At 42.9% G+C, this 144,179-nt stretch overlaps 1 protein-coding gene, 1 long non-coding RNA gene and 1 pseudogene across 5 annotated transcripts; all 3 read right to left on the bottom strand.

Annotated features, from left to right (window-relative positions):
- Positions 1–31,038: 31,038 nt before the first annotated feature.
- Positions 31,039–34,149, bottom strand: LOC133628393 (uncharacterized). Its single transcript, XR_009820683.1, has 2 exons — positions 33,856–34,149; positions 31,039–32,162 (listed from the first exon to the last, which is right to left on the bottom strand). It is a non-coding gene; the product is annotated as an uncharacterized LOC133628393 (long non-coding RNA).
- A 24,650-nt stretch (positions 34,150–58,799) lies between these two features.
- Positions 58,800–117,364, bottom strand: LOC133628556 (splicing regulatory glutamine/lysine-rich protein 1-like). Of its 4 annotated transcripts, none has more exons than XM_062016905.1 (12): positions 117,188–117,364; positions 110,669–110,802; positions 104,576–104,682; positions 100,975–101,139; positions 98,445–98,623; positions 97,709–97,839; positions 96,131–96,245; positions 85,322–85,441; positions 72,304–72,756; positions 65,409–65,492; positions 64,497–64,632; positions 58,800–60,516 (listed from the first exon to the last, which is right to left on the bottom strand). In XM_062016905.1, the coding sequence occupies exons 1-12, from the start codon at positions 117,346–117,348 to the stop codon at positions 60,364–60,366; spliced, it is 1,938 nt and encodes a 645-aa protein (XP_061872889.1). In that variant the 5' UTR covers positions 117,349–117,364; the 3' UTR covers positions 58,800–60,363. The 4 variants fall into 4 exon arrangements, with proteins under 4 accessions (XP_061872889.1, XP_061872891.1, XP_061872893.1 ...); XM_062016906.1 differs by lacking the exon at positions 58,800–60,516 and adding an exon at positions 60,532–64,367; XM_062016907.1 differs by lacking the exon at positions 110,669–110,802 and having other exon boundaries at positions 117,188–117,253.
- A 20,910-nt stretch (positions 117,365–138,274) lies between these two features.
- Positions 138,275–143,870, bottom strand: LOC133628625 (erbin-like; annotated as a pseudogene).
- Positions 143,871–144,179: the final 309 nt, after the last annotated feature.

Consider the following 144,179-nt stretch of genomic DNA (forward strand, 5'->3'; position numbering starts at 1 on the left):
CACCACCCAAAGCAAATCATGTGCAACCTTGTCTCAGTTTTGCTACCTGTAAAACAGGGAGAATAACTGACTGCCTTCTAATACTTTTATATCTGTGGGGGAGAACAATGGTATAAATACAAGCAAGGAAAATATTTTTCTCTTCACAACTGCTTTTGTCACAGTTCTTAAACATTCAAAAAGTTTACTATCTGTGAAAATGAGATCTGCCCTTAGATTCATGTTTCTGGGCTGTGCAGAGCAAAAATTAACACTAATCCTATTGTCTTCTGAGAAAAACCGTTTCCCCTGGAAAATATACCATTTCTTTGCAGAAGGCTAAGTTCACTTGTGGAGACAATGGACAAAAATGACTTTGCTGTTGTGCTAAAGTGAATTTAAAATTTCAAACTATTTCCTTTTAGAGTTGGTATCTATTATTCATCTGAGTGCAGCATTTCTGAAATTCAGGGAGCACCTGTCTTTGACTCCAGAAATAATAAAGGAGAGGAGGAATAAAAATAGTGTTTTGTACAATATATGAAGCAATGGCTCTTTCAGATACTTCAGTAGACTTCTGCAGCCTTTCATGTTACCTCTGGCTGCACTTGTTTAGCTGCAACCTCTGCCTCTTCATCTTGTCTGACTATTCTTCTCTTTGAAAGGATTTTTTTTTTCCCCTGTATGAACTGAGCAGAATCCACTTCAAGGGCTTATTGATCATGATGGAGTTTACTTGCTTTGGAACAAGCCTTTGATAAGGCATGCTCAGAAGGTGCTTCCTACAGTTCATGGTCTATAGATCATGACTTTCTTTAATCTGTTTCCTTTGTAAAGTTGCCGTGGCCAGATTTTTCAGAGTCTCAGATTGCTCCTACATCTCGAGTGAAGTGTGAGGATGCAGTGAACCTCAACTTCTCTCAAAGGTGACTGGTGAGTGAGGCTTGTTTTAAAAGGAGTTGAACCAAGTTCCCCAAGAAGTGAGATTTGGAAATTATGCAGAAATGCCTCTTAGTATTGTGCCTGTCCTAAGCTCAAATCAGTTTAAGCATTTTTTTTCCTGCTAAAGAACATGGAAAGACAAGTTTCTTTTCATCTCTTGCCTCTTGTTGATTTTTTGAGATATTTCTTTGACTTCACAATTAAGAGAAACCTGTTTAATTTATTGAGGATCTAAAGAAATGCAACATGCAGTGACAAATTCCAACCTTAGAGTCGTGTAATTTCTTGTTAGAAGTAAAACAGATTTCACAGTAAATATTCAGAGGCTGATACATCCCAATCTAAGCTTGAGAGCTGCAGTTGGTAACCATGCCCTGGCTGGGCTGTGGTGCATGCCAGCAGCAGACAGGGCTGAACACAATGGAGTGGTCTCGATGCTGTGAGGATGGAGGTGACCTTCTTGCTGCAACCTGGCTTGGAAGCCGCCAGCAAGGCTGTGTGGAGTTGACTGCAGGACTCATGGTTTTTAGAGATCCCTGCCACTGTCCAGGAGTGTGTGGGGACAGGGCAAGGTTAGGGAAGAGGGTCCTTGACCATAGGAATACATTGTTGCCTTTTGAGTGGCTCCTTTTTAGGCTCCCTGCCATTCATAGGATTTGAAAGCTGCAAGACAATTTCACAGTATAGAGCTGGAAATGGATGAGCAGTGCAGGATGAGAGTTCTGTGGTTGATTAGCTTACAATGAGAACACATTTTATATGTACAATGTTTTTTTTACTGAACTTCTAAAAGAATGTATAATTAAAGAACATATATGTATGATAAAGATAGTTAAACAAGAAATAATAATAGTATTTATATGGCATTTTAGTTCTAGTACTGTTAAGCAACTTAGGAAGTGTGCTAAGCTGTGTCTTTTTTACAATACAATAAACAGTTACTTGGGATACTTACTTACAGTTACTTACTAAGCACCATTTTTGTCACTCAAATACTTGAAATCCTATCGTATAGTAGTGAAGCATAGATAACTCTGTGGGTATACTGGCTGACCTTGACAATTCCAGCAGTTCAATGTCCTACTTAAGTTCTTTGGCAGTAACAATGTTTGGGTCTCAGAGGTACAAATTCTTTGGTTGTGATTTACAGTGACAACTCACTTGTGATGAGTCTAGAAGGCATCGGTAAATATATATTGTTATGTTGTACTGCTGCTATCTTACCTGACATGCAGTATGCCTGAATGACACATGCTGGATGGAAAAATCTGATGCTGTAAGAGATGAATTCACCCCTTTCTTGCGGTGGCTCACATCTTGCTAATGAAATATAATATTCAGTGTTTTTCTCATCACTAATCTACAACTATTCTATCACTTTACATTTTGAAGACTAATAACTTTTAAAAATTGTCTTTAACTATTTCTCCTGTATAAATATTTGAGGCTTTGCTGTTTACTTTTCCCCTAATACTGAGGCTGTTCAATGTGTTATAAACATTATTCTCATAGTAAATCCAAAACACAACACTATACCAGCTACTAGGAAGAAAATTAGCTCTGTCCCAGCTGAAACCAGGACAATAAATCATGGAAGATTTAATTAATGAAAAATGCAGCTATTGTCAGCAGTTCATATAGAAAGGCAACTGTTTGAATTTGGAAGTAAGAGATCAAGTGTAATCCTACAATTAAATATTTCTTCAAGCAGGCAAACTAATGTGGGGATGAGTGGCTGTTTCACTGATAATTGATTCTTAAGTTTTACAAATATGTAAAGTATCAAGTAAGAATGGATTTAGTGTGGTAGGTATTCAGCTAGATGTAAATCTCCTTGATGTCTGTGCAATGCTCATATCAGAGAAGGAAGTAACTCTGCAAAGCTCAGTGACATCTAGAACTGTCCTTAAAGCCCCAATCAGGAGGGTTGGGGCATCCCAACAGGACAAGAGGTAATGGGATGAAGCTGGAACACAAAAAGTTCCATTTAAACATAAGAAAAAACTATTTTACTGTGAGGGTGAGGGAGCAGTGGAACAGGCTGTTCAGGGAGGTTGTGGGGTCTCCTTCCTTGGAGGTCTTCAAGACCCACCTGGACACATTCCTATGTGACCTGATCTAGGTGGACCTGCTTCTGCAGGGGAGTTGGACTAGATGATCTTTAGAGGTCCCTTCCAACCCCTACCATTCTATGATTCTATGATTCTATGAGTGGCATATATACAGTCCATGTTGGTCTGTGATGACGTGACTGTAATTCTGGACATCATTTGGCCAGAGCAGTAAATCACCTGTTCAGCACACACCAATGAGCTATGTGCACTACATTCCTTTGCCTTCCTTCATGCAGTATTTGCTGGCACAATCTGCCAGCCCCAGTTCTGTGCTCCTCTAAAATGTGCCTCTTTTTGAGCCCTGAGCCTTGACTCACTGCTGTGGGAAGGCATTGGACATGGGAGGAGTCTCAGGGAAAAATATTTTTAAAAATAATCACTGCTTCAGAGCAGGCAGTGATGCGGTGAGTGCTCAGCTCTACCAGTAGTCTGCTCTCCCCTACCCATGCCCACTGCTGTGGAGGTGATTATGTTGGAGTTCACAGGTGCTCATCTGCAATACCTCCCATGTGGGGGACTGTGCTCAGGGCAGGGAGTTTGGCTTTTAACTCCATGAAGCATCCCAGTCCTTACATCATGGGAGTATCCTCTTACATTTTTTTTTTCAGTGTCTTTCAAAATCAGCAGTCCAGATGCAGAGCCAGGAAGCAAGGCCAGGTTGCTGTCTGGTAGCATGCCCATCTGCCTTGATGGATGGGGTCAACTCCAGCCCAGTCAGCTTCTGCTGGCCCACCTAGTACTGCATCTCTCAGTTTTCTGCTCAAATCACATATACCAACAGAAATTTGTCTCTGTGTCTTCTCCCAGTGGTAGCAAGGGGCTGAGGGTGGTCCCCTTGCACCTCCAGTGCCCCAGGCAAGTGGCTACCCTTGGCTAGGAGAACCAGTATTTTCAAATATCTAGATGTTTTTCTCCCAGTATGGGCTCCCTTTCATTGACACGAGGGTGCTATGGCCTTGAAAAAAACATTTATTTTTAAATGCATTTAAACAAACTGTCCCTGCAAAATTCTCCATGACTGGCTAATGCTTGACTGCCTGACAACAAATACGGTGGGATAAAAACTGTATTGAGGGACTTCTTCCTTTACACCCTTAAAGATCTTATCCCTTTGACAAATGAGCTCCTTGCAGCAGATAGTAGAGAAAATAACTGTGATACAGTGTGGGGAAGGATGGAGTGAATAGTCAGAGATGGAAACATGGATCTTGGAGAAGAATACATGTGCAGTATTGAAATGGAGATCAGATTGTTTATTGAAAAGAGCTACATAAATCCAGCATGATTATAGAGAAACAGATACTCAGGATGCCATTACTGAGTATGGACATGGATCCCGGGGTATAATGTTAGGCCCGTTGGGGCAAGGCAGCCTGAGCTCTAGTTATATGAATTTAATGCACAATCAAGACCAGAGTCAGAGTCGTGGTTAAAGTAGTTGCTGTCACGTAGACAGCAGGCCGCTTTCTGTTCCCTCAAGGTCGGACTGTTTTCGGCTAAAGGTGGTAAACAACTCTGGGGGAAAACAAGATGGGAAAGTGTGAGGGAGCTTGCTTATCGCAGAAACCGCAAGTAGGATGAACATGAAAATGTAATCTATTAGCTGCTGTTGCTGAGCTAGCTTTGAAGCTGCTGTGTATATAAGTTAGAGCCTGCTTTCAATAAAGAAGAAGATTTCTGCTATCACTCACATTGAGTAGGACTGATTTCTTCCCACCCAGCTGAGAATTGGACCCTGGGTTGATTGCTGCATGAAGTAGGCTTAGAGCTGGTTTTTCAGACTTCGAGCCTGGTTTCAGGCTTCAAGCCTGGTTTTCAGACTTCGAGTCTGGTTTATTTTTCAGGCTTCGAGCCTGGTTTTCAGACTTCGAGTCTGGTTTATTTTTCAGGCTTCGAGCCTGATTTCAGGCTTCGAGCCTGGTTCGCAGACTTCGAGTCTGGTTTTTAGGCCAAGAGCCGAAAACTTCGCGGCAATTACTCCACACCTGCCTGGGAGTACACGATAGCTGGAGTATCAGTGTTGCTGGGAGCCCTCCAGGACCCCAGGGCTGATGCATAGACAGACTGCAAAGTGTCTTCACTCTCTTCTGTCATTGATCATGCTTTGCCCCAGCTGAAGATCAAATGCCCTGAACCACTGCATATTGCTACCTTCACGCTGACAGCTTTATCCTTGTGGCTTATAGTAGCTAACACTGCACATATCTACTAAATTGATGCCAAGTTGAATTCAGTGGGCTGCCTCAGCTTTTGCAGGAGTGTAGGTATGTTGGTAGTTCTGATTAGGAAGTGATGGGAGAGTTAGTCCATCATGTCTAAGCAATGAGTGGGCTATTTGAGAATTGTCATGGTTTAGGCCCATCCAAGGTAAAAAGACCACAATTAGACTCAAGTACCACAGACTTAAGAATTCCCAAAGGCCAGGGAGGGCTTAATTGATGCTTAAACAGACCAGGCTACTCAGCTTGGGGAAGAAAACAGAAAATAATTTAATCCATCATCAGCTAAAACATAACCATAAAACCCCAAAACATAACAAACAGAAAACAACACAGAGTAGTACAGTGATGAAGAGCACAACCAGCCCTTTAAGACCACCTTCTCCCCATCCCTCCCCTCTTCCCAGGCTCAGAGCCCTGATCCCAGTGTCAATCTCCTCCCCCCATGAATGGCTCAGGGGGATAGGGAATGGGGATTTCAGTCAGTCTTTTTCCAATGGCTCCTGCTTTTGTGTCTCCTCAGGGCAGGTGGGTTTCTCGCTGGTCCTCCCTGCTCCATTGCGGGGTACCTCACACACCCAGCAGCCCTGTATGGGCCACTCTGACGTGTTCATCCCAAAGGCTGCAGCTCCTTTCCACCTCTTGTGTGGGTCTGCTCTGCAGTCTGTAGGCTCTCCAGCCTATGCCATGGCCACCTCCTCACAGTCTCTTGCCCATTCGGGCGCACTCACCTGGAGCTGCTGATGGCTCCCAGTCCTGTCATTGCCCTCCGTAGATTGCAGGGGCACAGCCTGAATTCTTGCCACAGGTTGCAGAGAGGTCTCTGATCCGGCGCTCCTCCTACCTTCCTTCCTCCTTCTTTGACTGTGGGGTCCACATGATCACCTACATCTTGTACCACTCCTACACCTCCTACCAAGCACTTCAAATTTCCATCCTTAAATAGTGATCGCAGATGTGCCAGATTGGCCCATGTGGACTTGCGATGGCGACTATTGTACCTTTTCCTTCTTTCTTTCACTCTTTTCCTTCCTTCTCCCCTTTCTCTTTACCTTGTTGATTGTTGTGGGTAAAATAGTTTAGCACTTTATTTTAAGACTCTGAGTCTTAATTCCGTTCCCGAGAATATACGAAATCTGATCACGATAACCTCTTTGATTGCACATCACTCAGAGGTTAAGTCCAGCTGCCCCTAGAAACCCAGAATTGTCTGAGGTCAGATGGAAAGCAAGGAGGTTTACTTCTGCCAAATTAAACCCAACAGGGGATCGTGACAGTAGGAAATCAAGAAAGGGAGCCAGGGGATCTGCATGATTAAATAAGGAACTGTTGGGCAAATTCAAGTGGAAGAGTTGAGTCTACAGATCATGCAAAGAAGGAATGGCCACTTGGGATGAATATAAGACTTTTCAGAGGATGTAGGGAGGCAACTATGAAAGCTAAAGCCTAATTGGAGTTGTGCCTTGCAAGGGAGGTCAAGGACAACAAGAAGGGCTTCTTCAAATACATTGCAGATAAAACTAATGCTAGAGGCAATGTAGGCCCACTGTTGAATGAGGCGGATGCCCTGGTGACAGAAGATATGGAGAAGGCAGAGTTACTGAATGCCTTCTTTGCCTCTGTCTATACAGCTGGAGACTGTCCTCAGGAGCCCCAGACTCCAGAGGAAGTTAGGTTAAAGAAGGAGTTTTGTTTGGTTGATGAGGACTGGGTTAAGGATCAGTTGAGCAATCTGGATGTGCATAAATCCATGGGACCTGATGGGATGCATCCGCAGGTGCTGAGGGAGCTGTCAGAAGTCATTGCTAGACCACTCTCCATCATCTTCAATAAGTCGTGGAGAACAGGAGAGATGCCTGAGGACTGGAGGAAAGGAAATGTCACTCCAGTCTTCAAAAAGGGCAAGAAGGATGACCTGAGTAACTACAGACCGGTCAGCCTCACCTCCATCCCTGGAAAGGTGATGGAACAACTTATCCTGGATGCTGTCTCCAGGCATTTAAAAGACAAGAGGGTCATCAGGAGCACTTAACGTGGTTTTACCAAAGGGAAGTCATGTTTGATCAACCTGAGAGCCTTTTATTAAGATGTAACCAGGTGGATAGATGGTGGTAGTTCAGTGGATGTGATTTATCTCTATTTCAGTAAAGCATTTGACACCATCTCCCACAGCATCCTGGCAGCAAAACTGAGAAAGTGTGGGCTGGATGATCAGGTAGTGAGATGAATTGTGAACTGGTTGAAGGGAAGAAGGCAGAGAGTTGTGATCAATGGGGCAGGGTCTAGTTGGAGGCCTGTATGTAGTGGAGTCCCTCAGGGTTCAGTGCTGGGACCGGTACTGCTCAATATATTCATTAATGACCTTGATGAGGGAACAGAGGGCACGGTCAGCAAATTTGCTGACAATACTAAACTGGGAGGAGTGTCTGACACACCAGAAGGCTGTGCTGCCATCCAACAAGATCTGGACAGGAAGGAGGGTTGGATGGGGAGAAATCTAATGAAGTTCAACAAGGGCAGGCGTAGAGTCTTGCATCTTGGAAAGAATAACCCCATGTACCAGTACAGGTTGGGGAATGAACTCTTAGAGAGTAGTATAGGGGAAAGGGACCTGGGGGTCCTAGTGGACAGCAGGATGACCATGACCCAGCAATGAGCCCTCGTGGCTAAGGCCAATGACATCCTGGGGTATATTAGAAGGGATGTGGGCAGTAGGTCAAGAGAGGTTCTCCTCCCTCTACTCTGTCCTCGTGAGACCGCATCTGGAATATTGTGTCTCATTCTGGGCCCCTTAGTTCAAGGATAGGGAGCTGCTGGAAAGAGTTCAGTGCAGGGCCACCAAGATGATTAAGAGAGTGAAGCATCTCCCTTATGATAAAAGGCTGAGGGAGCTGGGGCTCTTTAGCTTGGAGAAGAGGAGACTGAGGGGTGACCTCATTAATGTTTACAAATATGTAAAGGATGAGTGTCAGGAGGATGGAGCCAGGCTGTCCAATGATAGGACAAGGGGCAATGGGTACACACTAGAACATAAGAGGTTCCAAAGAAACACAAGGAAAAATTTCTTCACTGTGAGGGTGACAGAGCACTGGAACAGGCTGTCCAGGTGAGTTCTGGAAGTTCCTTCTCTGGAGACATTCAAAACCCACCTGGACATATTCCTGTGTGACCTACTCTAGGAGGTCCTCCTCTGGCAGGGGGACTACACTAGTTGATCTTTCGAGGTCCCTTCCAACCCTTAAGATTCTGTGATTTTGTGATATTCATTACATTTCTTAGAAAAGGTTGGGTTGTGCTAATTATTTCTAAGAACTCATTATCATTATTTCTGGCCATTGTGCTGTCTCAGTCCGCCCAAGTTATGCCTCCATCATGCCTCCTTCAGTGGTCTTTGGTGGTCGTTCAGGATGAAGATTTAAATCTTCCTCACAGTGCACTTTTCACCTTTGAGCTTTTAGCGCTAGTCCAAACTGTAGAACAAGATCAAGCTAGTCTTTCTTCAGGCTTGAGTGGTTTCAGTTTTCTTGTCCCATTGTGATTGGTCCAAGAGTCCAAGATCTTTTTTACAAACTTTCTAGGTAACAATAGAAGTTAGTAGTTGCCAAAACTACTCCTAAACAACTGTTTCCAAACAACCTCTAAGTGGCCTTCCCCTGAGAAGAAGCAGTGGCAAAGTCCATTCCCCATCCCGCTGCGCCACTGGGGCAAGAAGAAGGGAGAGTCCTGGGAAGATAGAGGGGTAGGGGCAGGTATTTTAAGATTCAGTTTTATTTCTCATTTTCCCTACTCTGTTTTCATTGCTCATTAATAAATCAAATCACTTCTCCCCAAGTTGATTCTGTTTTTCCTGTGACAGTAATTGCTGAGTGATCTCCCTGTCCTTATCGTGACTCATGAGCCTTTTGCTATATTTCTCTCTCCCCTGTCCAGTTTAGGAGGGGGAGTGATAGAACAACTTGGTGGGCATCTGGCATCCAACTATGGCTAAACAACCACACTCAATCTTTCCAGAGGCTCGTGGTTGATAAGGGATGTGCTATATCCACTCAATGCCGTGCTTCTTTGCCCAGGAGTTCATAAGGTTATTTCAGAAATGAGTCCCATTGTCTGCCTCAATTCTTTCTGGGGTACCATGTTGCTTTTCAAGGCTTAAGATGGTATTTTTGGGCAGTGGCATGGTTTATAGGGTATGTTTCCAGCCAACCAGTGGTTACTTCCTAGATGGTGAGTGGCAGTAATCCAATATAGTCAATTTGCCAGGCCTCGCAAATCAAAAATCCAGCCACCGGTCTCTGTTCCAGGGAGACTTTACTCATATGCTCGCTTGATTGCAGCACATTTCACCTTCATGAGTAACCTGTTTGATGGCTTCCATGATCAGATCCAACCCTCGATCATGAGCCCATCTATATGTTGCATCTCTCCCTAGATATCCTAATGTTTTGTGGCCCCATCGAGTTACTAGTAGCTCACTCTTGTGCTCCATCCAGGTCTACCCAAGCTACTTCCATTCTGTCAGCCTTGTCTACCTGTTCGTTGTTCTGATATTCTTCAGTGGCACAGCTTTTGGGCATGTGAACATCTACATGACGTACCTTCAGAATCATGTTTTCCACCTGAGCGGCAATGTCCCACAATGCAACAGCCCAGATGGGTATGTCCCTATGCTGCCAATTGCTCTTCCACTGCTGTAGCCACCTCCATAGGGCATTAGCCACCATACAGGAGTCAATGAAAATATAGAGTCCTGGTGACTTTGCTTGTTCAGCAATCTCTAGGGCAACTTGGATGGCTTTCACTTCTGCAAACTGACTTGACTCACCTTCTCCTTCATTGGAAAGGTGATGGAACAACTCATCCTCAATGTTATCACTAAACATATGAAGGAAAAGGTGGTTATCAGAGGGAGTCAACAAGGATTCACCAAGGGGAAATCCTGTCTCACCAACCTGATAGCCTTCTATGAGGGCATAACCAGTTGGCTAGATGAGGGGAGAGCAGCGGATGTCATCTACCTTGACTTCAGCAAGGCCTCTGACACTGTCTCCCATAACACCCTCATCAGAAAGCTCAAGCAGTGTGTCTTGGTTGAGTGGACAGTGAGGTGGATCAAGAGCTCGCTGAATGACAGAGCATGGTGATCAATGGCACAGAATCAAGTTGGAGGCCTGTGGCCAGTGGAGTTCCACAGGGATCAGTTCTGGGGCCAGTCTTGTTCAACATCTTCATCAACGACGTGGATGAGGGGACTGAGGGTACCCTCAGCAAGTTCGCCGATGACACCAAACTGGGAGGACTGGCTGATTCGTCAGAAGGCTGTGCTGCCATTCAGCGGGATCTCAACCTGCTTGAGAGTTGGGCAGAGAGGAACCTCATGAGGTTCAACAACGACAAGTGCAGAGTCCTGCATCTGGGAAGGAACAACTCCATGCACCAGGACAGGCTGGGGGTCGAACTGCTGGAGAGCAGCTCTGCAGAGAGAGACCTAGGAGTGCTGGTCGATAATAAACTAAACATGAGCCAGCAATGTGGCCTTGTGGCCAAGAAGGCCAATGGCATCTTGGGATGCATCAAGAAGAGTGTGGCCAGCAAGTCAAGGGAGGTTGTCTTCCCTCTCTACTCTGCCCTGGTGAGGCCTCATCTGGAGTACTGTGTCCATTTCTGGGCTCCCCATCTCAAGAGGGACAGAGTACTTCTGGAGAGAGTCCAGTGCAGGGCCACCAAGATGATCAGGGGACTGGAACATCTTTCATATGAAGAAAGGCTGCGGGAACTGGGACTGTTTAGTCTAGAAAACAGAAGACTGGAGGCGGATCTCATTAATATTTACAAATATCTAAATGGTGGATGTCAGGAGAGTGGGGCATCCCTTTTCTCTGTTGTATCTAGTGACAGGACAAGGGGTAATGGAATGAAGCTGGAACACAAAAAGTTCCATTTAAACATAAGAAAAAACTTTTACTGTGAGGGGGACAGAGCACTAGAATAAGCTGCTCAGGGGAGTTGTGGAGTTTCTTTCTTTGAAGGTCTTCCAAATCCAGCTTGATACATTCCCATGTGACTTAGTCTAGGACCTGCTAGACCTACTTCGGCAGGGAGGTTCGACTAGATGGTCTCTAAAGGTCCCTTCCAACCCCCACCATTCTATGATTCTATGACTACATATTCTAAGCAACCTTTCCCACTACTTTAAAATTAGTTTTTTGGTCTCTTCTAGCATTATTAACTACAGGTGTGGTATCAGATTGCCCATGTAAAAATTCAAAATTATAATGAATTCAAAGTTGACTTCTTTTTGGGCTTATCTTCTCTATACTTTCAGCATAAAAGGTGCCTGTAATTCATCTTCAAAGCACATAGATAAATGATTAGCTTTAACCTGAAGTTAACTGGTCTGCCAGTGACTGTGAGTTCAGCTAACTGAATAGACAGGCTTTGTGTGGTTCTACAGTTTCTTACAGGCTTACCGACTGAGCATCAAACCAATTAGACACCATATAGCTATGGTAAGTACAGCCTCCAGCCCACATGTACAAGACCTGCTGTTGTGGTTTGACCCAGCTAGCACAGCAGCACCATGGCAGTCTCTCCCATTCACCTCCACCCTCATTAGGATGGCAGAGGCCCCAGCGAAATGGGAGTAAAAAGATAAGCAAGGTTGTTGTGGATTAAGACAAGGGCAGGGAAGGCTCGCTGCCAATTATGGTTCCAGGCAAAACAGACTCCACTACTCGACTTAGAGAGGAAAGAAGGAAAATTTATTATAAAAGAAATAGAATGGAATAAAAGTAAAAACGGAGTAGGATGATGAGAAAATTACAACCAGCACTTTAAGATCTCCCTCCCCCATCCCTCCTTTCTTCCCGGGCCCAGCTCACTGCTCCTGGTATCTCTACCTCCTCCCCCCTCAAGGCTCAGGGGGGCAGGGAATGGGGGATGTGGTCAGTCTCTCATAGATGGGCTCTGCCGCTTCTCTCTTCTCAGATGAGGACGACTCCTGGCATTCTTCCCCTGCTCCAACACAGGGTCTCTCATACAGGACACAGTCCTTAGTGAATATCTCTGGTGTGGGTTCTTCGCCACGGTTGCAGTTTCTTCAGTTACAGGGTCCCTCTCTCGGGACATGGCCTCTTCTGGGCATAAGTTTAATGAGCTGCTTTGTTGTGGGTTCCTCCCCACAGTTACAGCTGTGAACATGGGGTCCCTTCCACGAACACGGCCTCCTCCAGACACAGCGATAAAGGGTCCCTCCCTTGGGACACAGCCTCCTCTGGCCATAATTTTAAAGAAGAAAATCACTGCTCCTGGCTTGGGATCTGTAGTGAAGTGATAGGGTCCCGCCCATGGGACATGGCTTCCTCTGACCATAGTCACTGTCCCTGGCTTGGGGCCTTTAATGAAGTGAATCACTGCCCCTGGTCCGGGCTCATTATCAAAATGAGTCTCTACCGCTGATGCGGGGTCTTTAAAGAAATGAAAATAAATCTCAGCTTCACCAGTTCTCTCCATAGAATGCAGGGGAATCTCTGCTCCAGCACACCTCCTTCTCTCTTTCCTCACTGACCTTGGAGTCCGCATGGTGGTTTCTCTCACTGTTCCTACTCCTTGCACCACCACCAGCAGAAGAAGAAGGGACAGAAGAAGGAAGAAACAGGAAGAAGAAACAGGCTTCTTCTTAAAAAGTGATTGTGGAGGCGTCTAATTGGCTCAGCCCCGAAGTGGGTCTGGCTCAGAGCTGGGGAGAGTTTCGAGCAACTACTTACAGGAGTCATCTTTACAGTCTCTTCCCCCTTACCAGAAAAGGCTGTCATGTCAAACCTTGACCCCTGCCAAGAAGCGAGATATATTATCTAGTGGAGAGAGCCATTCCAACAGCATCTACACAGCTCCTACTCAGTTCAGTGAATAAAGCAAGTTCACATCTTTGCTGGTTTTATCTGGGATAGTTAATTTTGTACATAGAAGCTAATATGTGGCTATGTTTTGGATTTGTACTGGAAACACAATTGAAAACACAGGGATGTTTTGGTTATTGCTGAGCAGTGCTTGCACAGAGTTGAGGCCTTCTCATATCACCTCAACAGCAAATAGGCTAGTGGTGCACAAGAAGCTGGGAGGAGATAGAGCCAGGACAGGTGACCCTGACTGAGCAAAGGGATATTTCATGTCATATGACATCATGCTCAGCAATAAAGCCAGGGGAAGAAAGGGAGTAAGTTCAGAGTGATGGTGTTTGTCTTCCCAAGTAACCATTATGCATGATGGAGCCCTGCTTTTCTGGAGATCGTTAAACACCTGCCTGCTAATGGAAAGTAGTGAGTTAATTCCTTGCTTTGCTTTGCTTGCATGAGCAGCTTTTGCTTTCCCCATTAAACTGTCTTTATCTTAACTCATCATGACAACATCTCTCAAAAAGAAAAATTTATGGGGATATACCTGCATTCATTCTACTGATATTATAAATGCACTTTGCTGTAAATACAATCACACTTTGAAACAGAACATGAACTTGGTCCAAGTCTGAGTGGGTAAAGAAAAAAAGTGGATAAAGTTATACTTTGATCCAATTCACCATGCTGTCCTATAGCTGTATCAATTCAACAGAGGTGGCACCTGGAGAAGAAGGGGAAAACAGAAGCTACGTAAACAAGCTATTACTAGGGAATATTCCTGTAAGTATTACTAGGGAATATTCCTGGAACAAGGAAATATTCCTGCTCATCACAGCTTAACAAGTTGCAGATAACGTCAGTCAGCGCTATGCACATATCTCTTTAAAAATGTCAGGGTCTGCCCAAAATATTTTTTGCATCCAGCCATATAAAGGCACAAAAAAAAGAAACATACCTAAGGCCAAATTAAAAAGTTGTCACCACAAAAGACAAGTCAGTCCTTATCTCATAAATCATGAGTTCCAGCCTTTCTAAGGAACAAAAGTTGTATATGCAAGCTTTAAAGCAGCTACTGAAGGCTGCCCAGTGTTCGGTAACAGATTATCAATTGCTTAATTTGTTGTGCTGCATTTGGAGACACAACCTTTGGCGGGAGAGATAACGGAACCCTTTGAGATCCTATCTCCACAAGAGAAAGAAGCAACACCCACAAGCAGAGGTGCAAAGGATAAAGATGAGAAATTAGAATCTGAGCCCCTGGATCATTCACACCTACCCCCTCGCACATGCACAGTGGTGCTGAGCGGCTGAAGCTTCACTTGCCTCCCACTGTTTCTCCCCCCCCGCTCCTCCTGGGGCATCTCCAGTAGAAGTCCAAGAAGGGTCTGTTTTAGAAGCATGTTTTAGGGAAGCATTAAATAATGAGGACCCTGTGGTGTTTCCGGTAATTTTAAGATCCAGCCAACAGTCACAACATGAGTCCCATTTACAACAGGTGTATTGGAGGGAATCTCTAACAGATATTAACTAGTCCCATGTCACTGGCAAGCACTTATAAAAACAGTGTTAATGCCAGCACAGTATTGCATTTGGAGGATCAAGTAAGTAGATCTTTGTACTCAGCAAGCCATGGAAAATTTGACTGATGGCACACCAATAGGTTATTGGTGGTTATAGGCTAGTATTTTATATGTATTAGCTCTCCTGAACACTGGAGCTGAAGTTACTGTATTGCATAGTGATATTGATTATAAAAAGCTCTATCACAGATATGTGGATTGGAGGGAAGTTCAACCCCGCCCTCCAAGCTGAGGTTACCTTAATAGGAAATGCTATGTCATTTACTGCTGATATTAATTGCCCCAATTAAGAGATTTGTTCTGAGTACTGACGTGTTGGCAGGAAGTATGGTTGAAACTTCAAATGGTCACTTTTTTTCAGGGCTTTGCAAGCAGCATTTGTCATCCTATTGCTAATTGTCCCGCATGGATTCCCAAAGTGGGATCTGGTTGTGCTGCTCATACCTAGAAAGGTGGCAACTGTAAATCAATATTATATTCAAGGAGCAGAGGAGGAAATCACCCAAATGATTCAGGTACCTCTAGAATCAGGAATTGTTAGGGAAACTGTTATTGCTTTTAACCCCATTTGGCCTGCCAAAAAAACACATGGAACTTGGAGAATGACTGTAGATTATAAATACTTCAATAAAGTTACCCCCCACCCCTTGCAGTTATGGTACTGGACACAGTAACTCTTAGAGAAAAAAAAAAAGTAAAAATGTACAGTTTTGGAAGGTGGTGACAGATATTGCTAATCCTGTCATTTCTATTATTGCTTCAGAAAGCCAAGACCAGTTTGCCTTTTCCTGGAAAAAAAAGCAATGTACAGTCCAGGTCTTGCCTCAGGACTACAAACACAGTCCCTCCATTTACCACCAAATGATAGTAGCTGATCATATAATCATAGAATGGTAGGGTTGGAAGGGACATTTAGAGATCATCTAGTCCAATACCCCTGCAGAAGAAGGTCAAGCTAGATCAGGTCGCATAGGAATGCATCCAGCCGGGCCTTGAAGACCTCCAAGGAAGGAGACTCCGCAACCTCCCTGGGCAGCCTGTTCCAGTGCTCCATCATACTCACAGTAAAATAGTTTTTTCTTACATTTAAAAGGAACTTTTTGTGTTCCAGCTTCATCCCATTACCCCTTGTCCTGTTGCTAGATACAGTAGAGAAAAGGGATGCCCTAACCTCCTGACACCCACCATTTAGATATTTGTAAATAATAATAAGATCCCCCTTTCAGTCTTCTGTTTTCTAGACTAAACAGCCCCAGTTCCTGCAGCCTTTCCTCATATGAAAGATGTTCCAGATCCCTGATCATCTTGGTGGCCCTGCACTAGACTCTCTCTAAAAGTACTCTGTCCCTCTTGAGCTGAGGAGCTCAGAACTGGACACAGTATTCCAGATGAGACCTTACCGCAGCAGAGTAGAGGGGGAGAAGAACCTCCCTTGACCTGCTGGCCACTCTTCTTGATGCATCTCATGATGTCATTGGTCTCCTTGGCCACGAGGGCACATTGTTGGCTCATGTTTAGATTATTATCAGTCAGGACTCCCAGATCTCTCTCTGCAGGTCAACCCTCAGCCTGTACTGCTGCATGGGATTGTTCCTTCCCAGATGCAGGACCCTGCACTTGTCCTTGTTGAACCTTATGAGTTTCCTATCTGCCCAACTCTCAAGCCAGTCGAGATTCCACTGAATGGCAGCACAGCCTTCTGGGGAATCAGCCAGTCCTCTTAGTTTGGTGTCATCAGCGAACTTGCTGAGGGTACATTCTGTCCACTCATCCAGATTATTGATGAAGATGTTGACTGGCCTCAGAACCAGTCCCTGGGGAACTCCACTGGCCACAGGCCTCCAACTCGATTCTGTGCCATTGATCACCACCCTCTGGGTTCTGTCATTCAGCCAGCTCTTGATCTACCTCACCGTCCACTCACCCGAGCCACACTGCCTGAGCTTTCTGATGAGGATGTTATGGGAGATAGTGTCAAAAGCCTTGCTGAAGTCAAGGTAGATTACATCCGCTGCTCTCCCTTCATCTAGTCAGACAGTTATGCCCTCATAGAAGGCTATGAGATTGGTCAAGGGAGATTTCCCCTTAACTCAGCCTCCACTGTAACTAACTCATCTGCCTTTTACATTGAAGGAGGTTTAGATCTTTTAACAATGTGTTTCACTGGTGTGCCAACTCCAGTAGAACAACAGACATTTAGGGCAGAACATTTGAAGGTCTTATAGACACAGGAGCAGATCTTTCTGTGAGCATACATCATTCAAGCTTGCCTGAACTGTCAGCAGACCAGGGGTATGCAGCCTGTCAATCTGGTGTATCAAAGAGGCCTGGAAGCCGATGAAATTTTGCAAACAGACATAACGCATATACCATCATTTGGTCACCTATGGTGGGTTCAAATAACAGTTCATTCATTTTCTGGGATGAACTGCAGCCTCTGGGGAAAAGGTTGTGCACATATAATGTCCCTGGTTGAGCTGTTTTGTGAACATGGCGGTACTGAAAGAAATTAAAACCAATAACAGCTCTGGCTACACAGCTCAAAACATACAACTGTTTTTACAGTAATGGGGGATTCGACATGTGTATTTCGTATAACCCCACAGGACAGGCAATAGTCGAACGTGCACATGCTCCATTGAAATCCCTGATTTTAAAACAAAGAAGGGGGAATCCTCCAGACACACCACATAATCAGCCAGCAATGGCTTTATATACTCTTAATTTTTTAAACAGAAATCATTTTGCCCTAACAGTGGCAGAACACCATTTCAGCACTACAAGGGACTTTATAGCTAAACCATGGGTTCTGTACAAGGATTCTGAGGGAGACCCAGCCTGGAAAGGGACAGTAGATCTGTTGGTGTGGGGGAAGGGTATGCTTGTGTTTTATCACCCACAGGTCCTCAGTGGATACTGGCAAGAAAAGTTAAGCCATATCATGAGTTGGAAGGATCAACTCTTCAACCCAATACCCCAGACTTCCCCACTGATGATGCAGGAATTAACAGACAGGCAACAGATTTTTAGGAACTCGGTGACTGCAGCTGTCACTTTGGGAAGTCTGAAACTACAGCAGAATGCAGAGAATATGATGGCATGGATAGGAGCAATGACAATGCCAGAAAACACCTTTTTTACCTATCTGGCCCTTATTTCAATCAACTCAGCAGTAAGTATAAATTTACTAATCTTATTTTGTCTGAAAGCAACTGATCACGTATATTGGGCATATGTCATCAACCCACCATATTTGTCCTGGTAAGTTGGTGGGATCCTGATGCACCAATAGCCAGTAAAAACACACAGTAGACTAGAGGAGCTTGTCTTCCTCCTTGGGACGCAGAGAATCAGTCATATCATTTGAATGTTACCAATATAACATTGTATGTGGAACCACACAATTTATAGCCTTCACAATGATAGTGCCATCTATTGTGAGGTCACCATCTGCACAACTCATCCTTACACTTTGTTGACTAGAACTCAGGCACAATTAAACAATAGTGTAGTGGGTCTGGGATGGTAGTGATTTTCCACAGCAGCTCTGGCAGTGCTGTGCTTACTGTTGGTATTGATAGCACATCAATGTTATGACTATTGCTCGCACAGCATCAGGGCTGTCCCTCCAGCATTCCTTTCCCCACCTTCACCAATAGCTGTGAGTGGGCACGATCTTGGGAGGGACCATGGCCAGGACAGCTGACGCAGGCTGACCAAGGAGATATTCCATACCATATGACGTCAGTTCAGTAATATAAACTGGGGGAGAGGAGCAGGAAGTGGGGGGCAGGATTCATTTTTGGCCTTCCAAAAGCAACCGTTACGCTTACCAAAGCCCTGCTTCTTGGGAGCTGGTCAGACATTGTTGCTGATGGGAAGTAGAGAGTAATATCTTTCTTTACTTTTGCTTCGCTTCTCATGCGTGTGACTTTGTTGCTTCTTTGTTAAACTGCTCTTATCTCAACCCACGAGATTCTCATGTTATTTTCTCCCCTTCCCTGGCTTGCTGAGGTGGGAAGTGATAGAGCAGTGTGGTGGGCATCTGGCATCCAGCCAGGGTCAAACTACCACAAATAGTATCGTTCATTATCAAATTACCATCACATACAGAAGTGCTAAAGCCCAAGCAACAGACCCTGAACCAAAGTTGACCTCTAGATGAACCTCCCAACCAAACATTATATAAGTAGCTAATCATTAGTGAAATATGTATGTTTACTAGCAGAAGCTGTGACTTAGACAAAATATAATTATTGACAAGGATGATGCTTCCTATTAGTGAAGAATGTAGCTAAAATGTTTATAAGAATGTATTATTTGATGTATCTGTTTCTGCATGTTCTGCTGGTGTTCAAGACTGAGAAATCAGATGTTCAGCCTTGGTCGGTAGTAGGTGAAAAACAACCAAGTAGACAAGGAAACTCCCTTAGTTCCTCCTGGGAACCTGGCCAAGCTTCAGGTGGCATCTCAATGGAGAATAAAAACAGATGTTCCGTTGGTAAAGTTATGTAAGATTATTCAACAATATGAAAAGCTGGACCTTCTAGCAGCAACTTTGGAGACCTCACCTACGTGTGGACCCACTGCATAGGACCTCTCAATTTCTGGGACAGCTTCCCCGAATCCTTGATTCAACAGAGTCTCCCCAGCGGCTGCGGATCTGGATGATGGTAAAGTATTAGGGCAATTGATTATGTATCTTAATCGCTATCACTATTCTCATGTAGTAATGATTAGGTGCATTGTTTTGCTTATGCTTTTCACTGTTTAGAAATTGTTCTAACAGAATATGTTTTGTTTATGCATTTGTCATTGCATTATGAAAGGGAACATGTGGATATATATGGGAAAGCAATACTTTAAAAGCTCAAGACGTTTGCTTAGACACTGAACAGACTGTCATTTTGAAATGTATTCTGATAATGATCCAGAGTCTGTCCCAGAGTGTGTTGAAAAAGATTGTGTATGTCTGAGAACCCTTTGTGATAATTTGTTAATAGACAACCTAAAGGCATCACTTAAAAATCACTCTAATCTATGCATTTGCAATTTTACATTTTAGGGTGTGAATTTAACTATTGTATACTGAGGGCTGTGTACCAGAATATACAGTGCAACTACGTATTTTGCAATGCCGTGTCATCAACACCTATAAGAATGAACATCATGTTGGTCAAGAAGTTCCTAGAGCACCCTGATCTACACAACATGATAGAAAGACTGAAGGAGGGAACTCATAGAGTCCTGATTACAATTCAACATTACACACAGGACATACATCATGCTGGAACGGGTGAAAAAGGATGGAGAATATCAGTGGGAGGATGTTTTGTTTGGATGGACTCCAACTGCTACTGGAATCTTTAACAGAATACTACATATTGAAATAGTGTTGTTGGTACTAAACATGTTATGCCTAGTCTTGGTAATCATCATATATCTGAAAGTGTGGTACATGATTCAAGACTTAACATGATTAACACCACTTAGACCTGTCACATTAAATATCGAGAATGATGTTTCTTAACACTCCCCCTGGTGAAAAGATACAAGCTGAAGGTCATGCTGTTTTCTACTGGTGAAGGCCGATAGAGATCAGCCTGACTTAACCATCTCCAAGGATAACTTGAGAGGATGAGAAGATTCTTGAGCTAATGGGCAGTGAAACAGACATCTGTGATAACATTGTTATGGGAAACTAGATGTTCCTGGTATGTTTACAGTGATGTAAGTTCAACAACAAGATGACTGTCAGTCAGTCACTTGATTCTATAAAAGCCCAGTCTAATTTCTGTGGGGTGAGAAGATTTCTGCATACTCTCTTTTGGAGTGTGTCTGCCCCTGGCTCGGGGTTCTTAGCAAAATGAGTCTCTGCCCCTGATTCAGGTTTTCTAGCAAAATGAGTCTCTGCTCCTGATACGGGGTCATTATTAAGATAAGTCTTTAGCAAAGTGCAAACAAATCTCAGCTTCACCATTCCTCTCCGTAGAATGCAGGGGAGTTTCTGCTCCAGCACACCTCCTTCTCTCTTTCCTCTCTGACCTTGGAGTCTGCATGGTTGTTTCTCTCACTCTTACTACTCTGTGCACCACCATCAGTCAGAAGAAGAAGAAGGGACAGAAGAAGGAAGAAACAGGAAGAAGAAGCCTCCTCTTACGGTTTCTTCTTAAAAAGTGATTGTGGAGGCGTCTAATTGGCTCAGTTCCAGAAGTGGGTCTGGCTCAGAGCTGGGGAGAATTTCGAGTAACTACTTACAGGAGCCATCTTTACAGTCCCTTCCCCCTTACCAGAAAAGGCTGTCATGTCAAACCATGACACCTCCCCAAAGAACCACCAAAGTATTCAAAGGAAGAAGAAAATTTGGCTTGTTTATTCAATGCAAAGAAAAATTTTGATGGATGGTGGACGACCTCTGAATGTCAGGTTGTCATGCCTCCCTTAATTATGACAGAAATATTACACAAAAAACATTGGGAATGTCATTGGGGTGTGGAAGTCCTTGTGAAATTCCTGAAAAGGCACATAGTATCAGTGAAAATGTTAGAAATAGCCATATCAGTTACTGCTAAGTGTAAGACATGTTTAAAGTATAATTAATTTGTGCAAAAGAAAGCTCAAATGGGCAAACTAAGAACTGGAATAGATCCTGATGATTACTGGCAAATTGATTTTACAGAATTGCTCAGATGTGGAAGTTATCAATACATTCTGGTAGGGGTTGACACCTTTACCAGGTGGCCAGAGGCCTTTCCCTGCCACACCAATCAAGCTAAAGAAACAGTTAAGTGGCTGTTACGATAAATAATTCTGAGGTTCGGAGTGCCCCTCGGAATATGATCAGATAGAGACCTGCATTTTATCACAACTTTGGTACAGAACACGAGCAAAGCCCTAGGAATAACTTGGGATTTGCATGCCTCTTAGAGGCCACATTCCAGGGGAAAAGTAGAAAGAATGAATCAAACTTTGAAATGGCAAATAAGTAAGATTTGTCAGGAAGCCAACTTGAAGTGGCCTCAGCCACTCCCACTGGCATTACTGCATGTTGGAGTACAGTCAAGAAGCGGAATGTCAATTAATCCATATGAATTAATGTATGGGAAACCATACGAATCACCAGAGCCCAATCCAAATATGCATGTAACAGGAAAACAAGATGTGTATAACTTGCTTTCTCTCAGAAAAACTTTAGTCAAACTCAGGAGCATAGTGGTGTGGAATCAACCTCTGACCTTGGAGAATCCCATGCATCATTTCTGACCTGGGGATTACGTCTATGTGAAAACATGGACAACAGAGCCCTTACCGAAAAAGTGGAAGGGATCTTATCAAGTGTTACTGACCACATTCACTGCAATCAAGATCGCTGAATCAGATGCCTGGATCCACTACACCAGAGTGAAGAAAGCACCATCCTCAAACAGGAGAGTAGTGGAAGACCCAGAAAGTTTGAAGCTGACTCTGAAACGTGATTAACTGTCTGTATTTTGTTTTTCTATTTTTTTTACAGTCTGTGACGATGGAGACATAGATGGAAGAGAGATCATCATCAGGCTTAGTGCGGGTAACTTATGATACTCAGATTCAAACCCATGATCCAAATGGTTGGTGGGTAAATGTAGATGAAACAGTAAAAGCAACATGTGGAAACCAGATTATGAGAAAACAAGACACAAATAAGAAATAGACACTGAACAAGTAGTATCTATGTCAGGCAAAACCCAAGAGGAAAATTTAATGATAAGCTTGTTCAAGGAGTTTGCAAATTTACAGAATGTATCGCAGGTCACTGCTTGTCTGCCAATACCCCGGGCAGTAAGAGAATTGATCCTCCTGGGGAATTTTTACTATGAATTTGACCAAAGCAAAAGAAAAGAATAAAAGTGTTTCCAGTGTACCCAAGCTTGTAATTGAATGGCAGGAACAAGTAGAAAACATTTGAAAGAAATGGAAATACCCAGGGAAAAGGGCAGACTGTTATAAATTACAAAATTCTATCTTGAATCATTAAGAGAAGGACTGGGAGTTATGATGCATTTTCTCTGCAGTGGTGCAACATGTGATGATAAGGATAGGGGTTATTGTTCCTATGATGAACAACAGAAAAGAAATGTAAGTAAAATGGTTCAAAATGGAAGTGCAAGGAATCTCGAAATGTAGAGAAAGAAGTACGGGATTCCATTTGGTCTATGAGTATATTCTCCCAATTTCAACATATGGCTAAAACCCCGTGGTGTTTTGCCTGGGATGCATTGGTATTTTCAATAGATCCTTTTGTGATAGATAAGGGAACATCCACAAAAGAAAAAGAGAAAATGGTTCCCTGGTGGCAATGTGAACAGATCTATAATTGCAGCATGGTGAAAAAGAAATAGAATGCATACCTCCTTTAGCAGCAGCCCTCAAATATGGATGTTTATGTAGAAGAATAAAAAGTGATCTGAACATGACAAAGCAATATGGGAAAAAGGCAGGAATAAAACTTAGCTGCCAGAGGTCTGTGATTCCAAGCCCTGGACACTTAGTCTAGGTGATGAGTGATGGCTCCTGGACAACTCATTTACCACTGGATGGAAAAGTTAAGCAAATCACACTAGGAATGCCCACATTATGTCCTATATGGAAGAAGTCTCCTTTTAAAGGAATTTTAGAAAAATTACAATTGACATGGGAAAAAAGATCAGAAATAGACAATGACACATTGGAAAATTCCAGGAGCAGGAGTAAAAATTGGCTGGGCTCTAGAGTCCCTTCTAAACCCCATAGCATCATACAGAAACAGAGAATGATTATATCAATTAACTGGACAAGTTGAATGATTGGCAAATGTTGCTCATAAAGGATTTAGAGAAATAAATATAAAAGTGCAAGCTACTTCAAAAATGGCCTTACAGAATAGAATGGCATTAGATATGCTGCTGTTAAAAGAGCATGGCATTTGTGGATTTCTAAAAGATAGACTAGATCATTGCTGCATACACATTCCTAATGTTACTGAAGATATGGAACATGATTTGGGACTATTGGGAAAAATACAAAAAGAAACACATGAAGAAGAGGAGGAGGAAGCAAACTATTGGATAGATAAAATTTTCAGTAGTTGGGGATGGAATCTGAGTTCATGGATAAAATCATTAATTGAAACATTGTTCATTTAGGTATGGGTATTTCTAATAATTGGTTTCGCTTATGCCTGTCTACAACAGCAATTAACCCACAAAACAAAAATGAAACAAATGATTATTCAAGCAGTAATGAGAGATCAGAATAAACCAACAGAGGGTCTACCATCATATGACAATTCAGCATATAGTGATGTTCCATTCTAAATAGGTGAAAGTATTGAGTAATGATTATCAATACTTTCAAAGGGGGGCAATGTTATAGAAGGTAGAAAAATTCAAGTGATTTTATCAAATAGTTGGGATTTTTTTTAGTAAAATTTATCAGTAAGTTAGCATAACTAAGCAAAACTAGGCCTCCTTGGTGAAGTCGCTCCCAAAGAAAAGAACATGCATGAGAAATCGGGCACAATCATAAAAGTGATAACGAGGGGGATTGTTTAGATCCATGCACCTGCAAGCCTTAAAACATCCAAGAACAATGTTGGAAGTGATTGATTCAGAGGAAGAAAACAATTTGTTATATTAACCACTAGACTCTTCACTGTCCTGAACCCCCGTAACATTCTGGTCCAGAGTGGCAGATAATTAGTACCATTTCTGTGTAGACAAGTTTTCTTTCCAGCAGATTTGCAACACAGTCACAAAAATCAGGCATACAAGAGATTATGTACATGAGGTGAGGTTAAGCAGCAGAGAGGTAAAACAAAGTACTTGGTTTGGGATCATAGCAAGAAATACCTTTAAGAAGTGCAAACCATACAACAACAAAAAAGCAGTCTCAGGTACAAGAGTCATTTTACTATAACATAGTGGATTGATTAAGAGTGCTGTTAGAAGGTATTACAGCAAGATTAGGAGGGGATGGAGAGGAATAATTTATGTATTGATATATCCTGATACAGATCTATCACCCTCCATAATCCATAGTCTGTCATTAGCTCTCCTAAAAGGATTAGTGTAGTTAAGGGGCTTGTCCATCACTTCCATCTGATGCTGAAGAGCCTGTTTTAGAGCAATGCTATCCAAAGGTGACATGCTAGTAAAAAAAAGATATTTTAAACCAAACAAAAAAATACCCTCCATCATACAAAAATACCCAAATACACAAACTGTCAACTCTCAGTATAAACAATGCTGTGCTTACTGTTGGTATTGATAGCACATCAATGTTATGACTACTGCTCGCACAGCATCAGGGCTGTCCCTCCAGCATTCCTTCACCCACCTTCACCAATAGCTGTGGGTGGGCACGATCTTAGGAGGGACCATGGCCAGGACAGCTGACACAGGCTGACCAAGGAGATATTCCATACCATATGACGTCAGCTCAGTAATATAAACTGGGGGAGGGGAACAGGAAGGGGGGGGGGGGGGGCAAGATTCATTTTTGGCCTTCCAAAATCAACCGTAACACGTAATGGAGCCCTGCTTCTCAGGAGGTGGTGGGACATCGCTGCTGATGGGAAGCAGAGAGTAACATCTTTATTTACTTTTCCTTCACTTCTCGCGTGCGCAGCTTTGCTGCTTCTTTATTAAACTGCTTTTATCTCAACTCACGGGACTCTCATTTTCTCCCCTCCCTGGCTTGCTGAGGAGGTGGGTGATAGAGTGGCATGGTGGGCACCTGGTATCCAGCCAGGGTCAAACCACCACACCATTACATGCGATAATTCACTTTTCTTGCTCACCCAAATTATACAGTGGCCACCAATGATTACTATATTCCACAAGTTGTCTCTGAGTGAGAGGATCTCCCCCCATCTTTCTCCAATGTTCCAATATACATCCTAGAGGAGTTTTTTTCAGAATCTCCCCTTCTACTAAGGTTTTATTACTCATTGTAAAATAATACAATACAAAAAAAAAAAAAAAAAAGACTTGACACAAAATGACAAGATGGTAGGGACTCGAATCCCAATTGCTCACCACCCATGATCGATGCCTAAACAGTGATGGGCCCATTCCTGCCAACACCCTTCAGTTTATATATCGGATATGAAACAAGGAAGGCTAAAGCCCTCTTGAAATTAAATCTTGCAAGGGAGTTAAAAGACAAGAGCTTATTCAGTATATCAGCAGCAAAAGGAAGACTAGGGAAAATGTGAGCCTGCTGCTGAACAAGGAGGTGACAGGAGATACAGAGAAGGCAGATCTACCAAATGTCTTTTTACTTCAGTCTTTACTGCTAAGGCCAGTCCTTGGGAAGTCAAGTCCCTGAGGGATAGTGAGAGAGTCTGGCCATAGTGATAAAGGGTCTCTCCTTCGGGACATGACCTCTTCCAGCCATAGTTTTAAAGAAGAAAATCACTGCCCCGGCTCAGGATCTGTAGTGAAGTGATTAGGTCCCTCCCACGGGACACGGTCTCCTCCAGCCATAGTCACTGTCCCTGGCTCAGGGCCTTTAATGAACTGAATCGCTGCTCCTGTTCTGGGATCAGCTTTAGTCTCTGTCCCTGATACGGGGTCATTATCAAAATGAGTCTCTACTGCTAATGCGGGGTCCTTAAAGAAATGCAAATAAATCTCAGCTTCACCAGTTCCCTCCGTAGAATGCAGAGGAGTCTCTGCTCCAGCACACCTCCTCCTCTCTTTCATCACTGACCTTGGAGTCCGCATGGTTGTTTCTCTCACTCTTCCTACTCCTTGCACCACCACCGGTCAGAAGAAGAAGGGGCAGAAGAAGGAAGAAACAGGAAGAAGAAGTCTCGTCTTCCGACTTCTTAAAAAGTGATCGTGGAGGCGTCTAATTGGCTCAGCCCCAGAAGTGGGTCTGGCTGAGAGCTGGGGAGAGTTTCGAGCAACTACTTACAGGAGCCATCTTTACAGCCCCTTCGCCCTTACCAGAAAAGGCTGTCATGTCAAACCAACACATGCCCCTGTATCAAACAATACATTATGACCAATCGTTTGTTTACTGCTCAGGTGTTGGAACACGATTGTTCGAGTGGGCTTTGTTTGCGAAAGTGGCATCGTAAGCTTTACTTCCGGCATACCTGTGGACCCAAAACCACCATCCTGATGCTCTCGAATACCTGGAAATGGAATGTTAGCCATAAAAGGAATTAATTATGCTATTCTAGTCCCTCCCTTTATAGCAACTGGTGGCTGCCAAACTTTAACCATAATTCCAATATTTCCCCGATAATCAGCATCGATTACACCAGGAAGCACAAAGATGCCTTGGTGAGAGGTTGAGGATCGTCCTATTAGCAAGGCACTTAGACCATGGCCCAAGGGTCCATTTGCATTAGATGGAATTATTGTAACATCTGTATTATTGATGGTTACGTCTATTGTGGTTTCCACATCCACTCCTGCACTATTTGCAGTGGCTGAGTTAAGGCAATCCAGGCAGCTGCTGATGTCGAAGGGTGTTTTTGTGTAGTTGCGCTCCCCCTCTTCACACTCGTTAATCCGTTTCCCAAAGGTGTGCCATTTTTGGCCACTCGAGAGCGGCATTCATTGGCTCTATGTCCAAATTTGCCACATCTATTGCAATTGCCGTTGAATCCTGATGTTCCAGTCGAGCTATTTTTCTGGACCACCAGCCTAAATCGACACTGTTTTTTTCAAATGTCCCATTTTTCCACAATTAAAACACTTTTGTCCCCGATCTCCTCTTCCTTGCTGTACTAAAGGTTTTAATATCACCACCATGGCTTCAGTCAGATGTGTTGCCTTCTCCTCTGATGACCCTACTCAAGAGCAAGCTTCTATCATGTCAACTAGTGTCGCAGTCCATGGGAGAGTTTGTAAAATCCTCTTATAGTTAGGGTTAGCATTAGTTACTGCCAACTGCAGTCATATTGCAGCTTTAACCTCGGCTGACATGCCCAGTACCCAATCCAATGCTGTTCTCAAGCGGTCTAAAAAGGTCATAAAATGTTCATCAGGTTTTTGCATAATGGTTATATACAAGGGAACTGGCACTCCCATGTCAGGGACGGTCTTAAACACCTGATGGACCAACATTTGTGTCTGTTGCAAAATAGTCTCATCTACTCGAGCTTGTGCTTGGGGGTCAACAAATCGTCCTTTGCCCAACGTCATGTCGACTGTGGCAAACCACCATGGATCCTCCTGCTGCAAATTCAAATTCTCTACTATTGCTTCATCCACTCTCTTTCCCCACTCAGACTCTCATAATAACACATGAGTTGGTCTCAAAAAGGTCTCTGCCAGCTTTTGACAATCAAAGGAGGTCATTAATCCACTGGTAAAAATATGATCCAATAATATCTGTACGTATGGGTTAGTCAGTCCATATTCCATTATTGCTTTTTGTCCTTCCCTGACTAATTTCCAGTCCAGAGGCATCCACTGCTGTCGTACAGGATTATTACCCACTGGTATTACTGGAAAGGCTTGTGGGATGAACTCTCCTTCTATTGCTGCATCACTTATAAAACCTCTCTATTTTTTAGCAGGATCATAGTCATCTGGCTGTGAGTGTCTCACCACAGGTGGAGCTGAAAGCTCTACCTTTGGTTTGTTGATTAATTCATTAAGCCGAGCCAACAGCTGATTAACTGTAGCTTTCGGTTCGTCTAAGTGGGCCAAAATCTGTTTTATTTCTTCCCCTTGTTTTGCTAATTCCTCCTGTAAAAACTTTCTACATTGATCTTCCCCCTCCCCAGATGTCGAGGGTGACAGCAGGAGAGGAGGATAATTGGGAGTTGGCAATCTCAGGGGCAAAGGCACGTCAGTACTTGAAGCGTTAGGCAGTGCTGTTTCATTAGTAAAGCGTACTTTCTACTCATTTCCAGGTGCTCCCTCTGACATGGCGGCGGGATGGGAGGGAGGAATGGGGTGGCGCATGCGCTCGGCTCCCGAGTCGGCAGCCCTGATACCCGCACCCACACTGTTACTGATGTTTTTGGCGGTGGTAAGGGTGGCCTGGGGAGTTCTGGGGGTAAGGGGATGGACTCACATCCATACTCTCTTCTTGAATTAGCTCCTCTACAGAGGGGTTAATTAAAGGTGGAGCTGATGGTATTACCAAGTCATTACCTCCAAAAAATCTTTTGACATCCACGGGGAACACAGACAGCGTAGCACATTCTGTGTTCATAGAGTCCACTGCATGCACAACCACAGTCTGTTCAGTTTGTAATTGCTTTAAGGTGGTTAATAACAGTTTCCACAGAGTACATAGTACAATTGCATCTTTGTGACCATCACTAATGGAGTCTCATAACGCACTCCCTAGTTTTTCCGAATTCACTATTTCAAATACGTTCTGTGGTGAGATGAAAAAGCCTCTATCCCATCCTCATCTTACAAGTCTTCACAATGTCTCTTTTTCATAACTTAACCCTCTCTGAGAGAGGATACGCTGGAGGATGTCTATCATAGTTTTCCCATCCTTCCAGTCCCAGCTGCTCACCTGCTTCTCAGGTGTCTCTGCTGCAGCAATCTGAGACCGTCCTCCGATCTCCTCACATCAGTCCAGCTGACGTGTCCCAGCTGGATCCCCCACCTTTTCAGATCAGAGCACTTCTTCCAAAGAATTCGGTCCGAAAAGTTTAGCTTATCACATTGGGGTCACCACTTGTGGGGATGGACAACGCAACCAATATGGTTGATAGGAAGCTACCTTTTGTTTGCTCTCCACTTCCTTATATATGCTATCTCCGCCCACGTGATCACGCAAGGCTCAATTGATTATCTTCTTCACATGCTGAGCACGCAGCACCTGCTCCTAATGATTGGAAGCGGATTGCCAACTTCAGCCCCTGCATCAACTTGTTCCTCCCATCTTTTACCAACTCCCTTATTATATAACACCCTGTTTATTCAACCACCACCTTTCTTCAATCTAAGGAAATATTTGGCTGGTCCAAATCATATATTTTTTCAATAAAACACGTACCCACAGAAAACACCCTGGTGAAGATTGATGCATCCACCCAGACAGAGCCAGTCAGCAAGGATGCTTTAGTCCAGATGGAGTTCAGCAGATGTTTACGATGTTTAGGGACCCATGCTGCTGAGGTAATATGTGTCATAGGTGCCCTAAAGTTCAAGAGCTACAGCATCAGGTGAAAGAGTTGCAGGAAACCATTAGTAGACTCTGTAGTATTAGAGGGGCAGAGGTGGATATCCACAGAGGTTTCCACGAACAGGTACAAGCCTCCAGCGAATCAGATGTTTCTTCCATTCACCCTCCCCTGGCCTGCCCCATCCTGTTCTGCCATCATGCCTGAGGGAGCACCTGGCAGTGAACAAAAAATACACTTTGCTAATGACATTACTGATGTACCTTTGCCGTTAAGATCGTCAATTCCTGAGTATAATCCACTTCCATCATCGTCCCTGACAACTGGGGAAGGGGAAGATCAAAATAGAAAGCTTCTTCAGGAGGAATTAATGAGATAAGGGAAGGAAATTAAACAAATGTTGGACCATTTAGATAAACTAATAGAAGAACTGAAAAAAACAGCCAAGCAACTGCTGACTCGCCTGATGAATTACTCGGATCAGAGGTTAAAGTTTCTGCTCCACAGGTGGTCAGACACCTCCAGCCGGACGACTATGATCCAGCTAAAAAATTGAGAGGTCTTATACGGGATGCGGTAATAGAAGGAGAATTCATCCCCTAAGCCTTCCCAGTGATAACAGCAGGTAATAATCGTGCACAAAAACAATGAGTGCCTCTGGAAGAGAAGACAGTCAGGGAAAGACAAAAGGCAGTAATGCAATATGGTTTAACTAACCCATATGTGCAAACATTATTACATCATATCTTCTACGGTGGATTAATGACCCCATTTGACTGTCAAAAACTGGCAGAAATCTTTCTGAAACCAACCCAAACGCTGCTACGGGAATCTGAATGAGAGAAAAGAGTGGAGGTAGTGGTAGTACAAAATCTAGACTTACAGCAGGGGTATCCACGACAGATTGTCACAGCCAACATGACGTTGGGAAAAGGACAATTTGCTGACCCCCAAGTACAGACTGGACTACATGAAGTCATTTTACAACAAACGCAAACATTGGCTCGGCAGGCATTTAATACTGTCCCTGACATGGGAGTGCCAGTTCCCCCATATATAACCATCATACAAAAGCCTGATGAACCTTTTATGATTTTCTTTGTTGCCACTACTGGCAACGTCACCAGGCCGCCCGCATGGATCACTCAGCCCACTGACCGCTGAGGGGACAAGATCACTGCATACTCAGTATGGATGATGTTTTATTCCAACTTATTGCTTGAGCCATGCACTTTTACCTGCTAACACAAGCACCTCCTTTCACTCCTCCCTGTGCCCGCCTCTTCTGTACTCTCCACCTCTCGTGTCACAGTCCGAGATCTTCCAGGCAACTACAACATCTCCCCCTCACTAAGCTCGATGACTCCAGCATCCTGTGGCACGGGCTGATACATAACATGCTAGCTGAGCCAATTGCAGGAAGATATAAACAGGTGCTGATCGTGTTACACTTCGCCGCCCAATCTCACCGTTAGACTCGTATTTCTGGTCGTATTCGTTTTGCCGGGACCCACTGCTGGATTACCTCCTTTTCTACACAAGCATACCCTCGGCCCAGGCATCTAAGCTTCCACCCTGATTCCTACTCCCCAGTGTCAATTTGCTGTAATTTGACTGCTGGTAATTTATCTACTGCTACCGGTTCTTGCTCCCTAAAGTGTACTCGCGCTGGTATGGGTCCTGACCCTCGAACAAAATGGTTAAGGATGTACAGACAGCGCATTAAAATATCGTGTTGCCTATCGCGGGGAGTTCTATGTCCCATGCTCTCCCCCTCCCTAAGACGGCTGAGTTGTACTTTAAGAGTAGCATGAGCTGACCGGTAAAATTTGCTAAGGCATTTTGGAGCTCCCACTCCATCTGAAACAGTTTTTCCATTGTGCAACTGAAATAGGCAACATAATGACAGTTGGGTCCATTCCTGACAGTTGCCATGCACACTGTCTTACCCGTCAAATCATGGCCGCGCATACTCGAGTCCAAAATGGCGTGGCCACCTTTTCATGGCTCTGATAGATCTACTGCAGTATGGTGAGATGACAACTACCATCAAGTTGCCCCAGGAAATCGTGCACTCCTTGTGGAATCAAATGGATAGTGGTGACCAATGGCTGACCTGGTTGCCAGGTCAACCAGGTCAGACAGTAATGCTTTCTGTTTGCCAGTAATGCTTTCTGGTGGTCAGACAGCATCCTTGGGGCTTGTGCTACTGGCTCGTCTCTGAGAAGTAGGTAAAATATCTGCATCTCATCCTGGGTGATTGGTACGAATGATAGCAGCCACTGTAGGGTCCCCACCAACTGTTGCACCTGTAGTAACATAGTTATCTGGTCAATTACTAACAATTTCTGCACTATCACTTGCCTTTTTGTGATAAGCGTCCCTAAATATTTTATCCCGCTACCCCACTGGGTCTTACTAGGTTCAATAATTAGTCCATGTTTAGTTAATTCCTCCACACTCAGATCTCCTGGTGGAGTTGGCGGAGCTCACCGCCGCTGGGCAAGCTCAACAAGATATCATCCATATAGTGGACTATTTTTGCTTGTAACCATTTATGACAAATGGGTTGTAGGACAGCACCGACTGCCAATTGGCACAATGTTGGTGAGTTTTTCATGCCTTGGGGTAGCACAGTCCACTGATATCTAGTTGTGGTGTCATCCAACCAGCCCTCCCCCATTAACTGTTCGATGGTTATCCCATGCAAATGATGCTGGGGATTGCCTTGCGCTTCCATACATACGGTCTGATTTATGGTGCGCCACTCTTCCTTCCACAACAAAAATAAGGGCCCCCATAGAATAGCCTTTGCTTACTGTGTGCAATCATGCGGCAACATAGGCTGCTGGAAGACGCATTCCATTAGCACCAGGGACTCTGGACTGCTAAGTCCGTGTGTCTTTATGGTCCCATGCAGCTCCTTCACAACCTTTGTTTCTAGGGGAGCCCATTCATATCTGCCCCCATCGGTCATTGAATCATAGAATGTTAGGGGTTGGAAGGGATCCCCAGAGATCACCCAGTCCACCCCCCCCCCCCCCCCCCCCCCTCATAAGCAGGTTCACCCAGACCAGGTCACACAGGAATATGCCCAGGCGGGTTCTGATGACCTCCAAGGGAGGAGGCTCCACAATCCCCCCTGGGCAGCCTGTTCCACTGCTCCGTCACCCTCACAGTAAAATAGTTTGTTTTGGGATTTTTTGGGGTTTTTTTTATTTGTTTGTTTTTTGATTGTTTTTTATTTGGTTTGGGATTTTTTTATATTTAAGTGGAACCCTCTGTGTTCCAGCTTCATCCCACCACCCCTTGTCCTGTTGCTATCTACAATAGAAAAAAGGATGACCCAACCTCCCGACATCCACCCTTTAGATATTTGTAAATGTTAATAAGATCTCCTCTCAGTCTCCTCTTCTCTAGACTAAACAGCCCCAGTTGCCGCAGCCATTCCTCGAATCTAAGAGGCAATTTTTTGCTATCAGATGCCAGTCTGTAAGCGGTTGGCTCCCTCCCCTGGCTGCATCCTTAATCAACTGCGTTTCCTGGGCTAACTGGGAAGCAGCTCTCCCGCGGGAGCTCTGCTCCGGGACCGCACCCCTCACTCTCCTCCTCGCTGTCAAGTTTATCACATTCCGCGTCCCCACATAGCGACGGACCCGTCTGCGCCCCCAAACTTTCAACTTCCACTCTCGTTTAAGCCTCCTGATCGCTACAAGCTCTCTCCTCTGTCCGCGCTTTCCGCCCCTCCCCACGGATAGTTCCCTACAGCGGCAACCAGACCTGTTTCTCCTGTGCTGCCTTAGACAGAGTCCTTTTAATCTCCCCTCACGTTTTAAGATGCTGGTCCAGCCTGCAGCATCTCCTCCTCTACCGCCGTCCAATTCTGGACAATAACTCTGTGGGTGCCTGTAACACACCCCGCCTCCGCATCCATAGGATGCAAGCGGCCGTGGGCGCGCGGTGAACCCGTTCGCCCACCTCAAGCGCTACTGCCTTGAGTACCTTAATCACTTGTTCTTGAGCTGCTTCCCAGTCGAGCCCAGCCCGCCGGGTTACCCCTGGGACGAGTTGCCGAGAATGCGGACGAGGGATGCCGAGCGGGCGGAGTCAGGCGGGAGTACGGCGCAGGATGATCAGGGGAGAGTGGGGACGCGCGACCCCGTGGGTACCGTTGGGCACGCGGGGGTAGAATAAGGAAACGCAGGAGAGAGGAATGCCGACTGCGCCGCCGGTGCCTGGGATGGCGCCGGGGCGGGCAGTGCCGGGGGGCGGGAAAAAGGAGAAATATCAGCTGCGCCACGAGCCACCAAAGATGGCGCCTGAAGGAAATGGGGGCGGGAGAAAGGAGGTGTATCAACTGCGTCACTGGCCACCAAAGATGACGCCTGGAGGAGAGGGGGACAGAATACGGGGAGGATGTCGAGATGCATTCGATAGGCGAGCGTGATAGCATGCAGCCACGAAGAGAAAAGGGGTTGGGCTATGCCGAGACGATGCAGACAGGAGGGGGCGGCGGTAGGCTGGCAGCGTTGTTAAACCGACTGCAGGAAGTAATTGCTAATACCGAGACGGTAGCCTCTTAGATTCGAGAAAAGACTGCGGCAAAGGCCCGATAGAACACCCGCTGTTGCACTTGGCTGCAGAACGTGCAGTGCACACCTGACGTGCAGTTGTCTACGGCACCAGTGGAAGGCCCCACTGTCTTTACAGATGCCTCATCAAAGACCAACACAGCGGCAGTGGTGTCACAGGGAGACAGATGGGAGCAAATCTTGCATACTGACGCCACAAAATCGGTGCAATATCTAGAGGCCAAGGCTGTCGCCCTTGCCCTGGAGGCATGGCATTCAACACCACTTAATATCGTCACCGACTCAAGAGTCATCACTGAACTAGTTTGACAATGTGCACAAGCCATTTGTGCCTCTACTGGTATAGCAGACCTCATATTGAATGCTTTACAAACTCGTGCTGCCCCCTGCTCTATTGTACACATCAACAGTCACACCAATATTCCGGGGGCTTTCACCGAAGGTAACCAAAAGGCAGATGAAGCAGCGACGCATGTATGGCCTATCTCCACCCAAGAGGATTTCCCAGCGGCCAGACAGCTACACACCTTTTTGCATTGTGGAGCACGGGCTCTACATCATCAGACCATGATCCCTCTCCAAGTGGCAAATCAGATAGTTGCTGCTTGCCCTCAATGTGCTTCGGCGCTACCATGGGAAGCCGGAGTTAACCCCCGAGGGTTGCTCCCGAATCAAATCTGGCAAACGAAGTGGAACACAATCAGCACCTGTTTATATCTTCCTGCAATTGGCTCAGCTAGTACGTGTGCTGGGCAGACACGTTATGTATCAGCCCGTGCCACAGTATGCTGGAGTCATCGAGCTTAGGGAGGGGGAGATGTTGTAGGCGCCCGGAAGATCTCGGACTGTGACGCGAGAGGTGGAGAGTACAGAAGAGGCGGGCACAGGGCGGAGTGAAAGGAGGTGCTTGTGTTAGCAGGTAAAAGCGCATGGCACAAGCAATAAGTTGGAATAAAGCATCATCCATACTGAGTATGCAGTGATCTTGTCCCCTCAGCGGTCAGTGAGCTGAGTGATCTGTGTGGGCGGCCTGGTGATGTTGCCGGTAGCGGCAACATAGTTGTTATTGTTTTTTTGCAAATTATATGGTAAAAATATCCATTCCAAAATCTTTAATGGATCTTTTGCTACTGAGTCCCATTGCATCAAAACTGCTATTACATGTTGATTTTGACTTATCACAGCAATATTAATAGACAAGTCAGGATCATATTGATGAGTGTAGTTATTGACTATTTTGTCTCCTATTTTTTCTATCACTTGTTTTTGCTCCTGGGACAATTTTCACACACTGTCAGCCTCTAACAACCCTTTTAACAAGGGCATTAATGGTGCAAGATCCTCATTTGTGATATCACATATAGTTCGTACACATTGAATATCACCTAATAGCTTTTGGATGTCTGTTAAATTAGCATTTTTTGTCATAATTGTCAGGTTCTGAGGATAAATGCACGCGCTGGTGATAATATTACCTAAATATTTCCAAGAGGCATGCATTTGTACCTTTTCTGGTGTGCTCACTAACCCAGAGATGCCCAACTGTTGCTTCACTTCTTACAGTATTTGATACTGATCCAGATATTTTCCTGCAATTAGTATATTGTCCATATAATGTTAAAATAAGACAGAAAGATGTTTTTTGCATAGTGGTGCCAGAGCCCAGGCAAGATATGCTTTACAGATAGTAGGAGAATTTTTCATTCCCTGAGGTAAGACTGTCCATTGATACCGTTTTGCCCGCTCTTGTTTATTAACAGATGGCACTGTAAAGGCAAACTTTTCACTATCATCCTCATGTGAAAAAGCAATCCTTTAGGTTGATAACTAATAGGGGCCACTCTTTCAGAATCATTGCAGGAGAGGGTAATCCTGACTGTAAAGCATCTATATCCATCATTACTGCATTAACAGCTCTTAAATTGATTTTTTAGGGATAGTGAAAATTGTTGTGTTCCAAGGGCTAGTAGACGGCTTGATATGTCCTTTTTCTAGTTGTTTGTCTACTAGTTCATGAATCTGGGTGAGCTTGTCTTTACTCAGAGGCCACTGATCAATTCATACTGGTTTATCTGTGAGCCAGGTTAACTTCAGGATTGGTCGCCCATCAATGGCTGCCACTAAAAATTTTCATTCGATAGACAGTAGTCCACTTGGCTTAAGTCATCTCTACCTAAAAGCCAGACTGAAGTGTTCATGACATAAGGTCGAATTTGCACACGTCTATTTTCTTCATCTTGTAATCCCACTAAAATTAAGTCTCTACTAATTTTTGTCATCTGTATGCCCCCTACCCCAACAACAGGGGTCTCTAAACTCTCTAAAGGCCAGCTTTTCTGGCCAACAGGATAACGACACAATGGTTATGTCAGCTCCTGTATCACACATTGTGATCAACCATTTGTTCACTGTTTGAACATTGGAATACAACTGTTTGAGTAGGTTTTGCCTGTGAGAGTGGCATTGCAAGTCTTACCTCAGGTATACCGGAGGATCCAAAACCACCATCTCAATGCTCACAAATACCTGCAAGTGGAACTTTAGCCCTGAAAGGAACTAATTGAGCTATTTTAGTTTGCTTAGCTATAAAAACTGGTGGCTGTCACACCTTCACCATAATTCCAATGTTTCCTTGAAAATCAGCATCGATAACACCAGGGAGCATGAAAATACCTTGACACTCAGACCATGACCCAGGGGTCCATTAGTGTTGGAAGGTATAACCATAACGTCTGTGTTGTTGATGGTTACATCTATTGCTGTTTCCATGTCCACTCCTGCACTTCTTGTAGTGGCTGTTGTGAGGCCATCCAGGCAGTCACTGGTGTCGAAGGGTGTTTTTGTGTCATTGCGCTCACCCTTTTTGCACTCATCAATCCTTTTCCCTTAGGCATGTTGTGCCTGGCCACTCGAGAATGGCACTCAGTGGCTCTATGTCCAAACTTGCCACAGTTAAACCATGACAACAGCACAAGGAGAGAACAGTCATAGCAAGAATAAAGGAACAGACAAAGTCAGATGTAATTGCTCACTACTCACAACCCGACACTCAGTCCTGACAAGTAAAGCCCTGCCCAGCTCCCACTATAAGTAGTGCATGATGTCAGCATGGAATAGCCTGGACGCGCCCCCTTGTGGCATCTGGTCAAAATTAACCCTATCCCAGTCAAACCCAGAAGAATTGTTTAATCCTAAACAAGACCTGAACCATACCCAGGAATATGCAGGTTCCTAGGAATAGGATCATGTTGATTTCAGCATTCCAAAGATATTCAAAATGATAGTGTAATTATTAATCGTTTCTGAGAGATGGCTCCCAAAGGTGATAGCAATGTGGAGTACAAAAAATGCGTGTGGTGGGCTGACTCTGGCTGATGCCAGAGGCCCGACAAAGCCACTCTATCACTCCGCCTTGTAAGCTAGACAGAAGAGAGAAAAATATAATGAAAGACTCGTGTCAACATAAGGACAGGGAGATCACTCAACAATTATCATCATGGGCAAAACAGACTGGACTCAGGGAAATTGATTTATTACCAATCAAAAGAGAAAGAAAAATGAGAAATAAAAATTAAATCTTAAAACATCTTTCCACCATCTCTCCCTTCTTCCTGGGTCTCTATCTCCTCCACCCCTAGTGACACAGGGGGATGGGGAATGGGAGTTATAGCCAGTTCATCACAGATTGTCTCTGATTCTCCTTCTAACTAAGAGGGAGAACTCCTCACACTCTTCCCCTGCTCCAGCATGGGTTCCCTCCCACAGGAGACAGTCCTCTATGAACTGTTCCAGTGTGGATCCTCCACAGGGTCACAAGTCCTGCCAGAAAACCTGCTGTAGCATGAGCAACTCTCACTCCTGAGGGTCACAGGTCCTGCAAGGAGCCTGCTCCAGCGCAGGCTCTGCATGTGGTCACAGCCTCCTTTGGTTCAATATACTCACTCTAGTGTAGAGTCCTTCATGGGCTGCAGGTGGATCTCTCCTCCACCATGGACCTCCACGGGCTACAGGGGAACAGCCTGCCTCATAGAATCATACAATTGTTTCGGCTAGAAAAGACCTTTAAGATCATAGAATCATAGAATGGCAGGGTTGGAAGGAACCTTTAGAGATCATCTAGTCCAAAACCCCTGTAGAAGCAGGTTCACCTAGATCAGGTCACATAGGAACATGTCCAGGCGGGTCTTGAAGACCTCCAAGGAAGGAGACTCCACAACCCCTCTGGGTATCCTGTTCCATTGCTCCGTCACCCTCACAGTGAAATAGATTTTTCTTATATTTAAGTGGAACTTTTTGTGTTCCAGCTTCATCCCATTACCCCTTGTCCTGTTGCTAGATACAATAGAAAAAAGGGATGCCCCAACCTCCTGATACCCACCATTTAGATATTTATAAATATTAATGAGATCCCCTCTCAGTCTCCTAATCTAGACTAAATAGCCCCATTTCCCGCAGTCTTTCCTCATATGAAAGATGTTCCATTCCCCTGATCATCTTGGTGGCCCTGCACTGGACTCTCTCCAGAAGTTCTCTGTCCCTATTGAGATGGGGAGCCCAGAACTGGACACAGTACTCCAGATGAGGCCTCACCAGGGCAGAGTAGAGGGGGAGAAGAACCTCCCTTGACCTGCTGGCCACACTCTTCTTGATGCATCCCAGGATACCATTGGCCGCCTTGGCCACGAGGACACATTGCTGTCTCATTTTTAGCTTATTATCAATCAGGACTCCCAGGTCTCTCTCTGCAGAGCTGCTCTCCAGCAGGTCGACCCCCAGCCTGTCCTGGTGCATGGGGTTGTTTCTTCCCAAATGCAGGACTCTGCACTTGTCCTTGTTGAACCTCGTGATTTTACTCTCTACCCAACTCTCAAGCCGGTCGAGATCCTGCTGAATGGCAGCACAGCCTTCTGGGGAATCAGCCAGTCCTCCCAGTTTGGTGTCATCGGCGAACTTGCTGAGGGTACACTCTGTCCCCTCATCCAGGTCTTTGATGAAGATGTTGAACAAGACTGGCCTCAGAACTCTGTGGAACTCCACTGGCCACAGGCCTCCAACTCGACTCTGTGCCATTGATCACCACCCTCTGGGCTCTGTCATTCAGCCAGCTCTCGATCCACCTCACTGTCCACTCATGCAAGCTACACTGCCTGAGCTTTCTGATGAGGATATTATGGGAGACAGTGTCAAAAGCCTTGCTGAAGTCAAGGTAGATGACATCCGCTGCTCTGCTCTCATCTAGCCAGCCGGTTATGCAGTCATAGAAGGCTATCAGGTTGGTGAAACAGGATTTCCCCTTGGTGAATCCTTGTTGACTCCCCCTGATAACCACCTTTTCCTTCATATGTTTAGTGATGACATTCAGGATGAGTTGTTCCATCACCTTTCCAGGGATGGAGGTGAGGCCGACTGGCCTGTAGTTTCTGGGGTCGTCCTTCCTGCCCTTTTTGAAGACTGGCGTGACATTGGCCTTTCTCCAGTCCTCAGGCACTTCGCCTGTCCTCCATGGCTGTTCAAAAATGATGGAGAGAGGCTTAGCAACATCAGCCAGCTCCCTCAGCACTCTAGGATGCATCCCATCAGGACCCATTGACTTATGAGCCTTAAGCTTGGCCAAGAAGTCTTTAATCTCTTCCTCTTCCACCCAGGGCAAGTCCTCTGTTGTCCAGGCCATCCTATTATCCTTGCTGGACTGCGCTTCCCAAAGGTCGCCCTTGGCCGTAAAGACTGAAGCAAAGAAGGCATTCAGTACTTTGGCTTTCTCTGCATCCTCAGTCACCAGGGCACCCTCTGTGTTTAGCAGTGGGCCCACATTCCCCCTCATCTTCCTTCTGCTGCTGATGTACTTGAAAAATACCTTATTACTGTCCTCAACTTCCCTGGCTAAATTTAATTCTAGAAGGGCTCTAGCCTTCCTAGTTGCACCTCTGCACGCTCTGGCCATGTTCCTATACTCTTCCCAAGAAGCCAGCCCCTGTTTCCACTTCTCAAGTGTAGCCTTTGTCCTAGCCCTATCAACCACTAGAACATTTCCCAAAGTACAACATCCACCCATCTCTTAAACATCTCCAGGGATGGTGACTCCACCACTGGCCGTTCCAATGTCTGACAACCTTTTCAGTGAAGAAATTCCTCCTAATATCCAGCCCGAACCTCTCCTGCTGCAACTTCAGGCTGTCTCCTCTTCTTCTATTGCTTGTTACTAAGGAGAACAGACCAATCACTGCCTCGCTACAACTTCCTTTCAGGTAGCTGTAGAGAGTGATAAGGTCTCCCATGAGCCTTCTTTTCTCCAGGCTAAACAGTCCCAGATCCCTTAGCCTTTCCTCATATGAAACATGCTCCAAATCCTTTACTAGCTTGGTAGCCCATCTCTGTATCCTCTCCAGTACCTCAATGTCCTTCTTATAGAGAGGGGCCCAAAACTGGACACAGTATTGGAGGTGTGGTCTCACCAAAGCCGAGTACAGGGGAATGATCACTTCCCCACTCCTACTGACAACAGTATTTCTGATACAGGCCAGGATGCCATTGGCTTTCTTGGACACCTGGGTACACTGCTGGCTCATATTCAGATGGCTGTCAATCAAAACTCCCACGTCCCTGTCTGCCTGACAGCTTTCCAGTCACTCCTCCCCAAGCCTGTAGTGCTGCTGGGGGTTATTGTGGCCGAAGTGAAGGACTCAGCACTTGGTCTTATATCATGGAATTTGCCTTGGCCTAGCCATCCAACCTATCTAGATCTCTCTGTAAAGCTTCCCTACCCTCAAGCAGATCGAAACTTCCACCCAGCTTGGTGTCATCTGCAAACTTAGTAAGGGTGCACTGTATCCCCTCATCCAAATCATTAATGAAGATATTAAACTGTGGCCCTGATACTGAGCCCTGGAGGACACCACTTGTGACCGGCCGCCAAATGGATTTAACTCCATTGACCACGATGCTTTGGACCTGACCACCTAACCAGTTTTTCACCCAGGAAAGTGTATGCCCATCCAAGCCAAGAACAGCCATTTTCCCTAAGAGAATCCTGTGGGAAACAGTGTCAAATGCCTTACTAAAGTCAAGGTAGACAACATCCACAGTCTTTCCTTCATCCAACAAGCAGGTCACCCTGTCAAAGAAGGAAATCAGGTTTGTTAAACAAGATCTGCCCTTTATAAACCCATGCTGACTGGGCGTGATCACCTGGTTGTCCTGCATGTGCTGCATAATAGAAGTTATGATGATCTGCTCCATCAGCTTCCTGGGCATTGAAGTCAAACTGACAGACCTGTAATTTCCCAGATCATCCTTCCATCCCTTCTTATATATGGAGGTTATATTGGCTGACTTCCAATCAGATGAGACCTTCCCAGTCAGCAGGACTGCTGATAAATGATGGACAGTGGCTTGGCGAGCACCCCTGCCAGTTCCCTCAGCACTCTAGGATGTACACCATCCAGCCCCAGACATTTGTGTACATCAATGTGGAGCAGCAGGTCACTAACTGTCTCCTTCTGGGGGGACATTTTTACTCCTCGCCCCTGTTTCTTGGCTTGAGGGGCTTTCTCTGGTGGAAATGCTCCTATTACTAAAGACTGAGGCAAAGAATGCATTAAGCACCTCTGCCTTTTATTACCAAATTCCTTCTGGATCTAACAGGGAATGGAGACTCTCCCTGGTCTTTATTTTATTGTTAATGTGTTTATAGAAACTTTTCTTATTACCCTTTACCTCTAAAGCCAGTTTGACTTTTAGCTGGGCTTTTGACCTTCTAATTATCTCCCTACATAACCTAACAACATAGATGGGATATTCATAGAATCATAGCATCATTCTGGTTGGAAAAGGACTTCAAGATCATCGACTCCAACCACTAACTTCACACTACCAAGCCCACCACTAAACCATGTCCCTCAGCACCTCATCTATGCATCATTTAAATAACTCCAGGAATGGAGTCTCCACCAGCTCCCTGGGCAGCCTGTGCCAGTGTCTTACAGGCCTCTCAGTGAAAAAATTTTTCCTAATCTCCAATCCTCCCCTGGAGCAACTTGAGGTCTTTTCCTCTTGTCCTATCATTCATTACTTGGGAGAAGAGACCAATCCCCACCTCACCACAGTCTCCTTTAAGGTGTTTGTAGATAGTAATCATACTGTGCTGAAGACGACAGGAGACAAGCCCACCCTGTAGTGCAACAAGTCTCAACTTTATTTGCAAAGATACAACTCTTTTATAGATACAATAATCAGGCTCATACATATTGCAAAAGCTAAGCTCATCATTGGTTCCCAGTTAGATGCAAACCTCGCCCTTGTTTCAACAAACTCCAGATACTTGTGGCTGCTTAACCCAAACTAAGCTCCTGCTTTTTCATCCTGTTATCATACAGCTCTCTTGCTCTCACGGCCTTGAGCAGGAGTCCAATAGCTTATCGCTTAGTGCTCACTACCTAACCAGCTGTATTCTATCATGTCCTCTTTTCTCTAGCCAAGTCTTTACAAAACTCCCCACATCTCCCCCGTTTTCTTTTTGGAAAATGATATTAGCCTGCCACATCCTCTCAAATGTTCTTTCTATTGTCTGTTGAATACAATTTATGAAACAGGGAAACACTAATAATATAAATAAAACAATACTCATAAAGCCAATTCCATACATTATAACAATTCGCAACCAAGGGCCTGTTCCCCATCCCTTAAGCCATTCTTCAAGTCCTAATCCCTCTTCTTGTTTCAACTGATGTAATCCCTGTTGAAGTTCTTTCAGTTTGGCATGTATCGAGGTGGAATGGTCCGACAGGTTCATACAACACATGCCTTCAAACTCTTCATATCCATGTCCGTGGGCTAATAATAAAAGTCTATGGCAGCTCTATTTTGTAACACCGCATGATTTACACTTCGAACATCAGCTGTTAACATACCAATCATTTCTGAAGTTTAATTTACCTCATCCTTAATCCAATATCCTAACTGTTTAGCCAAATTCATGGCCTTATTGGCTGCTGCTCCTGGCAAAAAGGGTGGCAACTATGACTTGCTTCAGTTCACTCCAAAATCGTGGGGGACCAATCTCAGTACAATCAAACTCACAATAACTACGTTTTTTGCGGGAGCTATTATTATGGTCAGCAAGCTGCATTAGCGTGGTTAAGTTAGGGTGGAATAAAGAGAGTTTCCCCAAATAACAGGGTCCACCCAGGGGATTTACTGGTATTCCGTTCCAGGCCCTTTCTCCACAGATTAAAAATATAACCGTGGGCAATTTCTTAGGTGATGTAATACTAGAAAAATTACAGCTGGAATACAATTACTTAAATACCGTTTCTGAATTCAAAGAAGAGTCTAAGGTGGCCCAATATTTTTGATTTCTATTAAAGTCGTGGATATCCCATGACATAAAACTTATCCATTTCCCCTAGTTCCATTAGTACCAAAGCTTGCATTGGCACTTCCAAACAGGTCTATTTCCTCAGGGGGTGAGGCTAATGTGGTATTAAGGGACTTAATTATCTCACATTGACCTTTCGTTGATGATTGTGATCATCGCTAATTGTGTTCAACCCCGTCCTATTACACAAGGTATTATTGTCTACTAGTCCACAAAGTTCCTCCAAATTCCACACGGGCAATCCTATCAAACATGTTTTAAAAGGATTAGTAACCCCTCCCAAACTAAGACAAAGAGATGATTGACCAGTTTGATTAGCAAAGGTTATCCAAATATTATCTCTAGGCTGATTAAAATGCATCAAGCTGTTAGCAATGATAGTTACACTAAAAGCTATGGTTATAACAAAACACCTCATTATTATTCATTAAAAATTACTATATTTTTGTTATATAACCTTCAGTCTTTTGATTGTTAGCCAGTCCTCCAATGACCGCAAGACGAGGGTGTATTTATTCTTCAATCTCTTCCTGTCCTTTTTCATCAGATGATTTGATCTTTGCAGCTTCAAGGACAGCTCTTTGTCCACCTGGCTGGCACCCAAATGGATCCTGTATGAGAATCAACACACAAATACCCATGTCCCCAGTATAATACTTTGGCCAGAGGCTGCTATATCCCTGTTTTAGGGTCACGATATTTAACCCATATTTCTTTCTTTCTCTCCTTTTGTGCCTTTGGATTATGATGTATTATTGCAGGTGGTAGCTTCTGTTCCCCAAACACACACAGGTGGTTCATAACAAATAAGGCCTTTAACAATTTCATATGTGGGTCTTTAACATTCCCATATTTACCAAGATATCTTTTTAGAGTCCCATTAGCTCTTTCTATTATGGCCTGTCCTGTGGGGGAATGGGGAATCCCTGCTACATGTTTAACTCCCCATTGCCTCATAAACTGTTCTATGCTTTTACTTATATAGGCTGGCCTCTTGTTTGCCTTTATTTTCTGAGGAACTCCCATTGTTGCAGAACAACTATATAAATGACGTTCCACATGTATGGCCCTCTCCCCTGTCTGTGCTGTTGCCCAAACGAATTTGCTCCATGTGTCTATGGTTACATGCACATATTTCAGTCTTCCAAACTCTGCCACGAGTAACGTCCATCTGCCAAACTTCAACCCCTTGTTTACACCATGTGCTCACACCTGCCACCACCAGCACCTCCTCTCACTCCACCCCGTGCCCACCTCTTCTGTACCTTTCACCTCTCACGTTACAACCCGAGATCTTCCGGACGCCTACCACATCTCCTGTTCCCTATGCTCGATGACTCCAGTATCCTGTGGCACGGGCTGATACATAACGTGTCTGCCCAGCACATATGCTAGTTGAGCCAATTGCAGGAAGATATGATCAGGTGCTGGTCGTGTTCCACTTCACTATTCAATCTTGCCAATAGTTGAGTGTCTCCATCTTGATCTGCATCACGGTGAGCACTCCGAGAAACACATCAATCTGCAAGAGAAACTCAGTAGACCATTATACTCATATCTTCTACACCCCATGCTCTCCCCCTCCCTAAGACTAGTGTGAGGGATACCATGGCTCAATGCATGGGGATAGCTGGTATGTCCATGACCCCTGCGGGCAGCCTATAACTCAAATTTTACTAACAAGCATCAGACCCTTACAATCAGCAGCAAAGCCAGCGTGTTTATAGTACTTCTAATTGGTCCTTTCTCTAAAAGCCAGCTGTAGTTTTCTGCGAGAAGCCTTGCAGTTTCACACGCTGCCTCAGCCTCCTCCTTGCTCCAAGTTGTTATCTCGTAGGTATTTTTGCTTCTTCGTTTCTCACAGTAGAGAGCAGCTCAAGGACAATCTGCACATTAGTTTAGCAACTCATGCCTGGTAAGCTTCTTCTCATACACTGAAAAAAAACCACAGCTGACAAAGAAAGTTATTATACTTGTGCTAAAGGTAAAATCTCTAGCAGGTCTATGTTGCAAAGTTGTATGGCTAATACTACTTACATTACTAATCAAGTCTTCTAATGTCATTGAGGTTTGGTTACTTTGTTTGCTAGGCCAGTATCCTAATTTGCATAGCTGAGTTAATAAAGCAGATACTCTTACACCTGGAGCAAATATACTAGTTGCTATTATTGTTGAGGGAGACCAAAGGTAACATAGTCATCACATTCGCCAGTAAATGCATGCACAAATTGTTTTGGACAATGATGTTTCTAAATCATTGTGTGATTAGGCATCAAGATCGTCAGTTGTCCCAAACTGCACGGTCCCCTTTGTAATCTCGAGGGTATTCCAGGCCATGCCTGGTCCCCACAGATCAGAAAAATTCCCTTTGGTAACTGTACAGGCACAAGACCTGGATCTTTTTGGTGAAGTATAATTGCACCAAGATGTTGTGTTCTTATACACGCCCAGGATGGGATCCACATTCTGTCCCAAATGTTTTGGCATTGCTGGTAAAATTAAACATAACACAAAAATCCATCTTTATAGATCCCAATAATTCTAACTCCTGTGGCTCTGTTGTTATTATTGGCAACCATGAAATGATCAAATCCCAGTTGTCAACTTTGCCATTTCCCTTAACTAAGGGATTTGTTTTTAATGCATTTGATACAGGCATTGTGCCACATCTGATGGAACTCCCACCAAACAGGTAGAAAAAGGATTATCTGGAGTGGCCATTGATAAACATATTGTAGACTGATTGATTGCTTTGGCCAATGTAAGCCACATGCTTTGCTTGGGTTGTTGAAATTGTCTAAAATCATTTACCACAATCATTTGAAGCATCAACATAAACCACCTTTTAGCTTCTCAATGCCAAAATGTTCTGTTCTTCCAAGTTCCATTCCCGACACCCAAAACGCCTTAGAAAGCCTCCACTGTAAGAAAACCAGTATTCATCATCACATCTACAGCAAAATGCATAACATCACGACCAACAGTTTCCACACTCTTTGAGGCAACGGATTGAGGATGGAAAGGATGAGCCCAGCGGTCCGCGAGGGCTGGGGCCGACGGTCTCGGCGCGGTGTGTGTGGGGGCACCGGAGACACTGACCGGGCGCGGGAAGCGGCTGCCCGGCGGCGGCTGCGGATGGAAGGGGCGGGGGGGGGTCTGGCTCACTCCGTGCCGTCCCCGGCGCCGGCGGCGCAGTCGGTATTACGCTCTCCCGTGTTTTCTTTTTCTTCCCCCGCGTGCCCGATGGTATCCAGTCTAACATGGGGTCGCGCTCCCCCACTCTCCTCTGATCATCCTGCGCTGCACCCCCACCCGACTCCGCCCACTCGGCATTCCCCTGCAAGTCGTCCCAGGGGTAACTCGGCGGGTTGGGCTCGAATGGGAAGCAGCTCTCCCGCGGGGGCTCTGCTCCGAAGACCCTTCGCCTCCCTGACTTTGCAAAAACTCTTGTGTAGAGAAGAACCTTTTTCTTTTTTCTCGGTATCATCCGCCTCAGCGCCGCTCCCGGCGCTGCTCTCAACCCCTCTCCCGGCGCTTCTCCCGGCGCTACTCTCGGTGCCTCTGCCAGTTCACTCTCTGCCCCAGGGACAGGCTCACTAAGTGGCGGGGGGAGAGGCGGGGGCTCTTTAGGCCGGCACTCTCGTTCCCCAGGAGGGGCTGATGGCTCATATGGTTCTCGTACCCCATCCGTGCCTTCAGGGTCATTTTCTACACGCGGGGGGGGGAGCACTACTTTTGAGATGGTAGGAGCCAGCGAGGTGAATTGGAACCAGTCATGCTCATAGTTTTTATTCTTACTTTGTGCTGCTGATGCGTGCTCAGCAGCCTTCTTTTCTGCCTGATGTTGCAACAACTCATTGTGCACTTTCCTCCAAAGCTTCCCTAACTTTTCAGCTATCTCATCGTCCTCCAGGGTAGCTTCCCACAGCAAATCCCCAAATTTACGCCATTCGCTCAATTCATGCACTGTATGTGGATTCTGAAACACTCCCTTAGCGTACCCATAAGCTAACAACCCTGGTAGGTCTTTTTGCAGATCTATACCCTTTATCTGCTGCTTCTGCAAGAATGCAGTAAATAAATTATATGCCGCTTGCCTTTCCATACCTATTTGTCAGTGCGCTGTTGCAGCCCTTCAAGGTCTGGCGGCACGTATCGGCCGGGCTCGTCTATACGGTCACCCAGGGCACGGCGTGTTCCCAATTTTCACGCTTATTGCCGTCCTTGCTGCATAGGACCCGAACCCCTTCGTCGCTCCGCCGTGGCGCCCAGTCGGTATATCACGTCCTTCGTGTATCGCGTCGGGGTCACCATTTGCTGAAGATGACGGGAGACAAGCCCACCCTGTAGTGCAACAAGTCTCAACTTTATTTGCAAAGATACAACTCTTTTATAGATACAATAATCAGGCTCATACATATTGCAAAAGCTAAGCTCATCATTGGTTCCCAGTTACGTGCAAACCTCGCCCTTGTTTCAACAAACTCCAGATACTTGTGGCTGCTTAACCCAAACTAAGCTCCTGCTTTTTCATCCTGTTATCATACAGCTCTCTTGCTCTCACGGCCTTGAGCAGGAGTCCAATAGCTTATCGCTTAGTGCTTACTGCCTAACCAGCTGTATTCTATCATGTCCTCTTTTCTCTAGCCAAGTCTTTACAAAACTCCCCACAATACTGAATGCCTTCTTTGCATCCAAGTCTTTACAGCCAAGGCTGGCCCTTGGGAAGCCCAGACCAGCAAGGATAGTAGGGTGGCCTGGACAACAGAGGACTTGCCCTGGGTGGAAGAGGAAGAGGTTAAAAACTTATTGGCCAAGCTTAAGGTTCATAAGTCAATGGGTCCTAATAGGATGCATCCAAGAGTGCTGAGGGAGCTGGCTGATGTGGTTGCTAAGCCTCTCTCCATCATTTTTGAACAATCACGGATGACAGGTTGGACGCCTGAGGACTGGAGGAAGGCCAATGTCATTCTGGTTTCAAAAAGGGCAGGAAGGACGACCCCGGAAACTACAGGCCGGTCAGCCTCACCTCCATCCCTGGAAAGGTGATGAAACAGCTCATCCTGAATGTAGTCACTAAACATATGAAGGAAAAGATGGTTATCAGGGGGAGTCAACAAGGATTCACCAAGGGGAAATCCTGTTTCACCAACCTGATAGCCTTCTATGACTGCATAACCGGCTGGATAGATGAGGGCAGAGCAGCGGATGTCATCTACCTCGACTTCAGCAAGGCTTTTGACACTGTCTCCCATAATATCCTCATCAGAAAGCTCAGGCAGTGTAGCTTGCATGAATGGACAGTGAGGTGGATCGAGAGCTGGCTGAATGACAGAGCCCAGAGGGTGGTGATCAATGGCACAGACTTGAGTTCGAGGCCTGTGGCCAGTGGAGTTCCACAGAGTTCTGAGGCCGGTCTTGTTCAACATCTTCATCAATGACTTGGATGAGGGTACTGAGGGTACCCTCAGCAAGTTCACTGATGCCAGTAAACTGGGAGGACTGGCTGATTCCCCAGAAGGCTGTGCTGCCATTCAGCGGGATCTCGACCGGCTTGAGAGTTGGGTAGAGAGTAACATCACGAGGTTCAACAAGGACAAGTGCAGAGTCCTGCATCTGGGAAGGAACAACTCCATGCACCAGGACAGGCTGGGGATTGACCTGTTGAAGGGCAGCTCTGCAGAGAGAGACCTGGGAGTCCTGGTTGACAATAAACTGATCAAGGGGCAGCAATGTGCCTTTGTGGCCAAGAAGGCAAATGGCATTCTGGGATACATGAAGAAGTGAAGTAATTGAAAAGTGCGGGAGCTTCTGGAATCAGAAACATATCCTCATGGAGGTAGAGTCAATGCCCAAAAACCCGTTTATTCTTAATACACACTGATATTTAAAAAATAGTACAAAATTCAGGTGATAGTAACATAATGTTAATTGGTTACATCTGCAAAGCCATATGCTACTCAGCACAAGCTAATTGGTTAATTGCTAATGCTCACGCTCTTAGTTTAAGCAATATCTCAGCACAGCTGTGGTTAAAAATATCCTGCTTGTACTTCTTCTTAGCTGCTCACTGTTTTCAGGCAACCTCTTCCTGGCATGCGCCCAAGGTCAAGCTGACCTGGCTATATGTGTGAAAGCTTGGATTGTGCAAACATGCTTCTAACAGGACTCCATATCCTTTATCAGCAAGAAACTTCTCCACAAAGAAGAGCGTAGCTAGCAGGTTGAGGGAGGTTCTGCTCCCCCTCTACTCTGCCCTGGTGAGGCCTCATCTGGTGTATTGTGTCCATTTCTGGGCTCCTCAGCTCAAGAGGGACGGAGAACTTCTGGAGAGAGTCCAGCACAGGGCCACCAAGATGATCAGGGAACTGGAACATCTTCCTTATGAGGAAAGGCTGCAGGAAATGGGGCTATTTAGTCTAGATTAGCAGACTGAGTGGGGATCTCATTAATATTTATACATTTCTAAATGGTGGGTGTCGGGAGGTTGGGGCATCCCTTTTTTCTATTGTATCTAGCAACAGGACAAGGGGTAATGGGATGAAGCTGGAACACAAAAAGTTCCATTTAAACATAAAAAAAAAATGTTTTCCTGTTACATTGACAGAGCACTGGAACAGGCTGCCCAGGAAGGTCGTGGAGTCTCCTTCCTCGGAGATCTTTAAAACCCACCTGGACAAGTTCCTGTGCGACCTGATTTAGGAGAGTTGGACTAAATGATCTCTAAAGGTCCCTTCCAACCCTTACCATTCTATGATTCTATGTCTCCCCTCAGCCCCCTCCCTTCTATAGGCTAAACAATACCAGCTCCTTCAGCCACTCCACATCAGATTTGTTCTCCAGACCCTTCACCAGCTTCATTGCCTGTCTCTGGACACTCTCCAGCACTTCAGTGTCTTTCTTGTAACGAGTGGCCCAAAACTGAACACAGTATTTGAGATGCAGCCTCACCAGTGCTGAGTACAGAGGCATAATCACTTCCCTGGTCCTCATACACCATATTTATTGCCCTTGTTCACACAAGATCAAGGATGCCTCTTAAATATTTCCCCCCACCTTCACCAGTGGTCTGGGGGTGGGTAAGATCCTGCAAGAGGACATAGTCAGGACAGCTGACTCAAACTGACCAAAGGGATATTCCATAACATATGATGTCAGCTCAGCAATAAAAATTCAGGGAAAAGAAAGGAGAGGCATTTGTGATTTACATTTGGCTTCTGGAGCAACTGCATACTGAAGTTCTGCTGTCTGGGAAGTGGCCGGACATCGCCTGCTGATGGGGAGTAGAATATAACATCTTTGTTTCCTTTTGCTTTCACACATCGGACCTTTGTTGTTGCTTTATTAAACTGCCTTTATGTTAACCCCCAAGTTGAGTTTTTTTCCATCTTATTTTCTCCCCTCCCTGTCCGGCTGAAGAGGGGAGTGATAGAGTGGCTTGGTGGGTACCTGGCATCCATCCACAACTATTTAACAGCTTCTATACACCAAGATTATTTCATTCGCGTTGTACATAAAATAAGCTATTTCCATTAAAGTTAGAGCGAAAGTTGAGTGTTGATGCATACTTCTTGAAAGCCAGAGGTGTTTCTCAAAACAGACTCAAATCTTGCTAAAAGCTAAAATGACCTTATACTTTGGGCATTGAAAAGACATAGTTATAAATCGGGTGTATTGATGAAATATTCATAGTGTTTCTGCTTTCATGTATATCCTATGAGACCAGTATTGATAATCCCTGGCATTTATTGACACTTAGTGATATTTTCTTGAGTAGGAAGAGCACATTCAGTCTTAATTTATTAAATGTTAGACATCTATATTAGAGGAATGGCTCCTCTGAACACCCTATAGCAGATTTCCTCTTTACCTTCCTTCTGATTTCTCAGTCCCATAGGAAGCTGAGGTAGCATTCAGTACTTCCCCCCTCTCTGCATCCTCTGTCACCAGGACATCCTCCTTGTTCAGCAGTGGGCTCACATGCTCTGTAATCTTCCCTTTGCTGCTGATGTATTTGATAAAGCCTTTCTTGTTTTCCTTTACTTCCCTTGCCAGGTTTAATTCCAAAAGGGCTTTAGCCTTCCTGGTTTCATCCTTATATGCTCTGACAACATTCCTATATTCTTCCAAAGCAACCTAGCCCTTTTCCCACATTCCATAGACTTCTTTCTTCTCCTTGAGTAGTTCCAGTAGCTCCTTGTTCATTCACGCAGGCTTCTTGCCTCCTTTTCCTGATTTTCTACTTGTGGGGATAGGCTGGATCGTGGGCATGGAAGAAGTGGTGCTTAAAGATTGACTAGTTATTTTGGTCCCCCTACCATCTAGAATCCTATCCCATGAGATTCCTCCAAGCAGGTCTTTGAAGAGGCCAAAGTTAGTTCGCTTCAATTCCAGTGTCGCAATCCTGACTGGTGTCCTGCATCTTGCACATAGGATCTTGAACTCCACCATCTCATGTTCATTGTAGCCAAGGTTGCCTCCAACCTTCACATCCCCAACCAGACCATATTCATTTGTTAGCACAAGATTCAGCAGCACATCTCTCCTTGTTGGCTCCTCATCCACCTGTGACAGGAAGTTGTCATCAACATTCTGTAGGAACCCCTTGGACTGTGTGTGTTCAGCTGAGTGTCTTTGCCAGCAAATATCTGAGTGGTCCATGAGGACCAGGGACTGTGATTGTGAGGTGGCTCTCAGCTGTTTTTAGAAGGCTTCATCCACTTCTTCTTCCTGATCATGTGGCCTGTAATAAACTTCCACAGTAGTATCATCCACACTACCCTGTCCCTTAATTCTTACCCATAAAGACTGTGGTGGTTTAGTCCGATGTCCACCAAGTCATAAAATCACTTCCTCTCCTAAACTGGACAGCAGAGAGAGACTAATATAACAAATGGCTTGTGAGTTGAGATAAGGACGGAGAGATCACTCGACAATTAGTATCACGGGCAAAACAGACTCAGGGAGAAAAAGGTTTGATTTATTAAAGAAACAATAAGAGCAGGGAGATGAGAAATAAAACCATCTTAAAAACATCTCCCCCTACCTCTCCTTCCCTGGACTCCCTTTCCTTCCCCCCCAGCGGCGCAGGGGATGGGGGTTGCAGTCAGTTTGTTACAGATGGACTTTGCTGCTGCTTCTTCTCAGGGAGAGGCCTCATCACACTTCCCACTGCTACACTGTGGGGTCCCTCCCACGAGAGACAGTCCCACACTAGCGTGGGTTCTTCCCATGGGCTGCAGCTCCTCACGAACTGCTCCAGCATGGGTCACCTACCAGGAGAACAGTCCTTCAGGGACAGACTGCTCCAGCCTGATCCCTCAAGGGATCACAAGTTGTGACAGCAAACCTGCTCCAGCGTGGGCACCTTCCCCACGAACTCCTAGGTCCTGCCAGGAATTTGCTCCAGGATGTACTTCTTACAGAGTCACAGGCTGCGAGTGGGTCTCTGCTTCCCGGTAGTCCTCCATGGACTGCAGGGGGACAACCTGCTTCACCATGGTCTTCACCACATATCACAGGGGAGCCTTTTCAGTGCCTAAGCATCCTCCTCTCCCTCCTTCTCTGCTGACCTTGGTGTCTGCGGAGAAGTTTTCACATTCTCCCTCCCTGTTGCTGCTGCAGTTTTGCAACTGGGCAACAACTTCTTCTCCTTCTTAAATATGTTATTCACAGAGGTGTTACCTCCATCACTAATTGGCTAGGCCTGGGTCAGGTGCAGGGTCCAGCTTAGAATTGACTGGCCCTAACCCTGTGAGCTACATGGGAAGCTTCTGGCAACTCTTTTTGTTTAAAGAAACCACCCCTGTAGCCCCCCTGCTACCAAAAAATCTGGCCCAGGCAAAACCTCTACACTCAAGTTGCCCCTCATCACCACCCAGGCAGAGCTCAATGCAACTCCACCTCATCACCTCACGTCTTTCCTAAAGAGTACATAGTCATTCACGACTGTGGTCCAGCCAAGGAAACTGTCACACCATACTTCAGTAACTGTAACATGATCATGGCTTTGCATCCACACCCACATTTCCAGCTCCTCCTGCTCATTCCCCAGGCAGAGTGCATTGGTGTAGAGGCAATGCAGGGGCTTACTCAAGCATACACATTTCCCTGGATGAGTGCAAGAGGATCCTCCTTCATTTGCACTCTCTTGGGGTTGTCACCTTTCTGCTTCTCATCTTGATGTGCAGCTGAGGAGCACTCATCATTGCTTTTCCTGCCAACTTGTTTCTCTGTTGGATGGAATGGCACATATTTTTCTATTTCACACCCCATCCCCCGAGTCCTTCAGTTGAAAGGTGTCTTGACCAAACTGGACAACCTATTCCCAAAGATTCCAGTGCTCTTCTGAGACAGATGTATTCCATCCTGTCCTATCAAATTACAGTCATCAAAGAAGGTCCTGTTGTCATAAAAACCAAAGTCTTCTTGTTAGCACTAACCTCTTAGCCAGGAGTTAACTTGTGTAATATTTCTGTTACTGACTGCCCCCTTTCCTCTGACGGGCAAGATGAAAGAAAAGATAACTTGAGCCCCACTGCCCTTCATTTGTTCTCCCAGAGTTTTATAATCCTTTTTGATTTTGGTAATGTTGTGACTCATTACATCATTCATACCCATGTGGAATAGGAGTAGGGGATAGTTGCCTGAGTCCCTGATGAGGCATGGCACTCTCTCAGCCACATCTGGGATCTTGGTTCCCAGCAGACAGCTCCTCTTGCTACTCCTTGTCCAATCGACAAATAGGTCTCTCACTTTTATCAGTGAGTCACCCACAACAAGCACCTGTCGCTTCTTTTTCAGCACCTGCTGCCTATTGCTGATGGAGCAGTTGGTGATGGATTGATCGGTGAGGTTTCCCCATCTGGACCTTGCTTATCCATGTCCTCCATTGTTAATGCTTCATATTTATTTTTGATAGGGATGCTGGAGGGAGGGTTGTGATGCAGAGCCCTGCTTTTTTTGGGTCACCAGGGTCCAAGGCGTTTCTTTTTCAGTGGTGGCTGATACATGACTGTGGAACCATCTTTCAGTCTCCATCTCTGCTTTTCTAATACTATGGAGTCTACTAATGGTTTCTTGCAGCTTTCACCTGATGCTGCAAGACTTGCAGGCACCTATCACACATACTTACCTTAGTAGTAGATATGCCTAAACACTAACTGCAGCCTGCCTGCACTAAAGCATCCTTGCTACCCAGCTCCATCTGGGTGGCTGCATCCATCTTTTCCACAGCATTCTTCTGTACCCTGGCTTTAGCTCTCATGCAAGTGCTCACCATCTTGTCCTTGTTGCTCCTCTGTTTTCCCTGTTCCAGGAAACCCTTGCTCACCTCGATTGGTCACTCAGATGCAAAAATTGAGCCTTGCTGCTGCCACATATCATACAAAACAGCCTTTACTTAATTATCTGTTCCTTAGATGAAAAGAAAAAATCCCAGATCTCCCTAAATCTAAAAACTTTTACAAAACATCCAGTTCAAACTAAGGACAACACAGATAAGCTACCATATAACAAATAGATTTGCAAAATTTCAAATTAATTTCAGGTATTGTCTTAGATATAACTGGTCTGGAGAAGACTAGCATGCAATAACAAGCATGCTTCAGACTGCAGAGTTCACCTTCTTAGCAGCAGAGTAAATTTACTCAAATTCTCAGCTCATTTCAGAATTCAAGCTGTATGTAGGTCACCACTGTTAGTCAGATAATTTAAAGCTAGTTCAGTTGTATCTATCTGAAATTGCAATTGAGGAAATTAGCAGGTGACTAACAAGTAGACAGAGCCCACGTCTCACAGATTTATCACACATTGTTTAGACATTTCTAGTTTACAACTTAAGTTCTCTTAGTTGTAACTCCGAAAACCAAGATCTGAAAAAAAAAAAATTAAATACTACTAACTCACATCTGGGTTTACCATTTACTTCAATATCTAAGTCTCAGCCACCTGGAATCCTGCTTCATCCACCAGCAGTTGTTTTCTGCTACCTTCCTCTTTTAAAATCTGAAGAAAAATCCTATCTGTTTTCCAGAAACACCATTGTGAAATAACTGTGGTCATTAATGGAGGCTTCCACATAAGTGCTTTACACGGTCTTATCAAAATGGCACCATATCATCATTTTTTTCTGAGCAATTACGAGTTACATTTTCAAATAAAAGCTGATTCGGGTGAAATTACATTTAAATTACATTTAAAACAATATAGCTATCAGGAACTACAATGCTCTCAAACCCTCCACTCACTTTCATCTCATTTATAAGGTGCAATATCAAACAACCAGACATGGCAGTGCAGCTGTCCTGGTTTCATCTGGAATAGACTTGATTTTCTTCCTAGTAGCTAGTACAGGGCTGTTTTGGTTTATGCTGAAAAGAATGTTGATAACACAGGAATTATTTGGTTATTGCTGAGCAGGACTTGCACAACATCAAGGTCTTTTCTACTTCTCACCCTGCCCTGCCAGCAAGTAGGCTGGGACTGCATAACAAGCTGGGAGGGAGCATGGCCAGGACAGCTGACCTGAACTGGCCAATGGGCTATTCTATACCATAGGACATCATGCCCAGTTAATAAACAGGGAAGTTGGCCAGGAGGGGCAGATCGCTGCTTGGACATTGGTCAGCAGGTGGCGAGCAACTGCATTGTGCATCACTGCTTTTTGGTTTTTCTTTATTTCATTTATCATAGAATCATAGAATAGTAGGGGTTGGAAGGGACCTTTAGAGATTATCTAGTCCAACCCCTCTGCAGAAGCAGGGTCACCTAGATCAGGTCGCATAGGGACATGTCCAGGTGGGTCTTGAAGACCTTCGAGGAAGGAGACTCCATAACCTCCCTTGGCAGCCTGTTCCACTGCTCCCTCATCCTCACAGTGAAATAGTTTTTTCTTATGTTTAAGTGGAACTTTTTGTGTTCCAGCTTCATCCCATTACCCCTTGTCCTGTTACTAGCTACTATAGAAAAAAGGGATGTCCCAACCTCCTGACACCCACCGTTTAGATATTTATAAATCATCCCTCAATCTCCTCTTCTCCAGACTAAACAGCCCCAGTTCCCGCAGCCTTTCTTCATATGAAAGATGTTCCAGTCCCCTGATCATCTTGGTGGCCCTGTACTGGACTCTCTCCAGCAGTTCCCTGTCCCTCTTGAGCTGAGGAGCCCAGAACTGGACACAGGACTCCAGATGAGGCCTCACCAAGGCAGAGTAGAGGGGGAAGACAACCTCCCTCAACTCGCTGAACACAATCTTCTTGATGCATCCCAGGATGCCATTGGCCTTCTTGGCCACAAGGGCACATTGCTGGCTCATATTTAGCTTATTATCAATCAGCACTCCCTGTGCTCCAGGAACCACCGGATTACCTCAATCAGTCGCACAGCCGCGAATAAACGAGCCTTGCCTCTGCTTTGTTTACCGCTGTTAAAATCACCTGTTATATTTCTTTTTGTTAGTATGATATTATTATTGTAGTTATTATTATATTTTAGTTTCATTTATATAGTAAATTGTTCTTATCTCAAGCCATGAGTTTTACTTTTTTTTTTCTCTTTCTCATCCCACTGGGGTGGTGAGGGGATGGTGAGTGGGATGAGCAAGCAGCTAGGTGGTGCCTCATTGCCAGCTGGGTTTAAACCACTACAGCAGCATGCAAACGATGAAGGTCATGAACTTCCAGTATAAGATGTACACATTTAATAGATGATGCACATGATCCTGGTAGAGCAAGCAGGAACTTCATTACTGTGCTATGCTACTGGTTTAAAAATGAGCTACCCTCTGCAGAGATAAGGCATTTTACAGTATAACAGTTCTCTAGTGGTAGCTTTTTAGGAAGAGAGGCACTATAAAATGACTAATATGAATAGATATAACTTAACTAATTCACAGATCCACACGGTATTTACAAAGCAAAACCAGAAAATAAAGCATTTGTAAGAAAATATGATTTGGGTTGGGGAGGAAATTTACGCGTTTGATGGATTTTCTTTTTAGTTTGCCTTTTTAAAAACAAAACCCAAACTTTTTGGAAGGGAACCATTAATTCATATACAATACAAAAATCCTGTGTAACCTCCTCTAGGTGATCCTGCTCTGGCAGGGGGGGTTGGACTAGATGATCTTCTGAGGTCCATTCCAACCCTTAATATTCTGTGATTCTGTGATAAGTTAGTTAGTAAGGCTGCCATCCTTTATTAATTTTCAAAGGCATGTTTCTTAGCTAACTGTACATAATCCTTTAGATATTCTGTAACTGCTATCTAATAAAGGTTTGCAATTTTAGGATTACAAAAGTCAGGAAATCAAACTAATCTCTTCTGAAATGTGATAAACTGCAAGAATTCTAATTTCTCCCAAAAGAGAGACTTAGTTTTTCAAAGGTATTAGAAATAATACATGTGTATTTTTACTTGTATCCACATATCAAATCAATGAAGCTGCCTAAATACAACCAGATCAACTAAAAGTATATAACAGCAGAAATGTTCCTCTAAAATAATTTTATTAGTGAAATGGTACCAAAGATAACAAGTATACAAAGAATCTCTTTTCTCAGTGCTACTTATATATCATAAATAAGACTGCTGCTGTTGCAAGACACAATCCTTCATAGTCTTTCTATAAGCATACCGATTTGTCATTCTTTTATAAGTTGTTTATCAGTCAACAGCATGTGGTTTAAATATCACAAAAATGACTGTCTATACTTTACATGGTAAAGTATTTTCTATAGTCTTAAATGTACACAGTGGCAAGAACATAAAATTCTATTAAAAAAATGAAGAGTGATTAAGTAACTTCACAATCAATTTGTGTTTCATTACCTTAGGAATTGGACAAATTTTTCATTCTGGCTAATATACTCTGTTTTTTTAGTTAGAATTAACTATGCAAAGGAAAAGAAAAACAAACTGAAAGCAAATAGCTTATATGCTATTAAAGTTTTTTTTTTTAACTGAAATAACTCTTCCCATAACGTAAGGAAAGTAAGTAATTTAATTTAATTGTATCAATTTGTATTAAAAACAATCTACTTCATTTTAGGTATAAATTTTAAAGGTATGACTCTTAAGGAATCTCACAATGATGAAACTGATTAGTTCAGAGAGCCTTGACAAAAAATATTTGCTTTGTCATTCTCTTCTTACATGCTTTCTCTTCAAAGAAGAATCTCTACCATATAACTACTGTGTAAATTAAAACTTTTTTTCCCAAAATTATTTATGCCATCAGCTTTGCATACAATTCCTTTTATATCACCCAACAGGTATCAGATAATGATGGAGAAGTAAATTAAGGCCATTCAAATATAGATTAAATGTCTAAAGAACTGTCTTTGATGCAGGTGATCAGAAAATACTTTGTATTCAGCTACTACTTTTGTACAATGGTGGTCCCCAAAATGCATCTTTGCTTTCACCTATAAATCTGTTCTAAAAATAAAAAGTAAATGTAAAAATGAAGTTTTAGGATTTTAACAAAGTGAATCAGTTGTTCTGACAAATCACTTGAATTATTGCCTACAGTATAGGCACGCAAAATAGCAATAGAGATAATGTAAGATTTAGCTGAAAATGAGTAATAGGACATATACATTTCTAGAAAATACCACATTATTTTAAAAAGGCACTAAAGCTTCTGCTTGTGCTCCCATTTCTTTTAAACAAATAAGAAAAAAATAATTTTCATAATGGCACCTGTACTATTTGCAGCTGAATAGACACACTGCAGTATGACTCAAAACAAAGCTGTAAGATAACATACAAATGTACTCACTTCTGTAAGGACAAAAATAAACAACAAAACACCACCAAAATAACCCAATAAGCTAATTCATTGTCTATAACATGGCAATGTTCCTTTTAGGAACAGAATAGTAGCAAGTGTTGTTCAAATACTTTAAAAGAAATATAAATCTAAGGGACATTAGTAAGAAAATATCTTAAAACCCAAGAATCTCAAGAAGTGAGCAAATGAAAAATAAACTAGTCAGTGGGCATTTAATGTAACCATAAAACTGTGTTTATGTTTAAAAACCCTTTTTCTATAGTTTTCATTTACAACAAAATAAAGTGTGCAAATAAAATCTAACACACAGTACACATTGAAGTATCTGTGGATTTTTTTAAACTACAAAGTAAATCAATACAAAATTCATCAACAAGCAGTACTGTAAACAACCTTAAATGCTTATCTTCAGCTTTTTTTTTTGACAGTATAGGTTTACATCTTTCAGTTTCTACTTATTTGTAACAGCTCATTGCAAAACTTAAATCATTTTACAAATAAGTACAGCCATCATGGAAATGCATGGATTTTCAGAGATGAATAGTTCTGGTGGCATCTGCCTTTTCATGGTATAACTATAGGTCCATGCTCTCCCGCTTTACAGCAAGAAATTGACAAAGCTATCACAAGAACTGGAAGAATTACTAGTACTATTACCATGTTCAGGTAGATTGCTTTGACATTTTCTTCCTTATTCTGGGAATTCATTCATTGGATTTCATTCCTTTATTGTCAGAGGTCCATTCTTTGCTTTAAACTTCTTCCATTTTAATTGAGAGGTTTCCATCATTTGGTTGACAATTCCCATTCTGCTGTAGTTTGATTTCATCTGTCCTTTGTGTATTTCTATAGCCTATTTCCTTGTCAGTTTCTGAATTTGGATCTTCTTTAGCGTGACCTTTGTCCTACCAAAGATAAAATTATTTTACAAAAAAAAAAAAAAAAACATACTCTTAGCATTACAGGATATGACGTCCAACCAACTCTTGGTATTTTGACTGCCTCACTTTTTACATGCCTATCTTGTCTCAGCAATATTTAGAACAGTGTCACCTCCCTTTTTGCTTTTTTTTTTTAAAAAAAAGAAGAGTTTTCTTTTCAATTGGCTGAAGTCAGACACTCATAAAAACCCATCACCCAAGAAATCATTGCCATAAAGGCATCCATCTTTATCATCAATATTCAGGTAAAACAGAACAAGAAACATCAAGGGACCTATGAGAAATAGCTCCAGAAATTAAGATTTCAGCATAAATTTTAAATAAGAGAGGAGTACAATTTTTCTTTCCTATTTTTTGTCAGGTAACATAAATTTTACGACAGTTCTTGGGTAAGACAATTACTTAAGCATGTAGACAAAAACACCTAAATCAACTGCTTTATAATTGAATAATTCTGAGCACCACAAACTATTCTTTAAAGGCACAGTGCTTTTCAAACTCTAATTAAACAATTTGAAGATGTTTCTTGTCTTAATCAGAGCACTTTCTATTATGCAAGGGAAAAATTCCATATTACCCTTCCTCAAATCTTCAACTTTACTCCTGCAGAGACCATGACCAAAGCTACCAGGGAGAGATTGAACTACAGAGTGAAAGTTTATTAAAAATATTTTCAGCTTGACAGCCTGTGCTGGTTTCATCTGGGATAGTACATTTTCTTCATAGCAGCTAGTATGCGGCTATGTTTTGATTTGTGCTGAAAACAGTGTTGATAATACAAGGATGTTTTAGTTATTGATGAACAGTGCTGAGCACAGCATCAAAGCCTCTTCTGCTTCTCATATCACCCCACCAGAGAGTAGGCTGGGAGTGCACAAGTAGTTGAGAGGGGACAAAGCTGGGACAGCTGATCCCAACTGACCAAAGGGATACTCCATACCATATGATGGCACAGAATCGTTTAAGTTGATAAACACCCCTGTAGTGGTTTTGCCTGGGCCAGGTAGTGGGGGAGCTACAGGGGTAGCTTCTTTAGAGTTGCCAAAAGTTTCCCCTGTAGCTCATAGGGCTAATGCCAGTCAATTCTAAGATGGACCCACAGCTGACCAAGGCCTGGCCAATTAGTGATGGAGGTAATACCTCTGTGAATAATGTATTTGAGAAGGTGAAGAAGTTGCTGCACGGTTGCTAAACTGCAGCAGCAACAGGAAGTGAGAATGTGAGAACAACATATCTGTAGATATCAAGGTCAGTGGAGAAGGAGGGGGAGGATGTGCTCAGGCCCTGGAAGAAAGATTCCCCTGTGACCTGTGGTGATGACCATGGTGAGGCAGGCTGTCCCCCTGCAGTTCACAGAGGACCATGGGGAAGCAGAGATCCACTCGCAATCCGTAGGGGACTCCATGCTGGAGCAGGTGGATGTCTGAAGGAGGCTGTGACTCCATGGGAAACATCCTGGAGCAAGTTCCTGGCAGGATCTGGAAGCCCGTGGGGAGAGAGAAGCCCACGCCAGAGAGTAGGTTTGCTGTCGGGACTTGTGATCTTGTAAGGGACCCACACTGGAGCAGACTGTTCCTGAAGGACTGTTCTCCTGGTGGCTGACCCACGTTGGGTCAGTGTGTGGAGAGCTTCCCCCATGGGAAAGCCCCATACTGGAGCAGTTTGTGAAGAACTGTAGCACATGGGAAGGACCCACGTTGGAGAAGTTCATGAAGGACTGTCTCCAGTGGGGAGGGACTCCACACTGTAGCAGTGGGAAGTGTGATGAGGCCTCCCCCTGAGAAGAAGCAGCAACAAAGTCCATCTGTAATGACCTGACCACAACCCCCGTCCCCCATCCCCTGCACAGTTGGGGGGGGAAGGATGGAGAATCCTAGGAGAAGGAGGAGTGGAGGAAGGGAGGTGTTTTAAGATTTGGTTTTATTTCTCATCTCCCTGTTTTGTTTTGATTATTCCTTAATCAATCAAACCTTTTTCTCCCCGAGTTAAGTCTGTTTTGCCCGTGACTCTAATTGCTGAGTGATCTCCCTGTCCTTATCTCGACTTATGAACCTCTTGTTATATTTCTCTCTCCCCTGTGCAGTTGAGGAGGAGTGATATTACGACTTGGTAGGCATCTGGCACCCAGCCAGGGCTAAACCACCACAACCTTTAAGATCATCTAGTGCAGGGACCACCTCATGGGATGGGATTCATGGACTACGCATCAGACCAATATGATCAATGCAGAAGCTGTTTATTGTTCGCTTTCTACCTCTATACATATGATTGTTAGTCATGTACATGTAAATATGCAAAGCTTAATTGGCTGCTTTATCTTGTAAACACGCTGTGCATGCAGCACTTGCTTTTTAATAATTGGCTAAGCTACATTCTCTTCGTGCTGCTCTTGCTGTTTCTTCGGTATGCTCGCATCCTATTTTTGTGCCTCTGTTCTTCATCTTATCACTTCTTTCTCAGGGCTCTGTTTCCTTTCTCAAGGCTGTTTATCAGTGCACTTCAAGGGGAGAGCTGTGCTTCAAGGATAAAGCTGGCTGCAGCAAGATCCTTTCCCACAATCTAGTCCAATCGTAAACCCAGCACTGCCACATCCACCACACTAAATCATGTCCCTAAGCACCTGGCTTTGTTGAACTTGACACAATTGGCCTTAGCCCACTGATCCAGCCTGTCTAGGTCCCTCTGTAGAGCCTTCCTACCCTGAAGATCAACACTCCCACCCAACTCCAGTGTCGTCTGCAAACTTCCTGAGGGTGTCCTTGATCCTGTTATCCAGATCATTGATAAAGATATTAAATAGAAAAGGTCCCAACACAGAGCCCTGGGGAACACCACTGGTGACCAGCCACCAAAAGGATTTAAATCCATTCCCTGTCCATCCAGCCAGTTTTCCACTCAACGAAGAGTATGTCCATCATGATGGCACTTGAGCTGCTCCACTGAGGTCAGGCTGACCTGAGGTCAGAACCAAGGTCAGGCCCACTTCAGTTGGGCTATTGATTCTGCCACCTTTTTCTGGAAGAAGCCCTAATTCCTAAGTGACAATTCTCAGGAACTTCTGTGGTTTCTAACACATCAATAACCCTTGTGTCTTTGCTGATGCATGGATGTCCGTTCTCCATCACCACTGAGATGGCAGACCCAAGGATTTCACTAGAATACTATCCCTCAAATGTTGGTGTGCTGTCCCCAGGCTTATCTCTCCCTTCAAATCTAGTCATGCTCAGCATATAAAGCTGGGGGAAGAAGGAAGGGGAGGACATTTAGAGTTATGGTGTTTGTCTTCCCAAGTAACTGTTAATGTGTGATGGAGCCCTGCTTTCCTGGAGATAGATGAACACCTGCATGCTGATGGGAAGGAATGAATTAATTCCTTGTTTTGCTTTGCTTTGCTTGCATGCATGGTTTTTGCTTTACCTATTAAACTGTCTTTATCTAAACTGATGAATTTTCTCACTTTTCTGATTCCCTCTCCCATCCCATTAGGGAGGAGTGAGCGAGCAGCTGAGTGGTGCTTAGTTGCCAGCTGTGGTTAAACCACAACATAGTCAAACTAAGCCTGAACCCTGCTGCTTAGTTACATAATCTGCTTCTTGCCTGCTTGTACAGATAAGCAGACAACCAACTCCTAACATATAGCATAGAACAGAAAAGGGAGCAAAACCAAACCAAAGTGTTTCTATATCTTTTTCATCCAAGCTCCTATAGGCCCAGTAAAGTTCAAACATGCAGACTTCTCAAACTGGCCTACAAACATCAACTAGAGAGTGACTTTCATGTCTCCAAATGGCAAAATCTAAACCCAAATGGCAATGCTTTGTTAAGGAAAATAAGGGAAAAAGAAGGGTGAGGAAGAGAAAGAAAGAAAAAGAAGGAAGAGAATTTCAATAACTGTTCCACTTGCAGCACTCCACTCTGCTTCTCACTTGGTCAACACAGCTTACCTTCAAAGTAGTGGTGCTTTTGTCAGATTTCTCCTTTCCCTCTTTTTCTTTACTATTTTTTTTCTTGGAGGTTGAGTGCTCTCTTTCTCTTCTTTCATTATTTGTATCCTTTTCTCTTTTTTTTTCTTTCTTGTTTCTGTGTAAGAAAATTTTTACTCAAATAAAAATTTGATCCAACAGCAACAAATGTACTACCAGTGCATACATTGAGTTTACTATATAGCAAACTGCACAGTACAGTAACTAAGAATGTTGGTATCCTGGTTTGCTTTTCTTCAGAAAGGTTCAGTCACCTTCAAACTATTTAACTGCAAACTAAACTCTCATCGGGGGAGGTTCCAAAAAAAAACTCAACAAACAAACAAACCTCCCCCAAACAGAAACATAACAAAAACCCCTTCATAAAAACAAGGGAAGAGAGCTAAATAATGCATGTGTTCACTATACATGGTATTTGGAAAGAGAAAACCAAAGTAATCTGTATCCAGTTAAGGGCTTTTATTGATTTGAAGCAAATTTGCACCACCAAATGATTTCAAACTCTCCACTTGAAAGCATACCAAAGATCAAATCCACAAAGGTTTGGTTTTGGTTTAAATTTGAACTGAATCATACTGACCAACTGAAATTATCTGAGATGACTAGTGAAAAGGCACTAAATGAATGAAAATACTTCCCAAATTGTTTTCAATATATGTATCTGCATCTACCTTCAAGTGTATGGAAAAATAGACATTTTCCTTAGAAAAACAAATTATTGTTAAAGTGCTTCTGCATAACAAAAAAATAATAAAAAATGCAAGTTGAGTTAGCTCCTTTTATAACACCGATCTCTACACTTCAATTTAAAAAAAAGTTTTAGTTTCTTCCTTCTTTACTGTTCATTAATTTTTATGTTTACATCAAACTGACCTTGGAGAAGGAGTTTGTGAAGATTTTCTTTTTGTTGCTTTAGGAGACTTGGAGGGACTTCTACTCTTCCTTTTGTGCCTATCTCTGGAGGACCAAGAAATTCAAGATCATCAAAGAAAAATAATAGTCAGGAACTGCATAAAACCAGAAAGCTCTTAAAATGATTTGACACAACTAGGTAAATATCCCCAAATTTAACATTATATATCACCAATAATATATCAATTGTACAAAAGAAAATAAAATATTTCTAAGTTTCAGTTTGATGGGAAAGGGGAGAATGGAAGAGAGAAGTAGGAATAAAAAAGTTGTATCATTTCAGATTTTAGTTTTATGTTTATCTTCACGCACTTATACTTGATAGCAATGGAAACAAACTGAATTCACTAAACCTGTCTTAAATAAGAATTTCTTCAGTCAGGAGAAGTATCCAATTGAATAAAAAGCCACATTAAGACAAAAGGTATAACTTGAGCAATACAAACTTCAAAACTTAATATAACAAGCTTAAGATCACTGGAATTTCAGTTCAATGTGACTGAAGTTCAATTTCTGAATACATGAGCTAGCATTCCTATTGGTTTAGAAGCAAACAGTGCAAAACCAAACTCAAGCTGTTATCAAAATGAACATGTTATTATCTATTCTTTTCCTAGCAGTTCATGCTCAGCAAAACTATGTATCATAGAATCATAGAATGGTAGGGGTTGGAAGGGACCTCATCTAGTCCAACCCCCCTGCAGAAGCAGGTTCACCTAGATCAGGTCACATAGGGTATCAATCTATAATGCACTGAAGAGCTCTTACGGTTTACACAGAAGTATGGAATTTGCTGAAGTTGCTGTTATGAAGTCTGATCTCAAATAGATCAGAACATTAAATAATTAATTGCAAACATACTGAAGCACATGTTAAAATAAAGTAAAAAATGAGCAAATTGTATTGGGTGTGACTGAGATAGTATTAATTTTCCACAGCAACCCTTCTAGTGCTGTGCCTTCTGTTGGTAGCTAGAAACATGTTTGATAGCACATCAGTGTTTTGGCTACTGCTTGCACAGCATCAAGGTTGTCTCTCCAACATTTCTTCCCCCATCTTCACCAGTAGGCTGAGGGTGGACAGGATCCTGGGAGGAGACATGGCCAGGACAGCTGACTCAAACTGACCAAAGGGATATTCCATACCATATGACGTCAGCTCAGCAATATAAGCTCAAGGAGAGGAGCAGAAAGGGGGAGGCTTTTGTGATTTACATTTGCCTTCCAAAGCAACCGTTACATATACCAAAGCCCTGCTGCCCGGGAAGTGGTGAGACATTGCTGCTGAGAGGAAGTAGACAGTAACAGCTTTATTTGCTTTGCTTCTCATGTGCGTGGCTTTGCTATTTCTTTATTAAACTTTATGTACTTTACTAAACTGCTTATATCTCAACTCATGAGGCTTCCATCTTATTTTGTCCCATCCCTTGCAGAGGAGGGGGGTGATAGAGCAACTTGGTGGGCACCTGGCATCCAGCTAAGGTCAAATCACCACACAAGTAAAGCTTAATTCAGTGTAAACATAGAACCAATCTCTATCAAAGTAAGATAACTCTTTCCTGTCACCTCTTCATAGAGCAGGAAAAACAGATAGGAAGAATCAAAGAAAATCAGGGAAGTTAAAAAATAATTGACAGGGCAGTTTAAGGTACAGCACAAAAACTACACTTATGCCTACGAAATTTTGCAGTTCACATCTAATTTCTTTAATATCTAGAAAGGCCAAGAAAACAATAGTTATTAGATAAATTACAAAAGGATATATTAAGATATACCTAGTACCACTATCTGGATTCATATTCTGACAATATCATCTAGTCTGTCCTCCTGAAGCTGCACAGGACAAAAGTTCATAACTATTTTGTTTGGCAAGTTGTTAGGTTTGTTTTTATCTTCGGTAAACAAACTAAAAAGTGGCCTCAAAATCATGTAAAAAAACATGCAATTGTTGATCAGCTGTTCAGTGGTTAACATGCATCTAATTTTGAACATTCTCACATTTATCATCATCTTTTTTCAAATGAGGATATTGGAAATTAATACATTATTCTGATACCACTTCAGCCATCAAGTATTCTCTCTGGACAAAGTCCCTACTTATCTCCTTTGCTAGCCTGTAGCTGTCTCTTGGAAAAGGAGTTCAATTCTCCTCTTCTGGTCTGTGTCTTCCTTCAGCTAGGTATCAAAAATAGACATCTGATTTCTATTACTTGCATGCTGTTGGTCAATAAAGCAAGATGAGCTGCCACCTAGTTCTTAGAAGATCCTATATGTTCTATTCCACCTCCATCTCTTCTCCAAAAAGAAGACTAGAAGACTATTTGACCAATATTTTATACTCTTCAGAAAAAGGATTTGCATCCTCAAAAGTGATCCCATCTCAATGCTGCAGTGTAAGTCCAGAAATTTGAAATGCCAGGTTGTTGGATAATCTCCTGAATGCCATTTTAACTAGGCAAAGTCAATCACCAAAGTAAACAGACATCCCTAAATACAAGCTAATTGGGACTTGGTAACTGAAACTATTGACAAATATCTTTCACAATAAGAGAATTCCTGAGGTTCGAAGAGCCCTCTGGAGACCACCTAGTCCAGACCCTCACCCTCACAATACAGGATCAACTAGAGCAGGTTACTCAGAGACATGTCCAGTCAGGTTTTTAATATCTCCAAGGATGGAGACCACAATCTCTCTGGGCAACTGGTTCCAGTTTGCCCATAAAACACACATTAGAAAAAACCTTTTATTTCCCATATTTCAATATATGCCCATTGTCTCTTGCCCTGTCACTGGCCATCACCGAGAAGAGTCAGGCTCTATCTTCATGCTCTCCCACCAGGTATTCAATACCCACTGATATGATATCCCCTCAGCCTTCTCTTCTTCAGGCTAAATAATCCCAGCCCTCTCCGTCTCTCCTTTATTTAGGGATATATACAAAACCCAACATATTTCTCTCATCCTCCACCTTCAAAAAGAACATTGTCCCTGTTTAATGGCATCTGTACAAAAAATTAATTTCATATCAAAATAGGACTTTGTACTGTGAGTCCATTTGAAGAGATGCACTAAGTTTCATAGAATCATAGAATGGTAGGGGTTGGAAGCGACCTTTAGAGATCATCTAGTCCAATCCCCCTGCAGAAGCAGGTTCACCTAGATCAGGTCGCATAGGAACATGTCCAGGCGGGTCTTGAAGACCTCCAAGGAAGGAGACTCCACAATCCCTCTGGGCAGCCTGTTCCACTGATACGTCACCCTCACAGTGAAATAGTTTTTTCTTATGTTTAAGTGGAACTTTTTGTGTTCCAGCGTCATCCCATTGCCCCTTGTCCTGTTGCTAGCTACTATAGAAAAAAGGGATGTCCCAACCTCCTGACATCCACCCTTTAGATATTTATAAATGTTAATAAGATCATCCCTCAATCTCCTCTTCTCCAGACTAAACAGCCCCAGTTCCCGCAGCCTTTCTTCATATGAAAGATGTTCCAGTCCCCTGATCATCTTGGTGGCCCTGTGCTGGACTCTCTCCAGCACTTCCCTGTCCCTCTTGAGCTGAGGAGCCCAGAACTGGACACAGTACTCCAGATGAGGCCTCACCAGGGCAGAGTAGAGAGGGAGAAGAACCTCCCTTGAAGTTTCACTAGAATTCTCTGCCAAAGTACATGACATTTGAGCCTTCCATGACACCTTAAATAGCAGGATGCTTAAAGGGGAGCATAAGTGTTGCAAACTAGAGTATGATTTTTTTTTTTTTAACATCCAGCTAATTATACTTGCTATTTTACATTAGGAACTGGGCCTTCCACCAAGGCTCTTTTATATAAGCTACACATTACTGTATTGGTTTTGTGTGGCAAGGCTTCAGTAGCAGAGGAGGGGGCTATAACGAACTTCTCTAATGTGGGTTCCTCCCAGCAGCTACAGCTTCTGCTAATACAGTGTCCCTCACACGGGACATGGCCTCCTCCAGGCATTATCACTGCCCCTGATGCAGGGTCTTTTACAAAGTGCAACAAATCACCGCTTCACCACTCTTCCCCACAGGATGCAGGGGGGTCTCTGCTCCAGCACACCTCCTCCTCTCTTCCCTCACTGACCTTGGGGTCCGCATGGTTGCTTCTCTCTCTCTCCCAACTCCTTGCATCACCAACAGCCGGAAAAGAAGGAAGGATAGAACAAGAAGGAAAAGGAAGAACCCTCCTCTTCTAGCTTCTTCTTCTTTAAAACTCATCGTGGAGGTGCCTAATTGGCTCACGCCCAGAAGTGGGTCTGGCTGAGAGCTAGGGAGAGTTTTGAGCAACTTCTTACAGGAGTCATCTTTACAGTCCCTTCCTCATTACCAGAAACGGCTCCATGTTAAACCATGACAGTAACTAATCAATGAACTATGTAACAGTGACTCAAACTTTTATCAGGAAAAAGATGATGTTTCCTGTCCCTCTATCATAACTTTTGGATGGCTCCACACAGAGAAATGGCATAAGAATCATCTATTTACTGTCTTCAAGGACTATACTACACAGTAATGTGAAAGGTGAGCACCACCTGCCCGACAAGAATTTATTTTCTATCAAACATCATGCAGAGTTCCTTGTAATAGATTTTACTATATAGGGAAAATATTGGTGGGACAGCTGCCATGACTGGAGCACAGTCACAGAGGGCTATGTATTGTTTCGGAAAGACCTCACTGATATTTGCTAGCAAAGCCACACAGCCAAGCGCAAGCAGTCCAGGAGGTTCCTACACATTGTTGACGACAACTACTAGTCACAGGTGACTGAGGAACTAACAAGGAGGAGTCGTCTTCTTTGGAAAAGTATAGGATCATTGCCAGAGCATGCAGAGGTGCAACTAGGAAGGCTAGAGCCCTTCTAGAATTAAATTTAGCCAGGGAAGTTAAGGACGGGAATAAGGCACTTTTCAACTACATCAGCAGAAGAAGGAAGACAAGGGGGAATGTGGGCCCGCTACTAAACACAGAGGGTGCCCTGGTGACTGAGGATGCAGAGAAAGCCAAAGTACTGAATGCCTTCTTTGCATCCAAGTCTTTATAGTCAAGGCTGGCCCTTGGGAAGCCCAGACCAGCAAGGATAGTAGAGTGGCCTGGACAACAGAGGACTTGCCCTGGGTGGAAGAGGAAGAGGTTAAAGACTTCTTGGCCAAGCTTAAGGTTCATAGGTCAATGGGTCCTGATGGGATGCATCCTAGAGTGCTGAGGGAGCTGGCTCATGTGATTGCTAAGCCTCTCTCCATCATTTTTGAACAGCCATGGAGGACAGATGAGGTGCCTGAGGACTGGAGGAAGGCCAATGTCATTCTGGTTTCAAAAAGGGCAGGAAGGACGACCCCGGAAACTACAGGCCAGTCAGCCTCACCTCCATCCCTGGAAAGGTGATGGAACAACTCATCCTCAATGTCATCACTAAACATATGAAGGAAAAGGTGGTTATCAGGGGGAGTCAACAAGGATTCACCAAGGGGAAATCCTATTTCACCAACCTGATAGCCTTATATGAGGGCATCACCGGCTGTGGCTAGATGAGGGGAGAGCAGCGGATGTCATCTACCTTGACTTCAGAAAGGCTTTTGACACTGTGTCCCATAATATCCTCCTCAGAAAGCTCAGGCAGTGTGGCTTGCATGAGTGGACGGTGAGGTGGATCGAGAGCTGGCTGAATGACAGAGCTCAGAGGGTGGTGATCAATGGCACAGAGTCGAGTTGGAGGCCTGTGGCCAGTGGAGTTCCACAGGGATCGGTTCTGGGGCCAGTCTTGTTCAACATCTTCATAAACGACCTGGATGAGGGGACTGAGGGTACCCTCAGGAAGTTTGCCGATGACACCAAACTGGGAGGACTGGCTGATTCCCCAGAAGGCTGTGCTGCCATTCAGCAGGATCTCGACTGGCTTGAGAGTTGGGCAGAGAGGAACCTCATGAGGTTCAACAAGGACAAGTGCAGAGTCCTGCATCTGCGAAGGAACAACCTCATGCACCAGTACAGGCTGGGGGTCGAACTGCTGAAGAGCAGCTCTGCAGAGAGAGACCTGGGAGTCCTGGTTGATAAGAAACTAAATATGAGCCAACAATGTGCCCTCGTGGCCAAGAAGGCCAATGGCATCCTGGGATGCATCAAGAAGAGTGTAGCCAGCAGGTCAAGGAGGTTCTTCTACCCCTCTACTCTGCCCTGGTGAGGCCTCATCTGGAGTCCTGTGTCCAGTTCTGGGCTCCCCATCTCAAGAGGGACAGAGAATTTCTGGAGAGAGTCCAGTGCAGGGCCACCAAGATGATCAGGGGACTGGAACATCTTTAATATGAGGAAAGGCTGAGGGAAATGGGGCTGTTTAGTCTAGAAAAGTGGAGACTGATTGGGGATCTCATTAATATTTACAAATATCTAAATTGTGGGTGTCAGGAGGTTGGGACATCCCTTTTTTCTATAGTAGCTAGTAACAGGACAAGGGGTAATGGAATGAAGCTGGAGCACAAGAAGTTTCATTTAAATATAAGAAAAAACTATTTCACTGTGAGGGTGACGGGAGCAGTGGAACAGGCTGCCTAAGGAGGTTGTGGAGTCTCCTTCATTGGAGGTCTTCGAGACCCGTCTGGACATGTTCCTATACGACCTGATCTAGGTGAACTTGCTTTTGCAGGGGGTTCAACAAGATGACCTCTAAAGGTTCCTTCCAACTCTACATTCTATGATTCTATGAAAGCCACAAAACAGAAAGAATTCAAATTGAATTACTAAAAGACATGTTGATATTGATTCACAAAAGTTAGAATGCACATTTTTCATCGTGTGTCACTGTACTGACAAGTCCAAAAACACATGAAAAAATTCTAAACAAACCTGCTGGAGCTATAAGATCTTCTTGACGAGCTATAGTTTCTTGGGGGTGTTTTGGATCTCTTCTCTCTCTTCTTTTTATCATTTCTCTGTCTTTCTCGCTCCTTGTCATCCTCATCTTTTTCCTTTTCTTTGACTCTGTCCTTCTCTCCCTCCTTGTCCTTAATCTTCTCTCTGTCCATTTCCCCCTGTTTATCAACATCATCTTTTCCCTGGTTCTGCTCTAGCTTTTCCCCGTCTTTTTCCTTCTCCTTATTTTTGTCATTGTCTTTATCCCAATCCCTGCCCCTATCTTGTTCTTTGTTTCTTTCTCTCACTCTTTCATGGTTCTTCTCCTTCTCTGTTTTTCTCTCCTTATCTCGCTCTCTTTCCCTTTCTTTGTCTCGGTCTCTCTCTTTCTCCTTTTCTTTGGTCTTTCCTTTTTCCTTGACCTTTTCTTTGCCTCTTTTCTTGTCCCTGTGAAAAGTCAAACATAAACCTATTAATTAATCTTTGAACTTCCAATAAAAATGACAACTCCTTAGCATACATTAATTGTTCAAGAGAAAATATGTGTTTCTTTTGAAAAATAGTCATTATTCAAAATTTTGCTTTTCCATCCATGTTCGCAATGAGGGATAGGCTGTATAGCTAAGAAAAATTTGGAAAACAAATTGGAGAAGGGGAGGGACAATATCAAATCAAACTGTGATCTCCAAAGTGACATTATTACACTTTGAAATAATATATCTTTTCACCTCACAACTATGTTACTATACATACATAAATTTTCTACATTTTGTCGGGAGCGAGATAAACTCTACAATTTGTAAATCCATTCTTTACTAAAAGTGTATCTATATAAAAAGGACTGCAGATTAACCACCCCCATGTGAATAATGACAGATGACTGGACAAAAGTCTTTATTCTACAGTGTTCTCTCACAAAAATATCCAGGAACTGCTTGCAAGTCCAACATCAATTAATATACAGAACCAAAAAAAGGGATAAAATTTCAGCAAATTACCTCAAAATGGAAATGTAAAATCAAAACTCATCCAAAACAATTCAATCAACTGTAATGTAATTAGGAATTTGAAAATTATTGAAAAATTGATAAGATAATAAAAACAAGAGCAAGATAAGAGAACGTCAGCTACTTCTTTGGGATAGGCAGAATAATGCACATTCATAAAAATAGTGACAATGGATGTTCTAGCAGTTAAGTAAAAAATAATTTATTAGATCATAGCTTTAGCTGATAGATTATATTTTGGTAAAGGATTATTCAGAAGTCTGAGACTCTAAACCATCTTATTTTTTCTAGCAAAGAGAAGAGACGTACATGACTCCTAGATCTGCTTCTAGAACATTTGAAAATGAAAAATTGTTCAGAGAGAGAAACAGGAGAACCACATGAGTTGTTGATTGTCAGGCCTTTTCATGTCCAAGAGAACCAGACTAACAGAAGTTGCTGTGTCTATTGGTATCTATTCTAGGATTTTTAAAGATTCTCAAAGAGATTCCTTCAGACATGAAAGGCCCTATACACATATTCCACCTTTCTTCATTGGAACAAGTGTTTGGCTAATAATAAACAGTAGGCATGTTTCATTGTCTGTGACCTGAAGATTTTGGTTCCCCTCAGGTTTTGGCAAATACCTTTTTAGATGTCTCTCATAAGGAATCTAAGATCATGTGCTGGTTTTACTGAGATAGTTAATTTTCCTCATAGTAGCTCATATGGGGCTATGTTTTGGATTTGTGCTGGAAACTGTTGAAAACAGAGAGAGTCAAGGTCTTTTCTGCTCCTCATACTGTCCTGTCAGCAAGTAGGCTGTGGAGGTACAAAAACTAGGAGATGACACAGCTGGGACAACTGATCCCAACTGACCAAAGGGATATTCCATATGACATCATGCTCCAAATATAAAACTGAAAAAGAAGGAGGAAGGGAGGAGATGTTTGGAGTTATGGCATTTGTCATCCCAAATAACCGTTATGCATGATGAAGCTCTGCTTTTCTGGAGGTGGCTGAACACCTGCCTGAAGATGGGAAGCAGGGAATGAATTCCTTATTTTGCTTTGCTTATGTACATGGCTTTTAATTCACCTATTAAATTGTCTTTATTTAAACCCAGAAGTCTTCTCACTTTTATTCGTCTGATTCTCTCTCCCGTCTCATGAGGGGGCAGAGGGGAGTGAGTGAGCAACTGTGTGGCACTTAGTTGCCAGCTAGGGTTAAATCACAACAGATTGTAAAGATGAAACAAGGGGTTTCACAATAACCCAGGAAGTGCCTTCCAGTTATCATAGAGATTTCATTGGACTCTCCTCTTCCAGTCAGCAGATATCTCATGAAGCTCCAGACAACATGTCATGGTTTAAGCCCAGCTGGCAACAAAGCACCATGCAACCACTTGCTCATCCCCCACAAATGTCCCCACCTTCTGTAAGATGGCAGAGGCCCCAGCGAGATGGGAGGAAAAAAGATAACCAAGGGCCTTGTGGATCAAGACAAGGGCAGGAAGGGCTCACTGCCAATTATGGTTCCAAGCAAAGCAGACTCAATTACTCCACTTAAGGAAGAAAACACGATCAGTTTAATCTACTATCAACTAGAAACAGAGTAGACCGAAAGCAAAAAATCAAAGCAGGATGATGACAAAAAAAATACAACCAACCCTTTAAGATCTTCTTCCCCTACTCCTCCCTTCTTCCCAGGCTCAGCTACCTGCTCCCAATATATCTACCTCCTCTCCTCTCAGCAGCATGGGGGACAGGGAATGGGGGTAGTTCTCAGTCCATCACAAATAGTCTCTGCCACTTCTTTCTTCTCAGAGGAGGAGGACTCCTTGCATTCTTCTCCTGCTCCAGTGTGAGGTTCCTCCCCTGGGATACAGTCTTTAATGAACCTCTCTGGTGTGAGTTCTTCCCAAGGGCTGCAGCTCCTCACAAACTCCTCCAATGTGGGACTACTCTGTAGCCAGCAGAACTCCAGGAACATTCAGATCCAACACTGCCCTCCCACAAAGTCATGGCCTCCTCCAGGCACAATCACCACCCCTGGCTTGGGATCCTTTAAAAGCTGCTGGCAGATCTCAGCTTCACCATTCTCCATGGGTCGCAGGGGGACAACCTGCTGTCTCACCACAGGATGCAGGGGAGTCTCTTTTCTGGCACATCTCCTCCTTTTCCCTCACTGACCTTGGGGTCTGCATGGTTGCTTCTCTCTCATCCAACTCCTTCCATCACCTCCCAGAAAAGAACAACCCTCCTCTTCTAACTGCTGCTTCTTAAAAAGTGGCCACGGAGTGTTGCGCGGGAGCTTCCCAGAGTCAAAGACGTATCCTCATAGAGGTAGACTCAGTGCTAATTTATTAGTAATACACACTGATATTTATACAATAGTACAGAATTCAGGTGATAGTAACATAACATTTATTGGTTACATCTGCAAAGCAATATGCTACTCGGCACAAGCTAATTGGTTAATTACTAAATCTCACACTCTTAGTTTAAGCAAAATCTCAGTACAGCTGTGGTTAAAAATATCCTGCTTTTCCTTCTTCTCAGCTGCTCACTGTTTTCAGGCAGTCTCCTCCTGGCATGCGCCCAAGGTCAAGCTGACCTGGCTATCTGTGTGAAAGCTTGGATTGTGCAAATATGCTTCTAACAAAACTCCATATCCTGTATTAGTAAGAAACTTCTCTACAACGGAGGCACCCAATTGGCTCAGCCCCAGAGATGGGTCTGACTTAGAGCCAGACAAAGTTTTGAGCAACTTCTTACAGAAGCCACCATTACAGCCCCTTCTATTACCAGAAGCAGCTCCACACAAACCCATGACACAACAGACACAGAGTCAAAAGGATCCATCAACAAAGTCCAGCTATGTAGCCTACACCTAACTGTTCCCACTGAGGTCCACAGATCTGCAGCTCTCTTTCTCACAAAACTTCTCCCCTCAGAAAGCAGGAGACACTGGCAGAACCTAAGTATGAATCTCCCTTTAAATGAATCAGGGGAATTAGAGATGAAACAGAAAGTAACAAGGCTTCTATTCACTAAGCATTTCATAGGAACTTTTGTTTTGTGAATATTCACTATTTCATCCCTCAGAAAATCATATTATCATCCAAGGAAATAAGGAAATTATTTTGTTGGAATTCCACAGTTCAATAATTAGACAATCAGACTTAAAAATTAAAAACTAGGTAAAATATAGATGTATTAGATCCTGAAATGTAAATATGCCACACAACAGACATATGCATTTGTACCTACAGCAGTGTATGGCCAATATGAAATAACCAAAGACAAAAATAAAAGCTCATGCACAAAAACTTTATACATATTCTCAGAATCTGTACAGGGAAACCTGCATGTTTGAGTAAGCCCCTGCATTGCCTCTACACCAATGCACTGTAATGGAAGAGGTCATGTTCGTTAATCAAATCGTGAAAGAATAGTTGTGCAAGGAACCATTTAAAGTCATTGTAAAAGTCTTGTAAAACTTTAACGGGGAAATCGCGCGCCGTTGGTGGAGCAGACTCTCCCGGCCGCCCAGCGCTGTTTTGCTTATTTGCCGCTTGCTTAATAAATTTGATCCATGAGTCACTTAAATTGGCTTGTGAACTTTATCACAGCAACTTATAACAATTTGGTGCTGTGACTCGGATACAGGTAGATTTGGTATTGGATTCCCGGACTAGGGGGGCACCCCATCTGCGGATGGCCCTGATGTGGGAAATTCCCTTGCCAAACTCTGTATTCCAAATCCCTTCTAAATTTGGCAAATAAGCAAATAAACCTGCAGTACCCCATAATTTTTGTGCACGAAGATCCAAACGAAGACTCTGGATTAGGTAAGTATTTCCGTGGTTCCATTCGGTTGGGGTGGGTGTCCTAGAGTGCGAGTGACTGAGAGGTCTCAAGGAGACCAAGCGAGTGCAGACCCTCCAGTAGTGCAGTTCCCATTGCCCGCGAGGGCGTGGGTCACGACCGAGGGGAACGATTGTGAGAACGAGTCAAGGGCACTCTAGAAGATGGGACAGAGGAAGAGCAAGCCCTCTGATCCCATGGGTGGCATAAGGATAGGCTGCCAGATATTCCCCCAGAAAGTCCTCTGGGGATGATGATAAAGTTTTGGAATGATTCTCCCCGTAGAAGACAAAAGAGTAAGGAAAAGATGGTACATTACTGTATGGAAGTTTGGGGGGGAAGAGTCATTAGGAAATCCCCATATTATTTGGCCCATATTTGGGTCTTCTGAGGACTGTTTATGAGCAGACCTCAATTTGTGGGTAAATGATAAGAAGACCGTTACCCAAGAGGAAATTGAATATGCGAGTCTCTGGATACCCCAACCTTCTGATAAGGTATCCTTGTTCGCTCTTAAGGAAAAGAAAGCTAAGAGCCCACCCGAAGAGGAGATTTGGTAGAGGATCCTCTGGGTGTGTCTGAGAGATTAGATCAGTTCTTAGGGCCAAATCTCTATACCTGGGATGAACTATATTATTCACAATGGAGGAAAGGGAAATGATATGAAGAGCAGGAATGAGAATCTGGGATCAACAGCACCAGGCAGGACCAGACGCAGATGTGAAATGGCCCTTGCAAAGGCCCAATTGGAATAATCAGATGGCGGAGCACAGAGCCCATATGGCAGACCTCCAAGCCATCATTGTCCAGGGAATCAGAGTCTGTTCCCTGAGGACAGAATATTAACAAAGCATTCAATGAGAGACAGAGAGAAGACGAAACCCTGACTGATTGGCTTGAGAGATTATGTAAAAACCTCCAACTGTACTCTGGAGTAGATCCAGCAGCTCCAGTGGGACAGGCATTATTAAAGACCCAGTTTGTGGCAAAATCATGGGTAGATATCTGAAAGAAACTAGAAAAATTAGAAGATTGGCAAGAAAAAGGGCTAGAAAGGGAAACAAAAGCCTGGGAGACAGGTGCATTCATCAGGGAAAAAAAAAAAAGGAATCAAAGGACGATGGAATGTTTTTATTGTAAACAGAAGGGACACTTAAAAAGGAATTGTAGAAGGAGATTCCAGGATGAACAGATGTTTAAGGAAGAATAGAGGAGTCAGGGGCTCTATCTGCTGAGGATCGCAAGAGTAACTGAGCCCTTGATAAAACTGAAGTTAGGTCCTCAACATTAGGAAGTAGAATTTTTAGTGGACTCTGGGGCTGAGAGATCTACAATCCAGTGATTGCCCCAGGGGTGTAAGATATCTTCAGAGAAAATACAAGTAGTAGGGGCAAAAGGGGAAACATTTAAAGTATCTCTTGTGAAAAAGGTACTGATAGAATCTGAAGCACAAAAATATGCTGTAGGATCGTTTTTGTTAGTTCCAGAGGCTGATCATAATTTATTAGGGAGAGACTTCATTATAGACTTAGGAAAATCCTGGGCTGCCGGTAAGGGTAAAGCAGTACCCCTTGTCACAAGAAGGTAGACAAGGATTAAAACCAGAAATAGAAAGACTAATATCTAAGGGACTACTTGAGCCCTGTATGTCCCCTTACAATACTCCCATATTGCCAGTAAAGAAATCTGATGGGACTTAAAGATTAGTACATGACCTCCGGGAGATAAACAAGAGAACTATTACTAGGTTCCCTGTGGTAGCTAACTCGCACACCTTATTGAGTCAATTGAGTCCAGAGTACCAGTGGTATAGTGTGATAGACCTTAAGGATGCCTTTTGGGCATGTGCCCTGAAAGAGGAGTGCAGGGGTTATTCTGCTTTTGAATGTGAAGATCCTGACACACATAGAAAACAACAGTTGAGATGGACTGTATTACCACAGGGATTTACAGAGTCCCCCAATCTTTTTGGACAAGCACTAGAACAGATCTTGAGAAATTATGAGTTAGGCAAAGAAGCTATTTTAGTTCAATATGTGGATGATTTATTATTAGCAGGGAGAGATGAAGAAGCTGTTAGACAGGAAAGTATTACATTGCTTAATTTCCTGAGTTTACAAGGGTTGAAAGTGTCTAAATCTAAATTACTGTTTGCTGAAGAAAAGGTAAAATATTTGGGACACTGGTTTATAAAGGGAAGTAAGAAACTTGATCCAGATCGAGTAAATGGGATACTGTCCCTACAAGCTCCAAAGAGTAAGAGACAAGTTAGACAGCTTTTAGGTCTGTTGGGATATTGCAGACAATGGATTGAAAATTTTATTAAGAAGTTAAGATTTTTGTACCAGAAATTAACTCGAGATGGATTAGTTAAATGGACCGAAGTTTATGAAAGAGACTTTGAGAATTTAAAAGTGGATTTGATTAATGCTCCTGTGCTTAGCCTGCCTGATGTTAGAAAACCTTTTATTTGTTACCTTTGGAGGGGAGTTAAAGGTGTTTTCTCCCCATAACATTCGGGGGGGTATTACAACAAAAGGCAGAAAAATGGATAACTGATGCTAGGCTCTTAAAATATGAAGGTATATTAATCCACTCTCTGAAATTAGAAATAGAAACCACCAGTATTGGGAGCCAATACCCCATGGCATCCCCAAAGTTCCGGAAGAGTGGAGAGAATGAATGGAGAAATTAAGAAACAGCTAAGGAAATTAATGTTAGAAACAAAAAAGTCCTGGATTAAATGTTTACCCTTAGCTTTGTTACAGACACGGGGGCTTCTCCGTTTGAAATGTTGTAAAAAGGGAATGGTGGTACAGAGACCACCCTTAGATATTGCTATCCACACGGTTAATCCTGGGGACAAAGTCTTGATAAAAACCTGGAAAGAATCATCTTTAACTCCCCGATGGGAGGGTCCTTTTCTTGTCTTATTTAAGGACCAATTTCCCAGGATCAGTGGGAAGCTGCAGAGGTCCCAGGAGAACTGAAACTTAAGCTGCGTAAAAAGTGACATGTTGACTGAGGAGCAGAGTGGAGTGATTTCCTTTTTGTAAAATATTAGAGTTGAATGTTTAAATTGTGATCATCAGAAAGGTGTAAGATAATCGGTGGGGCTGTAATACCTATTTTAAAGTAACAGATTGTGGAATAGAAATACCTTAGAAGTATAAAGCAATCTGAGTCAAGTGGGGATTGTAATTTAAATTTATAAAAGGGTGCTTTATACGAAGAAGGCCCACAGAACCGAGACCTGGATGTGAAAGCCAGTGTTTCAGGCACCCCGTGGGTGCTGGAGGAAAAGACAAAAGGAAAGAGGCCTATAAGGAGACAGAGAATACCCCTGAAGATTACGACTGCTGCCGAGAAGATCATAAACCTCACTGCTCTAAGCAACAGAGTAGGTGAAGGAGGCAGAGGCGTACTGGGAGCGGGGTGTAGAGTCTCTCAAAGCCTCAAATTTGGAATCCTAAGATCCCAAGCCTACCTCTAAGAAGGGCAAAAGCGTTGCACCTAAAAGAATGTGGGGCGAAAAACTAAAAAGGAAAGTAACATTTTATTTCATAAAGGCCCCACCCATTATCTGGGGATGGTATGTTGTTATCTGGCTGATGGAGTGGTTAACTATCCTGCTGTTGGCTATGTTATAGCATGAACCCCCCATTTTATGAGGCAATCGGACTGAACCAATCAGACCTGTGAACGACTCCAAGTGGGTTTGTTCTAGAATCAGTGTAACCCCATGCCTCTTTAAAGGTATTTAATACCAGCAGTGAATATTGTATTCAAGTAACCATTGTTCCATGCATTTTATAATCACCCTGAAGAGTTTGTCTATAATCATTGGAATACCAGGGTGCTCTGGCACAAGCCGGAGCCTTTCACAGCCCTAACTATAGCTACCTTGATGGCAATTTGGGCAGCGGGAGCAGGGACCGGGATTACATCTCTAGTGCAGCAGAACCAGAAATTCCAAGCTTTCAGAAGTAGCTTTACAAAATTGCCGGGGGTTGGATCTGCTGTTTTTACAACAAGAGGGACTGTGTGCTGTTTTTATGCAGATCATACCAGTATAGTGAGAGACACGATGACAAAATTATGGGAGGGCTTGGAGAAACGAAAACAAGAAAGGGAACAGCAATAAGTTTGGTATAAGTCATGGTTCAACTATTCCCCTTGGCTCACGAGATGTTATTGTCAGCTATAGCTGGGCCCGTCATTCTACTGGTATTAGTGCTGATGACTGGGCCTTGTGTATTCAATAAGGTAATGGAGATTGTAAAAACCAGGCTAGAAGCAGCCCACTTAATGCTGGTTAGGAAGCAATACAAGCAGTTAGCCAACGGAGAGGATAAGTGAAATGGCTAAAGATGTTCTTAGGAGATTTGATGAACGAAATGAGGAAAAGAAAAGGGGGGATTGTAATGGAAGAGGTCACGTTCGTTAATCAAATCATGAAAGAATAGTTGTGCAAGGAACCGTTTAAATTCATTGTCAGTCTTGTAAAACTTTAACCATAAAGTTTCTACAATGTGCACAGGTGCAGTTAGTTGAGATGCTTATAGCAGGTACAATAGGTTGTGCATGAGCTGATAAGAGCCAAGAGAAGAGTTCATGAGCAGGCCACTAGAGGAAGACTACTGACTTCATCCCAGACACCACCCTATGACCACCAGGAGGCAGAAGAAGACCCCCTAGTAACAAGACGGGCACATGCGCAGAGTACATCAGGGAGCGATGCACCTGACCAATGAGGACTGTATAAAACGACTGTGATACGGGGGGGGGGGGGGGGGGGGGGGTGTGTTTCACGCGCCATTGGTGGAGCAGAGTCTCCCGGCCGCCCAGCGCTGTTTTGCTTATTTGCTGCTTGCTTAATAAATTTGATCTATGAGTCACTTAAATTGGCTTGTGAACTTTATCACAGCAACTTATAACATGCACGCAGCCTGGGGAATAAGCAGGAGGAACTGGAGATGTGGGTGTGGATGTGGGGCTACGACCTCATTGCGGTCACAGAGACATGGTGGGACAGCTGCCATGACTGAAGCACAATCATGGAGGGCAATGTATTTTTTAGGAAGGACAGGCTGGCAAGGCGTGGAGGTGGAGTTGCTCTCTATGTGAGAGAGCAATTAATGTGTACCAAACTGTACCTGGGTAGGGATGAGGGGCAGATTGAGTGCTTATGGGTAAAAATTAATGGGCAGGGCAAGGTAGGTGATATTGTTGTAGGAGTCTGCTACAGGCCACCTGATCAGGAGGAGGAAGTGGATGAGGCCTTCTATAAACAGCTCAGAGCTGCCTCACAGTCACATTCCCTGGTCCTCATGAGGGACTTCGACCTCCCTGATATATGCTGGGAAAGCCACACAGTCAAGCGCACACAGTCCGGGAGGTCTACAGATTGTTGACGACAACTTCCAGTCACAGGTGACTCAAGAACCATCGAGGAGAGGTGTGCTGCTGTACCTGGTACTGACAAATAAGGAGGGTCTGGTTGGGGATGTGAAGGTTAGAGGCAACCTCAGCTGCAGCGACCATGATATGGTAGAGTTCAACATCTAGAGTTCAAGTTTCAGGCGAGTCGACTTTGGCCTCTTCAAAGATCTGCTTGGACAGACTCTCATGGGATATGATTCTAGAAGGTAGAAGTGCCCAAGAGAGCTGGTCAATCTTCAATCATCACTTCCTCCAAGCCCAGGATCAGTGTGTCTCAACACGCAAGAAAAAAGTAAAAGGACGTAGGAGGCCTCCATGGATGAGCAAGGATCAGCTGGCACAACTCAGGCAGAAAGCAGCCATCTATGAGAGGTGGAAACAGGGGCTGGCTTCTTGGGAAGACAATATGAACATGGCCAGAGCGTGCAGAGGTGCAACTAGGAAGGCTAGAGCCCTTCTAGAATTAAATTTAGCCAGGGAAGTTAAGGACAGTAATAAGGCATTTTTCAAGTACATCAGCAGAAGAAGGAAGACAAGGGGGAATGTGGGCCCGCTACTAAACACAGAGGGTACCCTGGTGACTGAGGATGCAGAGAAAGCCAAAGTACTGAATGCCTTCTTTGCTTCAGTCTTTACGGCCAAGGGCGGCCCTTGGGAAGCACATTCCAGCAAGGATAATAGGATGGCGAGGACAGCAGAGGACTTGCCCTGGGTGGAAGAGGAAGAGGTTAAAGACTTCTTGGCCAAGCTTAAGGCTCATAAGTCAATGGGTCCTGATGGGATGCATCCTAGAGTGCTGAGGGAGCTGGCTCCTGTGATTGCTAAGCCTCTCTCCATCATTTTTGAACAGCCATGGAGGACAGATGAGGTGCCTGAGGACTGGAGGAAGGCCAATGTCACTCCAGTCTTCAAAGAGGACAGGAAGGACGATCCAGGAAACTACAGGCCAGTCAGCCTCACCTCCATCCCTGGAAAGGTGATGGAACAACTCATCCTCAATGTCATCACTAAACATATGAAGGAAAAGGTGGTTATCAGGGGGAGTCAACAAGGATTCACCAAGGGGAAATCCTGTTTCACCAACCTGATAGCCTTATATGAGGGCATCACCGGCTGTGGCTAGATGAGGGGAGAACAGCGGATGTCATCTACCTTGACTTCAGAAAGGCTTTTGACACTGTGTCCCATAATATCCTCCTCAGAAAGCTCAGGCAGTGTGGCTTGCATGAGTGGACGGTGAGGTGGATCGAGAGCTGGCTGAATGACAGAGCTCAGAGGGTGGTGATCAATGGCATAGAGTCGAGTTGGAGGCCTGTGGCCAGTGGAGTTCCACAGGCATCGGTTCTGGGGCCAGTCTTGTTCAACATCTTCATAAACGACCTGGATGAGGGGACTGAGGGTACCCTCAGCATGTTCGCCAATGACACCAAACTGGGAGGATTCCCCAGAAGGCTGTGCTGCCATTCAGCAGGATCTCAACCGGCTTGAGAGTTGGGCAGAGAGGAACCTCATGAGGTTCAACAAGGACAAGTGTAGAGTCCTGCATCTGGGATGGAACAACCCCATGCACCAGTACAGGCTGGGGGCTCGAACTGCTGAAGAGCAGCTCTGCAGAGAGAGACCTGGGAGTCCTGGTTGATAATAAACTAAACATGAGCCAACAATGTGCCCTCGTGGCCAAGAAGGCCAATGGCATCCTGGGATGCATCAAGAAGAGTGTAGCCAGCAGGTCAAGGAGGTTCTTCTACCCCTCTACTCTGCCCTGGTGAGGCCTCATCTGGAGTCCTGTGTCCAGTTCTGGGCTCCCCATCTCAAGAGGGACAGAGAATTTCTGGAAAGAGCCCAGTGCAGGGCCACCAAGATGATCAGGGGATTGGAACATCTTTCATACGAGGAAAGGCTGCGGGAAATGGGGTTGTTTAGTCTAGAAAAGAGGAGACTGATGGGGGATCTCATTAATATTTACAAATATCTAAATTGTGGGTGTCAGGAGGTTGGGACATCCCTTTTTTCTATTGTATCTAACAACAGGACAAGGGGTAATGGGATGAAGCTGGAACAAAAAGTTCCATTTAAATATAAGAAAATCTATTTCACTGTGAAGGTGACAGAGCACTGGAACAGGTTGCCTAGGGATGTTATGGAGTCTCCTTCGTTCGAGGTCTTCAAGACCCGTCTGGACATGTTCCTATGTGACCCGATCTAAGTGGACCTAGATGATCTCTAAAGGTTCCTTCCAATCCTACCATTCTATGAATGCAGTATCAAGTTCAGCCTGAATCCAATCTGTATCTGTTGAGAAGGTTGAATAAACATTATTCACTTTTTTGTGCATTGCACAGGCTACAGGAAACATACTTAATTCATTGGTTAAAATCTGAGAATTAAAATTTCCTATTTTCAATCATCTTGCACTTTGCTATAAATATAAACTAGATTTTGGTATCAAAGTTTAGGTACCTCAGTGTTGTGGTTTAACCCCTGTAGGCACCATATGAGTTACAATGAAGAAAATTAACTGTATCCCAGAGAAAACCAGTTCACTCAGCATATAAATTTACTTTCATTTTTTTTGTCCCACAGACAGCCTAGGAACAGGCTAAAGCATTTAGAGACTATCATTTGCCGTAACTTAAAAGGTTTATTAAGATTTTTTTTAAAATGTTGTACTGTGTGCTAAGAACAGCAGTATCATTTCTTAAGAATGGAACTCACCGAGAATGAGAGCGGCTTCTTGATTTCTGCCTTTCCCTAGATCTAGACCATTTTTTCAGTGGACTTCTGGATCTGCGTCTGTCCTTGTGTCTTGAGAGTGATCTGTTGCCAGATCTCCTTCTATATGAACATCAGAGGAAAAATAGTTTTAATACTGAAACATCATAAAATTAGGTCAACGAAGAGGAAAGAAATATTGCCTCAGTATATAAAATTATATAGTTACACCTCAGTAATATATTGTCTACCAATATTTTTGTAAATATGGATACTTTAAGCTTCAACAGGTGTACATGCTCTCCTTCAAAACAATGCACCATTTAAGTAATACTCATGTTTCATAATAACTTCCATCAATTTTCTGGAAAGTATAAATTCATATCATATTAGGATATCTGTTCTTAGTAAATCTAGTGCATAAAATCTACTATAGACAATTTCTAGCAACTTATAAAAATAATTAGTTACATTTTTCTTCTTTTCTAGGCCCAGTCAGTTATTGCAGTCTTGGTCAATGAAGAAAGATAGCTGTAACTGGCCTCTTTGTCTCCAGCATTTAGCATTTAGTCATTAACTTTTCAGTTGAATGGATACGTTAGCATGGATTTGAATAATAATTCTCATGAAAAGGAATGAGAATTTACTACACAATAAATATGGAATGCAAATAATGTGCAGATACTCCAACAGAAATACAATTAACATCTTCTGATAAACATTTGATGAAGAAAACAAGACTTTTAAAAATTACTGTACTCTTTTTTTTAAAAAATATTCCCTACACTTGGAAGAACATATTCCCTAGGAAAACAAAAATAAAAAGCCTAATTTGAACATTACATTTCAAAAGAATACATTATTGGATACTTTGTCAGAGAGGTTAAGTTACGATGAAGTGAAACTTGCCAGACACAGAAATTCATGTATATTATTCAATAAATACTGAAGAACAGGGAGATACAAAAAATACCAGCTCCACCTGTCTTCTGCAGCTCAAGAGACAGAGAGTAAGATATACCAAAAGCAGAGGAGGCAATAATTTTTTACCTGTAGCTGTGCTCCACGTATCAGTGTAGAAATACAAACTAGTTACATGGAAAATTGATTACAATTTAGTCTAAATAAGACTTTAAATAAATGTTATATCAATGAGATGAAAGTGATTTAGGGGTTTTATGAAACAGTAAAACTCAAAAGTGGTAAGGACAGTTTATTCTTAGGGATGAAGTTGCCTCAATGGATCAGACTGGTCTTTTTTCAGCATGTTCTCAAAATAGATAGTAATAGTGGTAAAAGCATTTAAAAATTAAAAAATCACTATCAACAATTGTGTCTTGGTTTGGGCTAGGATAGAGTTAACTTTGATGAGGAAGTAGGAAGGGGCACAGCATGGGCAGCTGACCCAGGCTGGCCAACAGGTATTTGATACCATACTGACATCATGCCCAGTACATATAGGCAGGGAGCTAGTCGGGGCCTCGGCTGCCAGTCGGGAGTGGTCGTGTTGGGTCCTGGGTGGTGAGCAGCTGCGGCACGCACCATTCCTTTTGTATATCCCCTCATTTACTGTTAAAACTGTTTTTATTTCCTGAACTTGTTTCTTCCTATTATTGTTCTGTTAAACTATTCTTATTTCAACCTACGCAGGTTTTTCCCCCTTTTTCTCTGGTTCCCCTCCCCACTCCGCCGGGAGGGGGAGGAGTGAGGGAGCACCCTCGTGGCTCTTTGTTCCCGGCTGGACAAAACCACAACATTATTTGGCACCCAACGTGGGGCCCACAGGGTTGAAATAAGACGCAATGGGCTGAAACAATTTTCTTGTGTACATTTCTGATATTAGTTAAAAAAAAAAAAAAGCTGCTGGTCACAATGCTGATTTATATGCTTAAATGGTGTTGGCCAATAATTTCTCATATGCACTATGTATTCTCTGTGACAGTGTTTATGGCCTTTGGAAAAGGGATGAAAGCACTCGTTCTGATATACTGGTTGTTATTGGCTTATGGTATGGTTATATCACTAGGTATGGAGCTAGGCCAATACTTGTACATGTTGGCATTTCTGCAACTTGGACATTTATTTTCAGAATGTAGTGACAGTAACCACACTCAGTTCATGGGAAAAATGGAGGGACGTAATTTTTCCATTTTTTCCATCCTCCCTTACTCATTCAAGTTAACTGCAATAGCTTTTGACAATTCAGAATGCACTTGGGATGTCCCAGCCATTGTGGTTTTATTGCTCTGTCCTCTAGGTAGGGTGTTTTTCTTGGGTAGAGTTGCAAAATTTGTTTTTCAGACTGTTATGAGGTTGGGCAGCTATGGAGGGATTGACATACAGAAGAATATGAACAGGTATTGGAAGAGTTTTTTACTTGTACAGATTAGGAATGTCACCCTAGCAACAACTGTGGCTATTCAAACCGAGGCAACTGATGCTGTTGCTGTCCTAACTCCAACAACAGACACTGATCCTGAATCAGAGGATCAACCTGTGCCAGTGTCAGTTGCTCCTGTCCAGAAAAAGAAATACATTAAAAAATCAGTTCGCCTTGTGAGGGATGAAGATGAACCAGTGTCACCATGGGAGCGGGAGGAAGAGTCAGAGCCAGAGATAATCACCCGATCCTTGTCCCTGACCAAACTGCGGGAAGTGCGAAAAGATTACAGTCGCCACCCAAGCGAGCACCTTGTTGTCTGGCTGCTCCGATGCTGGGAGAATGGGGCCCACAGCTTGGACTTGGAGGGCAGGGAAGCCAGGCAGCTGGGCTCTTTGTCCCAAGATGGCGGCATTGACAAGGCAATTGGAAGAAAGACAGAAATCCTCAGCTTCTGGAGAAGACTTTTGTCTGGTGTGAAGGAAAGATACCCCTTCAAAGAAGATATCATATGCCACCCAGGCAAGTGGACCACAATGGACAAAGGTATCCAGTACCTGAGGGAGTTAGCTGTGCGGGAAATGATTTATAATGAGCAGTTACCAACAGACCCAGATGAGGTCCAGTGCACACAATCTATATGGTGAAGATTTCTGCAAAGTGCACCATCATCTTATGTCAATTCATTGGCAGTCATCTCCTGGAAAGAAGACGAGGGGAAAACAGTGGGGGAAATGGGTGTTCAACTTCGGCAATATGAAGAAAGTCTGTCTTCCTCCCTACAGGCTGTTGTTTCAGCTGTAGATAAGATGTCAAAAGAGTTCCACCAATTCAAAGAAGATATGTCCCGCTCTCCACCTGCCTGAGTCCATACTTCAGCTATTAGTAGATGTCCCTCTGTTCAAGAGAGGGAATATAGAGGGCAGACACCACGAGGTGCTTTGTGGTCTTACCTGCGGGACCAGGGAGAGAACATGAACAAGTGGCATGGGCAACCTACTTCGACCTTAAGGGCACGGGCACGGCAGTTACGGGGAAAAACCGCTACAAGGAGCAATTTCTCTTGGAAAGATGCTGCTCCAGTTTCCAGTGAGCAACTCCCTAGACAGAATAGAAGGGTTGAGCTCTATTCTAGTCCCCTCGAGGGGACTTCTAGCTCTTTTCCACAAAAAGTATCCAATGACTGCCATGGACAGTACTAGGGGGGCCCTGCCTCCAGTCAGGTGGAGGAGAGGGACAACCGAGTTTATTGGACAGTGTGGATCCGATGGCCTGGCACATCAAACCCACAAGAGTACAAGGCTTTAGTGGATACTGGAGCACAATGCATTCTGATGCCATCAAGTTGTAAAGGGACAGAATCTGTTTATATTTCTGGAGTGACAGGGGGATCTCAACAGCTAACCTTGTTAGAAGCTGAAGTGAGTTTAACTGGGAATGAGTGGCACAAACACCCCATTGTAACAGGCCCAGAAGCCCCATGTATCCTGGACATAGACTACCTTAAGAGAGGGTATTTTAAGGACCTAAAAGGGTACCGGTGGGCCTTTGGTGTGGCTGCAGTGGAGACAGAGGAAATTGAACAACTGTCCAGCATGCCCGGCCTCTCAGAGGACCCTTCTGTTGTGGGGTTGCTGATGGTCAAAGAACAACAGGTGCCAATTGCAACCACAACACTGCACTGGCAGCAATATCGCACCAGCAGAGATTCAGTGATTCCCATTCATAAGTTGATTCGCCAACTGGAGAGCCAAGGGGCGATCAGCAAAACTCACTCACCCTTTAACAGTCCCATATGGCTAGTGCGAAAGTCTAGGAGAGTGGAGACTGACAGTAGACTATCGTGGCCTGAATGAAGTCACATCACCGCTGAGCACAGCTGTGCCGGACATGCTGGAACTCCAATATGAACTGGAGTCCAAGGCAGCCAAATGGTATGCCACCATTGATATTGTCAATGCATTCTTCTCAATTCCTTTGGCAGTAGAGTGCAGGTCCCAGTTCGCTTTCACTTGGAAAGGGGTTCAGTATACCTGGAATCGACTGCCCCAGGGGTGGAAACACAGCCCCACCATCTGCCATGGACTGATCCAGGCCACATTGGAGAAGGGCGAGGCCCGAGAACACCTGCAATACATTGATGACATTGTTGTGTGGGGCAACTCAGCAGAGGAAGTTTTTGAGAAAGGGAAGAAAATAATTCAAATTCTTCTGAAGGCTGGTTTTGCCAATAAACGAAGTAAGGTCAGAGGGCCTGAGCAGGAGATCCAGCTTTTAGGATTAAAATGGCAGGATGGATGTCGCCATATCCCAATAGATGTGATCAACAAAATTGCAGCCATGTCTCCCCCAACTAACAAAAAGGAAACACAAGCTTTCCTAGGTGTTGTGGGTTTTTGGAGAATGCACATTCCAAATTACAGTATGATTGTGCGCCCTCTCTACCACGTAACACGGAAGAAAAATGACTTTGAATGGGGTCCTGAACAGCAACAAAGTTTTGAACAAATTAATCAGGAGATTGTTCATGTGATGGCGCTTGGGCCAGTCCGGACAGGATCAGATGTCAAAAATGTGCTCTACACTGCAGCTGGGGAGAATGGCCCTACTTGGAGTCTTTGGCAGAGAGCACCTGGGGAGACTCGAGGTCGACCCCTTGGATTCTGGAGTCGGGGATACAGAGGATCCGAGGCCTGATACACTCCAACTGAGAAGGAGATACTGGCAGCATATGAAGGAGTTCAAGCTGCGTCAGAAGTGATTGGCACAGAAACACAACTTCTCCTAGCACCCCGACTGCCAGTGCTGGGCTGGATGTTCAAAGGGAGGGCCTCCTCCACACATCATGCAACTGATGCTGCATGGAGTAAGTGGATCGCACTGATCACACAACGAGCTCTCATAGGGAAGCCTAGCCGCCCTGGGATTCTGGAGGTGATGACAAACTGGCCAGAGTGTGAAGACAGTGAAATATCACCAGAAAAGGAGGCAACCCGTGCTGAAGAGGCCCCATCATATGAGGAACTTCCAGAAGATGAGAAGCGGTATGCCCTGTTCACCGATGGGTCCTGTTGTCTTGTGGGGAAGCATCGGAGGTGGAAGGCAGCTGTGTGGAGTCCCCTACGCAAAGTTTCAGAAGCTGCAGAAGGAGAGGGTGAATTGAGCCAGTTTGCAGAGGTAAAAGCCATCCAGTTGGCTTTAGATATTGCTGAACGAGAAAACTGGCTAAGGCTTTATCTCTACACTGACTCGTGAATGGCGGCAAATGCTGTGTGGGGCTGGTTACAGCAATGGAGGCAAAACAACTGGCAACGATGGGGAAAACCCATCTGGGCTGCCCCTATATGGCAAGACATCGCTGCTCAGCTGGAGAAGCTAGATGTGAAAGTGTGCCATGTAGATGGCCATATACCTAAGAACAGGGCCACAGAACAACATCTGCATAACCAGCAAGTGGACAAGGCTGCAAAGATTGGAGTAGCTCAGGTAGATTTGGACTGGCAACACAAGGGGGAGTTATTTTTAGCTCGGTGGGCCCGTGACACCTCAGGTCATCAAGGCAGATGCCACCTATAAATGGGCTCGTGATCGAGGGGTGGATTTAACCTTGGACACCATTACACAGGTTGTCCATGAGTGTGAGACGTGTGCTACAATCAAACAAGCCAAACGGTGGAAGCCCATATGGTATGGAGGACGATGGCAGAAATATAAATACGGAGAGGCCTGGCAGATTCATTACATCACACTGCCACAGACTCGCCAAGGCAAACACCATGTGCTCACAATGGTGGAGGCGACCACTGGCTGGTTGGAAACGTATCCTGTGGCTCATGCCACAGAGCACCAGAGCACCATCCCGCCCAGAGCACCATCCAGGGCCTTGAAAAGAAAATCCTCTGGCGACATGGCACTCCAGAAAGAATTGAATCAGGCAATGGGACACACTTCCAGAACAACCTTGTAGATGCCTGGGCCAAAGAGCATGGCATTGAATGGGTTTATCACATCCCCTATCATGCACCAGCCTCGGGGCGGGACATACACACACACACACACACACACAATGGACAATTGAAGACCACACTGAGAGCAATGGGGGGTGGGGCATTCAAACATTGGGATACACATTTAGAAAAGGCCACCTGGCTAGTCAACTCCAGAGGATCTGTGAACAGAGCTGGCCCTGCCCAATCGGAACTTTTACATACTGTAGAAGGGGATAAAGTCCCTGTAGTGCATGTAAAAGATCTGTTAGGGAAAGCAGTATGGGTGAGTCCTACCTTGGGTAAAGGCAAATCCATTCGTGGGATTATTTTTGCTCAGGGACCTGGGTACACTTGGTGGGTGATGCGCAAGAATGGGGAAACCCAGTGTGTACCTCAAGGAAATTTGATTCTGGGTGAGAATAGCCTGTGAATTCCATGAATCGAATTGTATTATGTTAGTTGTTAAATAACTTTGCTGTTGTATGTCACCATTACCATAGTTGATCTATGCCATATCACTGACACTACAAGTAAGAACCACCCAGATCACTGAAAGATGGACCTGGACGAGCAAGATACAGAATGGCGGAATGTGAATTGGTGCCCAGTGACGTCCTCAAGATCAGTGCCTTCAACTTACAGATAAGACACACCGAATAGACCAGCTGCAAACTCCTGATACTGCATGCAGTGACCTATCTCACACACACCCCCAATCTGCCCTGCTGCGAAAGATTTATGACAAATAAGATCTGAAGTTATGGACTAAAAGGAGTCAATGGGAATGTTAGGGGGATGGCCTATAAACTGAGGGAATTATATACTTTTTTTCAGGGAGAGGAAATGCAGTGTTTAGATGTTGTATATTGTGAAACTAGGCATGATGTAGATGGTATAGAATAAGGGGTGGAATGTCCTGGTTTGGGCTAGGATAGAGTTAACTTTGATGAGGAAATAGGAAGGGGCACAGCATGGGCAGCTGACCCAGGCTGGCCAACAGGTATTTGATACCTTACTGACATCATGTCCAGTACATATAGACAGGGAGCTAGTTGGGGGCGGGGCTGCGGGAGCGCAGCCTCGGCTGCCGGTTGGGAGCGGTCGTGTAGGGTCCCGGGTGGTGAGCAGCTGCGGCACGCACCATTCCTTTTGTATATCCCCTCATTTACTGTTAAAACTGTTTTTATTTTTCCTGAACTTGTTTTTTCCTATTGTTGTTCTATTAAACCGTTCTTATTTCAATCTACGTGGGTTTTTCCCCTTTTTCTCTGGTTCCCCTCCCCGCTCCGCTGGGAGAGGGAGGAGTGAGTGAGCACCCTCATGGCTCTTTGTTCCCAGCTGGACAAAACAACGACAAATTGTTAAAAGCACAGATTTTCTACAAGTGAAAAAAATAAGCAAATTTATAGTATAAAATCAATTTGCTTTGTGTCATGTAGTGGGTTTGTGTAGTCAGGTTTTGGTAGTGGGGGGCTACAGGGGTGGTTTCTTTAAACAAAGAGCTGCTAGAAGTTTCCCCTGTAGCTTATAGGGCTAGAGCCAGTCGGCTCTAAGATGGACCTGCTGCTGACCAAGGCCAAGCCCATTAGCATCTTTGTGACTAATGTATTGGAGAAGAGAAGAACTTGCTACGCAGATACTAAATTGCAGCAGCAGTAGAAGGGAGTGAAAATGTGACAACATCTCCTCAGACACCAAGGTCAGTGGATAAGGAGAGGGAAGAGGTGCCCAGGCACTGCAGGAGAGATTCCCCTATGAATTGTGGTGGAGACCATGATGAGGCAGGCTGTCCCCCTGCAACCCATGGGGGAGCGGAGATCCACTTGCAGCCCAGGGAGGACCCCACACTGGAGCAGATGGACACCTGAGGGAGGCTCTGACACCATGGGAAGCCCACATTGGAGCAAGTTCTTTGCAGGACCTGTGAACCTGTGGAGAGAGGAGCCTATGCTGGACCAGGTATGCTGTCAGGACTTGTGACCCTGTGAGGGAGCCACACTGGAGCAGTCTGTTCTTGAAAGACTTTTTTTCCCCATAGATAAGACCCACGTTGAGGCACTTTGTGAAGAGCTGCACTCTGCGGGTGAGACAGTTTTTGTGAAAAACTGTAGCCTGTGGGAAGGACCCATGCTGGAGAAGTTAGTGGAGAACTATCTCACATGGGAGGGACCCCACACTGTAGCAGTGGGAGGTGTGAGGAGGCCTCTCTCTGAGAGAAAACAGTGGAACTAATCGTAACTCCCATTCCTTGACCCTGCTGAGAGGGAGAAGGTAGGAATCTGGAAAGAAGGGAGGGGTAGGGGGAGGTGTTTTAAGATTAAATTTCTCATTTCCCTACTCCATTTTGATTATTTGTTCATTAATAAATCAAACCATTTCTCCACAAGTTGAGTGCATTTTGCCCATGATGGTAATTGCTGAGTGATCTCCCTGTCCTTATCACAACTTGTGAGCCTTTTCTTATATTTCTCTCTCCCCTGTCCAGTTTAGGAGGGGGAGTGATAGAATGACTTTGGTGGGCACCTGGCACCCAGCTGGGGCTAAACCACCACATGTCAGTACAAAATAGCAGACATTATTGTATGTAAAAGAACTCTAGTTGCCCTGTTAAAAGACAATGCATGAAAGAATGCAATAGTGCTGTTATTGTAATACTGACAATGTTCACCTTTTTAAAATGTAAGTTATCAAATACATTGAGTTCTTTCCTTCCTCCCTTTCTTCCCTCCCTCCCACACAGCCTATCTGTTCATGGTCTTAACAGTAAACTCATTTATCCACAAAACAGATAATTCTATCTTTTTACAATACAGAGGTCACAAAATGAAATTATACTACCTGGCACAAAATGTACCATGAAACCATGGAAAAGGTTATGCTACATAGCACAAAAAGTACCTTCTAGTGTGTTTTACCTGATAGTAATCCTGAAAACACTTATCATTTAGAGGGAAAGAATATCTGTTATGAGACAAAGTTACTAGTTGCTAATCATCTCTACAGGGATACTTGTCTCAATTCAGTAAATCTGAGATTTGGTCTCTTGTGCTTCAGTGTTTACAAGAATAATTGGAAATAAAAAAGAACACAATTTGTAAGGGGTATAGACGGTTGTGAAAGAGATTTGTTCCATACTTGGGCAGTCATAAGATAAAGACAATCAATTTCAAAGTGAAAAGAATAGCTAATTCAAAGTCAGCAAAAGCCTAAGGACAGGTGTTATTAAAATCAAGGTGGTGGAGCAGAGCAGGGTTGTCCACAATCAAATTGTGTTTTCTGGTGTGATGCTTTAGCCTTGGCTGAGTGTCAGGTGCCCACCAAGTCATTTTATCACTACCCCTCCTAAACTGGACAGGAGAGAGAGAAATATAATGAGGGGTTTGTGAGTCTAGATAAGGACAGGGAGATCACTCAGCAATTACCATCATGGGCAAAATATACTCAGTTTGGGAAGAAATGGTTTGATTTATTAATGAACAATGAAAAAGAGTAGGGAAAATGAGAAATAAAAATAAAATCTTAAAACACTTCTCCCCACCCCTCTCTTCTTCCTGGGACTCTCCTTCCTCCTGCCCAGTGGTGCAGGGGGACGGGGAATGGGAATTATGGTCAGTGTATCACAGATGGACTTTGCCGCTGATTCTTCTCAAAGGGAGGACTCCCCTTGCTTCTCAGTGCTACAGCATGGAGTCCCTCCCATGTGAGATAGTCCTCCACAAACTTCTCCAGCATGGGTCCTTCCCACGGGCTACAGTTCTTCACAGACTGCCCCAACATAGGTCATCTATGGGGAAAACAGTCCTTCAGGTACAGACTGTTGCAGGGTGGGTCCCCCACAGGATCACAAGTCCTGACAGCAAATCTGCTCTGGCTTGGGCTCCTCTCTTCACAGGTTCCCAGGTCCTGCCAGGAACCTGCTCCAGTCTGGGCTTCCCACGGAGTCACAGCCTCCTTCAGACATCCACCTGCTCCAGCATGGGGTCCTCCACAGGCTGCAAGTGGGCCTCTGCTCCACTGTGGACCTCCATGGACTGCAGGGAGACAGCTGCCTCACCATGGTCTCCACCACAATTCATAGGGGAATCTCTCTTCCAGTGCCTGGGCACCTCCCCTGCTCCTTCTCCACTGACCTTGGTGTCTGCAGAGATGTTCTCACATTCCCACTCCCTCTGTACAACAACTTCTTCCCCTTCTCAAATACATTATTCACAGAGGTGTTACCTCCATTGCTAATTGGCTCAGCCTTGGTCAAGGGCAGGGTCCAACTTAGAATTGACTGGCTCTGGCCCTATCAGCTACAGGGGAAGCTTCTAGCAGCTCTTTGTTTAAAGAAGCCACCCCTGTAGACCCCCACTACCAAAACCTGGCCACACAAAATCACCACACCACCACCCAAAAAATATCCACTATGATCTCTTAGTTCAAAATAAAGAACATACCTACCTGTGTTTTGATTGTGATCTTTTCCTTCTAGATCGGGACTTTGAGCTAGACCTGGATTCTGAGTGAGAATGGGAACGAGATCGGTCGCCTTTTCTTTCACTGCTCTTTCCAGACTCTGAGAGGAAAAAACACTTTGCAGTGTAAGCTCAGAACATTTAAAGATCCTAGTTAACAATCTGGCACAAGCAGAATGTACCACATCTATATTGCAAGAGGCCTACGCTTTATACATCTTCTGTCTTTGCAAATATCCTTCAGAAACATCCAAGAAAGTCATTGCATATACTCGTTGAGTGCAGCCATTCTACAGCAGTACACATAAACCAGATAATTATAAACAGTTAGCTCTGTTAGGAAAGGGATTTACGTTGCTGCCACAGTGCACAAGATTACAACACGTTTTCCTCCACTGTATTATTTAAAATAACAATTACTTTTTAATAACTTTAGAAAAATACAGTAAATTTAGAGGGCACAATTTTGAAAACAAGCATAAAATGTACATAATAATTAGTACCTTTTATACTTTTAGATATTCCAACCACTGTACAAATACTGAAGTTCTATTCTTCAAACACTGTTTTGGGGAAGGAAGGCATGGAGAGAAGAGGGTGGAAAGTTTGATCCAAAGGTCAGGAAGTCAACAGAAAGCTTACCAGTGACCTCAGCAGACTTTAGTCCAGACTCTAAAAGATTATTATTCTGCTGTTCAACAATGAGGAAATGCTAGAACTATTTTTCTCCCAGCCCTACAAAAATGACAGAAAATATTTCCTCCAAAAAAAATCCTCAAGTCCCTCCATCATTTATCCTATATAAGTCAATGTTTGGGTTTCTTAGTAAGAAGAATGAGAAAATTTTGCTGATGAGAAGAAAAAGGAGGATTTCAACTGCAAGTTTAATAAGTTGAAGGTTTTTTATGCTGTGGTTTTGCAATCAGTTTAAGTCAGCATAAATGAGTACCAAAATATCTCTCTAACCATTCAATCCACCAACGTCTTCCTCCTTGATCTTGCATTTCAGTGTTAACAGGGAACCAATCTGGATGAAAAAAGTCCATTACAACATCTTAAGTTTTATTCTAGATTCATTCTCTGACCCCATTTGCTATGAGGATAGTATGCATGTAGTCTCGAGCCACCATGAAAAAGACTATAGCAGTAACAAAAGTAACCTGGTGAATGAAAGCATAATATTGCTGCTTTCAGCAGCATGCTAGCTCCCTCTGATCATGAAACTATGGCATTAATGGATGCTGGAGGAGAACAAAACAAAATATAAACCAAGTAAGTACTCTGAACTTTAAAAGCATTAACATTAAGTATTTAGTATTGACTTTGTATATATGGAAACATTTAATGAGCATGTATCTGAAAATAAGATATGATGAAATAAAAAGTCAGCTTCATTCCACTGCTTTGATACATGAAGACAGTTTCTGATTATTTGCTTTTGGTTCCCCCCACACATGTTGTTCTCCTTTGAGTACCCTTAGTCTGTGTTTGAAAGTGATCTTAAAAGCATGTGCCAAGGTACACCCAGAACATGTCTGTTAGGTAACAAATATAATATACCTACCTGGCTCAATAGCAGCAGATATGAAAGACTGGGCTTCCCTTACTCTCTTCATCACTTCTTCCAGTTCCTTAGCAGCAGCCTGTGGTGTCATTTCAGGAGGCTTCACTATTGCGTTATTTGAGTGATTTATTCTAAATTAAGGAAAAAAAAACCTTTAACTCCCAAACTCTTGAAAAGGGAAGATGAAAAACCATAACACACCCCAACTTTCATGTATGACTAAAAACTTCAAAGGTCAGCAAAACTACAGACTTTTCCTAACATTCACCTGTTCTAAGCATCTGAAATGTCTGTATTTTATTGCTTTCAAATCTTACCATCTTTAAATAAATGCAGCACAATATTTCTGTGTTACGTTATTTTCTAGTAGAAGTCTAGAAACTTGTTTCTCTATTTCAGATGAAATCTCTACATTAAGGCCTATTAATTACATATACATCATATATAAAGCTTAATTAGTACTAAGGACTTTGCAGATTCTCTCACCGTTAAAGCTTTTACTAACTCAAGATTAGATGTAGAAATATTTTAATCAATGCCATCCATATTCTTCTTGGATAAAGTTATGTCCAGTCTTGAAACTGGAGTTCATAGAAGTGTTCCAGGTTACTAACAATAGGTCCTTATATTGAAAAAAATATTTATCACAGCAGTTTCCTAAACATCAGAGTCATAAATATATAAGGATAATAAGAAATCTCTCATTCAATATTCAAATGGATAATTAATTTCTTACTTCAGTGGCCTGTCTCCAAACATAACTCCATTAAAGGCAAGAGCTCGAGGTACAGAATTTTGGTCTGCAAATTCCACAAAAGCAAATCGTGTTGGTTGCGTCTCATCACCTGCCATTCGCACAAATTTGACTTCTCCAACTTGCTTAAAGAATTCAAGCAGCTGATCTGCTGTTGTAGTCTAGAAAGAGTCAAAGAGCTCAGCTCAAGTAAAATACATAATAAAAACTTATCTAACATATCAGGTAATCTAAGAGATTTTGGAAAGACATCCCACCATTATTACACAGGTGACATGAATTTGTTAATGTTACTATTTTAAGAGAGAAAGGTATTGTTTTCTTCATTAATATAAAAAATATACTACAATTTAAAATAGTGCAACCACAATCCCTGAAGTCCTATATGTAGGTTAAAAAAAGCACTTGCACAGGTTTTTGCACTTTTCAGGCAACTCAGTTGAAATAGAGGAAGAGGAATTTCCTTATATACTTATGTCCAAGCTATTGATTATGAATTTTGATCAATTAACAAAAAATCCTAACAATATTATAAGACTTCACTTTTATCTGTTTTTCTATTAGCTTCCAGATCGTTTTATTTTATTACGATCATAATACTTTTACACTCTAGTAGCTACCTTGGCAGTCAAAAAAACCCAAAATCAAATGCTTATATTGTCATCAGTCAAAAGTAATTTTTTTTTAAATAATTCAATTTGAAAAAAAAAATCTGACAGACCTGACTTTCCTGTCAGAGAAATTCAAAGGTATTTATGTCAATTTTGCAACTTCCACTACGACAAATCCTTCTTTCTTACTCTACTTAAGCAACTGCAGTGTTGTGGGGGAGAGCTACCATGATCTCATGAATTCTGAGCTAACACAATCCATTGGACACTTAATCTACATATACAATCAGAAGTATGTTTCTTGAATTCAGTTACAGTGTGATTTCTCTGGTATGTTGTCAGAATGAATTCCAGTCTGGTTTGATCTGATTGGCAAAGGAGCATTCAGAATTTGAAATATCACTATGTGATGGTTTGACATGATGGCCTTTTCTGGTAAGGGGGATGGGGCTGTAAAGATGGCTCCTGTAAGTAGTTGCTCGAAACTCTCCCCAGCTCTGAGGCAGACACACTTCTGGGACTGAGCCAATTAGACGCCTCCACGATCACTCTTTAAGAAGAAGCCGGAAGAGGAGGCTTCTTTCTCCTTCTTCCTGTTTCTTCCTTCTTCTGCCCCTCTTTCTTCTTCTGGCTGATGGTGGTGCAAGGAGTAGGAACAGTGAGAGAAACATCCATGCAGACTCCAAGGTCAGTGAGGAAAGAGGGGAGGAGGTACTGGAGCAGAGACTCCCCTGCATTCTACAGAGAGGACTGGTGAAGCTGAGATTTATTTTTATTTCTTTAAAGACCCCGCATCAGCAGTAGAGACTCATTTTGATAATGACCCCATATCAGGGGCAGAGACTCATTTTGCTAAAACTGACCCTGGACCAGGGGCAGTGATTCACTTCATTAAAGGCCCCGTGCCAGGGACAGTAACTACGGCTGGAAGAGGCCGTGTCCCCATGGAGGGATCCTGTATAACTGTGGCCAGAAGAGGCTGTGTCCTATGGAAGGGACCCAACATTCACAGAAGCTGTAACTGTGGGGAGGAACCCACGACAAAGCAGCTCATTAAACTTATGCCCAGAAGAGGCCAAGTCCCGAGGGAGGGAATCTGTATCTGCAGAAAATGCAACTGTGGCAAAGAACCCATGCCAGAGATATTCACTAAGTACTGTGTCCCGTGTAAGGGACCCTCTATCGGCAGAAGCCGCAGCTGCTGGGAACAACCCACACCAGAGATATTCACTAAGGACTGTGTCCCGGGGGAGGGACCCCGTGTCGGAGCAGGGGAAGAATGCCAGGAGTCATCCTCATCTGAGAAGAGAGAAGCGGCAGAGCCCATCTGTGAGAGACTGACCACATCCCCCATTCCCTGCCCCCCTGAGCCGCTGAGGGGGAGGAGATAGAGATATCTGGAGCAGTGAGCTGGGCCCAGGAAGAAAGGAGGGATGGGGGAGGGAGATCTTAAAATGCTGGTTGTAATTTTCTCATCATCCTACTCCCTTTTTGCTTTTATTCCATTCTGTTTCTTGTAGAATAAACTTTCCTACTTTCCTCTCTAAGTCAAGTACTGGAGACTGTTTTGCCCGGAACCATAATTGGCAGCGAGCCCTCCCTGCCCTTGTCTTAATTCACAACAATCTTGCTTATCATTTTACTCCCATTTCGCTGGGGCCTCTGTCATCCTAACAAGGGTGGAGCTGAATGGGGGCACCGAGTGAGAGACTGTCGTGGTGCTGCTGTGCTAGCTGGGCCAAACCACAACACACTAGTAACCAAAAAGAGGGGTTTTTTTGTTTTGTTTATATTCCTATTGGCATCAACTAATGAAAACTCTTAAAATGTAAGATTATAATTAATAAATTACAATTCTGCATCTTCAATTCATATTGACAATTTTTTTTAAAAAAAGCTACCTGTGAATTCAAGTTTCCAACATAGACTGTTCTTCTAATTTCATCAATTTTGGATGGGTCCACATTCCCTATAATTGGTGGCTGTGGTATTTCTCCCAGCGCTGTAACGTTAGGGTCCAGTGCTGCTGCTGGTATAGCCCCCAAAGTGCCAAGTGAAACACTGAGCTGGAAAACACAAAAAAATAATATGCTTTGCAACCAAGAACTGGTGGAAGATACTTCACTTGTTAATACTTGTCTGCCTGGTGCATTTCTGTAAAAATAAAACTACTGAATATAAGAAAGACTTTAAACTGTAAGGTCACAGCTGAGTACTATATTTGGTTTATGTGGCATGGTTTCCAAAGCAGGAGGGGGCTACAGAGGTGGCTTCTGTAAGAAGATGCCAGAAGCTGTCCCCATGTCAGACAGAGACAGTTCCAACAAGCTCCAAGACAATCCCACTGCTGGCCAAATCTGAGTCAATCAGCAATGGTGGTAGCACCTCTGGGATAAACATATTTAAGAAAGGGAAAAACTGCTGCAGTAACAGCAGCAAGAAGTTAGAAGTGAGAATACATGAAACAACTCTGCAGACACCAAAGTCAGTGAAGAAGGGGGAGGAGGTGCCCAGGCACTGGAAGAGAGATTCCCCTGAAGCCTATGGTGAAGACCATGGTGAGGCAGCTGTCCCCCTGCAGTCCATGGAGGTCCACGGTGGAGCAGAGATCCACGTGCAGCTCATGGAGGACCCCATGCCAGAGCAAGTAGATGTGCCTTGAAGGAGTGTGACTCCATGAAGAGCCCATGCTGGAGCAGGCCCCTGGCAGGACCTGTGGACCCGTGGAGAGAGGAGCCCATGCTGGAGCAGGTTTGCTTTCAGGACTTGTGACCCTGTGGGGGACCCACGCTGAAGCAGTCTGTTCCTGAATGACTCAATCCCATGGAAAGGACACATGGAAAGGATCCATTAAGTCTAAAGTTTTTCTCTCCAAACACAGTCACTTCCTAGAGAATTAGGACAATACAACTCTTGTTATTAGAATTGGGAATTGATATTCTTCTTGGAGAAAGTTATAAAAGTTATATAAGTTATAAAAGTCACTTAATAATCACTACTAAATTGGTCTGCTGAGTTCTTTGAATTTTATTTTCTCCACACAAAAAAGCAACTGCCTTTTCAGTAAATGAAGTTTCTAAAAAATGTTGGAAATTCTCAACAAGTGACCAGTATTTTTTTATGTAACAAGAGAAAACTATTCTGTCTCTACTAGAAATCATCCTTTTATTATTGAAGAAGGTTATACAACATGACTTCCTTTTTGATATTCTAAAATTCTCAGATAATTTATTAAAGGTGTATATAAAATCCAAGTGAATTTATCCAAGAAGTTCAGTTTAGAAAAAAATGTCACTAAACATCACTATTATAGATCAGTTCTGCTTAATATCATTACCTTTATCAATGATCTGGATGAGGAGGATCAAGGGCATCCCCAGGAAGTTTGCAGATGAGACCAAGTTGGGTGGGAGTGTTGGTCTGCTTCAGGGTAGAAATGCTTCACAGAGGGGTCTGGATAGTCTGGACTGATGGGACAAGGCCAATTGTACAAGGTACAAAAAGGTCTAGTGCCAGGTCCTGCACTTGGGCCACAACAACCCCATGCAATGCTACAGGCTTGGGGAAGAGCAGCTAGAAAGATGCCAGGCAGGAAAGGACCTGGAGGTGTTGATCAACAACTGCCTGAACATGAGTCAGCAGTGTGCCACCATCTTGGCTTGTATCAGAAATAGTGTAACCAGTTGGACTGGGGAAGTGATTATGCCCCTGTACATGGCACTGCTGAGGTCGCATCTCAAATACTGTGTTCAGTTTTGGGCCTCTCACTGCAAGAAAGACACTGAGGTGCTGGAGCCTGTCCAAAGAAGAACAATGAAGCTGGTGAAGGGTCTAGAGAACAAGTCTTATAAGGAGTGGCTGAGGGAACTGGGGTTGTTTAACCTGGATTAATGGAGGCTGAAGGGAGATCTTATTGTTCTCTACAACTACCTGAAAGGAGGTTGTATTGAGGTGGGTGTTGAGCTCTTTTCCCAAGTAACAAGTGACAGGACAAGAGGAAACGGCTTCATGTTGTACCAGGGGAGGCTTATATTAGATATTAGGAAAAATTTCTTTACTTCACAATGTAGTAGGCGTCCAGAAGATCTTGGGTTGTAACGCGAGAGGTGGAGGGTACAGAAGAGGTGGGCATGGGGTGGAGTGGGAGGAGGTGCTGGTGTTAGCAGATAAAGGCACATAGTGTAAACAAGGAGTTGAAATAAGGTATCATCCATGCTGAGTGTGTGGTGATCCTTGTCCCCTCAGCAGGGTGGGCTGAGAGATCCGTGCCGGAGGCCTGGTGGTGTTGCCGGTAGCGGCAACACACAATTTGCAGACCAAAGGGTTGTCAGGTATCGGAACATGCTTCCCAGGGCAGTGGTTGAGTCACCAACCCTAGAGTTATTTAACAGATGTAGATGTGGTGCTTAGGGACACATTTTAGTGGTGGGCTTGGCATTGTTAGGTTTACCGTTGGACTCAATTATCTTAAGGGTCTTTTCCAACCTAAATGATTCTATGTTTATTTATGTTTCATTAGCAGCAGTCATGAAATTTTGTTTTTTGAAATGCCTAATCTATTACTTCCCATATCAGAGGGCAGTATCTCCCATTTTAAGACAAAAAAAGCCAACATTCTTGTGAACTACAAATGATTTTCAAAGTCATGCAATGTCTCTTTTATAATGACAATTAAAAACTATAAACAGAATTAGCCTAAAGCTCTAACTGGTGAATTTGATCCCACAAGGTTTCTAATAATGGAGACAGATGAAGAATCATTTAAGGACAGATAGGTTTGGGAATCTGCAGGACACCCTTAACATGAGTCAAAAGTCCAGGATGGTACCAGTAACGACATCAATATGCACACTACTGCAATATGTTTGGAAGACTAAAGACTTTCATCTTCAAAAAACATGGGGTTAATGACATTAATCTCAATTTTTTTGAAGTAGGATTTACTATTTCCAGAATATTCCCTGAATAGAGCACATCAGCCTGTTGATGTCAAGAAAAGCTTACAGAGGCAAAAGGGAACTGAGCAGAAGCAGCAGCAGCAGCAGCTAGCTCTTATGCTTTTTGTGGTGAAAATGTTGTTAGGCTAACAGTCAAAACCTTGTCCTAGGCATATCAAGTAAAAGCATCCTAATGTAGAATTTTAATATTCCAAAGAACTATGTGAATTTATTATATTTTAACACATTTTTAGGAGGTGGATAGCATTGCCACTGAATTAAATTAATGGGTCTAAGGAAGGGACAACAATTAAAACAGGCACAACTAAAATCAGTATTTACCCAGTATTTTGCAAAACAAAAATCTGAAAGAAACACCCAGGAAAGGTAGTGCACGGACATCTTGCGATCTGCCCTAAAAAGAGGAACTACAGATAAATCTTCACTGATTTAGCATATAAGAGGACAACATCCATGGATCAGATAGTTCTTGTCCTCTGAACACAAAAATGCTACCAAGTATAGAGGAAACTCCGAAATTGAACAAGGACTGAAGTTCACTTACTGTAGTTGGTGTAGGTATAGGAAGCAACCCTGCACCAGGCATCAAGCTTGTCATAGTAGGAGCAGGTGCCAATAAAGAAAGTGCTTTGGCTTCATCTGGGATTTTACCTGAAGAAGCAAATGAAGTGTTACACAGAGTTGGAACACTACGCAAATGTTACTCTTTCTATGATTTTACAATTATCTTTGCATTTTAAAATGAAATAAGAATGAATCTACCAAATCCTTACAAAGAAACAAATATGAACTTAAATATTTCCTTTTACCCTGCCTCGACTAGGAAAAACAAAAGTGAGCAAAACTTCAAAGACTAGTAATCTCATTAATGGATTATTATTTTTGAAACTGAATAATATCTACAATTATTTGACATGTTGAGCTGTGAGTCACCTGTACTAGAAACTTAATGTTCATGAACCAAACAATATCAAGCATGGACACTTTCCCAGGGTGGTGTTTTCATGGTGATCAAAACTTGTTTTACACATGACAACCGTTCATGTTGGCTGCATCACTAATAGCACATAGAACATCAGATACAGAAAAGAAGAACATTTTTTAAACTTTAATCCCCAGAAATGGCAAATAATACAATCAATTTAAGGAAAAAAAAAAAGTATGTGCTACTTGAAATTAGCATGCTTTTCCCCCCTCTGGTGTTGCCTACTGATGTAAAAATAAATGAAAATAAAATACAAACTATTGGGACTCCCCACAAGACATAGTACAGATTAAATTGGGAGTGGAGGAGAGAAGGGCAGAAAAATTCAGATTTGCACTGTCTTACATTCTAGGTCACCTCAGTTTATCTGAAACTTTGATAAATTAGCTTTAAATTTACTGAGACTGAAGAAAATCATAACTGATCTGCTAAGTAAGCTATATTTTCCTAAAATATGTATTTCCTGTTATTTCAACCATATTCCCCATCATGCTAAAAATTTAAGTAATATTTCATCTGAACTAAATACAGGTTTCATTCAAAGTTACCTACAATTAGACTGCTAAATGAATCCTAAAAAAATCTTCAAAAAATAGTTAATTCCAAATACAATAAAATGTATGTACTAAATCTGAAATTTAAAGGGGTTTAAACCGGTACAAACATTAAACATTGAACTGAAAAACTACAGAAAGGAAATTCTAACTATACTAGGTATCTATGATCTATTCACAATTTCTGGCGTAACTATATATGCTATCCAGCTGAGCCTATTACCCCATGCATTTTATTAAAGTAAATGCTTTTATTTAAACATTGTTTTAAAAGTCAAGATATATAAAAATACAGAAAATTCAATATACATCTTGTAAATATATATCTTAAAAGATACTTAAGGCATTTAGTCCTTTTAAATAGGAACTGAGTTATGCACATAACTAAACAGACATGGAGTCAAGTTCAGAAAGGTATTTAAACACAGTTCTAAACTTTAAGTATATTGTCATCTTACTGAAATAATTGGAATTATTCATTTGCTCGAGGGCTGCTTAAGGAATCAACTTAGCACTTTCAGTTAAGTAAATTATTATAGCAGTTTAAAAAATTAATAACATACATATTTAAATTATAAAGTTAGCAGCATTATTTCTAGAATACTTTGGTCCCTCAAAAATGTAATGTTTTATTTTAAGTACAAAATCCAGTTGGTCAGTTCTATGCCACAAATAAAGATTGGCTCATTTCCTTTATTCAAGAACAAGAAAGGGTCTATCACTACAGAGAGAAGCCTGAAAATTGCCTATATTTTCAGAGATATTATCTCTCCAAAAGATTCACCTCTAGTTTTTTAAGATCAGGTAAATCTTTTTAACAACTATATAGAAAATAAACTGTTGTGGGAAAAAAACCCAAAAAACCCACAACACAAAAAACCACACATACCCCAATATATACATCCCGTGAAATATCTTACAAATTTACTTTCCTGTTCCTTAGAAAGTTTTGAAAAACAAATTAATATGTGAGGCCAAATAACTTCTGGAGTTACAGCCTTTAAGTTTTGGAGTGTTATCTCCATGAATTTATTTATAAAAGGAATATAAACTCATAGAGACACAACAAAACGTGGGTAATGACATAACAAATTAGGACACTTTATTTTAAGAATAACTGCTTTGGTTTTTAAACTCCTGGTATTTAAAAACTGAATGGAAATAAGGTAAAGATATTTATTTTCTGACAAGGGAAATAGACAAAATAAATATCTCATCTATATCACATCCTTAGAAATATTTCTTAGAAGTTTATGAGTGTTTAGTAAATTACAGATTCTATGATCATTTATTTATTTATTCTTCAGTTTGTAAAGGAAGTTAGAAGCAAATTTAGATTAGCTCTGCATTGCCTAGAGATACCTCACGCTTCTTCAGAAATATACAGTTGTCCTAAATATCAGCTATGTTTGTTACTTTTTGTATCAATGTGCTTAAGAGCCTTAATCAACCTAGTGCATACCAGAATCCATTTTGCTAAATGTTGAACAGAAATATCTGTATTAAGCAGGTACTAATCACATTATTTCTCTCTCCTTCCATGTGCTCAGAAGAAATTAATTTCCTACTCTTTGTACTAGAACTACATGGATAATCCTCCCCGACCCTAAAACTGCTTCAGCAAGAAGTATATTTCTTTTAAAAATATTCTCATCTACTTGAAACATAATTAAAGGTATTGTTATTTTCCTATTATTTTAAATCAATGGAAAATACACACTTACAAATAAAATAATTTCTCTGTGATCTAATTCACAATTCTTATTGGATTTGGTAGTAGAGATTAAAGAGATCACAACTACTGGTTATTACCTCAACTGACATAACTAAATCTAACAGAGATCACAAAGCAAAGTTCTTCCCACAGTCTGGTGCATTACCAGAGTGAAACCAATTGGTCCCAATGCAGCTGTCTGGGAAGAGCAATGCCTGAAGACTAGACACACCACCTGGTCCAGCACTTGTGTTTCAAGGCTTCCCTTTCACAACAAAGAACAACAAATATCATTTGGGGATGAGAAACTTCTCAATCACTCCAGCATAAATTGCCAGGGCACATCAGAGATTAGGAGATGAGAGGATTTTTTAAAAAAAACTTTTCTATAAATTATTACTCCTGGAGCATGTAAAAGTGCAATACACACATCCACACACGCACACAGAACTTTTCAATCTTCCCACAAATAACAGGGTTAAAAGACAATGTGTCTCACATAACACATTCTGACCAAAATCTCAGGCTGCATTTGTACTTATGAGTGATAAACATTTTTTACTAAAAATTACAAAAACAAAAGGATGAAATTTTACTGCCACTGACTTCACTGTAGCAAGGTTTCATCAGAAGCAAACAAGTATTTCATGACATTTAATATTCATGACAGTTCAATATGAGAAATAATTCTTTTGAATCCTTCATATTAGATATAAATAAAAATCATAGAATTGTAAAATGGTAGGGTTGGAAGGGACCTTTAGAGATCATCTAGTCCAACTCCCCTGCAGAAGCAGGTCAACCTAGATCAGGTTGCATAGGAACATGTCCAGGCGAGTCTTGAAGACCTCCAAGGAAGGAAACTCTACAGACCATGCAATTTGAAATTGAACTACTCTGCTGAGAAGAGGAAAAATAGCAAAGATTCCGATTTTACTTTCTAAAGTTAATTTCTCCAGAAAGTAAGTTTAAACTGTCCTCTTCCAAAATAAGCTCTTAAAGCATAACATATAAAAGAATGCATCTTAAAACTGATATATTTTTCACTATTCCGGTGACACACAATGTGATGTGTCATTTAGATGCTTAAATGTATTCTAAACCAAATTTATCCATCATTCACAACATAAAATTCAGTTAATTATATTCTAAATTCTGTGTATATCATCCACAAGCAGCTTCAGGTTAACCTCAAAATGAAACACTGTGAACCCTTTACAAAATGTAATTTTTTAGAACTGAATTACCAGTTCATAAGTACACAGGAAAGATATTTAACAGAACAAAAAAGGGGAAAAATTAATTAAAAATAGAAGAAACAAAGGAAAGAAAGAAAAATAAAATAAAAACAGAGACAGAACTTCCATCTTCAGCAGGACAGACTTCAATCTCTTTTCCCCCATGAAGTTTTTACTTAGCGGCAGGTTTAGTGGCATGGCAAACAATGCCATGTAACGAGTCTGCCTTGGCCAGTCTAACCATCTAATAATGCATAAATATGACATGGAGAAAACATACAAAATCAGATTAATAGTCAAAATCCATGTACTAGACAATGTGGATGCAAAATTTAGAATTACTGGGGTGACATCTTTGTTTATCTTTCAACCTTTGTGTTCTGAAAGTATAACATTTATAGAAAAAAATACTAATACACACAAAAGAAAGTCATATTTTGACAACTTGATTATGTTGCTTCCTTTACAAATACATTTCTGTTAAATTGTTTATCAAATGTCACAAAATTAACATTGATTTAATTGTGTAGTGTTTCCCTCCTCATACTCTCTTGATTTACCACTGTTTAAATACATTCCAAATTTCAGATTTTATTGTTTTTTAAGTTTTCAGAGTTCCACTTTACCCCTCCTCTATGTTCAGTTTGGTTACTGGCACTGTTGGCCATGGATATAATTTAACTTTCAAGTAGAATATAGCCATTGCTACTTTTAAAGTCTGTGATACAGTCTACTGACTCCGTTAATGATAATACACAGTGAATAAAAAAAATGTACTGTGGTCTCCAAAGCCATGCTTATTCCATAGAATAAATTCCTCAGTAAGTTAAAGCTATATGAATTCACATCTTCACAAATTAAAATTAAGTTGTTAGAAAGTTACACGGAAACAGCATTCTGACTTGAAAAAAAATTTGACCTCACAACCCAATCACTTCTTCACCTAATTATCCATAAATCTCTGGGGTCCAGAATGATCTGGAAAAGTTACTATTTTTATGTAATAATTCTCCTACAAATGCCTATAAGTTCGCTACAGTGTTGGAACAAGATTTCTCAGAAATTTAATTTTATTCTCCTTCCACTCATTATCTACCATCAAGAGACACGGGAAAATGTAGCTTTACCTGCCTGTTGCCATTATCACAGCAGGCAGTGATCTCATGACAAGAAAAACACCAGAAACCGTTATTCATTCATTAGGCAGCAATCTTCCCTCTGGCAGTACTGAACCAGTGTTAAATGAAGAATTTGTAGTCAATTATTTAAGTAATTGTAATTGTTCCATAATAAGGACTCTGGTCTAATACATTTTGCCTACCCAAAGCCTCTACAAAGTTTCAAGTGGATACAGCAATATCCTCTTTAATGCTGTTTATGTGGTTTAAGAACAAGTTCCAAAAATAAAACCAAAAAAGACCCCAAAACAAAGCATAAAAGCAACTAAAATCTAGGCTTCACAAAGACTTGTTAATATGCTCATATTAACAAGGCTACAAAAATAGACAGTATATTGTAGGTCATTTTAGAGTCTATGAAATTTTGGAGACTTGTCAGAGTTTGCTAGGAACATCCCAGACCATTATTACAGCAGCACTCATTGCATACCATCCAGATCATGATGTGGCAAATATGCCAAAAAATGGTATTCTGGGATCGCTGTGAACAAACTCCAAAAGTCAATGGTATTTTTTGAACCAAAATCTGACTCTTACAGTTAGAAAAGTCCTGTTAATAGGAGATATTTCTTGACTTGCTGCAGTTTATGCATCAATCATTCTAAATATTGTTGTTCATGGCAGAACAGCTACCATGTTCAAAGTGAAGTTAGCTTCACTCCACTAGCTAGAATGTTTCCAGTCCAAAGAGGCAAAAAGTCCAGATGCAAATGGGCAGATGCTCAATTCCCACAATGATTCAAATGAAGTCAATGGGGCTCTTCCTAATCCCAGCAATCTGTTTACAGTAGATCCATACTGTATTCAGATCTGGGACAGTATACTAACAATAAGAACTACCTTGTGTTCAACACATCTGTTAAAGCATGACCTCAAAACTAGTTAAAGGAACACTTGTAAATTTGGTATTCACCAAGCATTTTACTTTATTAAGACGAACATTACAGAAGAATGTCTAAAATACCAACCTTCTGCGCAGGGCACAACTATCAAAGCTCTGTCAATAAAAACTGTGTTTGTTAGATGTTGGGCCACACCAACACTCGATGCTTCATGAAACTTAATATAACATACTTTGGAAGAAAATGCAAGAGGGGCATTGCTGCAAAATAAAAAGAAAAAATATATATATTAAATAATTGTATGTATGTATTTTCAACTATTATTTTTTAATTTTTTTTTTTTTTTAAGTTTTAGACTTGCTGGAAAAGTTACACAAAAGACAAGAATATAGAAATTTACTAATTTGCCTAATTTCTATGTCACTAAAAAAAGCATAGCAGAGCCCCTCCTCCTCTTTAATGGAAACCTACAGAAGTCAAAATTCCAATTTAACAAGATTGATTTCCTTTACAAATCTTGCTAAACAATATTCACCAGTACATTCCAAATTACTATCCTAAGTAGACCATTCACTTGACACATTTGTTAAGTAAATACCTTATTGTTTATCTTTTATCCTCCAAATAATCTTTAAGATAAACAAACAATAAGCCCAGTCACTTTTTAGTGGGTACTTCAGACATTAGTCCATATTAACCAATGCTGTTTCTTAAGCCTTCACAAAAGAAGTTTTACTAATTAATATTAAGATAAAAGTAGTTCTTGAGAGTTCTTTCAAATGTTAGGTCTTAGTTCACTAATGTAACAAATGCTTTCTATCATCTGCCTTAGTTTGTCATAGTGTAATACAGCATAACGCTGGAGAAGGTAGGAGAAATTCATTATTAGGCTAGAATAAGGAAGAAAATTAAAAATATCTATGTTGGATAATTTGCTTTTCCATTAGAAAGTACATCAACAGAGACATTAGAAAGCATAATACGTAAACTTTGTAACCTTGATCAAAATCGAAGAAGTTTGCTTAAAAAAAAATGTATTCCCTAGTCAAGGTTTATACTCTTTATAGAAGCAATATATTTCTTCATATGAAGTAAGTACAGGTGAAGCCTTCAAAAACAGAATACAATAGGTTATTGCTGGAAAAACATCAATTTCCATCTGTCTTCTAGCAAAGTAGTAAATAATGGGAAATACATTGCATGAACTGTTTAATCCTGACCCTCCCTCAAATGAAACACTTGTCAACTTTCTGGCAGAACCAGAAGCAGTTCAAGTTTAGTCCAATCCATCTTGCAGTCCCTCAAATTCCAAGCAGGTACTTCAAAAAATGTTGTATGGAATTAATTAGGCTTTAGTATTTAATTACAAACTCAGAAGTTTTAGACATAGTATTTCATCATATTAATTGCATAAATGAACTAAGAACTTAGTCTGAGGCAGGTAGATTGGTACGTTTCTGGTTACCAGGTAAAATAGGTAAAATATCTAGAGAATCAGTCAACTTCAAAATAGCAATCACAACCATTTATGGTGGAAAATTCTGTGAGAACAGAGACATTGAGGAAGCAAAAATAAACAAGGAGAGGGAGAAACATAAATATGAAACTCAATCTTAAACAATCTAGAAAAACATTGCAAGATGACTACATTTCTTCTATTTGCTTTGTCTGTGGTGGACAATGTTTTCACAGTTTCAAGTTTTCATGTTAAGAAAGGAAATAAATGGATAAAATGGCTTTTGAGTCATCTGTGAGGTCTTGGTGCAGAACACTTTCCATCAGAGCTGACAAATAGCTATGACTTTCTCAGTACTCAGCAGAAATGTTTGCATACAACTTACTTAACTCTGAAGAACCAGACTGTGCTCACTGAAAAGATTATTTTTTTAATGGCCACAAGTTTTTTTCATTTTTGTTTGGGGGGTGGAAGAGGGTCTGTGTGCATGGGTTTGAGGGAGGGTGTTTTGGGGGAGTGTTACAATCCAAATGGCTAAAGCCTCCACTGAAGATTCTGTAGTCCAGACTTCTAACATATCTTGGCTTTTTCCTTTTCTGTTTTCATTGCTAACTCAAAATCACAATTCTGCTCCAGGTTCCATAAATAATCCTTATAAATTCCCCAATCTACAGAGCCAGCTATGACAAGTGTATTTTTTATACACATTCCCCTCCCCCCCCGTATTTCCTGGATTTCAATCACAAAAGCTATCTGGTAAGTATGTGACTAGACCAAGACAACAGACAGTTGCAGAATGATAAAACATAAATTCAGCTAGTCTTTTTAAGATTTCATAATCAAATACAAATTACTTAAAAGTGAATGGATAAAAATAAAACCCTACCACATCTTTTCTCACCTCCAAGTAAATTATACTTGTTTACTGATATTATTCATCAAACAAGTGCTTTCAATTTTAAGATTCAAGTTTCAGTGGAAAGCCTTCCAGAGAGCAAAACAGTATACAGTTGTACAATCGGGTCAAATTTAAAATTTTCTTGTAAGAAAAAAAGGAAATATAAACAGCCACTAGTAACAAGCATCTCTCACCCACCCAGTGAAAGATGATTCATGCAAATGGTTTTTCAATAAAAAGAAATATTGCTTTCAGTGTCAATAAAGTCTCACTGACTGGTAGTTAAAATCAAGATGATGACCATATGGAAACAACTTCAGTGCCAGTGTCTCACCGCCATCTCACTACAGGATGCAGGGAAGTCCTCTGCTCTGGCACATCTCCTTTCTTCCTTCACTGACCTTGTAGTCCACACGGTCACTTCTCTCTCATCCAACTCCTTCCACCAACTGCCAAAAAGAACAACCATCCTCCCCTTCCAGCTTCTTCTTCTTAAAAAATGATCATGGAGGAGCCCAATTGGCTCAGTCCCAGAGCTGAGGTCTGACTTAGAGCCAGGGAAAATTTCAAGCAACTTCTTAAAGAAGCCACCATTACAGCCCCTTCCCCATTACCAGAAACGGCTCCACACAAACCCATGACACTAGTAGATCCCTAACTCAATCCTCCCCAAACAAGGAGAGATCTTCCTTTCTCCAGACTTTCTCTCTATATTCCAAGGACTGAGATTCCTGAGGGACAGTCTTGGATGTAAAGTCTGAAGCAAAGCTCTGCCTTCTCTGTCACCATGGTATCCGCCTCCTTCAGCAGCAGGCTCACATTCTCCATAGTCTTCCTTTTGCTAATATATCTGAAGTAGCCTTTCTTGTTTTTCATTACATCCCTTGCCAGATTTAAATCCAAGAGGGCTTTAGCCTTCCTTGTTTCATCCCTGCATACTCTGACTGGAGTGACACTGGCCTTCCTCCAGTCCTCAGGCATCTCACCTGTGCTCCAACAAGCATTCAAACGAGCTGAGCAGCTTAGCAATCACATCAGCCAGCTCCTTCAGTACTCGTGGATGCATCTTATCAGGACCCATGGATTTGTGGGTGTACAGCTTGTCTAACAGGTCATCATCCACCAAGGGAAGGTCTTCCATTCTCTTGACTATTTCACTATCATCCAGGGACTGGGCTTCCCAAGGGCCAACCTTGGCAGTGAAGACTGAAGCAAAGAAGGCATTCAGTAGTTCCGACTTCTCTGCATCATGTGTCACACTCCTTGTTCAGCAGCGGGCTCACGTTCTCCCCAATCTTCCTTTTGCTGCTGATGTACTTGAAAAAGCCCTTCTTTACATTATTTTCTGTTTAATTCCAAAAGGGCTTTAGGCCTTGCTAGTTTCATACCTACATTCTCTGGCAACTTTTCTATACTCTTCCCAAGCAACCAGGCCTTTTTTCCATATTTCATAGACTTCCTTCTTCCATTTGAGTGTTCCAGAAGTTCCTAATTCATCCATGCACCCTTTATCTATTCAGCTTATTCCCCAAGCTGTGTATGTTGGTGTACAGGCATCATAGGGGCTTACTCGAGCGTGCAGGTTTCCATGGATGGGTGCAAGAGAATCCTCCACAGACAGTCCCTTAAACATGCTTGGCAAAGGCAATGGTATTATAAATATTACCTTTTTTTTTTTTTATACATGAGAAGAAAACATACAGAAGAAAACACAATTTCACTCTGCTCTGCAAACTCAAGCTTGACTAAGTAAAAATATTTTGTGTATATGTTGAATATTTGCAATATAGAATTAGAAAGAAAATAGGTTACAATTCTACACAATGCAACATGTAACTATTTCACCACATGTCTTAATCTGTTAAAAAAAGTAAATACTCTTAATATTACACTATATATTATTATTGAAACAAGAAACGTTGGGTTTGCTTTTTTAACTATGTGCTTCAGTACAAAGACTAGCAAATGAGGTCTCAATCTCAGTAGAAATTTTTAGTTAACTTAGGTAACACAAATCTTTTGGAATGACTGAAAGTTATGTCACCTTCTTTACCTTATTCTTCAGCATGAAATTAATTTAAAATAGCATATTAATGTTTGTCTTTCAGTAGTCAATATCCATGAGACCTGTAATTCACTAATTCAATTTATTGAGTTATGTTTTTCAGCTAGAAACCGTACTGAAAAGTGAGTTTCCCACTGTTCCATGAAGATAACAAATTCATGCACTAGAATACATCAAAAGTTTGGATTGCTTACAGAAATGTTTTTAAATCTAAGACTGGAATGACATTAATTTTTGTCTGATGTTAATTCTAATGTAAAAAGCAAACTTCCTTTTTAAATGAATTAATAGAAAGAATTCATTAAGAAAAATCTAAGCCTTAAATCATTAAATACCTAAGGAAAAAATAGGAGCAGGAAATTTTAGCAAATTTCAGACACCTATTGTAGCATCTTTTTGCTTGGGATACCTTTGCTACCCATGTACTTGTTAATGAAACATTATTGTCTGAAATTATAATAATACTATTAAAATCTATTTTCAGAGTCAATGGAAGCATGCTTTTATTGTTTCACAAGAAGGGCATTAGATTTTTTTTTCCAAGGTAATAATTTGAAAGTTAGATCAAATGTCCAGAACTATTTGTCAAGGAAATGCATATTTCTAAAATTTATGCACAAAAAATGTAAATAAAACCAAGAGTAAAATAAGTAATCACAATCTCCCATCCTATCTCTGAAAACTAAATTATTAATTTAGAAATTATGTTTACTGCATTATAACCTTGACATTTCCAAATCAAATCCTGCTATGGTACTAGATTTTAATATTTTATGTGTATATGCAGACTGGCAAAATCCAATACATAGGCACAAGCATTATTTGCATAAAAATGTCAAAAAATATCTATTTCCCTCTAAATCTGCTATATAATAGTGAAAAATATGAGCAACAGTTATAACAAAAAAAATAAATTAGGAGAAAACAATGTATTAAGTGTATTGTGGAACAAGCCAAAAGTAAAAACCTAGAAAACGGTACAAAAATCACCATAAATCTATTAAAGACTGTTTAAAAAATGATAAGGCTGTTTTATCTTTACATGAATGGATGTCTATTACATATACTTTATATATATTAAATAACATGTAATTTTTTCTAAATGGTCCTCATTCAAATCTAGACAAAGTATAATCTATAACAGATAAAAATGAAAAAATACAAACTTTTTTTGTTATTTAGTTTAAAAAAAATAAATTTTATTCCTCTGTCTTCTTTGTATTAAAATTGAAGTATGGATGTGAATGACTCCTCCTGCCCCTTTCTGCTATTTCTATTTAATTTTCATAGGGAAAAAGAAAAGAAAAATGGTTTGAAAGGGAACGTCTGTCATCCACGTCCTAATATAGCAGAAGCGTTAAGAATTTTTTTTTCCTTTTCCTCCCCTATTCTGTTGGACATCATCTGCTTGGAAGAAACACTAAGGTTTGCAAAATAACAATATTGTCTCCCATTTGAGCCGATCCCTCACATGCAGCTGATATAATGAGGACAGATAGAATTTAGAGAAATGTGTAACATCCATTACTAACTTTCATTTACTGCAAACGTCTTATCGGGGGCCTTTCTGAACACAAGGCACGTACCGTTCCTCTGGTAACATCTATGCTGGCTTCTGTTCGCGTGGCTCTTTCTCGAAGGAGAAAAGAGCCCTTTGAACAAAAAAAGTTGGTCCCGCCAGCACGGGCCTGACAAGCCAGCCGAGCGGTGGTCGGGCCTAGGACGCCCCCACCCGACCCTCCTCTACCTGGGATGAGTCCGAGCGAAGAGAAAGATGAGCCACAGAAATGAGGTTTTCAGTAAAAAGGGTAAACGAGACCTGCGCCGGGGAAGCGCTTCGAGGCAGCCTAGGAGCGCGCTTCTCGACAGGCTTTGACTCAGTGCCGCCAGCCCCCATCGGGTGATCGCGGCCCTACCCACCACCTTGAGAACACAAAACCTGCCGTGTTTCTACAGGCCACTCCAGAGATGCCGCGGCTGCTCCGCTACTCCGGTTTCAACCGCCATCTTAGGTCCGGGCGAAGCCCCTTTCCTCTAACACTCCCGCCCCATGCAAAGGGGTGAGACCACATGACAACCCCCTTCGTACGAGACTCTGGTGCCCATACTCAAAATGGCACTCAGGGCCTTCTGCTTCTTCCCTTTCCTCTATCCTCTCGACCCCTCTAGGCCTCTTCCTCATCCCAAGTCCCTATCGCTCCGGAGGCCAGCGCAGACCCTACTTACTCCGGAGGATAGAGGCGCAGCTCCTCGATATCTCCCAGGAAGCCGAAGAGAGTCCGCATCTGCTCACTGGTCACTGCCGAGGACAGGTTCGTGACCTGGATGACAGACGTGGGGCCCAAGGGGAAGCCAAGTGGCATTCCGATCCCTCCGCTGTTCATCATGGCGGAACCTGCACGACTGCTCCGTTCGCGGTGGTGCAACACAGCCTGAGAGGCGGACCTGACCACAGAGAGGAGCGCGCGGCACCTGTCAGAGTGTCCTAGCATGAGGGCACTCTAGCGGCGAACTCGACTGCTCCCTGGAGGTGTTTCTGGGCGGACAGCTGTTCTTTCTGTACTGGCTGAAGCTCATGGGGGAATGAGATGGGATTCCGAGCTCGGCTGCGAGGGCCCCCCTTTGCAAGAGAGGAGTGGAAAAAAAGCCTTTCTTCCCTCCTGTTTTCCAAGGAACCAGCCAGGCTGCCGTTACCAGGGCGGGACCATGGACAGTTTTCCCTTCACGAAAACACACTACCTGCCCCAGTTTGCTAGAGGACTGGACCACAGGTCTTGGGGGGAAGGCTGAAAAGTTTATTTTAAAACTGAATACAAAAAAAAGTTTAGGAACAACTAAACCTGACCTATTAAAGGTGAGGTTTTACGTTTAATAGGTCAGGTTTAGTTCTATTAATAGATTTGACATGAAATCCACTGAATTATCTGCTAGCAAATTTAAATATGCCCACAAGAAATGACGGAAAATAGATTTCTCATTTAAATGCCCTTTTGGTAGCCAAGTTCAATAAGAGGCAGTTTAATTACCCTTGGAAATAAACCCTTGAAAACTTATCCTAACTACATTTAAACAGGAAGAGTTGTAATAGAATAGGTTGTTAAAGAGTTTTGTTATAACCTTACTACGAATATATACCAATTAAATCAATTTTACCTGGAGTTAGAGTTCAAGTTCTCTTTAAAAGTTAAATTGACTGGAGAAAATGAGACTGAGCACTATGCATACAGTTCTAACTGCAGTCTTGTTTAGGTGGTAAAGAACTGTGTGTCTTGGCACTGAAAAACTTAAGGATTCAGACATGAATATTTAAGTTTTTAAGACTTTCCATACACCAAACCTGAACTAAGAAGGGACTGAAGGAATTTTTAAGCTATCGGGGCTGAAAAAGATTGCAAATTTGTGATACGTTCCTGAGCAAGTAGATCAGTTCTTATGGAATCTCCATAGATAAGCCTGGATAGTGCTTCCTTTATTGATACTTAATATGTTAAGGGAATTTAGGTAATTCCAAGCAATTGTCAGAGCTTTATTTTATTTTAAAATGCCTCTGCATATGTTTCAAGTAGTACTAATTTTAAAATGCTAATCAGTGCATTTGTATTCTTTTTCTAAATGGAACACAGAAATAAAAATATGAGATTTAAGATTGGGCAAAGAGGAACTTCATGAGGTTCAACAAGGACAAGTGCAGAGTCCTGCATGTGGGAAGGAACAACCCCATGCACCAATACAGGCTGGAGATTGACCTGCTGGAGAGCAGCTCTGCAGAGAGACCTGGGAGTCCTGGTTGATAATAAACTAAACATGAGCCAGCAATGTGGCCTTGTGGCCAAGAAGGCCAATAGCATCCTGGGATGCATCAAGAAGAATGTAGCCAGCAGGTCAAGGGAGGTTTTTCTACCCCTCTACTCTGCCTGTGTCCAGTTCTGGGCTCCTCAGCTCAAGAAGGACAGAGAATTTCTGGAGAACTTCTGGAGAGAGTCCAGTGCAGGGCCACCAAAATGAACAAGGGACTGGAGCATCTTCCTTATGAGGAAACACTGTGGGAACTGGGGCTGTTTAGTCTAGATAAGAGGAGACTGAGGGGGGATCTTATTAATATTTACAAATATCTAAATTATGAGTGTCAGGAGGTTGGGGCATCCCTTTTTTCTTTTGTGTCTAGCAACAGGACAAGGGGTAATGGGATGAAGCTGGAACAAAAAGTTTCATTTAAACATAAGAAAATACTATTTTACTGTGAGAGTGACGGAGCAGTGGAACAGGCTGCCCAGGTAGTTTGTGGAGTCTCCTTCCTTGGAGGTCTTCAAGACCCATCTGGACACGTTCCTGTGTGACCTGATATAGGTAGACCTGCAGGGGGATTGGACTAGATGATTTCTAAAGGTCCCTTCCAACCCCTACCATTCTATGATTCTATGAAGATCCAAGTTAAATCATCCTGATAGCTTCCTAATTAGGTTAAGTTTAGAGAAATTTAACTGTATAATTCAAGATTTTATTGTTATATATTATGCAAAATTAATCTCTGGTATGATTATTCTATTTATAGGAACATTACAGAAAGATTTAAATGTTTTGACATTTCATCTGTGTAGTGGTTTGGTCTGGCCAGGTTTTGGTAGTGGGGGGCTACAGGGGTGGTTTCTTTAAACAAAGAGCTGCTAGAAGCTTCCCCTGTAGTTGATAGTGCCAAATGCCAGTCAATTCTAAGATGGACCTGCCCCTGACCAAGGCCAAGACAATTAGCAATGGAGATAACACCTTTGTGAATAACATATTGTAGAAGGGGAAAAAGTTGCTGCATAGATACTAAATGACAGCAGCAATAGGGAGTGAAAATGTGAGAAAAACATCTCTGCAGAGGGGGAGGAGGTGCCCAGGCACTGGAAGAGAGATTTCCCCGTGAATTGTGGTGAAGAACATGGTGAGGCAGGCTGTACTCCTGCAACCCATGGAGGTCCATGGTGGAGCAGAGATCCACTCACAGCCCATGTAGGACTCCATACTGGAGCAGGCGGATGTCTGAGGGAGACTGTGACCCTGTGGGAAGCCCACCCTGGCAGGCCCCAGAAGCCTATGGGGAGAGAGGAGCCCACGCCAAAGAGTAGATTTGCTGTCAGTACTTGTGGTCCTGTGAGGGACTCTGGCTGGAGCAGTCGGTACCTGAAGGACTGTTCTCCCAGTGGATGAACCAAATTGGGGCAGTGTGTGGAGAGCAGCACCCCATGGGAAGAACCTATGCTGGAGCAGTTCATGAAGAACTATAGCCCATGGGAAGGACTCACGTTGGAGAAGTTTGTGGAGGACAATCTCCCGTGGGAGGGACCCCACACTTTAGCAGTGGGAAGTGTGAGGAGTCTTACCCCTGAGAAGAAGAATTAGCAAAATCCATCTTCAATGAACTGACCGTAAACCTCATTTTTCCCTCATTTTCATTTTATAATTTGGGGTTTTTTTCTCATTTCCCTACTCTGTTTTGATTGTTCATTAACAAATCAAACCACAATCTTCCTGTTCTTATTTTGACTCACAAGACCTTTTGTTATATTTCTCTCTTCCCCTGTTAAGTTTAGGAGGGGGAGTGATAGAATGACTTGGTGGGCACCTTGCACCCAGCCAGAACTAAACCACCACAATCTGAAGAAGGTTAACAGAGGTGTAGAAGCTATTACTGCTTTTAACTTTTGTGTCCTTTCTCCCTATATCTTTCAGTGGAGGGTACCAGAAAAAATAAACTCTAAAATTCACAAATATATATACTTTGTTCTTTCCTACTTGACCAACCTGAGAGTCTTCTATGACAGCATGACTGGTTGCCTAGATTGACTTCAGCAAGGCCCTTAACACTATCACCCATAACATCCTCATAGGAAAGCTCAGGCAGTGTGGGTTGAATGAGTGGTTGGCTGAATGACAAAGCCCAGAGGGTGATGATCAACAGCACTGATTCAAAATGGAGGCCTGTGGTCAGTGGGATTTCACAGGGATGGGTTCTGGGGCCAGTCTTATTCAACATCTTCATCAACAACCTAGATGAAGGTACAGAGCGTACCCTCAGTAAGTTCACTGATGACAAAACAGAAGCAAAACACTATTTAAATTTTATATTTGTCAGTTGCTACCTCAGGAAAAAAATAGAGACCCCTATCAGGCATTCTCAGGATTCCTGCCTTACTGTGGGAATGTCATGGTTTGACATGACAACCTTTTCTGGTAAGGGGGAAGGGGCTGTAAAGATGGCTCCTGTAAGAAGTTGCTCGAAACTCTCCCCAACTCTGAGCCAGACCCACTTCTGGGGCTGAGACAATTAGACGCCTCCACGATCACTTTTTAAGAAGAAGCCAGAAGAGGAGAGTGCTTCCTGTTTCTTCTTCATGTTTCTTCCTTCTTCTGTCCCTGCTAAAGAAGACCCTATGCCGGGGCAGTGACTATGGCCAGAGGAGGTTGTGTCCTGTGGGAGGGACCCAATATTCACAGAAGCTGTAACTGTGAGGAGGAATCCACGACAAAGCAGCTCATTAAACTTATGCCCAGAAGAGGCCATGTCCCAAGGGAGGGAATCTGTATTTGCAGAAACTGCAACCATGTTGAAGAATCCAGACCAGAGATATCCACTAAGGACTGTGTCCCGTGTGAGGGATCCTGTATCGGCAGAAGCCGTAGCTGCTGGGAAGAGCCAACACCAGATAAGTTCGGTAAGGACTGTGTCCCGTGGGAGGGACCCCATATTGGAGCAGGGGAAGAATGCAAGGAGTCGTCCTCATCTGAGAAGAGAGAAGCAGCAGAGTCCATCTGTGAGACACTGACCACATCCCCCATTCCCTACCCCCCAAGTCGTTGAGGTGGGAGGAGGTAGAGATACCAGGAGCAGTGAGCTGGGCCTGTGAAGAAAGGAGGGATGGACATGTTCCTATGCGACCTGATCTAGGTGAACCTGCTTCTGCAGGGGGGTTGGACTAGATGATCTCTAAAGGTCCCTTCCAACCCCTACCATTCTATGATTCTATGATTTCGCTGGGGCCTCTGCCATCCTAATGAGGATGGGGGTGAATGGGGGCACTGAGCGAGAGATTGTCGTGCTGCTTTTTTGCTAGCTGGGCCAAACCACAACAGGGAAAGATCAAAGCATAATGGAAAATTACACCTAAAAATCAATCCTTGATTCACAGGCGAAAGCATCAGGTTCAAAGTCTTCGTCTTTTTGCTCTACTGCTGGCAGGCCTGAGCTCTGTAATGCTGTGTCCCCACTTGTGTGCCTCTGCCCGGGTGCTGTTTTGGACAGTCCCTGGATAGTGAAGTAACAGGAATAAATTTTCTCTTGGCATTTTATCCATGATCTTGTGGTTGTTCCTGTGTCCTGCCTGTGTCGCCTCACACAGATTCAGATAAAAACAATGTAATAACTAAAATACAATAATAAGAAAAATGAGAATATTTGTAATAAAAAGGAATATCGCAAAAAGACAGAGATAATCAAAATGCAAGAAAAAAACAAGTTATGCACAATGCAATTAGATCCACTGACTGATGGCTGAGCAGCAATTTGCCCCTCCCAGACAATTCCCTCCAATTTACATACTGGGCATGATGTCCTATGGCATGGAATAGCCCTTTTGCTAGTTTTGGTCAGCTGTCCTGGCCATGCTCCATTCCAACTTCTTGTACACCCCCAACCTGCTCTCTGGCAGGGTATAGTGAGAAGCAGAAAAGGCCTTGTGTGGTGGTTTAGTCTTGGTTTGGTGCCAGGTGCCCACCAAGTCATTCTATCACTCCCCCTCCTAAACTGGACAGGGGAGAGAGAAATACAAGAGGTTCGCAAGTCAAGATAAGGACAGGGAGATAACTCAGGAATTACCATCACGGGCAAAACAGACTCAACTTGGGAAGAAACTGTTTTATTTATTAACAAACAATAAAAACAAAATAGGGAAATGAGAAATAAAAAACGAATCTTAAAAAAATCTTCCTCCATTCCTCCATTCTTCCTGGGACACTCCCTCCTCCTCCCCAGCAGTGCAGGAGGTGGACTCCTCCTCACATTGCGTGGCGTCCCTCCCATGGAAAACAGTCCTCCACGAACTTCTCTAACATAAATCCTTCCCACGGGCTACAGTTCTTCACAAACTGCTCCAACATGGGTCCTTCCCATAGGGGCAGCTCTTCACACACTGCCCCAACTTGGTTCATCCACTGGGAGAACAGTCCTTCTGCAACAGCGTGGGCCCCCCTCAGGGTCACAAGTCCTGACAGCAAACCTGCTCTCTGATGTGGGCTCCTCTCTCCACAGACTCCCAGATCCTGCCAGGAACTTGCTCCAATGCAGGCTTCACATCAGGGTCGCAGCCTCCCTCAGACATCCACCTGCTCCACCGTGGACCTCCATGGGCTGCACGGGAACAGTCTGCCTCACCATGGTCTTTAGTTCACAGGGGAATCTCTCTTCCAGTGCCTGGGCACCTCCTCCCCCTCCTTCTCCACTGACCTTGATGTCTGCAGAGATGTTATCACATTCTCACTCTCTTCTGCTGCTTCAGTTTAGCCTCTGAACAGCAACTTCTTTCCCTTTCTCCCTGGGTCAGGCAGCCCAGGAGAAGTACAAGGATGTTGTGAGAACAAAAACAAAACGGGGGAATTGTGAAGAAAAAATTGAGGGAGAATGGACATGGATCCCGGGGTATAATGTTAGGCCCGTTGGGGCAAGGCAGCCTGGGCTCTAGTTATATGGATTTGATGCACAATCAAGACCAGAGTCAGAGCCATGGTTAAAGCAGTTGCTGTCACGTAGACAGCAGGCTGCTTTCTGTTCCCTCAAGGTCGGACTGTTTTCAGCTAAAGGTGGTAAACAACTTCGGGGAAAAACAAGATGGGAAAATGTGAGGGAGCTTGCTTATCGCAGAAACCGCAAGTAGGATGAACATGAAAATGTAATCTATTAGCTGCTGTTGCTGAGCTAGCTTTGAAGCTGCTATGTATATAAGTTAGAGCCTGCTTTCAATAAGGGGAAGAAGATTTCTGCTATCACTCACACTGAGTAGGACTGATTTCTTCCCACCCAGCTGAGAATCGGACCCTGGGTTGATTGCTGCATGAAGTAGGCTTAGAGCTGGTTTCTTTAGGCTTCGAGCCTGGTTTTTTAGACTTCGAGTCTGGTTTTGTTTTTTAGGCTTTGAGCCTGGTTTTTAGACTTCGAGTCTGGTTTTGTTTTTTAGGCTTCGAGCCTGGTTTTTAGGCTTTGAGCCTGGTTTTAGGCTTCAAGCCTGGTTTTAGGCTTTGAGCCTGGTTTTTAGGCTTCGAGTCTGGTTTTAGACTTCGAGCCTGGTTTTTTTAGGCCAAGAGCTGAAAACTTCGCAGCAGGCCAAGGCTCAATTAGAACTTAAGCTGGCCACTGCTGTAAAAGACAAGAAGAAAAGTTTCTACAATTATATTAGCAACAAAAGGAGGGATAGAGGGAATCTTCACCCTTTAATGGATGAAGGGGGAAACTTAGTGAACAAGGATGAGGAAAAGGCTGAGGTGCGTAATGCCTTCTTTGTCTCAGTTTTCAATAGTAAAACCAGCTCTTCTCTGGGCACTCGTCCACCTGAGTTGGAAGACAGAGATCAGGGACAGAATGAGGCCCCCTTAGTCCAAGGGGAAATGGTGTTTTACTTGCTGCTCCACCTTGACACACACAAGTCTATGGGGCAGGATGGAATCCACCCGAAGCTGCTGAGGGAGCTGGTGCTCGCCAAGCCACTCTCCATCATCTACCAGCAGTCCTGGCTCACCAGGGAGGTCCCAGGGCCAGAAGGAGGATCCTGGGAACTACAGTCCTGTCAGTCTGACCTTAGTGCCAGGAAAGGTTATGGAACAGATTATCCTGAGTGCCATCCTGAGGCACATACAGTATAACCAAGGACTCAGGCCCAGACAACATGGCTTTATGAAGGGCAGGTCCTGTTTGACCAATCTCATCTCCTTCTATGACAAGGTGACCCGCTTAGTGGATGAGGGAAAGGTTGTGGATGTGGTCTTCCTGGACCTTTGACACAGTCTACCATAGCATCCTCCTGGATAAACTGACTGCCCATGGCTTGGATGGACCTACTCTGCAATGGGTGGAAAACTGGCTGGATGGCCAGGCCCAGAGAGTCATAGTGAATGGAGTTAAATCCAATTGGCAGCCAGTTACCATTGGTATTCTCCAGGACTCAGTGCTGGGGCCTCTTTTATTTAACATCTTTATCAATTACTTTGATGAGGGGATTGAGGGCACCCCAAGTAAATTTGCTCATGACATCAAGCTGGGCGGGTGTGTAGACCTGCTTGAGGGCAGGAAGGCTCTTCAGAGGGATCTGGACAGGCTGGATCGATGGTCTGAGGCCAATCACATGAGGTTCAATAAGGCCAAGTGCTGGGTCCTACACTTGGGCCACAATAACCCCATGCAATTACAAAGGCTTGGGACAGAGTGGCTAGAAAGCTGTCCTTCAGAAAAAGACCTAGGGGTGTTAATTGACAGCTGTCCGAACATGAGCCAGCAGTGTGCCCAGGTGGCCAAGATGCCAGTGGCATCCTGGCTTGTATTAGAAATAGTGTGACCAGCAGGATCAAGGAAGTGATTGTCCCCCTGTACTTGGCACTGGTGAGGCCGCACCTTGAATATTGTGTTCAGTTCTGGGCCCCTCACTACAAGAAGGACACTGAGGTGCTGGAGTGTGAACAGAGATAGGCAACGAAGCTGGTGAAGGGTCTAGAGAACAAGTCTTATGAGGAGTGGCTGAGGGAGTTGGGGATGTTTAGCCTAGAGAAGAGGAGGCTGAGAGGAGATATGATCACTCTCTATAACTACCCTGAAGGAGAGTTGTACCAAGGAGGGGATCGATCGCTTCTCTCCAGTAATGAATGTTAGGACATGAGGAAATAGGCTCAAGTTGCACCAAGGGAGATTTAGATTAGACATTAGGGAGAACTTTTTCACTAAGAGGGTTATTAATTATTGAAATGGGCTGCTCGGGGAGGTGGTGGAGTCCCCATCCCTGGAGATATTCAAAAGATGCATAGATGAGGAGATGAGGTGCTGAGGGATATGGTTTAGTTTAGTAATGGGCTTGGCAGTGTTAGGTTAGTGATTGGACTTGATGATCCTGTAGTTCTTTTCTAACCAAAATGATTCAGTGATTCTATGATACTGGCACTGGGTGATTCTTTGGTTCACTTGCAATCACTTGCTGCAGGGGTTGGAGTAGCTGCATTGCCTGTCGTGGGGGTTGGAGCAGTTGCAGTGCCTGTCATTCTGTTGTCAGATCCAGAGAACTCTTTACCTTGAAGGTACTGACTAGTGTTGAACAGGGCTCAGTAGTCATGGGCCAGGCCCCAGCACGTTGCAGTGATTTGCATCTCTCTGGAATTGCCAGGGTGACAGCATACTTTTTCCAAATATTGTACTAGTTTTTCTAGATTCTGCAGTTGTTCTGGGGTGGAGTTCCAAAAGATTGAAGGTGTCCTGATGTAGGTGTCTGGAAGACCTCAGGTTGTCACATGAAAGGTGGAGGGTACAGAAGAGGCGGGCGGATGGAGTGAAAGGAGGTGCTTGTGTTAGCAGATAAAAGCACATGGTGTAAACAATTAGTTGGAATAAAGCATCATCCATACTGTGTATGTAGTGATCTTGTCCCCTCAGTGGAGTTGGGCTGAGTGATCCGTGCGGGCGGCCTGGTGATGTTGCTGGTAGCGGCAACAGTGCCCACTGTCCTAGGTACTTGCCCATACTATCCCACACACCCTGCCACACTCATAATTATCCAGCCTTGGTTTCAGGCTTCGAGCCTGGTTTCAGCCTTGGAAGCTGATATCTTCCAGCATCACACATAATACTCCTGCTTGACCAGCAGTTCATTGCCCTCAAAGCTGAAGAAGACCTGGGGTACTTTCAAGCTTTGCTTGCATCTAGACAGACTGACCTGAGCCATGACAGACTCCTGGAGGAAGCAGTGAGCAATGTAAGGGGCAACTCCCAGATGTGGAGTACAGAGACACCCACAAGCCAACTTGACTTGCTGGCTAGAGAAGCTTGTTTGCCAGGGGCCCAGATCCAGGAAGTTGTGGGTTTGTCCAACCCTCTGACTATGATCCCTCGCTGTTCTTCCAGCAATACCTCCAGGGCAACCAGGAGAGGATCTAAGACCTCCCAGTCTCTGGTCAGGGGCATGGGGTCCCAGGTGCTCTTCATCTTGCTAGAAATGGGAGAGGGCATGAGGAGGAGGGAACTGATACTGAATGTTAACAATTAGTTAGCAACATTGTTTTGATTTCTTTCACCCTGGGACCATTTTTGAGGATCAATGTCTGCTTGGAGGAATGGGATCCACCTCACTTAAGCATTGGTGGGGATGTAGCAACACTTAATATTCACATAATTATCAATTATATAATCTCTATGTGTAGTGGTTTTGCCTGAGCCAGGTTTTTTGGTAGCAGGGAGGCTACAGGGGTGGCTTCTTTAAACAAAGAGCTGACAGAAGCTTCCCCTCTAGCTGATAGGGCTAATGCCAGTCAATTCTAAGATGGACCCCGCAGCTGACCAAGGCCTGGCCAGTTAGTGATTGAGGTAATGCCTCTGTGAATAACATATTTGAGAAGGAGAAGAAGGTGTTGCATAGTTGCTAAACTGCAGCAGCAACAGGATGTGAGAATGTGAAAACATCTCCACAGACACCAAGGTCAGTGGAGGAAGGGGAAGAGGGTGCTTAGGCCCTGAAAGAAAGACTCCCCTGTGATATGTGGTGAGGACCATGGTGAGGCAGGTTGTCATCCTGCAGTCCATGGAGGACCACCGGGAAGCAGAGACCCACTTGCATCCCATGGAGGACCCCACACCAGAGCGGGTGGATGCCTGAAGAAAGCTGAGACTCCGTGGGAAGCTCACCTTGGAGCAAGTTCCTGGGAGGACCTGGGAATCTATGGGGAGAGAGGAGCCCACCCCAGAGCAGGTTTGCTGTCAGGACTTGTGATCCTGTGAGGGACCTAGGCTGGAGCAGTCGATGCATGAAGGACTGTTCTCCCCATGGATGATCCACGTTGGGCCAGTGTGTGAGGAGCTGCCCCTGTGGGAGGCCCCATGCTGGAGCAGTTTGTGAGAAACTGTAGCCTATGGGAAGGACTCGTGCTCGAGAAGTTCATGAGGGACTGTCTCACATGGGAGGGACTCCACACTGTAGCAGTGGGAAGTGTGAGGCCTCCCCCTGAGAAGAAGCAGCGGTGACAAAGTCCACCTGTAATGAACTGACTGTAAACCCCATCCCCCATCCCCTGCACTGCTGGGAGGGAAGGAAGGGGAGTCCTGGGAAGATGAAGGGGTGGGGGGAGGTGTTTTAAGATTCAGTTTTATTTCTCATCTCCCTGTTCTTACTGTTCCTTTAATAAATGAAACATTTTTCTCCCCAAGTTGAGTCAGTTTTGCCTGTGACGCTAATTGCTGAGTGATCTCTCCGTCCTTATCTCAACTCACAAACCACTCGTTATATTTCTCTCTCTTTCCTGTCCAGTTTAGGAGGGGAGTGATATTATGACTTGGTGGACACTTGACTAAACCACCACACTGTGGAGGAGTGGTTAAGGGAGAATGGACATGGATCCCAGGGTATAATGTTAGGCCTGTTGGGGCAAGGCAATCTGAGTTCTAGTTATATGAATTTAATGCACAATCAAGACCCGAGTCAGAGCCATGGTTAAAGCAGTTGCTGTCACGTAGACAGCAGGCCGCTTTCTGCTCCTTCAAGGTCGGGCTGTTTTCAGCTAACGAGCTAACAGCTCAAGGTGGAAAACAACTTCGGGGGAAAAACAAGATGGGAAAATGTGAGGGAGCTTGCTTATGGCAGAAACCGCAAGTAGGATGAACATAAGAATGTAATCTATTAGCTGCTGTTGCTGAGCTAGCTTTGAAGCTGCTGTGTATATAAGTTAGAGCCTGCTCTCAATAAAGAAGAAGATTTCTGCTATCACTCACATTGAGTAGGACTGATTTCTTCCCACCCAGCTGAGAATCGGACCCTGGGTTGATCGCCGCATGAAGTAGGCTTCGAGCCTGGGTTTTTCAGGCTTTGAGCCTGGGTGTTTCAGACTTAGAGTCTGGTTTCAGACTTAGAGTCTGGTTTCAGGCTTCAAGCCTGGGTGTTTCAGGCTTTGAGCCTGGGTGTTTCAGACTTAGAGTCTGGTTTCAGGCTTTGAGCCTGGTTTTCAGGCTTTGAGCCTGGGTTTCAGGCTTCGAGCCTGGTTTCAGGCTTTGAGCCTGGGTTTCAGGCTTCGAGCCTGGGTTTTTCAGACTTAGAGTCTGGGTTGCAGACTTCGAGTCTGGTTTTTCAGGCCAAGAGCCGAAAACTTCGCGGCACCACACTATATCACAGGTGAATTATTAAGTCATCCTCGTGGGGTTAACTAAAAGGGTTTTATTGCTGATTAAAGGAAGGCCAATGGTATCCTGGGATGCATCAAGAAGAGTGTGGCCAGCAGGTTGAGGGAGGTTCTCCTCCCCCTCTACTCTGCCCTAGTGAGGCCTCATCTGGAGTCCTGCATCCTGTTTTGGGCTCCCCAGCTCAAGAGGGACAGGAAACTTCTAGAGGGAGTCTAGTGCAGGGCCGCCAAGATGATCAGGGGACTGGAGCATCTTTCTTATGAGGAAAGGCTGCGGGACCTGGGACCGTTCAACCTAGAGGAGACTGAGGGGGGATCTCATTAATACTTACAAGTATTCGAAAGGTGCATGTTAAGTAGTGTCCAGTGACAGGGCAAGGGGTAATGGACAAAAGTTGAAACACAAAAAGTTCCACTTAAACTTAAGGAAAATCTTCTTTACTATGAGGGTAATGGAGTACTGGCACAGACTGCCCAGGGAGGGTGTGGAGTCTCCTTTTCTAGAGGTTTTCAAAACCCACCTGGATGTGTTCCTGTGTGACCTGATCTAGGCAGACCTGCTTGAGCAGGGGAGTTGGACTAGATGATCTTTAGAGGTCCCTTCCAACCCCTGCCGTTCTGTCTAGTCCCAGCTCAGGCTGGTACGGTTATCTCCTGATAAAACGTGGCCTAATCTCCTTGACTCCTAAGATATGGCCTAGTACAATTCTCAAGATTTGCATAGCAAGTCTGAGTTTAGTCAGGCCTACTTGTTGGTGATGTTTGAACCAAATTGCTATTCACTCTATCAGAGTGGGTGCATTCATCACACCCTAGCCATTATTTAAAAAAATATGATAAGTCTAGAAATTTTAAATCTTTTTACTTTTGGAACATATTTCTGTACAGAAATGGTGTGTGCACCTCCTCTGTTTAACATGAAAGGCCTGGCTACTGAATGAATAACATGGATAGCTGTAGAAAGCTTAATTTCTTAAACAAAAAGATACTACAAGGACAGCAATATGTTGCAAAATGTGATATGAAATTTATTTTTATAAGTTTCCAGTGGCTTTTTTTCTTAGCTCATCATTGTAAAAGCTTCCTCTCCCTGACAACAATCATCAGTAGTTTTCTTTAGTCTTCATAATTGTAAGAAGAATCAGATGGAGTCATGCCACAGAAAATTAAATCATGTATTTTATTGCTTACTTGATGAGGATGAATAAGGTGAATTAAAAACTGTGGATTCACAAACCTAGAAGCAACTGCCTCATAGATATATAATGCTTTTATCAGCTTATTGCAGTAATACTTCTGCACATTGGAGATCATTCTGCTTAGTGAAACAGTAACATTTAACATTTCAGTTACCAGTTCAAGTACAAAATTATAAACTATTAAAGTATCTTCACTGTTTTATGGGCAAAACAGGAACTACCTAAACAACCTCTGCTGTGATATGTATCCATCGATGCTTTAGTGGAACAGCACATTAGGTTCATTCACTCTTGACAAATGTGAAGATACTCTTAAACTTTCTCTAACAGAGTGAGAATATACAAGATGTCACTTAAAATACAGTTCTGTGGAACAAGTAAAGACAAACCCAGTTTTTACAAAATCACCTCTTGTAGAATGAGAGAAGATTTTAATTTTGGATATTTACTTTGAAACCTAAGTTGTAAGGCAGAACTTGACGTTCATCTGGAATTAGGCAATCATTTGAGTAGCTCTTCATGTAACCCTTGTATATCTGTGGTAGTTTGACCCTGGCTGGATGCCAGGTGCCCACCACACCGCTCTATCCCCCACTTCCTCAGCAAGCCAGGGAAGGGGAGAAAATAAGATGGGAGTCTCGTGGGTTGAGATAAGCAGTTTAATAAAGAAACAGCAAAGCCGTGCACGCGGGAAGCAAAGCAAAAGCAGATAAAGCTGTTACTCTCTACTTCCCATCAGCAGCGATGTCCGGCCACCTCCCGAGAAGCAGGGCTTCGGTACGTGTAGTGGTTGCTTTTGGAAGGCCAGAAATGAATCTCGCCTCCCCTTCCTGCTCCTCTCCCCCAGTTTATATTACTGAGCTGACATCATATGGTATGGAATATCTCCTTGGTCAGCCTGGGTCAACTGTTCTGGCCGTGGTCCCTCCCAAGATTGTGCTCACCCACAGCTATTGGTGAAGGTGGGGGAAGGAATGCTGGAGGGACAGCCCTGATGCTGTGCGAGCAGTAGTCATAATATTGATATCAACAGTAAGCACAGCACTGCAAGAGCTGCTGTGGAAAATCACTACCATCCCAGACCCACTACAATATCTCATTAGAGCACTCCCAAGATGTTCTTAATTTTAACCCCGCTCCTTGACTTAACTGCCCCTCTCTGCTATTGAAACTTCTTAATTTGCATCAGACTACTCATCTCTTCTGGAGAGTAGCCACTGCTGCCCTAGCTGATTTCATTTTAAGATTGGGTTATTCACAAAGGTATTTATTCTGAATAATCTGGTCTTGCAATAAAATCAGCTACAGCAGACTCATGGGCACTGAGGTGCTTGGAGCCAGAAACACAAATAAGCCTTTAGTAATGGATATTAATAGAGGACTAAGGTCTACAGAAAGTATAGAAGAATAAAATCATGTTATGGAGAATTTCCTATAAGTTAAAGAAGTCAATTACACAAGCTTTAAAGAGCATTAGTTTATCTGTTTTCCATGTGTTACCTCAGAAAAAGTCTAATTATATAAAGAAAATTGGAATGTTGAATAAATTCTGATCAATAAAATAATTTCATAGCTGTTGACAAGGTAATATTTCTAAACAAAACCAAAATAATCATAAAGGTTTGATTCTTCGTGTGTTTCTTATTGCTATTTTGTGTTCATAGAATGCTGTCTAGTATATACACAGTATTTAAAACTCCAGTCCAAAAAAGAAACTAAAAAATAATTACATAATAAATATGTGGGAGACTTCATTTTTTCATTACATTAGTTGAACTGATTCTTTAATGACCCATTAAGAACAGAAAGCATTGACAGAGTTTTCATCAACTCATTGCCATGCTGAGTAACTGATGGATTTTATTCTATCCAAAATGTATTTTAATGTATTCAAAATGAAAAGTGACAATATTGTTTCTCCTTCTGGGGAATCCTGGCTGGACTAGTTCAGGAGACATCTTTCTTCTACTCTGCAAAATCATCTAGTTTGACATGTGTTTACCTTTACACACAGAGACTGATAGAACAAACACATTTAAATCCAGTGAAAACTCCAGTGTTTACCAAATAATCCGTGTTTTATTAGATAATTAATTTTCTAATTTATTGAAGACAAGCTTTGGCCAAGTATTTAGAATTTTTAAGTATGTTAATAACAAGAGGATGTATAAGGAAAATATTAGACTGATACTTGTTGAAAATGGTCATCTAATAGGGATGAAGAAAAAGCAGAGGTATTCAGTATGTTTTTTTGGTCAGTTTTGTCTCAGTATCGACAGACCTTGGGCTGCCAAGTCCTCTGAGCCAGAAGACCATGAGTGTGGGAACAGTGACTTTCCATTTGTGGATACCAAAATTGTAAAGGAATGACTGTATCAGCTGATTATTCACAAGTCCACGGAGCCTGATGGAATTCGTCCCAGAGTACTGAAGGAGTTTCCCTTTGTGAACCTGTGTTGTCTGTGTCTGATTGCATTGTTCTTTGAATGTCTTTCAGTAATATCCAGTATAATTTTTCCAGATACTGAGATTAGACTAACAGATCTGTAGTTCCCTGGGTCTTCCCTCCCACCTTTTTTGTTGATGGAAATAATACTGTATAGCTTCCAGTGAGCAGGGACCTCCTCAGACTCCTAAGATCTTAGGTAGATGATCAAGAGCTTCGGTACTTGAAGCTAATCATGGTCTTTTGTTCCCTGATGGGCCAAAACCAGGATACTGGATTTTAGTAAGACTTTTAACACTGTCCCTCACAGAATCCTTCTGAACAAGTTATCCAACTGTGGGATGAGAGGGTTCATGATGTGCTGGGTGAAGGGCAGAACTCAAAGTGTTGTCGTGAATGGGGCTATATCTGGCTGGGGACTGGTCACCAGTGATGTTCCTCAGGATTCAATTCTAGCACCATTTCTGTTCAATATATTTATCAATTATCTGGATGCAAGAATTGAATGCACCATTAGGAAGTTTGCTGATGATACCAAACTAGGAGGTGCTGTTGACTCTCTGGAGGGAAAGGAGGCCTTGCAGAGGGATCTAGGTAGATTGGAGCAATTGTCAGTGGCATGAAATTTAACAAGAACAAATGCTGGATTCTGCACCTGGGATGAAGTAAATTAGCAACATGTCCTGGTTTTGGCCCATTAGGGAACAAAAGAACACGATTAGCCTCAGGTACTGAAGACCTGAGGATTGCCAAAGGGCAGGGAGACCTTAATTGCTGCTTAAGGTTCAGGACAAAACAGACCAGGCTACTCGGCTTGGGGAAGAAAACAGAAAATAATTTAATGCAACATCAACTAAAACATAACCTTAAAACCCCAAAACATAACCAAAATAAAACAACACAGAGTGGTACAATGATGAAGAGTCCGACCAGCCTTTTAAGACCACCTTCTCCCCACTCCCTCCCTCTTCCCGGGCTCAGAGCCCTGATCCTGGTGTTTTTACCTCCTCCCCCCCGAATGGCCCAGGGGGGCAGGGAGTGGGGGTTTCAGTCAGTCTATTCCCGATAGCTTCTGCCGTTTGTCTCTCTACAGGGCAAGTGGGCTCTGCACCCGTCCTCCCTGAAAGTCCGTGGGGTACCACACACACGGCAGCCCTGCACGGACTGCTCCGACATGCATTTATCCCAAAAGCTGCAGCTACCTCTTGCGGGGGTCTGCTCTGTGGCACGCAGGCTCTCCAGCACGGCCTGCACCATGATCACCTCCTCACACAGTCTCTTGCGTGTCCAGGTGCACTCACACGGAGCTGCTGGTGGCTCTCAGTCCTGCCATGGCCCTCCATGGGTTGCAGGGGTACAGCCTGCATTCTCACCACGGCTTTCAGTGGAGCTTCTGGTCTGGTGCTCCTCCTTCCTCCCTCCTTCTCTGATTGTGGGAGTCCTCATGGTTGCCTCCATCTTGTATCACTCTTACACCTCCTGCCAAGTATTTAAAATTCCCGTCCCTAAATATTGATCGCAGAGGCGCCAGATTGGCCCAGCCAGGACGGAGGTGGGTCTGAACCCAGGAGCCGGGAGAGAGTCAAAAAACTCTTTACTGGGTCTTTGCTGCAACCCCCTTCCCCTGTTACCAAGTAAAAGCTGCTCCTTGCTAAACCATGACACAACAACTGGACGAGGAGTGTCTGGAGAGCAGCCCTGCAGAAAGGGATCTAGGGGTACTGGTTGCCAGCAGGCTCAATATGAGTCAGCAGTGTGCCCTGGAAGCCAAGAGGGCAAAGTGCATCCTGGGCTGCATCAAACAGTATAACCAGAAAGTCAAAAGTGCTGATTATCCCACTGTATTCAGTGTTGGTGCAGCCTTATCTTGAGTACTGTGTGCAGTTCTGGGCCCCACAATTTAAGGATTTTGGAGGTCCTTGAATTTGCTCAGAGGAGGACAACAAAGCTGGTGAAAGGGCTGGAAAGAATGTCCTATGAGGAGCAGCTAAGGACTCTGGGGTTGTCTAGTTTGGAGTAAAGGAGGCTGGGGGGTGACCACATTGCTCTCTGCAGCTTCCTGAGGAGGGGAAGTAGAGAGGGAGGTGCTGATCTCTTCTTCCTGGTGTCCAGTAACAGGATGAACGAGAATGGCTCAGAGCTTTAGACTGGACATTAGGAAGCATTTCTTTACTGAGAGGGTGGGCAAACACTGGAATAGGCTTCCTAGAGAGGTAGTGGATGCTCCAAGGCTGTCAGTGTTTGAGAGTCATTTGGACAATGTTCTTAACATGCTTTCTTTTTAGTCAGCCCTGAAATGATCAGGTAATTGGACTAGAGGATTGTTGTAGGTCCCTTCCAACTAATAAACTTATTGCTATAAATCTCTACTGCTACAGTTCTACCAGTCAAATAATCTTTGGTAGAATTTTCCTGTGATATGTAAATCTGAAAATTAATTCCTCTCTCTTCCAGCTCATTGTCCAAAAACTAAAGGACACTGGTGTTTTTGCTAGCTTTATTAAAATCATTTACTTTTGTACACGAGTTGAAACTCATATATAATTAAAAAGGAACTGCAAAAACTGAATATTGCTTAAATGACAGGCTAATCATTATCCCCGGTTAAAAATAATCATTGGTCTTTTATGGCACTTTTCCCTCGTCCATAAAAACTGCGTATTATCACCGCAGAGTATGCAGTCTCTATTAAATTACAAAGGAGAAAGAAAAAAAAAAAAAAGGTAATATTTCTGGTAAAAAAATTGAATAAAGGCATAATTTAATACAGTAATAAGGAACAAAGGCAGCCTGTGGTAAATCACTATTACGTCTGGAGGTTTTTAAAACCTGCCTGGACACATTCCTGTGTGACCTGATCTAGGTGGATCTGCATTAGCACGATGGTTGGACTAGATGATCTCTAGAGGTCCCTTCCAACCCCTATCATTCTATGATTCTGTGATTAGTATAGTTAGAAACCCTTTAATGACTCTGAAGTGTCTAGTTCACATTTAATATTACCTGTAGGAACAGCCCTTTAAGAAACATCATTACAAACTGGTGGGTTGTAAGTACACCCTCCTTTTGCTCTCCATCTCGCCACAGAAATTCATAAACTTGCTTTGGTTACCTAACTCCATACATATGGTTTCCTTTTTGATTATCAAGGCAATGCAAAGGCCAAAAAAATTGAGATGACTTTCATAACCTTTCCTGCATAATTTACTTTGTTTGCACTTAAATATATATTACGGGAAATAACCTTAAAAAATTTCCATTTCATTTTAAAAATCTATAATGTTAAAATGGAGTACCTTTTATAAAGATAAGTATCACCATTTGCACAAAATTGGGGATTTCCATGGCAGAGAAAAACCTCTGGGCACATTTCCACAGTTCACTTGAAAAAAATCTGTATGCAAGAAAATTCAACTAAACATCAATTACATGTGGCAAATTAAGTTTCAATTTCTACATCAAAAACAAATCCTGTAGAATATTACAAATTTGTAGTTACAGTCTTCCTAAAAAAAAACCCATGAGTTTTTATTGCATTTTTTATTGGTAGACATACACTCCGGAACGAAACACATTTTCTTCTTTCTTGATTCCAGATTTATATAGCAGATCATTGTTTCACCTAACCTTTATTCTGTCCAAACAGCACCACTTTTCATGTACCCATTCATCTATATAATGTACATATAGGAAAGCCAACATTTCATATCTTCTGTTCATATCTACAGAAGTGGTTTCAGCAGAACACATCAATATCTGGTGAATAAAAATAAAGGCAATAGACAACTACAGGACAGACAGTCCTGCCATCTGTCCATTGCCTACAACCAAGGCTTTGCAAAGCCTTGCACGAGGTTTAGTAATGTGTATGAATTATCCAAAAATAAACCTACCATCTGTATAAAAAACAACAGGTTTGTTCTTCGAGGAGTGATCCTTAGATTGCTGTAATGCTTAAAAACAAGTTTATTCACATTATGAATTTCCAAAACGATTTCTTGAACATTCTATCCAGTGTTTTTTCCCCCTTTAACCACAAGTTCAGGATTTAATTTCCTGTACAAATTTTGATCATAATTATTTTCAAGTTCCTTTTGTGTATGAATATTTTGCCTACTTTTTAGTCTTTCAATGAATCCTGCTGTTTTTTCTCCTCAGTCCATGGTATTTATGAAGAAACTCCTTGTACAATGATGAGTTCCACTGCATTCTGAAAAGTCTTTAGCAAAGACACTGCTTGTCTATGATCAATATTGATGAAGCTGTATCCATTAGCCTAAAAAGATAATTTTATAATTAAAATTGAAAATCTCATATTTCATGTTTGTTTAAGCATGAACTAAGTTTAAACCAAAAAAAATTTATATGAATGCAGACAATAAAACACTACAGATTTGCAGATTATATTGATGACGAGTTGAACACGTACCTATACGCTACAAGAAATTAAACTATTGTGTTAGCCTTAGAAGTTATTGAATATATTTGCAAATAACCAAGAGAATGCTAAACTTTAAGCCATTAACATCAGACATTGAATTGATCAGCCACACCAAAAAAAGAAAATGCAGTACAAATGATACATCCCAGTTTAAGTATTACAAATGGCATTTGTGATAAATTAAAACTATTGAAGCCTTTAACAAAAAAAAAAAAAAATCATGGCATTGGGAGCCATTTTAGTAGGACTTTACTGTCCTTTCTAGCATTCCAATTTCTTCCAATGCTTTGGGTGTTCTCCTCTATGTTCCTCCATATCCTCAAAAATTCAGTACCTTTAATTTCTTATGAAGTATGTATCTAGGGGAACTCTCACCTTCCATGTGAGGGTCTGACTTCACAAGAAGGAAAGAATGTTATCATTCAGCAATTAAAGCCAGACAATGTAAACAGGCAATCTAGTAGGAACTGATCCAACTTACCACAAGGCCTGCTACTATAGCTTGAGAGTTGAGACAGTAGTAATAGGAAGTAGAAGAGCTTAGAATACTTGTTACTAACACTAAAAAATATGACATTATGACACGCTAATTCTACACCTTCACCAGTCTATCTCTTTGTGGAACCCAGTTCAGACCAAATGTAATGAAAATTCCTGCCCCCCTACCATGTCTAACAAGTTGACCAGGTTGATCTTCGTCTTTGGAAGTTTTCCTGGATAAAGAGTAAGCTATTCCGACCTACTAGCTGACTCTACTTTGAGCAGGAGGTTGGGCATGAGACCTCCTGAGGTCACTCCTAGCTTGAATTTTCCTGTGACTCTAAGCAACAATGTCATTCTTGGGACAGGTTTGGCTTGGCAAACACAAGCAAGCCTGTGTCCTACAAAAGACAGAGAAAAAGTGTCTATGGTTCAACTTCTCAGAGTGTATTACTGCAAATTCACATTCTGTCTGTATGGTAAAAATCTTGCAGAATGACAGATTTGTCCAATTTAAATTGTTACTGTTTCCAGTTGTGCATCCCACCTTTCTCCATGAGCTATTGCCCCTTATATGGCAACAGAGAACTGGTCATGCAGTGATTTTTAAATTTGTCTAGGGTTGCAGAGAAAGTTTTGCATATAGATTGTTCAGAGAGCAAAAGTGGCAGTAACCTTTCCAAATCATCTATACAGAATGTCCTAGTCCTAACCTAATATGCAACAATATCTTAAGACTTACATGTAATATTATAATATGCATGTCTAATGCCTGTCTTACAGATAATGTTGCAAAATCAAGTAATGCAATGTCATATGGGGAGACATGATATTCAGTCAAAAACTGCAGGTGTTGTCTAAGTGGCAACAAGACAGTAGGACTGTCATTACATTGTCACTGGGATTATTATAAGTATAAAGAACATGCTGTTACACACAAAAAAAAAATATTGTTTGCTATGAGAAATGAAACAGTCTGCAATTGTCGAAGTATGGAAATGCAACTTCTTCAGCTCTTTTTGAAACTATGAATTCCTCATTAAACAAAAAGAAAAACCCAAGCAGAGTGCCAACATGACAGAAGGAAACTTCATTCTAAGTGTCACCCAGACAAATGAAATTCCATAAACATAGGAATAAACCATTAAAACTAAATTCACCCTTTCACACACATTCCACTCTATAAATATGTAACAAATATGCTCCTGATATATTCAAAGGTTTAACATGCTGCTTGTTCCTGTACAGAGTGCTGGAGGGTTCCCCTCCTTAAAGTTGTCTACATGAGTAAGAGAACTAGGACTTAAAGGCAGCTTTCTCTTTCCCCAATTAAGAACAAGTGCAGAACTACTTGTCATGCTCAAAAGTTATCTTTTAATTGGAACAACTTGATCTTAGATGTTTTTTTGTGGGTTTTTTCCTGTGTAGTTGTTAGCTTTCTTTTTCATTGGAAGAATTATGCTGTGTGTTCAGTTTAGCATTGTTTTAGAAAATTCACACGAGGTTGTGGTTTAATTGAGATAACAGTGGGGTTTTTTTTCAGTTTTGGGTTTTTTTTTTTTTTTTGAGAAGACATAAATGCAGCAGAGTTGATTCTATAAGCATTCTCAAACTAGCAATGTGTTGAACAATTAATAAATTTTAACAAGCTCTGCAACTTTAAGAGTGGCTACAGCACTGTTCAAATGTCCTGTTAGCCTGTTTCCCAAAGAAAGTAAGGCTTATATAATCTTTGTTAATTTCCTTGCCCCCTTCCCAAATAACTTAAGATGTCATCAGACAAATTTGATACAAATTTGATACAATAGAGATCTGATCTTTCGAGGTCCCTTCCAACCCTTATGATTCTGTGAAAGGTACCAACATCCTACAGAAAAGAACTGCACAGTTGCAGCCCAGAAATCATGGTTCCTAAAGCAATCTACTTGGCTTGCCTGCAGCAGATGGGGCAGTCAGGAGGTACATGCTGTGACCAGAGATCAGCCAGCCAAGGTAGCTTCTGCCAGAGCTTGCACATGTCTAGCCTGTCATGGCTAGATGGGGGAAGAGACAGGAAGACTGGCAAGAGTTCCAGGATGGAGTGGGATGCAAGAGTTGCAACTGGGGAGAGGAGTTGTGAGGGGTGATTGCTGGTGTTTAGACAACACATTATTCAGAAAACTGCATGTGACTGAACAATAATAAAACCTAAAGAAATTACTCACATTCCATCTCGAATATTAGGTCTGTTTTTTTCTTTAAAAGTGTGGAAAATGTTCAGAATTTGAAAAATGATTCAACTAATTAATGCTTCAGCCTGTAACACCTATCCTAATGCTAGGTGGAAGAAAACTAAAAGCATCATCCCGGAGATAAGAATGCTTTTGGAAAAGTGTCCTGGTTTTGGCCCATCAGGGAACAAAAGAACACGATTAGCCTCAAGTACCAAAGAGGCTGAGAATTGCCCAAGGGCAGGGAGACCTTAATTGCTGCTTAAGGTTCAGGACAAAACAGACCAGGCTACTCGGCTTGGGGAAGAAAATAGAAAATAATTTCATGCAACATCAACTAAAACATAACCTTAAACCCCCAAAACATAACCAAAATAAAACAACACAGAGTAATACAACAATGAAGAGTCCGACAAACATCTTCTTGCCACTCCTCCCCTCTTCCGGAGGTGGGTCTGAACCCAGGAGCCGGGGGAAGAGTCCGCAAACTCTTTACCGGGTCTTCACTGCAACCCGCTCCCCCTGTTACTAAGCCAAAAGCTGCTCCTTGCTAAATCAGAACATTCCACCCCTCGCCTCTGCGAATCACTTATTCAAGAAAACATAAGGGAATCTGAACCACCTTCACAAATCAACACACAGTAACTAAGATCAAACAAAATCAAACACTTCCCCGTGAAAATAAATGATATACACATAACACAATAAATACACATAAATAAAAATCCACCCCTAGACACAAGGTAGCCTCACCCAGACGTCTGTTTTGTCCTTTACCACTCCCAATTTACCATCCTTATCACAAATCCCAATCTCCAGCAGCTCGAGGCCCCACGTTGGGCGCCAAATAATGTCGTGGTTTTGCCCAGCCGGGAACAAAGAGCCACGAGGGTGCTCGCTCACTCCTCCCCTCCCGGTGGAGTGGGAAGGGGAACCAGAGAAAAAATGGGAAAACCCGCGTAGGTTGAAATAAGAGCGGTTTAATAGAACAACAATAAGAAGAAACAGGTTCAGGGGGGAAAAGGAACAGTTTTAACAGTAAACGAGGGGAATATACAAAAAGAAATGGCGCGTGCCGCGGCTTGCTCACCATTCGGGACCCGGCGCGACCCCCCCTCCCTCCGACCGGCAGCCCCGCCTGTGCTCCCGAAGCCCCGCCCCCGACTAGCTCCCTGCTTCTAGGTACTGGGCATGATGTCAGTATGGTATGGAATACCTGTTGGCCAGCCCAGGTCAGCTGCCCATGCTGTGCCCCTTCCTACTTCCTCATCAAAGTTAACTCTATCCTAGCCCAAACCAGGACAATGATGGAGAGAGGCTTAGCAATCACATCAACCAGCTCCCTCAGCACTCTAGGATGCATCCCATCAGGACCCATTGACTTATGAGCCTTAAGCTTGGCCAACAAGTCTTTAACCTCTTCCACCCAGAGCAAGTCCTCTGCTTTCCATCCATCCTTCTAAATGTATTTTGTCTGCTTTACTTACCCTCCAAGGAAACAGGATCAGGGAATGACCTGATAGGTAATGTAAACCTATACTTCCAAAGTATAGTATTTCTTCACTTCTTAATGTGAAGAAAGAGGGAAAATTGGCAAAACAAAAAGATCAAGAAAGTGTAAGGGATTTTTTTAGTATGAGTACAATGCTACAACAATAAAAATTGCCTGGCCTTGCAGTCCAGCAGGTGAATATGACATTATTTAATGTTTTCTAATGTGATTGGACTAAGCTGACAAGTATGATGTAAAAAAAAAAAAGAACTTTTTTTTTCTTTGAGGGAAAAGTTAATTTACAGTCTACCATTTGACTCTCTCATAGAGTCAGCACAAACATATTTATCCTTTTTAATGCAGAATCAGAAGTACATTTACACTGGTAATTAAAAGCAGTTAAAAACACTGAATATTTAACTTATTCCATATCCAGATAACAGAAAGGTAGAAATTTTAAAAAATCTTTTTTACCTTTTCTAGCTTTTTAGCCTCGATATGTTGCAGAATCTGTTCCCTCCAGTCATGAGGGACTTTACTTTTTCCTGAAGGGTCTAATAAAGAGTTGTCAGAGTTAACCTTTGGGTTTGATCTCTCTGAAGAGTTCTGGTTCTTTATACGTGTGCCAGTTCTTTCTGGTATTTCATTCACTGATGGCTGAGCACTCTGTGGTCGGTGTACATTTGGACCATCAATGCTATATGTCCTGGCAGAAAGAGGTCTCTGTTGTTCAGACATTATTGGTGGAATTCTTCCCACTGAAGAAAAGTCTCTGTATGTTAAATAGTCCCCTTCAGGAACCTGGGCCAGCCTTGAAGGTCCAGTATCCCCAAGATTTATAGAAGCTGTAGAGGTTACACTGCTCTGCCTTTGAGCAGCGTATCTGGTTGCTTCTGGGAGCAGTCCATCATTTGGTGGAATAGCCCACACATCTATGTGTCTCCCAGTCATCTGTTGTTGAGTGTTATACACAGCCCTGGCTCGGACATTGTTATGATTGGATAAATTCATTTTGGCAGAATGTTTTACATCGCTGGGGATTTCTGTGCTGGCAGATCTAAGCAGATGTGAAGGAGATAAGCTGTCTTGTTCTACCTGGGTGTTTTGATTCTGTGGCCACAACGTGTCTTTCATTGTTGCACTGCTGCTGTACTGAATATTATATTGGTGAGTGCGAAACATCTGTGCACCACTTGTCACTGATCCTCTCACTACATTAGCACCTTCAAGATTGTGATTTGAGTCAAACTTGAACATAGTTTTTGTAGAAGATATTAAATCAGATGACAACAATGGCCCAGGAAAAACCTGCAAAGGCTGATCATCCAGAAGTGTAGCGGATTTACTTCAGACTATATTTTTTCCATGTGCACTACTAGATGCTGATTTTACCACTGAGTTTGGCTGTTGAGATCTATTCTCATTGACAATATTGTAGATTTTCAGACCAGTGTCCATACTGGTGATGCTGTGAGTTTTCATCACAGGACCACTTCTCTTTGGAGACAAATCTCCAGTGCTCCTTGAAACAGATAGCTCAGCAGAAGAATCACCATCAACTGTAGTACTGCTCACTAGTTTGTATTTACTGGGAGACTGTACCACTTCCTCAGGATGTCCATTTACTTTATTTATAGGATATATATTTTCATTTTCCAACTATTTGCTTTCTTCTTTCATAATGTTAATCAAAAAGCACTTTACCGAAACTATTTCCTGTGCTTGCAACCTTTCTACAGGAACTGGCACTGCCTCTTCACTAACCAGTTTATTGATATTCATGTTTATTTGGTCTGATTTGTGAGACTCCTCCATAGCAGTGCTTAGATCAGTACCGTTCATTATTAGGCCTAATCTTTCCTTAATTCATATCCAGACAAATTTGTAAACTTCTCTTGCACATTTATTTTTTCTTCTACTGTAATGCTCAATTCACCTCCATTTTGCAAACGATTATTCAAATTTTCATCTTGTCGTATGGAAAAAAAAAAGATGGCTCTTAAAAGAAATTCTAGAGACAAGAAAGAAGTTTTGATTTTGTGCTTTAGCCAGGCATAAGATCCCAAATACTGCGTCAATAAACATTGTTTTTTTCACCTGAATGAGATCCTCTTCTTGCTACCTCTGCATTGTTTCCCTTCATCCTAACTAAATCTTACCCTTTTATATGTAATAGCCTGTAGTGGGTCTGGGATGGTAGTGATTTTCCACAGCAGCTCTTGCAGTGCTGTGCTTACTGTTGATATCAATATTATGACTACTGCTCGCACAGCATCAGGTCTGTCCCTCCAACATTCCTTCCCCCACCTTCACCAATAGCTGTGGGTGAGCACAATCTTGGGAGGGACCACGGCTAGAACAGCTGACCCAGGCTGACCAAGGAGATATTCCATACCATATGACGTCAGCTCAGTAATATAAACTGGGGGAGAGGAGCGGGAAGGGGAGGCAAGATTCATTTCTGGCCTTCCAAAAGCAACCACTACGCGTACTGAAGCCCTGCTTCTCGGGAGGTGGCCGGACATCGCTGCTGATGGGAAGTAGAGAGTAACAGCT

The sequence above is a fragment of the Colius striatus genome, chromosome W (assembly GCF_028858725.1).
Source record: "Colius striatus isolate bColStr4 chromosome W, bColStr4.1.hap1, whole genome shotgun sequence".
Taxonomy (NCBI): domain Eukaryota; kingdom Metazoa; phylum Chordata; class Aves; order Coliiformes; family Coliidae; genus Colius; species Colius striatus.

Bases quoted from the DNA above. Each gene is read 5' to 3' on its own strand.
- LOC133628556 (XM_062016905.1), bottom strand. From the start codon at position 117,348: ATGATGAACAGCGGAGGGATCGGAATGCCACTTGGCTTCCCCTTGGGC. The intron at 72,757-85,321 runs GTGAGTTCCATT...GACTTTTCACAG, and splicing joins AGAAGCCGCTCTCATTCTCG to GGACAAGAAAAGAGGCAAAG. The intron at 65,493-72,303 runs GTTTGTTTAGAA...TTGGTCCTCCAG, and splicing joins AGATCTTATAGCTCCAGCAG to AGATAGGCACAAAAGGAAGA.